This window comes from Haliotis cracherodii, unplaced genomic scaffold (assembly GCF_022045235.1).
Source record: "Haliotis cracherodii isolate W230 unplaced genomic scaffold, xgHalCrac1.p SCAF_7, whole genome shotgun sequence".
Classification (NCBI taxonomy): Eukaryota; Metazoa; Mollusca; class Gastropoda; order Lepetellida; family Haliotidae; genus Haliotis; species Haliotis cracherodii.
Genome location: NW_027266330.1, coordinates 30,118,487 through 30,262,665, shown reverse-complemented (window position 1 = coordinate 30,262,665; position 144,179 = coordinate 30,118,487). Strand labels below are relative to the sequence as shown.

General features: G+C 41.9%; 4 protein-coding genes across 6 annotated transcripts in view; 2 read left to right on the top strand and 2 right to left on the bottom strand.

The window, feature by feature from the left end:
• The window catches only part of LOC139447235 (cullin-4A-like), a 36,325-nt gene extending 17,029 nt beyond the window's left edge, over nucleotides 1-19,296 (bottom strand). The window contains exons 1-13 of the mRNA XM_071228492.1: nucleotides 18,915-19,296; nucleotides 14,122-14,341; nucleotides 12,898-12,967; nucleotides 12,425-12,498; nucleotides 12,161-12,323; nucleotides 11,014-11,103; nucleotides 9,547-9,629; nucleotides 6,639-6,706; nucleotides 5,125-5,243; nucleotides 3,613-3,688; nucleotides 2,428-2,556; nucleotides 1,019-1,056; nucleotides 581-647 (exon numbers count right to left, since the gene is read on the bottom strand). Coding sequence (XP_071084593.1) covers nucleotides 581-647; nucleotides 1,019-1,056; nucleotides 2,428-2,556; nucleotides 3,613-3,688; nucleotides 5,125-5,243; nucleotides 6,639-6,706; nucleotides 9,547-9,629; nucleotides 11,014-11,103; nucleotides 12,161-12,323; nucleotides 12,425-12,498; nucleotides 12,898-12,967; nucleotides 14,122-14,341; nucleotides 18,915-19,188 — 1,471 coding nt within the window. The 5' untranslated portion in view covers nucleotides 19,189-19,296. The remainder of the gene's footprint in view (nucleotides 1-580; nucleotides 648-1,018; nucleotides 1,057-2,427; nucleotides 2,557-3,612; nucleotides 3,689-5,124; nucleotides 5,244-6,638; nucleotides 6,707-9,546; nucleotides 9,630-11,013; nucleotides 11,104-12,160; nucleotides 12,324-12,424; nucleotides 12,499-12,897; nucleotides 12,968-14,121; nucleotides 14,342-18,914) is intronic.
• A 9,966-nt stretch (nucleotides 19,297-29,262) lies between these two features.
• Nucleotides 29,263-44,124, bottom strand: LOC139448792 (uncharacterized). The gene is made up of 8 exons (XM_071230325.1): nucleotides 44,110-44,124; nucleotides 43,184-43,305; nucleotides 39,377-39,429; nucleotides 36,561-36,781; nucleotides 33,912-34,059; nucleotides 32,548-32,756; nucleotides 31,458-31,578; nucleotides 29,263-29,871 (listed from the first exon to the last, which is right to left on the bottom strand). Exons 1-8 carry the CDS (start codon nucleotides 44,122-44,124, stop codon nucleotides 29,711-29,713), a joined length of 1,050 nt encoding a protein of 349 aa, XP_071086426.1. The 3' UTR covers nucleotides 29,263-29,710.
• A 7,542-nt stretch (nucleotides 44,125-51,666) lies between these two features.
• Nucleotides 51,667-106,674, top strand: LOC139447263 (uncharacterized). Of its 3 annotated transcripts, none has more exons than XM_071228535.1 (29): nucleotides 51,667-51,795; nucleotides 69,194-69,306; nucleotides 70,451-70,579; nucleotides 72,173-72,290; nucleotides 73,035-73,182; nucleotides 74,029-74,092; nucleotides 75,053-75,158; nucleotides 76,332-76,420; nucleotides 79,016-79,139; nucleotides 80,346-80,477; nucleotides 81,832-82,083; nucleotides 83,339-83,491; nucleotides 84,939-85,076; nucleotides 85,462-85,571; nucleotides 86,677-86,795; nucleotides 87,384-87,505; nucleotides 88,199-88,331; nucleotides 91,233-91,357; nucleotides 92,362-92,484; nucleotides 93,082-93,255; nucleotides 94,284-94,440; nucleotides 95,951-96,054; nucleotides 96,195-96,317; nucleotides 97,261-97,395; nucleotides 100,307-100,495; nucleotides 102,011-102,218; nucleotides 103,282-103,582; nucleotides 104,732-104,931; nucleotides 106,102-106,674. In XM_071228535.1, the coding sequence occupies exons 2-29, from the start codon at nucleotides 69,205-69,207 to the stop codon at nucleotides 106,400-106,402; spliced, it is 4,179 nt and encodes a 1,392-aa protein (XP_071084636.1). In that variant the 5' UTR covers nucleotides 51,667-51,795; nucleotides 69,194-69,204; the 3' UTR covers nucleotides 106,403-106,674. The 3 variants fall into 3 exon arrangements, with proteins under 3 accessions (XP_071084636.1, XP_071084638.1, XP_071084637.1); XM_071228537.1 differs by lacking the exon at nucleotides 51,667-51,795 and adding an exon at nucleotides 62,846-63,061; XM_071228536.1 differs by lacking the exon at nucleotides 51,667-51,795 and adding an exon at nucleotides 68,104-68,434.
• A 2,851-nt stretch (nucleotides 106,675-109,525) lies between these two features.
• LOC139448790 (variant surface antigen E-like) lies at nucleotides 109,526-110,362 on the top strand. Its single transcript, XM_071230324.1, has one exon. It carries the CDS (start codon nucleotides 109,526-109,528, stop codon nucleotides 110,360-110,362), a length of 837 nt encoding a protein of 278 aa, XP_071086425.1.
• The last annotated feature ends 33,817 nt before the right edge of the window (nucleotides 110,363-144,179 follow it).

The following is a 144,179-nucleotide window of genomic DNA, read 5'->3' as shown; positions in this document are numbered from 1 at the left end:
GGTCCATGCTGGGTTATACACTAGGGCTGCAACGAATACACTATGAGGTGAATACGATTCATATCATGAATATAGGATAACGAATACGAATATTTATTTACAAATACAATAACAAGTCAAGAGTTGATGTATTATTTATGATATTCAGTGAAACAACAACAAATTCAATTATTTAACATGGTTTGTTAATTATTAATTTATTAAGCATTTATATACTGCACTAGTACTAGTATCTCCTGAAATGAGACAATGACAAGTAACCACAATATGCCCAATTAAATATAAAAGAGTGTTGTCTTTGAAGAAATCTATGCATATAATATGTTCTTATGGTTATTTTAAGGGTCAGGGTATGTAAATGCACATGACTGCATATTCATAAATATTCGATTCTAGTCACTACGAATAACGAATTCAGTTCATGAATGGATACGGTTCGATTCACTGAATACGCGAGTGAATCGTAACAGCCCTATTATACACACGTTCATACATGATTAGTCCAGCTGAAGTGAATCAATTTACAGAATATCCGCTAACGACAAAGAAAACTGCTCTGCTGACAAGGGTAACAGCTCACCATGAATGAACCTAAAGAGCACCATGATCTTGTCTAGAAGTCTCTCCAACTCTTCCTCGGTCGCCTCCTGGGGGAAAAATATCAGAATCAAAATCTGTTTGTTGTTTAATGCTGAAATCAGCATTATTCCACCTACTTGACGGCAGCCTGTAAATAATCAAGTGTGGACCTGACAATCCAGTGACCAATATTGCAAGCAACGATCAACTCCATTGGGGTACGATGCAATCAAGCAAGTGACCTGGCCTGACAATCCTATTCTTTAACTTGTCACCTACAACCAGCATTGGATGCTGGGGGCCAATTCTAACACAGAGTCCCCATGGGATCAAAATCAGTACTCACAAAAGACCATATTACTTTCAATGATACTGGATAATTAGAAGATAATTTCTAACTTCAGCTTATAGTTATAGGACTTAGGGTAAAGGGACAAACCTTGTTTCCTGCTCGTAACTTGGAGTCCACATATTTTGCTGAAATGAAAAGTTATATGTAAATTAAGATGTAAGAGGTGAGGTGGAATTGGGATTTTACGCCATGTCCAGGTTTATTGTACTTAAATAGCGGCGTGCATGCACGTATGTGTAGGGCTGCTTGTACTAGTCCAGACTGATGCCGATTTAAAGTGCTAGCCCAGTGAGAAACCATGCCGCAGTTTAACATGAATACCCCACTCAGACACAGTATACTGACTCCGAGCCGACCAGTCCTTGTTTTAGCCCCTTAACGCCAAGCGCCAGACAGGGTAGCAACAAGTACGATCTTTTAACGTCTTTTGGTATGACGCGGCCTGGGATCGAAACCCGGACCTTCCACTCTCCGGGCAGACGCTCTACCACCAGACCACGGAGGAGGTCTTAGATGTAATACAGAAGGTGACGGTAGTGAAAGTTTAACTCTGCAGTCAGCAGCTACAGAAGCAGCACATGATAATCTGGCCCAGGCAAATCAGTGATGCATGAACAACAACGATGCAACTGAATCAGCCATGTCATACAGCAGGCAGATCATCATGATTCTGTTGACAAGGGTCCTTAATCCCCACAGAGTATTTTGTTTTGTTTTGTTTATGCCGCACTCAGCAATATTTCAGCTATATGATTGCGGTCTGTAAATATTCAAATCAGGACAGGCAATCCATTGATTGACAACAGGAGCATCAGGGATAAACACGAGTGAGTGATTGAGTGATTGAGTGATTGAGTGAGTGAGTTGGTTTAACGCCGCTTTTAACAGTATTCCAGTCATATCGCGGCGTGTCAGCTTAATGTGGGAGGAAAGCCCGAAGTGATGCAGGTCTTAGACGTTTACCACTTTGGTAAAACCCTCGAGCACAGGTATGGTGCTGACAAACCTAGAAACATAATTGGGGCGAACTGGGATTCGAACCCACAATCATAGGTTTCTGGCGTGCCCAAAGGATACAACTCTGCACAGCCAATCACGGCGCCTTAGACGACTGGGCCACCCGTGCCCCCTGGCGACTACGAAACATGTTCAGGCATTAGTTAATTTCTCCTAACATCAACCTATTTCACAAGCCAAAAATGAGCTGGAGAGTTGGATTTCACCAATGGGGTCTACCCACGAGCATCAATCTATGCCATTGGGATATGATGACATGCAGCAACCAAACTTGTGTGCCAGACTACCTGTTCCTGTTAGATGCCTCTTATGACAAGCATGAGCTGCTGAAGACCTATTCTAACTTAGACACCAGAGATACCAAGCATAAAATCTTGGGTTTGAAAAACACAAAGACTTAATTTAGAATGTGTCATATAAAAGCCTCCTTGATTACACATAACAAATAGAGGCAATCTATACACTTGGGTGTTACTCACCTATAAGTTCGGCCGGCTTGTTCTGTCTTTGGTTGATAAAGTTTTCAAAACTATCCTTCATTGCATTGATAAATTTGTCATTACGACCAAAACATGTGCTGATTATGTTGTCGATTTTATCCTTGAAATCTGAAATAATAATAATAACAATCATCATAATGGTAATGTATAGACAAACAAAGAAAATGCGTTGACAACTTCATCAGCACAGTTGACTACTTCATCAGCACATACTTTTCTTTTGGTTCAGTGCTATTGACCTAGTTCGAGATTGGTTTGGTTGGTTTATTGTTTAACGCCTCACTCAGCAGCATTCAAGCTATATGACGGCGGTCTGTAAATAATCGAAGTCTGGACCAGACAATCCAGTGATCAATATCATGAGCATCGATCCACGCAATTGGGATTGATGACATGCATCAACCAAGTCAGCGAGTCTGACCACCTGATCCCGTTTATCGCCTTTTACGACAAGCATAGTCACCTTTTACGGCAAGCATGGGTTGCTGAAGACCTATTCTACCCCGGAATCTTCAAGAGAGGAACTAACTGGAAAATACAGCCGCTTGCAGTAACCTGACTGCTGATCCTTACCTACACTGTAACCTAATTATGAAAACTCAATGATGATGTTTTCTGCTAGCAAAATGGATATTTCTTGAAAAGCACACTTTCAAATATTTGTCATTACTGTAAGTGCCCAAGAGGTAGGATGACATCATATCTACATGATGTGAACTCGGGCGTGGCATGACACAACATTGGAAACACAAGGTGAGGTGAAATGGGGTTTAACGTCGCATCCAAGATTATTGCACTTATATAGCGACGTGCATGCACGTGTATGTGTGTGTGAGCGCATGTACTAGTCCGGACTGATGCCGATTTATAGTGCTAGCACACTGAGATACCATGACGCAGTTTAACATGAATAGCCCACTCAGACACAGTATACTGACTCCGAGCCGACCAGTCCTTGTTTTAGCCCCTTAATGCCGAGCGCCAGACAGGGTTACAACAAGTACCATCTTTTAACGTCTTTTGGTATGATGTGGCTGGGGATCGAACCCCGGACCTTCCGCTCTCCGGGCGGACGCTCTACCATTAGACCACGGAGGCGGTCTGGAAACACAAACATCAAGCACCAACTTGACAAGGTGAAAACTGCAGTTGAGTGTCCCCCACCTAACAAACTCTGCACCATGTCTTTGTCTTTGTCTGAATCATTCTCCTGGTTCACAACTATTACCCGGCCAGTATTCTGAAAGGAGAGCAAGAACGTAAATACACCATGAAAATACAAAAATACACCTCATAGGAGTCAATACCTGCTTTTATGGGGGGAAAGCAGTATTGACGGAGGATGAGGTTGGGATCCATACAAAACAGGTTTTGACCCCATATAAAGTCTACATTTGTTTTATCATATCATAAAGAGACAGAAGCAGATTCAAGATATCAATAGTATATTAGCTACCGTAACATAAGGAGTTTCCAACAAACAGAGACATCTGATTGGCTTAGGTTTGGGGAATGCCAATTCTGGGCTTATCCCATTCTATTTTTAGTAACTCAATACATCAAATTATTAGACCTTACTTTGAGTCAATATGTGTTTCTGTCCAATGATATTTGACAACTTCTCGGCAGTAATCTTTGCATAAACATAATTACTGTATTCGGCTTTATAAGGGCCCCTCTCTAATAAGCGCCCACTGAGGTATTTGCTAAGCATGCACACAGCGTTAGAAATTGGCACTAATCCTGTAGTCCTTGCCAAACTGCCCAATGGTAAAGGTATCATAAGGACTAGTAGAAATGTGCCCTTTTTAAGGGTTTTGCTATTTGTTATCATTATAAGGACTAGTGGACGAAAACTGTTAGTTTCTAACCCTGTGCACATAGTATTATTTGTAAGAGGCATATCTCTCAAGGGTAAAATACGTACACAGATTCTTTTCTGCCTTCGCCAAACCACGCATTTTACCATCTTTCAATTCTCTTTTTTAACCAAGATTGCACTCTCATAAGCGCCCCCTTTTCTGATTTTGAGAGCGCTCTGGGCGCTTATTATGCCAAATACGGTATTAATTTTATCAAGGTCGCCATCTAATCTCTACTTTCTCACTTCCCCTGGCTCCAACATCATGACTTCTGGGTGGTTCATACATATTGCCCAGTCAGACAACACACAACCACACAGCAGTCATGGGTACACTTCCAGATATTTAATTCTAATCAAGGATACCTCCCAGTAAGCTTTCTTGCTCAAAAGGTATTGCTGCCTTTGCACAAAGGCTGTTGAAGAAAATGTTTAGTGTCTAGTGTTCCATGACTGAATTGTCTTTAATGTCGCTTATTAAACCTAATATTCATAGGGATTTACAACAGGATGTTCTTGTTTGTTTGTTTGTTTTGTTGTTTGTTTGATTGTTGTTAAAGACCACATTCTGCAATAGTACAGCTATATGACGGTGGTCTGTAAATAATCGAGTCTGGACCTGACAATCCAGTGATTGACATCATGAGCATCAATTGGGATGCGATGACATGCATCAACCTAGTCAGTGAGCCTGACCATCTGATCCCATTAGTCGCCTCTTACAACAATAATAGTCGCCTTTTGCGGCAAGATGGGTTGCTGAAGACCTATTCTACCCCCGATCTTCCCGGGTCAACTCCAGGATGTAACCTGACCTTGATGTAGAGTCCGAAGGACAGGAAGAGTTGTCGCAGACCGTCCCGGACCCTGTTGAACAGCTGGAACAGGAGGGTCATGTCCGGAATCCTGTTGGCGTCCAGAAGCTGGTCTAAGCCTGAAGAGAAACACATCCAATGTCACAAACTCACAGGTAATCAAAGTTAAAATGACGAAACTTGCAATCTACTGATAATGATATTTGCTTGATAACAGTTACTAACACGATAGCCGCAATTATAATATTGAGTGAGTAACCAGAGTAAGAAGTTCATCCTCTATCTTGTCATCAATAACAGATTCACATCCTCACTGCCACTTAAAGATGCTACTGATATTCACTGTCAAATATGGCCTGTATTACCACCTCATATCAGAAACATAAACTTGAGTGAATTCATCTCACGAAATCCATGCCATCTTAAACTTACCAAGTCATTTAGTTTCATTGCAAATATTAGGGCGGTCGGGTAGCCTAGTGGTTAAAGCGTTCGCCCGTCACGCCGAAGACACGGGTTCGATTCCCGACATGGGTACAATGTGTGAAGCCCATTTCTGGTGTCCCCCGCCTTAATATTGCTGGAATATTGCTAAAAGCGGCGTAAAACTATACTCAGTCAGTCAGTCATTGCAAATATTAGAAATAATTATTTACATTTATTGAAGAAAACAGCACTCCATTAACGAACAAAATGGTTCCCTGGCCTATATTTCTGCCATTCAGGCCATCATTTTCACAGGTATTCTCACGAGTACTGGCATCAGTATGTGCCTCTGGGCTACAGTTCTAGGGTCTGTTCCACAAAGGGATCAGAGCACTAAGGTGATACTTAACATAGACTTACAACTGTTGTAGCTCTACGTTCACTTTGTTGGACGGAGCCCTGATATTGATGAACTGTGCATAGAATGCTGGGGACTACATCTAAGCTGGCATCCCCACATCTTCCCAAGGCAAGGGAGTTAACTGACTTTAAAAGTCCAGTTGCCACCCTTGCCGAACTAGGCTGGAATTACTGGGCTCGATCGTAGCGCCACCAGTGGCTATTACCAATTTTGTCCCTTCTAAGCCTCTCCTATGGACCAATCAGATTCCACCTCTTGTATCACTTGCTTTTGCTTCACACAAAATGGTGGCGCCCAGTCAGGACGATCTGATTGATAATCAAGATCTATATTGTGATAAAATGGGTCTTACATCGCGAAATGCATCAAATCACGTGAGCACCTTGATTAAAAACATGAATAGATTTAGAAAATATCTGCTGACAACGAATTGGCAATGCACATGCTTTGCAAATCCTGCAATTGATCGAAATCTGCATGACAGTTTACGAACCAGATTTTGATTTCGGTGCATGATTTTGATTGGACTATGCATAGACTTGTTAGTCCAGACAAAACGTAACTCCATAATACCAGCCTAGTTCCGCAAGGGTGGAAACTGGACTTTTATAGTCAGTTAACTCTCTTGCCTCGGGGAGATGGCATCCCCAGGGGACAATGTACTTACCTTTCTGCAGTATCTGGTGTAAATGCTGTTCCAGCAGCTGTCTTTCCACACACATCACCAAGGCTTTCCTGCAACAGTACAATCATAAAGGTGACTGTTGGGTTAGTTGAACTATTATGATTGTACTGCAATACTACCCTACATTATTGCAATACTTGTCAACTTGTCAACTTTTACAACAGTATTTGATGGAGTTAAACCAAGTTTAAGTCTGGGTATTTATATTAATCAATGTTATGAAAATCGCAAAGTCAGCCATTTTCACCGTCGCGATTTACATCAAAGGGATGTAACTCTTATCTGCAGTTGTAATCCTTGCTAATCAACACACGACAGGCTTGAAATTTGACTGTTTTCTTATGCATAGTTGAAGTTTTAATCTGACTACTTGACAATTGAAACTAGAGACTGTTAAGCATACTATCAACACTACCAGTGGAGTTTATATATTCCTATTGACATAGTACAATCATGGGGCAAACAATTGCAACACATAGTTATTTCGTTAATCTCCTAATAGGTATTGACATATCAAACTGCTTCCTCAGCAATACTATTTGTAAACTATCCAGGGGGAGGCCTCAGGTATTTTTAAAATAAAAAGATGTGCTGACACATTGTGCTTGAGTAACAAGATTTTGTCAAATTTAGACCTGTGAAGATCCGGGTAGAATAGGTCTTCAGCAACCCATGCTTGTCATAAAAGGCGACTATGCTTGTCGTAAGAGGCGACTAACGGGATCGGGTGGTCAGGCTCACTGACTTGGTTGATGCATACCATCGTATCCCAAATGCGTGGATCGATACTCATTATGTCAATCACTGGATTATCTGGTCCAGACTTGATTATTAACAGACTGTCGTCGTATAGCTGGAGATGTTTGCTGATGCAGCATAAATAATACACTAATGTTTATTTGGGATCATGTTGATCATATTAAGAGATTTTGTATAATATATGTTGAAATGTGAATTTAAGGAGCCAAATAGTTCTTTGTGAACTAACAGGACCACCATTTTGGGCTGATGCACCTGAATCATGAGATAGAAGTGCATGAAATGTTCAGGGATGATTGATACAGATAGTGGAGATCAATGTCACACTGACCTAGCCAGGTTGTAATTGAGCATGTCTCCCAGTTATCATTACAAACTAATATCCAATACTGGATGAACCCATGACTCACTGGTGAGTCTCCTGTTACAGCCAGCACGGGGCAGGAGGGAACAGAGATGTAGCTGGATGAACCCATGACTCACAGGTGAGTCACTGGTTACAGCAAGCACTGGGCAGGAGGGAACAGAGATGTATCTGGATGAACCCATGACTCACAGGTGAGTCTCCTGTTACAGCAAGCACGGGGCAGGAGGGAACAGAGATGTAGCTGGATGAACCCATGACTCACAGGTGAGTCTCCTGTTACAGCAAGCATGGGGCAGGAGGGAACAGAGATGTAGCTGGATGAACCCATGACACACAGGTGAGTCACCTGTTACAGCAAGCACGGGGCAGGAGGGAACAGAGATGTAGCTGGATGAATCCATGACACACAGGTGAGTCACCTGTTACAGCAAGCACGGGGCAGGAGGGAACAGAGATGTATCTGGATGAACCCATGACTCACAGGTGAGTCTCCTGTTACAGCAAGCACGGGGCAGGAGGGAACAGAGATGTAGCTGGATGAATCCATGACACACAGGTGAGTCACCTGTTACAGCAAGCACGGGGCAGGAGGGAACAGAGATGTAGCTGGATGAACCCATGACACACAGGTGAGTCTCCTGTTACAGCAAGCACGGGGCAGGAGGGAACAGAGATGTAGCTGGATGAACCCATGACTCACAGGTGAGTCTCCTGTTACAGCACGCACGGGGCAGGAGGGAACAGAGATGTAGCTGGATGAACCCATGACTCACAGGTGAGTCACCTGTTACAGCACGCACGGGGCAGGAGGGAACAGAGATGTAGCTGGATGAACCCATGACTCACAGGTGAGTCACTGGTTACAGCAAGCACGGGGCAGGAGGGAACAGAGATGTAGCTGGATGAACCCCTGACTCACAGGTGAGTCTCCTGTTACAGCAAGCACGGGGCAGGAGGGAACAGAGCTGTAGCTGGATGAACCCATGACACACAGGTGAGTCTCCTGTTACAGCAAGCATGGGAGGGAACAGATGTAGCTGGCATCTAACTGGATAGGAAGGGTCAGCCTGACCTTATTATCTCCACACTTGATATCAGTGCTTAACACTAACACTGGTTCGAGTCTAGTATATTTTATCAATGACCAGTACAATTAAACAAATGGTGGTCCAGTGTCATTTTGGGAAATAACAAAGTAATTTAAGCATGTACGACTTTGGAAGATCGAGTCTGGGACACCCATCCCTCATCAGTAATTGATTCTTACAAACCAGTTGGCTTTCAACTGAAAATCACATGAGTTAAGTCAATGTATACAGTTAAAAAACATTAATTTGATAACATCTAGAAATATCAACACAAAATGTGTACAATTTGTGAGTGAGTGAGTGAGTGAGTGAGTTGGGTTTAACGCCGCTTTTAACAGTATTCCAGTTATATCACGGCGTGTCAGCTTAATGTGGGAGGAAAGCCCGAAGTGATGCAGGTCTCAGACGTTTTCTACATCGGTGAAACCCACGAGCACGGGTATGGTGCTGACAAACCTAGAAACATAATCGGGGTGAACCGAGATTCGAACCCACAATCATAGAATTCTGGCGTGCCCAAGGGACGCAACTCTGCACAGCGAATCGCGGCACCTTAGACGACTGGGCCACCCGTGCCCCCAGTACAATTTGTGACCAGTACTCATTCACATAAATCAACCAACTATTGACAACATCAAGGAACAATGGCTAATTAATACCACATGGTTAATCTTACTTTGTTGACTGGTCCAAGTAGTGGAGGAGTCTTTCATTTTCCTCATTGAGACGTTTGTCCACATGGGCAAGGTATTCAGGCACCTGTAGACACACCATACACCATCAACTACTTGAAATATTCCTCAACAGACAAATACAGCATTCAAATTTCTCTAAAGACTAGTCAGAGGACTAGTCGAAACCATATTTCACCGGTCTTGTTTGCAGCTAGTCTGCATGAACGATGTTTACACTGTTTACATTTTCTGTCAGTTTTATTCAGTTCCTATTTGTAGCAAAATTGGAGCATAAAGAACTGGTTCAGACTTATCCTCAAATGCTACTAGTCAAAGAGGACTACCATCAGTGGACATCTTCAGCACAATTTAGTAGTTTCGGGCTAGTAGGCCAGCCAGCTAGTGCAAATTTCAAAGGCTGCAAATGTGCAAAGTATTCTTAATGTGATTGGGTACATGTATCACATGATTGTTACTTATTGGAGAAGCATTAGAATTTAAATGAGGTTGGTGATATGTACCTATCTTGTGGAAAATCACATTTTGTGCAGAATTTTGCATTTATCTGCATCAGAATATTAACATTTGAGTCAAAAGCTGGTTTTAAATGTGTAAATGGATATTTATGTCCTTTGGGAGTGAAGTTGACATGTATTATTGCTTACTGCAAATGCATGTCTGTATGTTTACACTAGTGATTTCAAGATTCACTTCAATAAGCAACTCCAGCCATGGATAACTTTGTCATAAAAAAGCCTGCCACTGGTCAAACAGGTACAAAACTATGAAATACACTTAGCTTAAAAATTTGCACAATTGTGCACAGATTTATCAATAATTGGTTGCAGAATTTACAAAAAACTGACCTCAAATCTTTTGGCCACGGAATAAAGCAGGGACTGCTTCCTAGTCTAAGCCTAACCACCCAATCCCATTAGTCGCCTTTTACGACAAGCATAGTCGCCTCTTACGGCAAGCATGGGTTGTTGAAGAACTATTCTCTACCTGGATCTTCACGGGTCTATGTCAAGCACGGGTACAAGTACATGTTCTGTCACAGAGTCCCTAGTGCACATCAACATGAGTGAGTGAGTGAGTTGGGTTTAACGCTGCTTTTAACAGTATTCCAGTTATATCGTGGCGTGTCAGCTTAATGTTGGAGGAAAGCCCGAAGTGATGCAGGTCTCAGACGTTTACCACTTCGGTGAAACCCACGAGCACGGGTATGGTGTTGACAAACCTAGAAACATAATCGGATTCGAACAGAGATTCGAACCCACAATCATAGGTTTCTGGCGTGCCCAAGGGACGCAACTCTGCACAACGAATCGTGGCGCCTTAGACGACTGGGCCACCCGTGCCCCCGCCGATCAACATGACAATGTTCACAAAAAAGAGCAGCTTGAATGTAATGCCAAGACTTTCATAAACTAGAAAGCTGTAGGAAGATGTGTGGTAGAGGTGCTTACATCTCTCTCCTGCATCAGCTGCTGTCCCTCTGCTGCGTACAGCTGTTCTGTGGCATCCAGGAATTTCTTTTCAAAGGAATCATGGTAGATCTGCAAGTCACGAGTTTAGATAAGTCAGAATGTGGGTTTGAAGCTACTTGGAATAGCAGTGCTTGGGAAATTTACTATCTGGGTACCCCACCCTAGCCGGGAGTCTGCTGTAGGTCTCAAGATTTGGGCACAAAATGTTTGAATGGAAACTGTTTAACTGAAACCCTGGTAAAAACTATTTAGATACATGTGTAATATGATCTGCTCATGCGTACACTAAAGTTGACGGAAGCTTTATCTTTTCTCAAACATAGAAAAGTCAGAAGGAATGTGTGCATAGTAAGAAATGTGAACATTAGCGACTTGTAGTGTAACCACATTAAACAATATATCACGTGACTAACCACGGGTCTGGGTTGTCCTGTGGGTAAACACGTCCTACTCAGGACCAACCCGACAGGAGTACCCGAGTTACCCATCCCAGCCCTAGTTGAACTTAACCATAAAAGTCAAAGGGTCTTTGCCCTTTTGTTAAAAGTCAAATATTAAGGGGATCCTAGTTTTACTTAGAACTATAGAAGGCCTCCAGGACCTCCCTTTATTGTTGAACACATTAACAGATTGATCAGTATTTCTGTTGTATCACACAGTGTCATCTAGATGTGAGTGGATGGATGTAGTAGACATCTGGACAAAATTCTTAAACTATCTTGGCATGTGTGATGACCAGGAATTACCCATCTTCCCCAGGCAAGGGAGTTAACTGAGGGTAAAAGTCCAGTTTCCACCCTTGCCGAACTAGGCTGGAATTTCTGGGCTCGATCATAGCATTGGGCCTATTTTAGTGGCTAGCACTTTAAAATCGGCATCAGTCCGGACTAGTACAAGCAGCCACAGACACACGTGTAAGTGCAATAATCTTGGATGCGATGTTAAACCCCATTTCCCCCACCACAATATAACACCATAATTCCAGCCTAGTTCAGCAAGGGTTGAAACTTGACTAGTATATTCAGTTAACTCCCTTGCCTCGGAAAGATGGGAATTAACATGAGACAGCATGTTATTTATACACATCAGCTTATACCAATAAGCTGGTAGTATGACCATTACATACCTGTAAATCAGACAACATCCTGAGGAGACTTTTCAGCAACTGTCGGTTAACTGCCTCGCCATTGCGTTCCCTCTCGATCAGCTTCAACAAGCCATCAACAGTCCTTGCCTCCACCGTCTTGTGACTGATTATGTTGGCGCGGAAGAGATCAAGACCCATATCCCTGGAATCACACATGCATGGTTAATACTTGACCCTCGATGAAAGCCTTTTACACAACTCTATCTATTCATTCAAATACAATCAAAATCATTTTACACTCACCAAATTGAAAGAATTGCAGAATTCTGAAGTACATATGTCCTATCCAGGAACAGGAATATACTGCGAATCATTATCTGAAAAGATAATAGAGAATAAGATCCCTGAAACTTTCAAGATTGCATGTTTGTTTGTTGTTTAACGCCGCACTCAGCAATATTCCAGCTATATGGCGGCGGTATGTAATTAATCGAGTCTGGACCAGACAATCCAGTGATTGACATCATGAGCATCGATCCACGCAATTGGGATACAAAGACATGCATCTACCAAGTCCAAGTCAGCAAGCCCAACCACCTGATCCTGTTAGTCGCCTCTTACGACAAGCATAGTCGCCTTTTTTCGGCAAGCATGGGTTGCTGAAGACTTATTCAAGCCCGGAATCAGTAATACATGAACATGGCAATCATTTACTCAATAGCATCATTTGTTACTATTTTGTTACTTTTCAGTTACAACAGTCTTCATCAACTTACCATTTGTCGACAATGGTTTTGCCAGCAATTGTCTATCAGCTTAAGAAACTGTTCATAATCCAATGTGTCTGTACACCGCATTAAGGAAACATTGCTACCATCTCAGATACAAGTACTGATGTTCATGCTGATGGTCATTCATCATTATTTCAGAGAGGTATGTGGGTGGGTGGGTGAGTTGGGGTTAACGCCGCTTTCAAAAGTATTTCAGTCATATCACGGCGTGTCAGCTTAATGTGGGAGGAAAGCCCGAAGTGATGCAGGTCTCAGACGTTTACCACTTCAGTCAAACCCACGAGCACGGGTATGGTGCTGACAAACCTAGAAACATAATCAGGGCAAACCGGGATTCGAACCCACAATCATAGGTTTCTGGCATGCCAAAGGAATGCAACTCAGCACAGCGAATTGCGGCGCCTTGGACGACTGGGCCACCCGTGCCCCCAGAGGTATGTGGGACTAAATTAGATGAAGTATGAATAAGTTAGGTTAATGACAACACTTATCTCAACCAATCACTTAAACATCTTTTTCAGATCAAATTTACATTCTACCAACACAATAATAATGCTTGATTCTGATCAGTCAAAAAAAGACTAAGGTCAGATACCGTATTCGACGTAATAAGCGCCCAGGGCGCTCTCAAAAGTAAAATAGGAGGCTCTGATTACAATATTATTTTGATGAAAAAAAAAACAGAGTTGAAAGATCATAAATTTCATGGTTTATGCTGACAGCCTGCAATGTTTATATACAACAGATATATTTTTCCAGAATTTAATTGCCCATAAATAAGGTTGCATATAACACACGAATAAATAAGTCTTGTGTACATTGATCAATCGGAAGGGTTGCTAATTTGAATTGTTCACTAGCCAATATATTAGCAAATATCACTGTGGGCACTTATTACGTCAAATACAGTATCTAATTCCATTTGATACCTCAAAATTAACATGCCTTTTCATACAAAACAGCAGGATTCAGCTATACTTCAGTATATTTCCATTAGCAATGGTAAAAGTCTGGTTCCAAGTTAAAATAAGAGGTATCTAATCTACAGTTAGATTACTCAAAATTTCAAAAACAGTAGGTTTTATCTTTTTAAACACATTCTTTCAAAAACATCTTTGTCAAATTCTTAAATGACATAAGATCCAGTGCCCATAACACGTTCAAGGACTCAAAGACCCCCACTTTAGGTCAAACCCTTATAAAGGATATCCCAAGAACTGGTTCAGGTTGGCTTTGACGTGATCTTCACAGATGTGTTTGAGTTGGTCATACAGGCTAGCTGACATCTTGTAGGAGCACATATTCTCCACAGCCTGATAGAGCTCCTCCAGGCTGTAACGGATGGAGCAGCTCTTGTGGATAGCATCTACAGCCTCACCCAACTTCTTCCAAGTCTCCTGCTGAAAGTTCTCTGGCATCTTTGGTTTTTCTGCAAAAAATATTTATTTTTAATTGGAGACTTAAGACACAGGATTTCACAAGGTTTGATGGCTGGAGAGTGATTGTGGTCTCATACTATTAGTATTATCTTGAGTATAGTACAAAATTTGGAAGTCATGACAGCATTTGAGAAACCTTAACATTATTGTTGCACAGCATAAATAAAATATATAAGCACACAATCTTTAGCCTACAAAAGACAACTTACTACTAAAAATAACAAATACGCTGTGAGTGAGTGAGTTGGGTTTAACGCTACTTTTAACAGTATTCCAGTTATATTGTGGTGTGTCAGCTTAATGTGGGAGGAAAGCCCGAAGTGATGCAGGTCTCGGACGTTTACTACTTCGGTGAAACCCACGAGCACGGGTATGGTGCGGACAAACCTAGAAACATAATCGGGGCGAACAGAGATTCAAACCCACAATCATAGGTTTCTGGCATGCCCAAGGGACGCAACTCTGCACAGCAAATCGCGGCGCCTTAGACGACTGATACGCTGATAGTCTAGACGGTACCCTGTGAATCCAGACACCCACCCACCAACCATTGTGACGTCATCAGTTACCTTTACATCACAATCAAATGACATCACTAATCTCTCTGCCACTGATGCTGGTTACTGGTACTTTCTATGCTAAAGACTCTGCTTATTACTGTTTACAAACTGAAAAAGCTGGCAGCATGATTTTTAAGAATTTCATCCATGTCTTTTAATATCAAACATATCAACATGAGTTGATAAAAGTTTAAACCTCTGAGACTTGGTGCAGAGTATTAAACATATATCAACATGTGTTAACACATTTGATATAAAAAGAAACGAGAGTGAGATTCTCGATATATCCTGCTACATCAGGGATTTATCTTGGATTCCAAACTAAGTACCCTTGACAGACAAATTGGGGGGAAAAAAGGTAATTTTGTTCAAAATTGGGATTTTTCTAAAAAGTACTTCATTTCATATATATATTAACATCAATGAAAAAATGTACTTAAAACTAAAAAGAACAGCTTCTTCATGTCTAGTGGTTCTGTTATTAGTGAAATGCAAGTCGCCTCTGCAAAGCAATAACATGACTTGGCAAATTTAAAATTTGAATTTGGGAATTGTTACCAATAGTGAACACTGTGTTCCCTCGCTATTGCGCTCTTCAGTATAGCGCTAACTCAGTTATTGCCCACGGTAAAGCCCCCTACAACTCCACCTCGGATGGTCTATAACACCCATCAATTATTGGGTCCCCAAAGGTAGCATTGTAGCAAGGATCACTGTATTTGCTGAAAATTGAGGCCGAAGGTCAGCCTCTCAGCAGGTCTAGATAAATCCATGTACCTAGTGGTCCTGACAGCAATCCTTATAAGCATCGTTCTTTATCATGTATTCACCGACCCAAAATGTATTTGGTCAAAGGACTTAACTTTAACTGTATAATCAACACAATCTCACCGCATCACCAGGGATGGAAATTAGAAAGAGCTTGCTAGTCTACATGGTCTAAATGTTTCACTAATAAATGTAATAAGTATTCCAACAGCTGTTTGAACAGTGTTTTTATTATCCCCAGTTGTGCTAGTAGACTTTCTAGGTTAATTTTGATCCCTGATCAATATTGATGCACATGCCTTCATTTTTTTACATGGGGGATTCCTCCATATGAGAAACTGTAGGCTGTATATATCATTGTATGGCTTTCATTTCACAGTTTTAGAGTGAATGAGTTTTTTGTCCATTCCACTCACATCATAGTGAGAGCCACCAAAACTGCACTGCACACATTGGCAAATAATGTTTGATTCTTTTGTTTATGAATTGGCCATAATGTCCAATTTCCAAGTCATCAAATAACCTACTGTTACAGAATAAACAGCATCAACAAAAGGCTCAAAATACTTCCTCTCAAATGAGTGGGAAAGCTGCTTCCACTAAAGATACTACAAACATAACTGCCTTATTCAGGGTTCCAGATAATATTCTGAGCCCCTGAGTATTTACTTACACGTTCATCATTCTTTGGGTACGACAGTAAACTACAGTTATAACGACCTCTAAGGGACCACTAATTTTAGTTTGTTATAACCGTAGTTCGTTATAAACATACATACAGCAAATGGCCGGGACCCCCAAACCAGTTTGTTATATCCGCCAGTTCTTTATAAGGGTGTGTGTTATAAACATAGTTTACTGTAATAGATTTTATTGGGTATTCAGTATATTTTCACTCCCCTGGGTCCGATCTAATGGGTATTTACAGACATTTCATAAATAATTCTCCTCAAAACGCTGTTTCACATAGCTTCTAATTTGTATCTGTTGTGTACTGCTCCAAGTGTGTGAGATGTTACATATACTCATAACAGTGACATACATGTCTAGCTAACAATACGTGTGATACCTTAATTTGATCAGTAAATAGAAAAATACATGTACACTAGTTGAAAAGGATACACTGGGCAATCAAGAGTGTCGTTATACTATTTTGACATTTTTCATGTGCATTTGTCCTCAAGCAACTCAAAATTACTTGAGTATTGGTGATTTTTTTTGCGTATTTGAGTAAGGTTATCTGGAGCTCTGGTGATTCAAGACACTCAGGAATCTATTCTTGGTAAAGACAGTTTATTCCATCAGTGTAAATGTCATATTGTAAGTCCCTTTATCAGTGAAATCTGATTGTACGAATGCAAGCTATTGTGATAATGGTCATGAAATAAATGTATATTCTGTTCTAAAATTCACAATCACTATGGTTACTAAATACTAAACAGGGATTTACCGGAATGGAGATCTTGCGTTACATGAATAAAAATTAGGAATGGATGCAAAACAGTCCCACAAGTATGGATGTTGGAATGATTGAAACAAATTAATATGATGCAAATATGATTTATCTGATATTTCAGTTCTATAGTGAGTGAGTGAGTTGGGTTTAACGACGCTTTTAACAGTATTCCAGTTATATCACGGCGTGTCAGCTTAATGTGGGAGGAAAGCCCGAAGTGATGCAGGTCTCAGACGTTTACCACTTCGGTGAAACCCACGAGCACGGGTATGGTGCTGACAAACCTAGAAACATAATTGGGGCCCACAATCATAGGTTTCTGGCGTGCCCAAGGGATGCAACTCTGCACAGCGAATCGGGGCGCCTTAGACAACTGGGCCACCCGTGCCCCCCTTCAGTTCTATAACGAAAAGTTAATGTCTGGAAGTCCATACCAGATTTAATGCACTTTATCACCAAATTTTGATTCAAACAAAGAAATCCCCACACTTAATAAGAAATTCGTAGCCACTCTCACCTTATTCAGTTGTTGACACAATTTACGGTGAATTTGTAGATAACCCTGGAGTAAATTCATAGACACATTTATATGATGGTGTTGGTATTTTTAGTTTTCAGATAGTAGTCAGGAAAGTATATCCAAGCTGAGACAGACAATTGGTGAGTGGAATACAGGAATACTGTACTATTATTGTCAGCGTTAGAAATTGGCACTAGTCCTGTAGTCCTTGCCAAACTGCCCAATAGTTAAGGTATCCTAAGGCCGAGTAGATATTTGCCATTTTTAAGGATTTTGCTATATGTTATCATTATAAGGACTAGTGGACTAAACCTGTTAGTTTCTATTGCTGATTGCTATTACCATTTTGTTTTCAGGTAATAATAAGGTAAATAAGTCCAAGCCGAGACGGACAATTGGTGAGTTGAGTATAGAATTACATCTTAAAATTTAAGATTTGAAATACATTTGCCACGTAATAATTCAATATTTATATGTAATAAATCATAATTCAGTTCTATTCCTCTATTGGTTTTGTTTTTTCTACGAAATTCACCGTGAATATTGTCTACAAGTTTGAAGTGGCTACCAATTCTCCATGGCTACGAATTGGTTTGGTTACAAACTTGCCCACAGCCTCCCTACTAAGCATGAAGCATCACACATACTTTGTATTTTGTTTGCTGTTGTTACATTAGTCACCCTGGGAGAACAATTCTAATGCCTTGGACACCAAATATTTATTACCGAGGGTTCTCAGGATTTGCAAAATATAGACCAAGGTTAATGCTTAAACTATACATGGGAAACCAACTAAAATTACACATAAAAAATCAGAGAAGGATAGATGTCGCATATATGAAATTGCTTCCTCGTTCTCCAGTGGCTTCAGTGACATCTTACTCCTTTCCATCAGAAGCACAATCACTGTAACAAATCATGAACAGGACCTAAATATGATTAATGCAATGCCAGTTTCTATCAGAAACCCACATCCAAGCTAAAACCATGAGTGGGCTGTCAGCTCAAGAACATGGATACATAGCCTATATGACTGACAGCAGAGAATACGTTACACTGGCCACACAAATCTGTATCAAAACTTGTTCAAAAACTACAAAGAATAATTATCAATTTCCCTGCTGATTTGATAGATAATTTACTATCAAATCATTTATGATTTCATGATTTGAGTATCTATGCTTTCATAACAAATGATTAGTCACTCCTGTCTCAACTTTCTGATTGGAAAATGTTTTGTTTTGATTGGTGATGCCAACCTTTGAAATTCTTGATGACCAACTTCTTTGCAGCCCCTGGTTTATTATTAGCAAGCGGAGATGCGTGTCTAGCGATCCCATTACTGGGGCTTGTGAGGGCTGAGAAGTTCGGTCTTCTTTGCGAATCCGTCATTGTTGATTGCGAACTGTCCTCTAATTTCTTGTTTGGAGGAGAGTTATTTTCGTGACTAACTCGGCGTCGTTTATGATTAGAAGCGTCTTCACCCTTGTTTTGATCTGTAAGAGCACGCTTGCTTGCGCTTGAGAGAGGCATGCATTACGCTTTAGGCCAGAAACTGGCCTGAAATTCCCCAAGAAAGAAAGTTTGTTATTATTTGGAGACGAAGAATAAGATTTCCCAGCTGAACTAGACAAATATGGCGGAAATTCTCGTGTGAGTTCTCGCGAAGGGGAGGTAACTCTATCTTGTGATCACTTGCTTCTCTATTTTTAACTCACCTGTGGCTGGTTAATCCGCGCCTTGTCACAACAATAAGTTGCCATGATTCAAAATATGCAAAAATAGCTATTTTTTGTTGAAAAAAATCGTAGTTTCCATACCACAGTGTTTTATATATAAATATACCATTTTTAACAAGGTTTTCAAGTCTACAAGTAGGGAGTAGATCTAGTTGATGTTACAAACATCACATCTATATATATCTGGCACATCTTGGCAACTGTAACGGAACAGATTATAATTATGTACGGCTTTGTTTAAAATGATTATAGCGAGACAAACAACTACATTTTACCAAAAGTGAAGTCGATAACTTTATAACTTTACAACGCGTAGAAATCTAGCTTTTTTTATAAAATGTTTAATTGGGGTGCAGACTAAAACGGCCCCTCGACAAAACGTCGGCGGTTTGTCTGGCGAAAACGGCACCGCATTTGGCGAAAAAGGCTACTTTGTGTCGGGCGAACACGGCACATCTATTTTTTAATAACGATAAGAACGATTTATGTCACATGGTACAGCATGTTGATTTTTTCTTACATTCTTCTCGCATGCAACACATCGAAAGTCATTGCGAATAATTGTGATACAGTTTCAGCTTGACATTAAGTTAATTTGACTAAAGGTACTTAAAACTTCAAAGGAGGCGGTCGGGTAGCCAAGCGGTTAAAGCATTCGCTCGTCACGCCGAAGACCCGGGTTCGATTCCCGACATGGGTACAATGTGTGTCCCCCGCCGTGATATTGCTGGAATATTGCTAAAAGCCGCGTAAATCATACTCACTCACTCACTAAAACTTCAAAACTTCAGGGGGCACGGGTGGCCCAGTCGTCTAAGGCGCCGCGATTCGGTGTGCAGAGTTGCGTCCCTTTGGCACGCCAGAAACCTATGATTGTGGGTTCGAATCCCGGTTCACCCCGATTATGTTTCTAGGTTTGTCAGCACCAAACCCGTGCTTGTGGGCTTCACCTAAGTGGTAAACGTCTGAGACCTGCATCACTTCGGGCTTTCCTCCCACATTAAGCTGACACACCGCGATATGACTGGAATACTGTTAAAATCGGCGTTAAACCCAACTCACTCACACTCAAAGCATATAATATTCCACAATAAGTTAGTCGCGCCTGCCAATCAGAGTCGGCGTGTAAATTGAACTAGAGGCAATTTTCTAATGTTAGCTTGTTTTAACATTTCACAATTATTTGTGTTTGTAAGTGACGATGTGAGTTTAATTCCATTTATTTTACTTCAAAGCATGTTATATTTTCACAATAAGTTGAATTGCGTACAGGCTAAGTTTGAAAATAGTTGGAGTAGAGGCTTATTTCTAATGTAAGTTTTCACGGTGCCGTTTTCGCCAGGAAATAGTAGCCGTTTTCGCTTGAGGCGAGGTGACGTTTTCGCCAATCGGTGCCGTTTTCGCCCAGTGACGTTTTGCTGAGGTGGCGTTATAGCTATAACCCGTTTTATTGTCCTGCATAACTAAATAGAAAGAATTACCTTAAACCGCCCTGATGTTATCAGAAATGAGCGGGCCAGTGTAACTTGATAATGCCCTCATATTGCTTGACGACGGGCCATTATGACGCCCGTTGTTAGGGGACGCCATAGGGATAGGGATAGGTGACGTCATGTTGAATAGTGACATCATCTGGTTTGTCCTATGACGTTACCATATTTGTAAAAGTGGGTCAGTGACATTCGTGTTGATTGCAGTAAATGTTTCTAAACCGATATTGTTGTTTCTTTTTATTTGATAACACATTCTATCCATTTTGGCTATAATAACGGTAACGCTATTTTTCGGGGCATTATCCTTTGCAGAAGCCTGAGGTCTTCCCATAACTGCCCGTCGAAGAAGGGCAGTTGAAAAGATCGAGCTCTCCTGCAAATGGTAATGCCCTGAAAAATAGCGTTACCGTTATTATAGCTAAAATGGATAGAATTATAATTCTTACACACCTGTGGGTGAGAAACCCATTTGAGATAACTGGTATCAAACCACTCTCCTACCCAGAGTTCCATGCGGCCGGCAGCCAGCTAGCATAGTACCTCTGCCACAGGCCAGCGCCATATGTGACGATTTGTCACATCTTTCACAGTCCATTCAAGATATTGCATATGGTTTTCATCCGTTTCATGTTTGACAAGTCTACACATTTTCATAAACAAATGTCAAAGAATGGTTAACTTTCATTGAGAAAGTATGCAAATACGTAAAAATCTACTTGTTTTTGCGTAGTTATCCTATGTTTACATTGGTTGTACGGCTCCACGTGCTGTCATCGAAGCGCAACGGAGAGCTAGCGACACGGTCACTTTGATGCATAAATATATATTGTCATGCAGCTCACTGTCTCAGTTGTAGTAGCATATCTATATAGTTATGCACAACAATATGTAAAGCGCCCCCAAATACTTACATTAGTCCGTTCTATACTGATTTCTGAAAAAGCGCGTTTGTTTACAAACAAGAGAAAAGTCCGGTCACGTGATATGCAAATTAGCCTGTGGCAGTGGTGTTATGCTGAGTCACCACTGCGACGGAGTGTGGTATCAAACATATGTGTGAGATCGAATTCCAGGCCCTTGATTGGCTACTACATAGTGATGACATGAGGTCAGATGATGACGGACTACCTTCCTTAGTGAAAGTCATTCATAAGTTGCTCGTGCTTCAGTCGAATGTTCACCAACGTCTGGAATGAACAACAGGACCGTGTAGATCTAATTAATAATATAAATAAACAAACTCGTCCTCGTCTGCGAGTTTGTTTGTTATTATTATCAGTTACATTATCTGTTGTTATGTCAACGTTATCGTTTTTCAGAGTGTAAACCAACCCCCTGGATGTCACAGCGACAGATATGTCCCTCCTCTTCAACCCTCACTTCGAAAATGAATAAATTAAAAAAAACATCACGCACACTAAATACACTTCACAGTTTTGAATCAACGCTTCTGTTTATCATTTCTACTGTCATTTTAGGCAAAGCAGAATTACTGAAAGTGACCTCTGAAAATTGGGTACATTGTAAATCTCGCCAAATCACAATTAACGGCGTTATTTACTGTGTGTTTAAAAATCTAAATATCGGATACTTACTCGAATAATTAAAGTAGAAAAATAGCATATTAGTGATCACGGGTATCAAATCTAATGACAATTCTGCAACGTCGCTGATAAGCCTAGAATCGTTTAGAATGTTTTGGAAAATACGCATACACGAACGCCGAAGTGTACGTTCCGCCATATTGGATTGTGTTTACAAAATGCCGGTTATGAGACGCCTATTACATCACGTATATATTTCAAACTCAACTGCTATACATGCATCCCTGAATTCCTCATACATTTTAGAAACAAATGACAAATGGTTTTTGTCACCAATGCAAATTATCTAGATAAAATCATGCGAAATAAATTAGGTATGGAAACGAAAACTGTACAAATTTCAGATTTTACATTGTGTAGCATTAATTGTTAGAGGTACTTTCGTCTAATTGTTGCATACATCACGCGTTTGAGAATATTCATGGGAAGAGTATCGTCGAACTAATTATGGAATTACACATTACGTTATAAATTACAACGATGTGGTAAATTCAACAGAAGCCGTAAAGCTTTCCGTCCTGTGTGACGCCATGAGTGACGCTAAATCACGCACGACGACGGTACTAGTTATCTGCATTTCTGACTAATTCCCATTGTCACATTGGAAAACATGGTAAACAGATAACAGTACGCAGATTGTCAGAATGTTTCTGATTACTTACGTGACACATTTATGTATATACGATCCCCCAATCAACGAAAATCCTCCTCTAGAAATCCCGCATACTGTTGTCAGTGAACACGCCATTTTGTAAAAGTCGGTCACCGGTAGTGATGTCATACGGAAGTAAACATTGTTGTACGTATTTGGTCATTTCTTTGAGGTGTACACTTTTTACTCGGCACCCAGAGTGTTCTTTGTTTTTGTCTAGTTTGCATAACCATCGCCTTGATAATATACAGTTATGGTGGAAACCTTTTTGTGTAGGGTCACATTATTTATGAGCAGTAAGCAGTACATAGGATGACGTCACTTATGACAGTGGTGTTATGTATAAATGCGCTACTGCAATCATGAGAATAGACAAACTGCATCGGTTCGATGCCCAAAAGGTGCGATTTTAGGGTGTGTAAGAAACAGATTACTGCACTCGTGCCTGTCAGATACCACAGATCTTACAACTCGTTGTAAGATCAATGCTATCTGACAGACACTCGTGTAGTAATCTCTATTTAAACCACTCGTATGTTATCAAAAATAAGCGGGCCACTGTAAGTTGATAATGCCCTCATATTTCTTGACGGTGGGCCATTATCACGCCCGTTGTTAGGTGACGTCATAGGATAGGGATAGGTGACGTCTCGTTCAATAGTGACGTCATCTGGTTTGTTCTATGACGTTTCCATGTTTGTAAAAGTGGGTTAGTGACATTCGTGTTGATTGCAGTAAATGTTTGAAAACCGACATTGTTGTTTCTTTTTATTTGATAACAAATTCCATCTATTTTGGCTATAATAACGGTAACGCTAGTTTTCAGGGCCTTATCATTTGCAGAAGATCTCGATCTTTTCAACTGCCCTCCTTCGTCGGGCAGTAATGGAAGACCTCAAGCTTCTGCAAATGATAATGCCCCGAAATATAGCGTTACCCTTATGATATACTCTCCGTGTCATGCTTCAACTCCAGGGAAACTGGGCACGAAAGTCCAATGTCTACATTGATGTAGGTTCTAGACGTTGTTCCTCATGTGTTGTCCCTTTCTCTTTAAACTTTAATGGATGGCACCAGCGATGCTGGTTGTTTTGGGGACACAAGCGTCTAGTCCTCCATTTCTTTACCGTGTTTTATTCATTGAATGACTTCTAAATGGAGATCATCCATGACTTGTAAATGGAGATCATCCATGACGTATACTTGTAAATGAAGATCATTCTTGACGTAATTGTAAATGAAGATCATTCATGACGTACATGTATCATTCATGACTTGTAAATGGAGATCATTCACAATTTGTAAATGAAGATCATCCATGACGTACTTGTAAATGGAGATCATTCACAATTTGTAAATGAAGATCATTCATGACGTGAAAATGGAGATCATTCATGACGTACTTGTAAATGAAGATCATTCATGACGTAATTGTAAATGAAGATCATTCATGACGTACTTCTAAATGAATATCATTCATGACTTGTAAATGGAGACCATTCACAGTTTCTAAATGAAGATCATTCATGACATAATTGTAAATGAATATCATTCATGGCTTAAATTGTTAATTGAGATCACCTATGACTTGAAAATGGAGATATTTCTTGACTTGCAAATGGAAATCATCCATGACTTCTTAATGGAGACGTGCCACGTATCAGATACCGGGGTATGTATATACGTTTGTGTTTTCCCCAGCGCCTATTATGTACTGTCGTCTAGTAGAGAAAATACGGTATTATGAGTGTGTTGTTATACCGCTTTACGAAACAAGTGTCACGATGTATTCTTTAAATCAGTTGTTGATAATGATGATGCTTAAGTTCACAGACTTATAGAATTGTAGACTTCTCGGATACGCGAAGATCAGGGTTAGAATAGGTCTTCAGCAACCCATGCTTGTTTCAAGAGGCAATAACGAGCTCGGGTGGTCAGGCTCGCTGACTTGGTTGATGCAATTCATCGCCCCCAGTTGCGTAGATCGATGCTTATGATGCCAATCACTGGATTGTCTGTCAAGACACGATTATTTACAAACCGCCGTCATAAAGCTGGAATATTGCAGAGTGCGGCGTTAAACAACAAATAAACAAATAAATAGAGGAGATTTTACGAGAGCTTCTAGTACAGCCGATGTTGTGCTCGGAATTTTATAAAACCCGTGTTCTGCACGAGATGCAGTGTTGAAAACTGTGTCAAGGTCACAGAGTGACATATATTTTCGTTTATCTATAATTGATTCATATATCTATAGTAAACTGCCGGGCAAACGAAAGGATACACTTTTGGTTGATGGCATCCGTTGTAATATTTTAATTGTATTTAAGATAAGATAAGGTACGATAATACTTTATTACCCGATTTTGAGATTTGGTTTACATTTTAGATACATACATAAAAAACATAAATACATATACCGGTTAAAATGACATTAAACAAGAAGGAGTTTACTATAGCACTAAGCATTGAATAGGTAGAATGAAGCAATGAAAATATATAAAGCAACTTATGAATTAAAGTGTAAGACTACTTGAAATAGGCGTCTTATTTAACAGAAACAAGATTTTAAAACTAATACTAAGGATCATAAAGTGTGAACACTGATGTGGATAAAAGACGTAGGAAATGTCCGGAGCTGTAGGTAGAATTTGTACCCCGACAGACACTTCATGTTTTGTTAACTCGAAATCTTTGGTATCGTCGAAACGTGTCTCGTTATCCGTTGTTTGAGATAGGCAGTGTCGAGATGCGTGATGCGGCGTAAACTAGATCTTCAGCAACCCATGCTTGTCGTAAGAGGCGACTAACGGGATCGGGTGGTCAGGCTCGCTGACTTGGTTAATGCATGTCATCGTATCCCAATTGCGTAGATCGATGCTGATGATGTCAATCACTGGATTCTTTGGTCCAGACTGGATTTACAGACTGCCGTCATGTAGCTGGAATGTTGCTGAGTGCGGCGTTCAACAACAAGCAACAACACATACTACGAGTGTTGCTAACTATTGACTATTTGACTGTTAGGCGTATCTCAAACGTTGTGCGATTTCTACTTGGATCTGGGGTGGTCGGGTAGCCTTGTGGTTAAAGTGTTCGCTCGTCAAGCCGAAGACCCGGGTTCGATTACAGACATGGGTACAATGTGTGAAGCCCATTTCTAGTGTCCACCGCCGTGATATTGCTGGAATATTGCTAAAAGCGGCGTAAAACCACACTCACTCACTCTACTTGAATCTGCCTGATGCTTAAACTTGGTTTATAGCCTAGCGTTATAAACCTTAGACTTCAGTTTAGTTTATCTTTGTCAACAAGACGCCTTAATGCAATGGGTATGCCTATTATTGGTTTTCTCAACGTCACTCTATTACTCTCTTTTAGACAATTTAATACGAGTCGGTTTGTCTGTGGGCGAGGCGTTATTCTAGCACAGGCATTGTAATCGTTAGCTCTGTACTGTGACACTGGAATATTGCTGAGTGCGTCGTTAAGCAACAAACAAACATTACAATGATCATAGTATTGTGTATATATACTATTTTATTTATCTATTTATTTATTTATTTATTTCACAATGGATACACTTGTATTTTAATGTGTCTCATAAGCCTAATAAGGCTGGATGTACAAGCTTTTGCTCTGACATCGTACTATGCCAAATGTTTTTACCATGACGGCTTGTGCGTGTGACACAAAAATAAACATCTCTCTCTCTCTCTCTCTCTCTCTCTCTCTCTCTCTCTCTCTCTCTCACAACATATTTTCTATTTTCAAAGTTCATCAATTAGTGCTGTTGGTTTCAATGTTCTGTACCTCCCTGCTCGGTCAGGCATGAAGTAAATTCCATGAAAGTGCTAAACATACCTTTTATTATAAACAAAACAAATCATGTTCAGTTAGTGAAATATACCTCGAAATGTACAAATAAATATATATAAGCTGGCGTACATGTTCCCTGAAATACCCTTGTGATCCGTTTACCCTAATCGTGATAACTAAAGTACTGTTGGAAATGCTAGGAAAATGCTTGTCTGGCTTCATTTAATAAATACGAAGCATAGAGCAATAAGAATACTCAAATCTAACTAATTTATCCTAAATGACTCTTTGATTGTCCTAAAAAGGTTCTTTACAACTAAAATGAAGATAAACTTAAATTAAAATTTTCGTGTGTTGTCATGCATACAGAAACGGCATAGCCTGAGGTCCAAACACCTGTCCCGAGGTGATGACCTCACACCGGCCCGTGCGTTCTCACAGGTGCAAATGTCATACGAGTTCGGGGTGGTCTCAAAATATTGCTGTTATTGTTCTTTATTGAGTGAGTGAGTGAGTTGGGTTTAACGCTACTTTTAACAGTATTCCAGTTATATCGCGTCGTGTCAGCTTAATGTGGGAGGAAAGACCGAAGTGATGCAGGTCTCAGGCGTTTACCACTTCGGTGAAACCCACGAGCACGGGTATGGTGCTGACAAACCTAGAAGCATAATCGGGGGGAACCGGGATTCGAACCCACAATCATAGGTTTCTGGCGTGCCCAAGGGACGCAACTCTGCACAGCGAATCGCGGCGCCTTAGACGACGTACTTTATTGAGATATGCGTTGACGCGGGGAGCACTTAAGATATGTACTGCAGTATATTTGCTTGGGAAATGATAGAATAGTTAAGGCTATGAAACGGGATCAGTATTGGAAGGTTGTTTTTTTTAATCAAGAAGTATTTGTTGTTCTACATATTTCTTTAGCCAGCTTCCGACTCAGCTGATGACGCATCTGAATCTGTATCATCACCCAAAAGTATGATGACTGATGCAACAAGGCTAACATCTACGCCGTCACGTTGGCCGTAGTGACGTTCTATTTCAAGAACGGGATTTTCAGCCTTTTGCCTTACCTCTGGTGTGATTCTAGCAAAGGCTGCGTTGATGAAGCCATTCACTTGTGTGAGTTTGAATGTTATATGATTCCTTGCCATGAATCCTTTACATTTAGCCCAGATAAGCTTAATAGGGTTGAGCTCACAATGCATGGCTGTCGTACGTAAGACAACGTGACCGTGTTGTGCCGCCAGGGCATGTCTTGAACTGGGCCTACTTGCACAAAGCAATCTTAGCGCTAAGACTACCTTAAGCCTATGTTAAAGTATGTGAGTTACGATCGTCTTAGCGCTAAGATCGCTTTGTGCAAGTGAGCCCTGGTTTCTTCTTCAGGAGACTTTTCTCCAGGAGTTGAACTTTCGTTTCAGAGGGTCTGAAGTCGACAAAGCAAGATATTCCAGCATGGTCGCCTTCAGACTACTCATGGTTGGCGTGACAGTATCTGGTTTCCTGACGCTATGATAACTGGCGTTATCCATGACAATGATTTTGGTTTGTTGTTTTACGCCGCACTCAGCAATATTCCAGCTATATGACGACGGTCTGTACATAATGGAGTCTGGAGTCTGGACCAGGCAATCCAGTGATTAATATCATGAGCATCGATCCACGCAATTGGGATCGATGCCATGCATCAACCAAGTCAGCGAGCCTGACCACCCGATCCCGTTAGTCGTCTTTTACGACAAGCATAGTCACCTTTTACGGCAAGCATGGGTTGCTGAAGATCTATTCTACCCCTGATCTTTAAGGGTCTCCATGACAATGACACTTTGGTTGTTTAGATTGGCCAGTAGCTCATGTTCCAACCAGTCTGTGAAAACATCACCATTCATTTCCTCATTACAATCACCAGTTTTCTTATTCGCCTCGAAGACTAGCTCAAACCCAACAAGGTCCACAAGAGCCCCAGAACACGGACTCCGGCGTGCAAAATAATTAGATTATCTTTTACCCGATGGTACCATGGGTGCTTTTCGTCTATCTGGCGGTATTGACATGTCATCAGCGGAATGATTCTTGTGGTCCCAGGTTTCATCCAGGTAAATGATCTGGAAGCCCTGACGGCGATAGTCATGAATGGTGCGGAAGATAATGCGGCCTCATAGACTGGGTGGAATATTTCCCACCGAAAACAGCTCGGCCATCGCCACGTACAGTGTATCAAAATCGCATCTCGTTAAGAGCAATAATTAACGTATAGCCCGGGGAACATTAATTGTGTCTTTAATTTCCTCCCGAATTCTACAAAATTCTGGGGTACCTTCTGCTAATGGTACCTACCTAAAGCTTGTACACTACCCTTTGTCACCAGTTTTGGTTTTGAGACTACCCCTGCCTTCTTTATTATATTTAACATACGGTTAAGAGTCTGGGTAGTCATTGGGTAATTTTCACAACTAATTTGCCCTTTACGCCAAATGGAATCTGTTTCGGCGGACAATCAAGACTAGTTACTCTTGCGTTGAAGTTTTACAGCCATCAATTGACTAAAATATACACGCGTCACTATAACACCGCCTGTTTGTATTCACAGGTGATGGCGAGTTGTAGTGCATACACGCCCGTTAAGTTTGGACGATGTCCTGTGGTAGGCGATGAATCCACCCGAGATCTCGCAATGTGTATACTGGTCTGTATTGTCCTCAGTATTCACATCATAGACAACACTGTGGCTTTATTCCCATATCACCACTCGCACAGCGTGATACCCCCGTGTATGTAGGCACGGTCGTTGTTGTATATATCGTTGAGAGCATCATAGAGTCTGTGATCTTTCTGTCTGATGTTATTCCTGGAGTACCATTCACTGGGGCACAACGCCGAGCCCTGGCAACTGTTCATACCGTCTGGAACATGGGAAACAACATATGATTTAAAAATGTTAATTTTAAATGGAAATATATAGTGAGGGGCTTAATTTTTTTCGAGGTAAATAAATAAATAAATAAATAAATAAATAAATGTATAAATAAATAATTGACATTTACAAATAAATAAATAAATATATTTATAAATAAATAAATAGATCAATCAATTAATAATTTTATAAATAAATAAATGAATAAACAAACAAACAAACAAACAAACAAACAAATAAATAAATGAATAAATAAATAAATCAATGTGGTACCTTCAGAATCAGGAATGAGAGCATGACAATATTTGTGTTTAAGTAAATATGTAATATAAAAAATAGAAAACAAACACATAATGAAAACAAAACTACATCAATGAATTCTGGAAACATTTGTGATTGCTTTCAAGGAACAAAAGGTATTGAGTTCACACAATCATAATGGTATTTTTGATAAATGTTTAAAATTTTAATTGAATGGAATAGCATAAAATCTCTTTATGTTAGGACCATATGTTGCATTGTGTAGAACTGAAAGCACAACCATGTCCAGTGACACAATGGCTGAACGGAATGGCAGACAAATGTTTTGTATATCAACAGTTGTAAAGTTACTAATATTTTTTCATAATTAATATTTTCATAGTAATAGTAACATTGTTGTAATATTATTTTACAATGAACTAGATCAGTGGAGCCTTGCAGATATTGTTAAAAATGAAACCCACAACGTTGTGAGTGCGTAGTTTTTATATGACCATGAATATTACTTCTCTATGAGAGTTTACCTCCCTAATGCTTAGCGTAGTGAGTGATATTTTATTCACGCTTTACAAAAGTGCTCATAGCTCGTTACACGGAAACTGGGTCAATGTTTCCCGCATGTCCCCGTGACAGACTTTGATAACACAGCATATATACAACAAATGGCCGGGACTAAAAATAAGTTCGTTATATCGGTCAGTTCGCTATAAGCGTGTTCGTTATAACCGTAGTTTACTGAATTTCGTATGTACACATGTCATGTATACATGTGTGAGATGAAGATAAGGTTTCTATTAATAGTTTGTTTACATCTCTCCCCCTCTTACTCATTCCCATGGAACTCTCTCAAACCCAAACCAATTAAAGCACGTGCAATAATACAAACATTCAAGTTGGCTTTGTACGGTACCATGGGCTGCCGTTCGGAATGGTACGAGCGGTTTTTAAACTAATGTATGTTACAGTGTAATATCAGTCACGGCATAAAATGACTGAAATTTTCACTTAGGCAATTTACCTTAAGCCAAAATATTTTAGTCATTTTACAATTATATTTTCGTCAGATTTTAAAGTTATAAAAGAGTCCAAAAGGGCTTAAAACATCACGATACACTAATTATGCTGGGATTAAAAGCTAAAATGTTTGTAAACAATATTTATTGACTTTCGTCTTCTTTTAATCCTAACATTTTCAATCACCAGGAGATGAAATAGAGCAAAAACATGCTTGGGATTCGTTGTCATAATATAATAAATCGAAACATAATTGTAAAATGATCCAAATGTTTCACTGCAATGATACAGCATAGTTACATGTTGTGCCTGAGTTGAGTTTGGTGGACTGGAACCAAGAGAGAGACGCCTGCCTGAAGTAGTCCGTCACTGGGATCTCCTTCCCCCAGACAGACTGGGCATCCTTGTTGGCATTCTCGAGCTGAAACAGTGAGGTAGCGAGGTGGGCACCAGAAATTGGCTTCACACATCGTAACCAATACGGGATTCGAACCAGGGTCTTCGGCGTGACGAGCGAACGCTTTAACCACTCGGCTACCCGACCGCCCCGAATGGTGATGTATTTCATAGGGGTATTTTAGTTGTGTTTTGGACCTTAAATTTGTGATTCGGCGACATTTTCATCCTTGTAACGTTTGTAATTTGTTGATCAAATCCAATTTTCAAGGGTATACTTTAATTTGCCCGACAGTGTATTTAACTATGGAATGCCACTTTATACACATGTTATACACTTTTCTGTTAATATAATACTTCAGAGAACATTTCCGTCACATGTTTAATACCAAAATACACGTTTTACAGTGTACATAACATTTACAATTACACACATGACAGGTAGGCCAGTCGTATTATGTTTTTGGCAACCATTTTTGTCATACCCTTACCGAAGTGGTACACGGGTAGGACCTGCATCACTTGGTGGATGCCACAGAACAGCTGTGCGCAGCAGAGGGACAGCAGCTGATGCAGGAGAGAGATGTAAGCACCTCTACCACACATCTTCCTACAGCTTTCTAGTTTATGAAAGTCATGGCATTACATTCAAACTGCTCTTTTTTGTGAACATCGTCATGTTGATCCGCGGGGGCACGGGTGACCCAGTCGTCTAAGGCGCCACGATTCGCTGTGAAGAGTTGCGTCTCTTGGACACGCCAGAAACCTATGATTGTGGGTTCGAATCCGATTATGTTTCTAGGTTTGTCACCACCATACCCGTGCTCGTGGGTTTCACCGAAGTAGTAAACTTCTAAGACCTGCATCACTTAGGGCTTTCCTCCCACATCAAGCTGACGCGCCGTGATATAACGGGAATACTGTCTAAAGCAGCGTTAAACCCAACTCACTCAGATTAGTTTGTATCATAAATGGCAACATTATTTGTATTTACCTTGTGTTTCTGAGTCTCCGTGAGGCCATACTTGTACAGGGCTCTGCTGAATTCTGCCACGAGGAGGTTCTCAAGATGACTAGGATTCGAACTCGAGCATGCGATATTTTGAGCCGGCACAACGACCAAGCGGCCACCGTAGGCGATCTCATATGCGACAGGGAGGCCTCGGTCGGAGCAGGTGAGGCTGCAGTTGCCGGTGCAGACGTCTGGAACAGAAGGTAGGCATTGTTGTTCATAGAAATACAGGAGGCCCCATGTGGACATATATGAGGTTGACATTTCTGGTGTCCCCCGCCGTGATATTGCTGGAATATTGCTTAAAGCCGCGTAAAACCATACTCACTCACTCATATATTGGTTGGTGGGGTGAAATTGGGTTCAACATCGCGTCCAAGATTATTACACTTACATAGCGACGTGCTTGTCCGGCCTAATTCGGTTTTATTATATTTTTCTTGCCCACTGACATGGATACTCGACTCAGACACAATATATTACTATATTTCAAGTCAACCAGTCCTTGTTTTATCCCGTTAATGTCGACCACAAGGCAGGGTAACGACAAGTACCGTCTTTGAGCGTCTTTTGGTATGACCTGTCCGGGGATCGAACCACCAACCAACAGCTCATCGGGAAGACGCACCATCTACTACACTATGAAGGCGGTCATTAAGCCTGAAGAATATGTCATGTCTTGATATCCTGAGAGAAGGTCCATCCTTCTGCATGAGTTGAGGTGAGGTGAGGTGAGGTGAGGTGAGGTGAGGTGAAATTGGGTGTAACGACGCGTCCAAGATTATTGCACTTATATAGCAATGTGCATGCACGTATGTGTGTGGCTGCTTGTACTTGTCCGGACTCATGCCGATTTATAGTGCTAGCCCACTGTGATACCATGCCGCAGTTTTAACATGAATACCCCACTCAGACACAGTATGCTGACTCCGAGCCGACTAGTCCTTGTTTTAGCCCCTTAATGCCGAGCGCCAGACAGGTTAACAACAAGTACCATCTTTTAACGTCTTTCGGTATGACGCAGCTGGGCATCGAACCCCGGACCTTCCGCTCTCCGGGCGGACGCTCTACCACTAGACCACGGAGGCGGTCCCCTTCTGCATGAGTAATGGAGGTCCCGGCTTGTCGTTAGAGCCGACTTAACATATGAGGATTGGGTGGTCAAGATGTCTGACTTGAATATTTGTCATTTTGCTTCGTTATTTTGGACCAACTTGGCTGCTTGCACCACTTCCTGCCCTACCTGAATGAATCGCTTTTCATTCTTTCACAAACTTGATTATTTGCAGGTTGTCGTGACAATGCTTGAAACGTGCCAACTGCGGCATTAAACAACATTCATTTACTTTTACAGTTTGGAGTCGGCGTGTACTCGGGGAAGACGGAGGGGTCCTCGGTGCGACGGTAGTAGATTCCCACAGCAACGTTGGCAGCAACGCGCCGGAACAACGTGGGCGACATGAACGACACAATCAGATGAGTGAGGCGAGCTGCCTGAAAATAAAAGGGACAAAACACGTTCCATGGTCATAAGAAATCTCTGCAAAATGCACATTGTAGTTATTTGGTTTGTTGTTTTAAGCCGCACTCAGCAATATTCCAGCTGTTTGACGGCGGTCCGTAAATAATCGAATCTGGACCAGACAATCCAGTGATTGACATCATGAGTATCGATCCAGGCAATTGGGATACGATGGTATGCATCAGCCAAGTCAGCGAGCCTGACCACCCGATCCCGTTAGTCGCCTCTTACCACAACATAGTCGCCTTGTATGGCAAGCGTGGGTTGCTGAAGACCTATTCTACCCCGGATCTTCACAGGTCGCACATCGTACGATTACGACTATATCATGAGCATGTGGTAATGAATCACTATAAAATAGAAATGATACTGGGTGTTCGCGAAAATATAAGAGTATCCCATCACAAACACATGCAAAGGCAAGTCAACTGTTTACCTGCAAAACACACTTCGTCCAAATCGAATTGAATCAGACAGCATTATGTCACTGGTTCGTCAAATTTGGAAATATCTCCAAATGTCTACCATAAAACGTTGTGAAAGTTTTACGAAGACCTTGAATGTTGTGGAACAACATTTGAGCAACCATTCGCATGACGCTCTTTGAAATCTTCGCGGAAAAGGGCATGCTTGGTTGTAGATCAAAAGTTATGAACATACCACGTCACACCATGCAACATTGATAGCTACATCTGTATAATTAATGTACAACATCTATATATACTTGAAGATCAGGGGTACAATAGGTCTTCAGCAACCCATGCTTGCCGTAAAAGGCGACTATGCTTGTCGCAAAAGGCGACTAACGGGATCGGGTGATCAGGCTCGGTGACTTGGTTGATGCATGCCATCGTATTCCATTTGCTTAGATCGATGCTCGTGATGTCAATCACTGGATTGTCTGGTCCAGACTCCATTATTTACAAACCAAACAAACCAAAGAGCCCATGGCCTATTACATGATGACTAAACACTGCTGTATCGCATTATCACTCGCATCGTCATACATTGAATTTTCATAGGTCAAAGTATTTACGAGTGGTGAATTTAGTTTTACGCGTAAAACAACAGTCACATTTGCGCGCAAAATAATAAAAAAACACCTTTACGCGTAAAATAGCTATAAGTGCGTTAAGCGTAAGCCTCCATGCCTGGATTTCTTATTTATTCAAAGTCTTTACTCGTAATGAATGTCCATTCTACTATGAATAAATATAACACGAACTCTTTCACGGTATGACATCGCTGAACGGCAGATTTGAATTACTTTAGGGCTGGGACGAGTCTAAATTTACTACCCGCGTACTCACCCCCTATTACCCGACCCTACCCTGGTACCAACTGTAGATCTCAAGAGATAGGTAAAACATGTCCGATTGGGAATAGTTTGACCGTACTCCAGTCAAAATAAATTTAGATACACGTATAGACCGATCTGGTCACGCATACACTGAAGTTGACATATAAAGTCAGAAGGAATGTGTGCAAAATCAGAAAGAGATTTGAACATTTATCACTTATAGTGTAACCATAGAGTTCTGGATATTTTTTTGCCATTAAACAATATGATCACGTGACTAACCGCGGGTCCGGGTAGTCCTGTGGGTACCCGGGCCTTACTCAGTACCCACCCGACCCGAGTAACCGAGTTACCCATCCCAGCCCAAAACCACTCCCTCTGTTTTGAACGCATTACACAGAACAGCAAGAGAACATTTCATAGTTTTAGTCGAAATATAGCAGCGTTTACGAAGTAGATTGTTTACACTAGATGTTCATATGCGTTATCCACCACCACGCCCATATCTGTTTTTGTTGTTGTTGTTTAACGCCACAATATTCCAGCTATATGACGGCGGTCTGTAAATAATCGAGTCTGAACCAGACAATTCAGTGATTGATATCATGAGCATTGATCCACGCAATTGGGATACGATGACATGCATCAACCAAGTCAGCGAGCCTAACCACCCGATCCCGTTAGTCGCCTTTTACGACAAGCAAAGTCACCTTTTACGGCAAGCATGGGTTGCTGAAGACCTATTCTACCCCGGACCTTCACGGGTCCCAAATCTGTACACACACGACTGGTAATACCGACAATTCTCTGTATTTAATGCGATAAATTCAACAATGCTTTTGTTTTGATAACATTGCAGTTAAATTACATTTTTGACAAGTCTTCTTTATTTGGATAGTTTCTATGATGTTCTCTGCACTCATTTAACCTTTTTTATATCTTGATTAGCCTGAACATGCAAAGAAGGAATACTGGTTTTTTTATTCTAGAGACGGGGCCCAGCTTACACGTTGGCATAGAATATCTCTGGCTCGTGAGAGTAATTTGACTGGACGGTTATTTATAGCGTCGTGCTGACCAACTATGGCTGGTTGATGGGAACTGGGTATCATAATAGATGGGTGATATAATACTCTGGATTATCGAGGATGAGAGAGGCTGAAGTGGTCCTACCTTCTCCAACACCGCATCACTGACGTGCTCCGTCCCCCTTACTTCTATACTAGGGGAGCTGGAGTTCACGCTGTGGTAACCACATTGCGTCACCCAGAAATATTTGAACCCCGATACGGCGTCGGTGACAACATGTTCCCCGAGAGACGGCGTCGTCAGTCTACATGTGTCAAGGCTGTTGACAGACTGCCCTGATACTGTCTTGGCTGCGAGCGAGAAGACTGAAAAAACAAACAAGGAAAACATACATATACATGAGTGAGTGAGTTGAGTTTGACGCCGATTTTAACAGTATTCCTGGAATATCACGGCACCAGGGCCCACTTGCACAAAGGGTTCTTAGCGCTAAGATGATCGTAAGTACCATACTTTAACATAGTATAGGCTTACAATAGTCGTAGCACTAAGATCGCAACAAAATTCCAAAAACTACGTCATCGGGTATTATGACGTTATTGTAAACTTTGAGGTGCAAGGCCCGTTCCACAAGGCGATCGTATTGTAGCGCAACGACAGTCGTTAGTCTGTAAAATTGGACTATGCCGTGGATCGTGTAGGTGACAGCCTATTCATACCCAACAGTATAATTCTAAAAACGTTATAAATGGCAAGTAATAAATAAAATACTAAACTCGCTCCCGTGTAAAACCAATTCTATGAAACTCGTGAATCGTTGTGGTGTCGCTTTGCAATATAAAAAATATTATCATTCCAGAGTAGTTCACAAGAATGCTTGATGGGAATTTGAAATTAACATATTTTCTCTCATCCTACCGACTGTTTGTATCTTTAATACATAAACAAGATGTAAGGGGATTTCTTTTTCTTATTTAGTAATGAGGTGAGGTGAGGTCCAAGATTATTGCACTTATATAGCGACGTGCGTGAATGTGTATCTGTGTGTGTGCGGCTGCTTGTACTGGTCCGGACTGATGCCGATTTATAGTGCTAGCACACTGAGATACCATTTCGCAGTTTAACATGAATACCCCACTCAGACACAGTATACTGACTCCGAGCCGACGAGTTCTTGTTTTAGCCCTTAATGCTTTCGCTTGTCAGATACCACAACGATTCACTCGTTTAATAAAATTGGTATTACACGGGAATATTGCAAAAAGCGGCGTAAAACCATACTCACTCACTCATTAACTGCGAGAAATGTCCACACCGGAAACTGCCCTCACCCATTCCCAACACACACAGAGGAAAGAATACTTAAAGGTCGTTCCCAGCTGACACGCAGTGATATTGTTGAAATACTGTTCAAAAGTGGCCTAAAGCTACGGAAGCGTAGTAGGGCCTTGGTGATTTTTGTGTGTGTCTAAGTATCTCCTACCTAGGACTTACTATCTCCTACGTAGGACTTATTATATCCTGAGTAGGACTTACTATCTCCTACGTAGGACTTATTATATCCTGAGTAGGACTTACTATCTCCTACGTAGGACTTACTATCTCCTACGTAGGACTTATTATATCCTGAGTAGGACTTACTATCTCCTACGTAGGACTTAGTATGGACTAGAATAACTATCTCCTACGTAGGACTTCATGAGGAGATAGGAAGTCCTGCGTAGGAGATAGTAAGTCCTACGTAGGAGATACAAAGTCGTACGAAGGTGATAGTGATTCTAGGCCATACTAAGTCCTACGTAAGAGATAGTAAGTCCTACGTAGGAGATAACAAGTCCTACGTAGGAGATACTTAGACCAAAAAAGATACACCCTGTCCGTACTACGCTTCCGTATAAAGCCCACGCACTCACTAATTTCTCAAGGGGAAGTATGTTCTCATTCGCCCGATATTTCTGAATAGCAGGACTTTTTCATGAGGATGTATGTCCTTCCCCGTGACATTAAGCGTAGCGCATGGTACATGCAGATTCAATGTTATCTTCAGGCATACATTGACGATACGGCTCAAACTTGTTTTCCTGTTGTGACGAATTCAGATCAGATAATCATTCGTGCAGTTGTGTAACGGAGTTCCTGGTCATAATAGTAATGACATTGGCATGTTCCTGGTTTGATTTGAGGTTAAATGTCTCAGAAAAAAGACTTTACTAATAGTTTCAACAATAATACAAGCCATACTCCGGTGAGAAAATACATTTACATACATCGTTCTGGTAGGGGTCTGGAGTGTTCAGACTGATGGCTTGACTGACGTGTGTAGAGAACCACTGGAGACACTTGTGTTGTTTATTAAAGTAGATATATGTTTATTGTACGCTTGTTTTGGACCCGTGAAGATTCCGGGGTAGAATAGGTCTTCAGCAACCCATGCTTGCCGTAAAAGGCGACTATGCTTGTCGTAAGAAGCGACTAACGGGATCAGGTGGTCACGTTCGCTGACTTGGTTGATGCATGTCATCGATCCCAATTGCCTGGATCGATGCTCATGATGTTAATCACTGGATTGCCTGGTTCAGACTCGATTATTTACAGACCGCCGTCATATAGATGGAATATTGCTGATTGCAACTTATGTGTTGTGTTATGTGTCATTTTCATATTGTATATTTTTATGGATTATTTAAATGTCCCACTTGTATTATACACTGCCGGACAAAAGAAAGTATACACCCATGTTTGATGGTGGCTAAAAATGAAACAAGCAAGAAATGGTTATTCGATGGGGGTGTATTTGAAACAGGCATCTATGTTGTGTTTTGGACGTTGAGGAAGCAGTGCTTCGATGACTGTCACCAGCCTAGTGTCGTTTTGATAACGTTTGTAATGTGGTGAAATCAATTTTTAAGTGGATGCTTTATTCTGCCTGGGAGGTCATACAATATGTGTATTTTACTTGCCTGCAGATATCACGGCGATCATGGTGTAACATTGCAGCTGCATGCTGGGAAATCTTCAAAGAAAGAAAGCATTTGTATATTTTCAGCACCAATCGTATCGAATAGCATACCTGTAAACAATTCAACTTTCTACACCACGACAATGGTATTAGCAGGAGTGTTGGTTCTGTAATGTCAATACAGGGATCCTTAGGGGGTAGGAGCTTACCACACATTTATATGGAAAAATAATATCAAGATAACAGTAAATGTATTACAATAACTAATATGGTATAGAATGTTTTCATAAAAAAATCATTTTCTTGCTGGCCTGTCATCCAAAATATATCCCTTCTCCGAACAGCTGTATCCGAGAGTGGTGTTTTCCTCCAGTCCTTCATCCTTGGTTCTCGCGGCCAAGAATACAGACACCTGCTGTGAACGTACTACCTAGCTGGCCAGGGGGAGATGACTCCAGGCAGGACTAGAACGATGTCGGCACACTAACATTTCACGTGCCACTTTTATATACTACTACTACAACTTCTACTACTACTGCTGCTACTACTTCTGCTGCTGCTGCTACTACTATTAGTACGACTACTACGACTGCTACTACGACTGACCCGTGAAGATCAGGGGTAGAATAGGTCTTCAGTCACCCATGCTTGCCGTAAAAGGCGACTATGCTTGTCGTAAAAGGCGACTATGCTTGTCGTAAAAGGCGACTAACGGGATCGGGTGGTTAGGCTCGCTGACGTGGTTGATGCACGTCATCGTATCCCAATTGCGTGGATCGATGCTCATGATGCCAATCACTGGATTGTCTGGTCAAGACTCGATTATTTACAGACCGCCGTCATATAGTTGGAATATTGCTGAGTGCGGCGTTAAACAACAAACCAACCAACCAACTACTACGACTACTACCATAACTACTTCTATTACTACTACTACTACTACTACTACTACCACTACTACTACTACTACTTCTACTACTACTACTTCTCCTCCTCCACCTCCTCCTCATACGACTACTACTACTACTACTTCTCCTACTCCTCCTCCTCCTACTACTACTTCTCCTACTCCTCCTCCTACTACTGCTACTACTACTACTTCTCCTACTCCTCCTCCTACTACTACTACTACTACTACTACTTCCACTACTACTTCTACTACCACTACCACTACTACTCCTACACATAGTATATGCTTGACAACTAACCCACCAGTTCGGTGTACAGCCAAGTAAGGGTCGCGTGTGCATTTCGGATTCCCAGAGTTCGTAAGGCTGTAAACCATGACTATTGAAGCAATAACACACCCACAAAGCTATACCGTTGACAACACAGAATCGTCGTTGACAGTCCTCCCAGATTATTTACAGCCGAATGTCAATGTATCTTCAGAATGCTGACACTAAACAAACTGCGAAATAAAATTCACACTATATCGTAATGTAATAAGTTTTGTAAAAATGATATATAAATTAAAACTTACGGAGTATGTCAATATTCGCTCAGGAAGTGAGTGTTTCACCTTGTCGATCAGCCTGTGTACCGCCAACATTCCAGCACTGATAACAATTGTTGGGAAACCTGTTCTGGCGAGGACAGAGTGTCTATATCGTATCGTCCGTCCTTACTAGGTGAGGTGGTGAAATGGGTTTAACGTCGCGTCCAAGATTATTGCACTTATATAGCGACGTGCATGCACGTGTGTGTGGCTGCTTGTACAAATTGAGGTGAAAATGGGTTTAACGTAGCGTCCAAGATTATTGCACTTATTTAGCGACGTGCATGTACGTGTGTGTTTGTGTGGCTGCTTGTACTAGTCCGGATTGATGCCGATTCATAATGCTAGCTCACTGAGATACCATGCCGCAGTTTAACATGAATACCCCACTCAGACACAGTATACTGACTCCGAGCCGACCAGTCCTTGTTTTAGCCCCTTAATGCCGAGCGCCAGACAGGGTAACAACAAGTACCATCTTTTAACGTCGTTTGGTATGACGCGGCCGGAGATCGAACCCCGGACCTTCCGCTCTCCGGGCGGACGCTCTACCACTAGACCACGGAGGCTGTCCCGTCCTTACTAAAGCACATATGATTTAGATGTGTAACATATGAAAGACACTTAGTATGTTTGTCTTATGAGGGGCCATAATTAAAACGCCTTGCTATAGTGAAACAGGTGAACACTTTATGCAGGTCCCCTGACCTCAGTAGTTATACATTAATGTAAGTGAGTGAGTTGGGTTTAACGTCGCTTTTAACAGTATTCCAGTTATATGACGGCGTGTCAGCTTAATGTGGGAGGAAAGCCCGAATTGATGCAGGTCTCAGACGTTTAACACTTCGGTGAAACCCACGGGTATGGTGGATGACAAACCTTGAAACATAATCGGAGCGAACCGGGATTCGAACCCACAATCATAGGATTCTGGCGTGCCCAAGGGACGCAACTCTGCCAGCCGTGCCCACCATTAATGCAAGACTTAATACAGTCACAATACAAATAGGCCTATCTTTTTCAGTATTCTTATTTCAGATATGAATTTTCACATGTTGTTTTCAATATGAGTGTTTCACTTCACCAGCAATGTTTTCATTACTAAATAAGAAAAAGAAATCCCCTTACATCTTGTTTATGTATTAAAAATAAAAAAGTAGGTAGGATGAGAGAAAATAGGTTAATTTCAAATTCCCATTATGCATTCTTGTGAACTTCTCTGGAATGATAATATTTTTTATAGCGTTTAACAAAGCGACACACTGGAGTTGCTGTAAAGCTGTGAACTGTAGCCGTAGTGGCTACATCTGTGATGTACGGGTCATTAAGCATGTATCACGAAGTCTTGACTGTGTCGGACAGGAACACTTTTTTAAGTGTGATTATCATATCAGTGGCAATGAAAAAAGCTATAAGAAATGAAATAAGTCGCCCTCATAACGCATAAACAGCAAGTTTCGTGTAAATGTATACATTGAACCCTGTTAGTGCGTACCCTGTTGGTTCCGCACTATACAGTCTTACAAGGCTAATGATGTGTACTGGGGTCACCTTCACAAATCGTTCTTAGTACAACGACTAGCGTTTCTCCTATACATTAACATAGACTTATGACAGTCATAGTACCTTCACTTTGTGTTCGTGTGTTTGTTTAACGCCGCACTCAGCAATATTTATCTTTATCACCTCGGTTTGTAAATAATCAAGCCTGATCCAGACAATCCCGTGATTGACATCATGAGCATCAATCTACGCAATTGGGAAACGATGACATGCATTAACCAAGTCAGCGAGCCTGACCACCCGATCCCGTTAGTCGCCTCTGACGACAAGCATTGGTTGCACACAGTGACAGGGTCATCGTCAATTGCTCGATGCTCGAATGGAATGGAAGTGAATGGACGTACATGTATATCAGCATATGTTGTTTTCAATATGAGTGTTTCACTTCACCAGCAATGTTTTCATTACTAAGGTGTAAACAGTTCAAGGTTGGTTGGTTGGTTAGTTGTTTAACGCCGCACTCAGCAATATTCCAGCTATATGACGGCGGTCTGTAAATAATCGAGTCTGGTCCAGACAAACCCGTGATTGACATCATGAGCATCAATCTACGCAATTGGGAAACGATGACATGCATCAACCAAGTCAGCAAGCCTGACCACCCGATCCCGTTAGTCGCCTCTTACGACAAGCATAGTTACCTTTTACGGCAAGCATGGGTTGCTGAAGACCTAGTCTACACCGGATCTTCACGGGTCAAACAGTTCAAGGTATGCATTTACGAATCAATGTTGGTAAAAGCAATACTTACATCCGCTGCCTGTGTGTAGTGAGGTCGGAGTGATGCCTGGCTCACCGTGCCGCACCCCCGGGCGCCGGGCGGGTCTTGACTTCAGTGTTTCCCAGGTGAGAGAGAGTTCAACATTTACCTGCACATTTAAACCACGTTAGTGCCTCACTCACCAAGCGGCGTTATGCGTTGCTATGGTGATGCACGCAGTACTGTTGATAACGACTGTTCACACAGTTGGCCTGCGTCATAATAATTTCATAGAGTTGCGTTCGGGCGATTGTTTTTAGTTTGTGTTGTGAATCTGCAATCTTCCATTACGTTACCACTGACCTGGGATTTTCGCAAACACGCCTGTCGATATTCCGTTTTACTGATGCCGATTTATAGTGCTAGCCCGATGAGATACCATGCCGCAGTTCAACATGAATACCCCACTCAAACACAGTATACTGACTCCGAGCCGACCAGTCCTTGTTTTAGCCCCTTAATGCCGAGCGCCAGACAGGGTAACAACAAGTACCATCTTTTAACGTCTTTTGGTATGACGCGGCCGGGGATCGAACCCCGGACCTTCCGCGGCATCTAAATGGGTGGTCATGTTTGGTGACATTGCTGATTGCATGTCATCTTACACCGACGACGTGAATTGTTGCTCATAATATCAATCACTGCTCGATTATTTACAGACCGCCGTCATATAGTTCAACTGTTGCTGATTTCGGTGTTAAACATCAAACAAACAACAATTAAAATACATAAATAGATTCTAGTTGTTATTGTTTGCTTGTACAACATGTTGTTTGTGTAGCTGATTCCAAACCTTTATCGTTTTCGTAAGTATTCTGATTTTAATAAGATTGTTCGCATGATGTCAATGGTGTATAATAGTTTCCATCGAAAACATTTCCTGTGTCGTGTTGAACACATCGCCGAAACACACCCAAGGCGTCTCCATCCTCTAAGTCGTGTAACCGGTTCGCGCTTGATATAATTTTGACATCGATTTGCGATACATCCACACAAACATAACACCAGCACTAAGAGTAAAAGTCAATACTATTGATAATTATTGATTTTTATTGCAATAAGACGATCATTTTTTGCCCAGCAGCAAACAGAGCAATTGCTAAATTCGATTCAAACACAAACATGTTTGCACACTCACGGAATCAGACACATTCAATGATGCTGTTCAGTGCTTATATATGGGGACATTTACTGGAGTAAATGTACTGCTTTCTTCATTTACATTAAATGTAATGAATAATTCATGGTAGCCCCTGGTGACTGCACCTACTTAACCCTTCGTAATTTTTAACGTTTTAATAATCTGCATAAACCACTGAGGCAAGCATTGGCAGGTTGTGATAAAGACATTAACACGATCTCAGAGATCTGATTTTAATGAGATTAACACGACTTCATCTTGTATTATAAACTCCCCACCACTAGGGTGACCATGGAAACGTTTTCGACAGGTTTTGAGTATAACACATTTTTCGAATTAAACTCCCGGCCAAAGGAACGTGTACAACTTGAAAATTAGATCTGACTGAAAAATTACAAACGTTATGAAATTGTTAGGAGGCTGAAAACAGTCGCCGAAAACACAACTAGGTATCGTATACATCACCATCGAATAACCATTTTTTGATTGTTTTATTTTAGCCACCCTCAAACATGGGTGTATACTTTCTTTTGCCTAGCAGTGTATTACACATCTTTTAAAAGAGGAAACGGAATAAGGAAACAGGAAATTGCAGGAAAGCCTCCTGAAACACAAACATGAGACACAGAAAAGCGTTAATCGAAACGCCGAAAAATATGAGAATCACGAAAAATGAAATGAAAACTCAAAATATGTGGAAAAACTCTCTCCGCAGTGGCGATATATTAGACGCGGTGGAAATAGTTCGGTCTTCTGTATATTTTGAGTTCGTTTGTTATTTGGGTGGTCGGGCAACCTAGTGGTTAAAGCGTTCGCTCATCACGCGGAAGACCCGGGTTCGATTCCCGACATGGGTACATTGTGTGAAGCCCATTTCTGGTGTCCCCCGCCGTGATATTGCTGGAATATTGCTAAAAGCGGCGTAAAACCATACTCACTCACTCACTCACTGTTTAGTTATTTTCTGTGATTCTCATTTGCCTTTTAAACGTTTCAGTGAACACTTCTGTGTATCATGTTTGTTCTCAAGAGATTGTGTATTCGGTGTGTTCTTGCTGTATATTTGTTGTTTATTTCCCTGTACGGAATTTTGAGATATACAATCACTTTTGTAGTTTTGAAGTATATGTCCGAGTATTTGCTGAAGCAAAGTATAAACAGGTGTAACATTCCAAAAGAACGTCTAATGAACAGAGTTATGTAATACACATTGACATCACAAAAAAAACACTTTAACGCCCTTATTGGTCCACGTAGTTTAGGATAATATCAATTTTCCGATAGAGTGTACATGACCCCCTTGTATATTTCACTCTAGCTCTTTCAAATTAAATCAAGGCATTAAACTTGGACCTTAAACTTGACATTTTCACAAAAATATATTTTGCAGTGAGTTACCTTTAACGCCGCTTTTAACAGTTTTCCAGTTATATCACGGCGTGTCAGCTTATTGTGGGAGGAAAGCCCGAAGTGATGCAGGTCTCAGACGTTTACCACTTCGATGAAACCCATGAGAACGGGTATGGTGCTGACAAACCTAGAAACATAATTGGAGCGGACCTGGATTCGAACTCACAATCATAGGTTTCTTGCCCAAGGGACGCAACTCTGCACAGCGAATGGCGGCGCCTCAGAAGACTGGGCCACCCGTGCCTCCGAGATATTTTGGAGGCAATACAGGCACATCATGCATTGTTCCCCAGTTCAATGTACTTCTAGTATTGAAGTGCCATGTCACTTGAAGGAAGAGACCACCCACCCACCCATCCGCCGAAACACTCACCCACTCACTCATCTGGATGAAATAAAGGTAGGCATGGAGAGTGTGAGCTGAGGAAGTAGCATCGCCGTGGGGGATAAGAAAAAAACCACGTTCGTTGTAAAAGGTGACTTAATGAATGGGATGGTCAGGCTCGATGGTGAGGGCCGTCTCTCATTATACCAATCACTGGTTTGTCTGGTCCAGCCTTGATAAACTAACATACAACACACAAAAGGGAGTGCAAGCCACGGGTCATTTGTTTGTCAGCATCTTGTTACATCACTTTTATATCTACGGAACTGAAAACCTCCCGCAGCGTTTGTGTTCGTCAGGTTGCCTGACGTAATGATGCGGGACTACCACTGAAGGGAGACAACTCCTAAAACCCAACTTCATCTTCCACGTTTTGAACCGAGCCATTCAACATTCTATATTGATGAAAGCGTTGGTAAAATATAATTAACCGCTGCAAAATATATAACCAAAAACAAGCACATTTGTAGTATTCTGCAAACGAAGTATAAGAAACGCCGAACTAAGAACGTAAGATTCTTAATCCATAAAACGGTCAGTCAGTGTTAAACCAGAATGTAATATTCTCTTGTCATAATTCCATTATTGTCATAATTCCATTATTGTTCCTGACCCGTGAAGATTCCGGGGTAGAATAGGTCTTCAGCAACCCATGCTTGCCATAAAAGGTGACTATGCTTGTCGTAAAAGGCGACTAACGGGATCGGGTGGTCAGGCTCGCTGACTTGGTTGATGCATGTCATTGATCCCAATTGCCTGGATCGATGCTCATGATATTAATCACGGGATTGTCTGGTCCAGACTCGATGATTTTACAGACCGCCGTCATATAGTTGGAATATTGCTGAGTGCGGCGTTAAACAACAAACAAACAAACGAACAAACAAAATTACTGTTCCTAGTTCCCCATCATGTGCTCCGTGCGCTGGCTTCGCGCAGTGTCTCAAGGTTTGGCCCCATCGTGTAGAGTCGGGTCCCTGTTAGTGTCTGCTTTTCATGGGTTCGAATCCCAGATAATGATCACCTTGTCCTGACACCATGATACGAGCGCTTGGGGTTTCACCAAAGTGGTAATTCAAATGTCAGTTTTTGGCGAAAAAATAAGTAATTTGTTTCTTGTACCCGCCCGATCATTATTTAAACCCCCAGCGTTGGGTTTTTTCGTATTCCGTATTTTCTAACCAAGGGCAGGTAACTCTAACCTGCTTGCCCCGAAACCAAAGTACAAACTGCACATGACTCAAAATGCCTCTTGTGTCCCTGTAGGTTGTGTCTGTGGTGACGGTGAGAGCTTATAGCCTTTACTTTACGCGTTTGACTTCCTGAATCGAATGTTAACGTTTCTGCTTTCGTCAGCCCCATACACGCGCTCGCGATTTTCACCAAAGTGGTAAACGTCTGAGAACTGCATCATTTTTATTAGTTGAATTGAAAAAAAAGATTGCGATTTTGTTGGGAAAATCCATTTCCCTAGATACATTTAGTCAATTTCCGAGAGAGAACAGAATTATAATATTCGTAGAAAGTATTTAAATGTCAAAGTGAAAATGCTCCGCAATCGGTTTCATAAAACAAACCTATTTGGGGGCGTGGCTTGAAACTACCGGCGCAGCGGTGACAGCGGTCATTGGCTGATATATTTGCCACGTTTATCTATGTTGTCATTCACACTTGTTATGCCTATACCATTTCTGTTAGTACTATTTATCTTACAAAATAACAATATTGCATACATTGTTAAATGTGTGAAACGACCTTTGATCTTGATCTTGTGAATAATTACTAACATCCTGTTTTGGTAAAGAAGCACCAGCTGTCCTCGGTCCTATTCCACACAATAAATACTTGTCAGGGATTAATCCCCCTAGTAAACAACTGAACGCATTTTCAGTGTTTTTACTTAGGTAGCATAAGTTGTGGACACGATTATCAAATGGATGGGCGGACAGAAAAACTACATCATTTATTAAAAAATCCGAGGCTGAAGCCGACAGACTGGGCGTTTGCCGATCGCCATGATCGTTGAAATTGCGCTGCGCGTCAAACACCGGGAACCCGTCTTAACCCCAGTAAGGGGAATCCCCTCAGTGGCGGAATTTTTCGTTTGGGAGCCGATATCGCCTGTCGATTTTCAAAAATGATTCAAGCATTTGTGATTAAGCATGCCCTAAAGAATTAAAATCTACAAAGCTGCTATGCTGACTTTACTCGTCCTTTGAGCTGACACGCTGAAAGCGGCGCACTTTCCTGACTCTCTCAGGACGGTTTAACTGTACCTTATGACGTATGACGTGTGCCCAGCGGCTTCCATATGGTGTATTGCAACATACTTAGACGGACTATTTTTTAGGAGATAAACATACTGTATTTTTAATGAAGTGTGAGGTTACCTGTAGATTTAACCGCGCAAAATTGAATTTGGAACCTCACGCACCGGTCACTGTGACACAAAAGATGTGACGTCATAGTGAGATATAGAAATAGGCCAGATTTCTCTGTTGTCCCTGAGCTTGAAACACTTTCGAACATTATTTAAATATTTTAATTATCTGCATTATGTAAATTATAATTGCACATGTAATTTGTTCACAGCGCCTTTCAACGATGACTGAGAAGGTAGTACTTTTTTGTGCCGTGGCGCGGGCGTTAATTCAGCTGTTTTGGTCAGCGGTGGTTATTGTGAATTGATATACCTCTGATTGACCTATTAGAAACGATTTCCAACTTCATGTTAAATTTTGTTACACAATCGTTGAAGACACCACTGTTTTAATAACCATAATCTGTGTTGCATATATGTGTTACATTCATTGTGTTGCATAAATCTGTTAACCAACAGATGCATACATCAGTGTTACATAAACCCTTGTTACATACGTTGTGTTACATCCGTGTTACATGCAGCTTTACTGTAACAACATCACGTGATTTCAGGGGTCTTTTTCGGCCATCAATCGAATTAGGCACTGTGAAGCTGAACCCGCCGCCTTCTCTTTCCCCCGACAGATTCCTGTTTTTACGATAAACCCTTACGAAACACCGCAAATCCATGGGCACACTGTGCATACATCTTGGAACTTTACGAATGAGCAACTTATATTGATTGATTTTCTCCGTTATTTGCAGTAGTCTGTGATCAAGTGCAGAAAATTAATATACACTGCCGTGCATAAGGTAGTATACACCAATGTTTGATGGCATCTTCCCGAGGCAAGGGAGTTGACTGCCTATAAATGTCTATGTTTGATGCTGGCTACAAAACCCCTAAGATATTCGATGGTGAAAATAATATGTGATACTACGGTACCATAGTTGTACACTAAGTTTGCACTGTTTCGGCGACTGTTTGAAGCCTAGTTTGTTATTATTTGATTTAAATCCATTTATCAAGTGTATACTTTCTATTGCACGGCAGTTTAAATTGAAAATTAAGAGAACAAGTGGCCTCTCAGACGTGTATTGTAGTACTGTTACCACTCTCATTAAAATCAGATCTTAGTTCTTGCTACCGCTAAACAAAGATCTGAGGACATCCCATTACGAGTTACGTCAGATCGACCTTGCGCGAACTTTGACCGACCAACGGAATGACCAATCAGAAGGCAGCTTTCTCGTGCTGTACGGCACGAACTAATTGGCGACTACATTTCGAAACATATTTTGACAAATTCTCGATTACAAATTTGAAACCTGAACAAAAGAACATTCTGGAATGGCTAATAGATGGTCTAGATTGTATGGATTTAGTCGTTAAACCCGTAACTATCGTTCGGAATACCCCGTGTTAAAGTCTTCGAGGTTGCATGATTAGAAATCACATTCCGACTGCCACTTTCATGATCTGGTAAGCGACGCTCTGATTGGTCGGATGAAAGGTCGTTCTGACGTGACCCCCTCATGGGATGTCTTCAGATCTTTAATGAGAAAGGGGCGGTCGGGTAGCCTAGTGGTTAAAGCGTTCGCTCGTCACGCCGAAGACCCCGTTCGATTCCCGACATGGGTACAATGTGTGAAGCCCATTTCTGGTGTCCCCCGCCGTGATATTGCTGGAATATTGCTAAAAGCGGCGTAAAACCATACTCACTCACTCACTTTAATGAGATTGTACTGTAACCACTGTGGTATTATCAAACGTCCGTGAAGATCCGGGTTAGAATTGATTATCTACAACCCATACTTGTCGTAAGAGGCGACTAACGGGATCGGGTGGTCAGGCTCGCTGACTTGGTTGATGCTTGGCTTCGTTTCTTAATTAAGTAAACAAATGCTCATGATAGCAATCACTGGATTGTCTTGTCCGGACTCGATTATTTACAGACTGCCGTCATATAGCTGGAATATTACTGAGAGTGGCGTTAAACAATAAATACAAACACACAAACAAAGCGTTATGAAAGTTCAGAGGATAAATAAAAAAATGTTGTCGCAGCAGCATCACATTCATTTCCGCTGTGCTTTTATTGAACCTAATCGTTACTTCAATACGCACCTCCCTCGTTTACTTTAATACGTATGTAACTCGTTTACTTCAAAACATATGTAACTCGTTTACTTCAATACGTATGTAACTCGTTTACTTCAAAACATATGTAACTCATTTACTTCAATACGTATGTAAATCGTTTACTTCAATACCTTTAAATGTTTGTTGTTTAACGGCGCAATATTCCATATTCCGTTATCTAACGGATCTCGTTTAGTAATCTAACCTGCGGGGCAAAAGAAGGTGTACATCCGTGTTTGATGAATCTTCCGTTGGCAGTTTTACGGCACCATTTGTTACACTAACGTGTTGATAACATTGTTATTTTTTCGTCAAATGCAATTTTCAAATGTATACTTCCTTGTCCCGTGTAACAACGCACAGCATGGACCTAAACAATTATCTACGCACATCGTTCTTAAACTGCAATGATAATAATATACTCATTGACACTGACGCAATAGTACATCGCAACAAATATTAATATCTCAAACGCCTTTCAAATAACTGAATTGATGGTTGATCAAATTGAGATATTTTTTTCTCCGCTGGGTATCGCTTTTTTCATGAATAGTTGAACGACACGTTGAACGTAAATTTATTTTTTTTCACACGCTCTTGATGTTCTGAGAGGCTTAAAGTATTAAAATTCCCCAGTAGAATAGTCAAGTCATACCCTGTCAAATGTATGCCATAAATCCTAAGCTCTATAGACTTTCGATCATTTTTAGATCACCATTGTGGCGTATGAAACCCAAGTCAGTGAGGGGTCAATGGTGAACAAAGTGACTCTGTTTGTGTGACACCGCCGCGCATTTACCGCTACCATACCCCTTGTGTGCACCGATTTGCTTTTATTACGCTCCGGACTCGCACTCCGTCAACAGATTGTGTCTTTAGTCAGTGTATGAAAAGAAAGGATTCCAAATTATTACCGAGTCTGAAAAGTCTTATGAGAAGTGATATTGTTGTTGTGAAAAAGAAACTGGTTTAGCGGGTGGGAATGACTCAGACACTACTTTACTCACGTTTTAAGGCGGGGGCTGCAGGTAACGGCGTCGAAGGTCTGCTCTGAAATAACTCGTGTATGTAACTGTTCGTGTTTAGAGGTCTACTGCCCCTGGGAGCGTGATTTTAGGGGAAACGTGTACATGTCAACAAGTTGAAGACGGTGGACCAGGTAAGACGCATATGACATTATCGACAGATTTTGAACGATTTATTTCGTATATAATATACGTGTGTTGGAGCTGGAAAACATTTTGTTTAACGCCGCTGTCATTGATCCAATTGAGTTTAAAACATACTAATGGTTGTGTGTTGTGAACGCCGCACTCAGCAATAATCCAGCTATAGGACGACAGTCTGTAAATTCACGAGTCGGGATTTTGAGAAATATAACGCGAGGCACATCGTCCCACGCCGCCGGCTACGATGAACACACGCACGCACGCACGCACGCACGCACGCACGCACGCATGCACGCACACACGCACGCACGCACGCACGAACGCACACACACACACACACAAACGGGTAATGTGTGTTTGTGTGTGTGTTTTGTCAGCTTTGGATGATGTTACTGATGTCAGAATTGTCTTTAGCGATGTAATATGCAACATGATTTGTGTGAATGATTATCTTAAAATGTCTCACATACTGTACCCATGTAGGGAATCGCACCGGGTTTTCGACGTGAAGAGCGAACGCTTTGACCACTAGGCTAGCCGACCATGCACCCGACTGATAATGAATTCGCAAGAAACCCCTGTTAAGATAATGAGTTGGTGTGAAATGTGGATTAACGTAACTTTCAAGAGTACTTCACTTATATAGGGACGTATGTGATTGTCTGTTTGTCTGAGTGGCTGTGTGTTCTAGTCGGACGTATGTCGGTGTTATAGTGCCAGCCCACTGAGATACCACGCCACAGCTCTGACTCAGAGCCGACCAGTCCTTGTGTTATCCACTTAATGCTGAGCGCCAGTCAGGGTAACAACAAGTACCATCTTTTAAAGATGTTTTGTTTGACGCGTTCTGGTTCGAACCACCGACCTTCCGCTTTCCGAACAGGCGCTCTATCCACTAGACCACGGGGGCGGTCAGGAGATGGAGCACCGACCTTTCGCTTTCCGGGCAGACGTTCTATCCACTAGACCACAGAGGCGGACATGGGATCGAACCACCGACTTTCCGCACTTCGGGCAGACGCTCTACCCAATACACCACGGAGGCGGACAGTTAATAGAATAAGCACACGCTTTGAGCTGATCGTACTCAGTACAGATGCTATAGAGATTTTCTTAAATTAGATTATGGATGTAATATGTGGGTCAAATTGATCACTTACTTGACCCAGGAAGCTGGAAGCTCAAACCAATACCGAAACTAGTGACGGTAACCGCCGACACGTTCGTTATATAGCTGTAATGAAAACATCTTTGCAAAAGTGAGTGAGTGAGTGAGTTTGGTTTTACGCCACTGTTAGCAATATTCCAGCAATATCACGGCGGGGGACACCAGAAATGGGCTTCACACATTGTACCCATGTCGGGAATCGAACCCGGGTCTTCTGCGTGACGAGTAAACGCTTTAACCACTAGGCTACCCGACCGTCCCTCTTTGCAAAAGAGGCGACCAGATTTGTTTTATTTAAGAGGCCTTTTAAGAAATTCTTCTGTGTTCATATGAACAACAACCTGAACAACAACAACAACAATAATGATAATGATAATAATAATAATAATAATAATAATAATAATAATAATAATAATAATAATAATAATAATAATAATAACAACAACGTGCATATTTATAATGCGCCAAATCCATACCCTAAATCATGTATAAAGCGCACTCAATTTTACATTCTCATCTCCCTGGGGAGTATACAACCCAAGCTGGAAGGTTAACAGCCACATTACCATCTCATCCTGCCGGGTTAAAATATGTTCTTTTCAACGCTTGCATGTTTTGGACATACGGAAACGTGCTGTTTTTTATAGAGAAGTTAATAAATACAGCAAGTGAAATGGTGGAAAATTCATTTTAGGTGACTGAGTTACTCATGGTTTGATGTTTTCTTGACGTTCGGACATCGGCTCTTTTTCGACACTTCTATACTAAGGGGCAAAAGAATGTGTACCGAGTTTGTATTTTTATGTAATTGAAACTTGTAAGATCTGTTGTTACATTTGATTACATCTATTCGACCATCACTCATTCTTGTAACAGTTTGCGCAAAGAAATCTGTGGCTTGGTAATTAAGTGTAAACATAAATTGATGAAGGCGGGGTAAGAAATGAACTCATGACCCCTACCATGTTTAAAAAGTGGTAAATTTGTCCCGAAAATAAGCAAGTTTAGTGATTTTCAAAACTACGGCGTCTGCAGTTGTTTATTATGCGAAATATTTTTATAATCTTTTTTATCAAATTATATTTAATACAATAAAACCATGGAGAGTGCTGACAAAGCGCCAGTACAGTTCATGTTTTGGATATAATATTGCTTACTTAACAACATGTTTTAAATCTAAAATCACACATAGGATGAATTCAACTGGGAGGAATAGTTTCTTTTGCTTCTCAGTATATATCGGGAATTGTGTCGTTTTCGTAAGATTTGCAATGGGGTAAAAAAGCCCACCAGTTGTTTGTCTTGTGATCATGGGGGGCATGGGTGGCCAAGTCGTCTAAGGTGCCGCGATTCGCTGTGCAGAGTTGCGTCCCTTGGACACGCCAGAAACCTATGATTGTGGATTCGAATCCCGGTTCGCCCCGATTATGTTTCTAGGTTTGTCAGCACGATACCCGTGCTCGTGGGTTACATCGAAGTGGTAAACGTCTGAGACCTGAATCACTTCGGGCTTTCCTCCCACATTAAGCTGACACGCCGTGATATAACTGGAATACTGTTAAAAGCGGTGTTAACCCCAAATCACTCACTCACTCTTGTGATCATGGCTTTATTTCAATCATCTCTCCATGTCACCGACCCACGGAGAATCAGGTTTAGAATAGGTCCCCAGCAGCCTGTGCTCGTCGTAGACGGCAACTAGCAGAATCGGGTGGCCAGTTGCGTAGATCGACGCTCCTGATGTCAATCACTGGATTGTCTGGTCCATACTCGATTAAAATAGATATGAATAGCTGGTTTGTATATTGTTGTTAGTTATGACTCGTCTTAAGTAAGTTTGTCTTGAAGAAACTTGAACATTCTAAGAAACTTTATATCAATGTGATCTTCTTCTGTATTAATTCATACACATGCAGTGTACTCTGCCACCGTAACGATATGACCACTATGGTTAATTTCTCAAGAGGGGCGGTCGGGTAGCCTAGTGGTTAAAGTGTTCGCTCGTCACGCCGAAGACCCGGGTTCGATTCCCGACATGGGTGCAATGTGTGAAGCCCATTTCTGGGGTCCCCCGCCGTGATATTGCTGGAATATTGCTAAAAGCGGCATAAGACCACACTCACTCACTCATTTTAAGAAATGACTTATTGCTCAAAATAATTGAGACACAAGATACAGTTGGTCGATAATAAATCATAAAAGGATTGATTTGTATGACCTGTGTTGATATGCTTAATATAGAAAGACACGATTGTGAGATGCTCTGTATATCTTTATAACGAATCTTAGACAGTTTAACTAAAAGAATAACACCACTAATGGAGACCCAAAACCTTTACTACTTTTCAAAGAGCATTTGGTACATGGCATCGATGAATACGATCAATCGATCCAAGCAATTTGTATACGATGACACGCATCAACCAAGTCAGCGAGCCTGACCATCCGATCCCGTTAGTCGCCTCTTACGACAAGCGCTGTCGCCTTTTACGCCACGCATACCTGGGTTGCTGAAAACCTATATACTACCCCGGATCTTCACGGGTCGAAACATTAGGAGGCATAGGTGAGATTACTCCATTGTCAAGTTGATCGGATAAGGTAAATGATGTATTTAGTGATATTGTGTCAACAAATTTACTGAACACGAATTGCTAAATCGCAAAATGTGTTTACCATCTTCCTTTGAGCAGCATCCTTGTTTGTCATTTCTTATCATGGCTAAATTAAGCAAATGATTTAAACGCATGTATATGTGGAACGAAACACATTAATTTAACACTTTTTGTCACAAAATTTAAATGTAATTAAGGGTTCATGGAACAGATTATAAGTTGCACAAATTATTCACAATGCCCTTTTTTTCTCGTCGAAAAGCCTGAACCTGATATACTGTTCCTGTAACAAACTTTAGGAAACAAAAAACATAAACTGATTATACAGGCAGTATGACCCACTAAAAACACTGATAACGCACACGTGTGTTATTCAAAAGGTAAAAAAAACACCCCAAAGATTTCAATCTATCTCATTGAATGTCAATTGACAAAAAACATTTCTTCGTCTCAACGAATTGAAAGGGTCTTCTTCTTACAATGCAACTTTCGTTACGTAAATCAACCTTCGTGAGAAGAGCTAATAATACTCTACGGCACGTCCGTGACAGCTTCCACAACTTGTGGACGACCACATCGACTTGAAAGGTCCTCGTCCGAAAAAACAACAACTCACAGTTGAGTAAAGAAGCCTTGCTCGAAAACTTACAACGGGTTGTCAGTCCTTCCAGCCAAGAATGCCAGCGTTGATTTATTAAGACCATTTGCGGTTTTCCAAGACGCCGCCCAAGAAAGGACGAAGGCAATATTGTACCAGTGATTTGGACAACCAGGGACACGGGTCGACACGGCTAAGGCGCCGCAATTCGCTGTGCAGAGTCGCGTCCCTTGGACACGCCAGAAACCTTTTTATCACGGGCTCGAATCACGGTTCGCCGCGTTTCTGTGTTTGTTAGCACCATTCTCGTGGGTTTCATCAAAATGGTAAACGTCTGAGACGTGCATCACTTCGGGTTTTCCTCCCACATTAAACAGACACACAGTGATAGAACTGGAATACTGTTCAATGCGGCGTTTAACCCGGCTCATTCTTTCACTCTTCAACAACCATTGGGACAGCACAAAGACTACTCTATGTGGTTGAAAGAAATCAAACGACTTCAGCAACTTATGATCTATGTGGCTTGTTGACAATAAGAAATGTCGACAAATGTGGCCCAAGTTATCGCGAGAATCTAGCTATTAATTGTGTGTACAATTTTAAAATCATGGATGCTGCTTAAGGGATGAATTTGGGGAATGGCTTTCAGAATTTGTAAGTGCATGATGTCAAGTCAGTGCATGATGTTATCATTGGTAGAATGCACAAATTGAAAAAGAAAAACAATGAAAACAACAACAGAAACCGCTACTGTTGCAGACAGCTGTCACCCAAACCCTGGCTGCCTGACATGAAAAGTTTCTAGTTTTTCCTAAAGACAAAACTTCAAATACCAACAAATGCAGCAATCATGTGTAAGCATCACGACATTAGCTGTTGACGAAAGGACTTGGAATAAGTGACATCATATTAAAATATGCCACATATTGATATATTGCAGGGCACAGAAAATGTACCACCAAAGCCCTGTCTCATAACCTTAATTCTTAATAGAATCAAGAAAATAGTTGGAATTAATATGTGAATTCTCAACGGATTTTCGTTACCTCAGATAAGAACCAGAACCAGGTTCATTTCTTGTGGTGGAGGCAATTTAACGCATCAGAGACAGCAATTAATGTTCAATGCAATTACCGCTTTGGACTTGTACCATATGTTCTCGCGTTGTTTCTGGTGGACAATTGACTTGCCTTTGCATGTGTTTTTGAAGGGTGCGACCAGGTAGGACAGGACGTGCACACCTTTTCCGAACACCTGGAATCATCACTATTTGATTTATTACTCATAAAACAATGCTCATGATATACTCGGAATCAATAAACGGAGTTTCTTGTGATAGTAGAAAGAGGTACGTCGCTCATATGAGGAAAAACCCTGTATTGGCTCGAGACTTGATCCATCATGGGAAGTGATACCGCACAAAACCTGAACCGAGGCAACTGAAACGAACCATGTTTAAATGTTTTATTTGTCACTCTCAAGAAATCTAATTTACGTTGAACACACGCGAAATGTCAAATGCATAAGCCTCAAAGATTATTTCGTTATTTCTTTACACTCTGAATACAAAAACGTACGCATTCGTGCAGAATGTGTGTCGAAGATGCATAATCCGCCCATGTTCCGTTTCTACTTTTGTATGTACTGTGTCAGCAACTTCATCAACGAATTTCTGTCTGGGTGAGAATATCAGACAAGCGAACAACAGATTATTGATCCCTGGAGCTTTTACAATACTATTTATAAATGTCTGAAGGTGCCTATTAATTGACTGCACAACATCGACATTGTATCCTAAATGTAGACAGTATGCGTCTGTCTGACCACGTCCTGATAACACCGTGTATATGTAGACAGTATGTCTCTTTCTGACCACGTCCTGATAACACCGTGTATATGTAAACAGTATGTCTCTGTCTGACCACGTCCTGATAACACCGTGTATATGTAGACAGTATGTCTCTGTCTGACCACGTCCTGATAACACCGTGTATATGTAGAGAGTATGTCTCTGTCTGACCACGTCCTGATAACACCTTGTATATGTAGACAGTATGTCTCTGTCTGACCACGTCCTGATAACACCGTGTAAATGTAGACAGTATGTCTCTGTCTGACCACGTCCTGATAACACCAGGTATATGTAGACAGTATGTCTCTGTCTGACCACGTCCTGATAACACCGTGTATATGTAGACAGTATGTCTCTGTCTGACCACGTCCTGATAACACCTTGTATATGTAGACAGTATGCTTCTGTCTGACCACGTCCTGATAACACCGTGTATATGTAGACTGTATGTCTCTGTCTGACCACGTCCTGATAACACCGTGTAAATGTAGACAGTATGTCTCTGTCTGACCACGTCCTGATAACACCGTGTATATGTAGACAGTATGTCTCTGTCTGACCATGTCCTGATAACACTGTGTATATGTAGACAGTATGTCTCTGTCTGACCACGTCCTGATAACACCGTGTATATGTAGACAGTATGCTTCTGTCTGACCACGTCCTGATAACACCGTGTATATGTAGACTGTATGTCTCTGTCGGACCACGTCCTGATAACACCGTGTATATGTAGACAGTATGTCTCTGTCTGACCACGTCCTGATAACACCGTGTATATGTAGACAGTATGTCTCTGTCTGACCACGTCCTGATAACACCGTGTACATGTAGACAGTATGTCTCTGTCTGACCACGTCCTGATAACACCGTGTATATGTAGACAGTATGTCTCTGTCTGACCACGTCCTGATAACACCTTGTATATGTAGACAGTATGTCTCTGTCGGACCACGTCCTGATAACACCGTGTACATGTAGACTGTATGTCTCTGTCTGACCACGTCCTGATAACACCGTGTATATGTAGACAGTATGTCTCTGTCTGACCACGTCCTGATAACACCGTGTACATGTAGACAGTATGCGTCTGTCTGACCACGTCCTGATAACACCGTGTACATGTAGACTGTATGTCTCTGTCTGACCACGTCCTGATAACACCATGTATATATAGACAGTATGTCTCTGTCTGACCACGTCCTGATAACACCTTGTATATGTAGACAGTATGTCTCTGTCTGACCACGTCCTGATAACACCGTGTATATGTAGACAGTATGTCTCTGTCTGACCATGTCCTGATAACACCGTGTATATGTAGACAGTATGTCTCTGTCTGACCACGTCCTGATAACACCTTGTATATGTAGACAGTATGCGTCTGTCTGACCACGTCCTGATAACACCGTGTACATGTAGACTGTATGTATCTGTCTGACCATGTCCTGATAACACCGTGTAAATGTAGACTGTATGTTTCTGTCTGACCACGTCCTGATAACACCGTGTAAATGTAGACAGTATGTCTCTGTCTGACCACGTCCTGATAACACCGTGTATATGTAGACAGTATGTCTCTGTCTGACCACGTCCTGATAACACCGTGTATATGTAGACAACATGTCTCTGTCTGACCACGCCTTGATAACACCGTGTATATGTAGACAGTATGTCTCTGTCTGACCACGTCCTGATAACACCGTGTACATGTAGACAGTATGCGTCTGTCTGACCATGTCCTGATAACACCGTGTACATGTAGACTGTATGTCTCTGTCTGACCACGTCCTGATAACACCGTGTATATGTAGACAGTATGCGTCTGTCTGACCACGTCCTGATAACACCGTGTACATGTAGACAGTATGTCTCTGTCTGACCACGTCCTGATAACACCTTGTATATGTAGACAGTATGTCTCTGTCTGACCATGTCCCGATAACACCGTGTATATGTAGACAGTATGTCTCTGTCTGACCACGTCCTGATAACACCGTGTATATGTAGACAGTATGTCTCTGTCTGTCTGACCACGTCCTGATAACACCGTGTATATGTAGACAGTATGTCTCTGTCTGACCACGTCCTGATAACAACGTGTATATGTAGACAGTATGCATCTGTCTGACCACGTCCTGATAACACTGTGTATATGTAGACAGTATGCATCTGTCTGACCACGTCCTGATAACACCGTGTATATGTAGACAGTATGTCTCTGTCTGACCACGTCCTGATAACACTGTGTATATGTAGACAGTATGTCTCTGTCTGACCACGTCCTGATAACAACGTGTATATGTAGACAGTATGTCTCTGTCTGACCACGTCCTGATAACACCGTGTATACGTAGACAGTATGTCTCTGTCTGACCACGTCCTGATAACACCGTGTATATGTAGACAGTATGTCTCTGACTGACCACGTCCTGATAACACCATGTATATGTAGACAGTATGTCTCTGTCTGACCACGTCCTGATAACACCTTGTACATGTAGACAGTATGTCTCTGTCTGACCACGTCCTGATAACACCGTGTATATGTAGACAGTGTGTCTCTCTCTGACCACGTCCTGATAACACCATGTATATGTAGACAGTATGTCTCTGTCTGACCACGTCCTGATAACACCGTGTATATGTAGACAGTATGTCCATGTCTGACCACGTCCTGATAACACCTTGTACATGTAGACAGTATGTCTCTGTCTGACCACGTCCTGATAACACCGTGTATATGTAGACAGTATGTCTCTGTCTGACCACGTCCTGATAACACCGTGTATATGTAGACAGTATGCGTCTGTCTGACCATGTGCTGATAACACCGTGTATATGTAGACAGTATGCGTCTGTCTGACCACGTCCTGATAACACCGTGTATATGTAGACAGTATGTCTCTGTCTGACCACGTCCTGATAACACCGTGTATATGTAGACAGTATGTCTCTGTCTGACCACGTCCTGATAACACCGTGTATATGTAGACAGTATGTCTCTGTCTGACCACGCCCTGATAACACCGTGTATATGTAGACAGTATGCGTCTGTCTGACCATGTGCTGATAACACCTTGTATATGTAGACTGTATGTCTCTGTCTGACCACGTCCTGATTACACCGTGTATATGTAGACAGTATGTCTCTGTCTGACCACGTCCTGATAACACCTTGTACATGTAGACAGTATGTCACTGTCTGACCACGCCCTGATAACACCGTGTATATGTAGACAGTATGTCCCTGTCTGTCTGACCACGTCCTGATAACACCGTGTATATGTAGACAGTATGTCTCTGTCTGACCACGTCCTGATAACACCGTGTATATGTAGACAGTATGTCCGTGTCTGACCACGTCCTGATAACACCGTGTATATGTAGACAGTATGTCTCTGTCTGACCACGTCCTGATAACACCGTGTATATGTAGACAGTATGTCCCTGTCTGACCACGTCCTGATAACACCGTGTATATGTAGACAGTATGTCTCTGTCTGACCACGTCCTGATAACACCTTGTACATGTAGACAGTATGTCTCTGTTTGACCACGTCCTGATTACACCTTGTACATGTAGACAGTATGTCTCTGTTTGACCACGTCCTGATAACACCTTGTATATGTAGACAGTATGTCTCTGTCTGACCACGTCCTGATAACACCTTGTATATGTAGACAGTATGTCTCTGTCTGACCACGTCCTGATAACACCTTGTATATGTAGACAGTATGTCTCTGTCTGACCACGTCCTGATAACACCGTGTATATGTAGACAGTATGTCTCTCGCTATCCCCTCCCTTTTCCCTAGAAAAAAGCCAGCGGCGCCGCTAGTACCTCGCTATCCCCTCCCCCTTCCCTAGAAAAAAGCCAACAGCGCCGCTAGTACCTCGCTTTCCCCTCCCCCATCCCTCGAAAAAAGCCAGCAGCGCCGCTAGTACCTCGTTTTCCCCTCCCCCATCCTTCGAAAAAAGCCAGCAGCGCGGCTAGTACCTCGCTATCCCCTCCCCCATCCCTCGAAAAAAGCCAGCAGCGCCGCTAGTACCTCGTTTTCCCCCTCCCCCATCCCTCGAAAAAAGCCAGCAGCGCCGCTAGTACCTCGCTATCCCCTCCCCCATCCTTCGAAAAAAGCCAGCAGCGCGGCTAGTACCTCGCTATCCCCTCCCCCATCCCTCGAAAAAAGCCAGCAGCGCCGCTAGTACCTCGCTATTCCCTCCCCCATCCCTCGAAAAAAGCCAGCAGCGCGGCTAGTACCTCGCTATCCCCTCCCCCATCTCTCGAAAAAAGCCAGCAGCGCCGCTAGTACCTCGCTATCCCCTCCCCGTTCCCTAGAAAAAAAGCCAGCAGCGCCGCTAGTACCTCGCTATTCCCTCCCTTTAACCCTAGAAAAAAAGCCTGCAGCGCCGCTAGTACCTCGCTATTCCCTCCCTTTTACCCTAGAAAAAAGCCAGCAGCGCCGCTAATACCTCGCTATTCCCTCCCTTTTACCCTAGAAAAAAGGCCAGCAGCGCCGCTAGTTCCTCGCTATCCCCTCCCCTTTCACTCTTTAAAATCACATCAGTGTCGCTAGTACCCCACTCCCCGTCCACCCTCCCCGTCACGCATGTACCCCCGTTACCCTTTTCTCCACCGACAAGCCGCCCACCTTCTTAAAGGACCTGCATTCACCGCCACACCACTATTTGCACGTCTAGCTCCCAGGGCAACAGGTTCTACAAATTGTAAACGTCAGTGTCATCAGCGCTGCAGTTTCGGGATAACGACACCATGGATGTGATCGCAGGTGGATGACACCGCGCGGCAACACACGGGACTCGTTCGTCAGTTGACACCATGTTGCATGGACTAGACACTTTCATGTTCACCCAGGTCACGGTGACCTAGTTTGAATGATCGGCAAGAAGGACACAAGCCCTCAGGGTACTGTTTGTAAACACGAGGCAAACAAACGTCACCTTTCACTATTGAACTACCAGTCTGCCCGACATATGCCGAGCTCGGGGATATATAGGGTAGGATATACACCTTCTTCGATTTAATACAATGAATCCATGGTGCAGCAAAGAATCGAATAGGCCACTAATCGTTTAGTGTATTTTCATTGACCGTAAACAGTGTATTATGCATGTTCATATGGTAGGCATATCGTGCCTCGTAATTTGGAAGTTTAGTTGAGCAATACATGACTCGCAACCGGTTTAGCCGGTGTATTATATTACAAGCATAACGACAGCTCGTATATTTCACGATAGGGCAATTTCTTTAAAACGTTGAGTGTCATATAATTTACTCCCATTACATTAAGCCATACGTTGATGGACCAACACGGAGGACTGATCACGGAGGATTCGGTTGCTTGGGTAAATACTCGTACAGTCTTGTATATTTATAGGAAATACCGTTTATCCGATGGTACTAATCCCACTGATTCACCGGATTAACATATTTCCGAATTAACGAAATATAACTCGGCCCTTTGTGTGTTTTTATGTCTGAATCAGTCTAATGGTTTTCAACACGAGTTAGATGATCTTTTAGAGTTTTAAAAAAAAGTGGAGGTTATAAGTCATGTAGAAAAGACTTAAATTATAGTGTTTTGATAAGGGGTTCGATAAGGAATAAGAAAAAATGCCTTTATAATCAGAAAGCTTTCGAGGTGGTTGATTTTTTTTCATATTTGGGGATGTTGTTGAATTATAATAAAATATTTATTTGTGTTAAAAAAAACAGATGGCGGATCAGGGTAGGAAAGGATTATTTTGTATCTGTCGCAATAGTAATCTCTTAAACATATTATCATTATTTGACTTTTATATCGGCAGTATACTTTGATATGCTTGGGGTTAAAAAAAGGATAGTAATATTGAAAAAGTACATCTTGATTATGATAAAAATATACTTGGAGTAAAGAGGTTTACATGTAGTGATCTGATGTATTCCGAACTTGGCGATGTCCTTTAAAATATATCAGAATGTTTAATATGGTTAAATGTTGGTGTATTATCGATAATTGTATACTAAAAACTTGTTTTGAATTTGTTAATATGAAAGCTAAATATGAAAATGTTTGCAAATAGGAAAATGATGTTAGAAGATATTATTAAACAGTATTGGTTACAACGATATTTGCTTGAAGCAAGAGTTTCATTAAACGTTTCTTTGCCTGAATATTTGACGAAGGTATTCAGACACGATCTCATATATCAACTTCAAGCTGTTTTTTCTACTGTGTTATCAAACTGTGTTTTGTACAGACAAACTTTATGATCATCATTTCCTAATTATGGTTTAGGAAATCAATTTCTTCTCTTTCTTAGATAATATTTGACTAAATTAAGACCATCTTCACTTATGTTAGCAATAAAAACTGGAAGATGTAAAGGTTTAAATATTACTGAACAGAAAATGTTTGTTTTGATGTTAAAGGTGAGTTTTATTTTGGACATTCATGTCTATTACATTTAGAATTTAGAGTGAGTGAGTGAGTTGGATTTAACGCCGCTTTTAACAGTATTCTACTTATATCGCGGCGTGTCATCTTAATGTGGGAGGAAAGCCCGACGTAATGCAGGTCTTAGACGTTTACCACTTCGGTGAAACCCACAAGCACGGGTATGGTGCTGACAAACCTAAAAACATAATCGGGGTGAACCGGGATTCGAACCCACAATCATAGGTTTCTGGCGTGCCCAAGGGACGCAACCCTGCACAGTGAATCGCGGCGCTTTAGACGACTGGGCCACCCGTGCCCCCTTTTAGAATTTAGAAAGAAATATACAAGACCATTTTATTGAAAATAAACCCTCTGTATTCAAACTTATTTAATTACTAATATTACAGGATGTAAAACAGTTATATAATTTAGGAAAGTTTCTGTATCATTGAAGTTTAGATGTGAGTTAAGTAAGTTCATGTATGTGCATTCTCCATTTGACATAAATATGCCTGTTTATTACCATATACCCTACACAACTTGTCTGTATGAGGGAGAGGGGCGGTCGGGTAGCCTAGTGGTTAAAGCTTTCGTCGTCACGCCGAAGTCCCGGGTTCGATTCCCTACATGGGTACAATGTGTGAAACTCATAACTGGTGTCCCCCGCCGTGATATTGCTGGAATATAGCTAAAAGCGGCGTAAAACTATACTCACTCACCGTATAAGGGACCTATGTTGTATTTTTTAAGAGTATATTTTAATACCGATAAGCTGTAAAGTTTAAGGTAAATAAAGAATTGAACCGAATTGTATGCAGACGCTCTACGTAGTAATCGTCCGTGATTTCCTGGCTCCCTGACGAATTTGCAAAATTGGAACGCGGGTTTGGCACATTCATTTAAATGTAAAACATATCGCATTTTCAAAATTGATAATAAGATTAACGCAAATTTATTAAATATTCTGCCCCTTCAGCTCTTAAAATACTCTTCTTTCGAACACCCTGTCACCGACTGACAATTGGAAAAAATAAGATAGCATAACACGCATAAGTGATCATATTTGTAGTGAGTGAGTGAGTTGGGTTTAACGCCGCTTTTCACAGTATTCCAGTTATATCACGGCTTGTCAGCTTAATATGGGAGGAAAGCCCGAAGTGATGCAGGTCTCAGACGTTTACCACTTCGATGAAACCCAGGAGCGCGGGTATGGTGCTGACAAACCTAGAAACATAATCGGGGCGAACCGGGATTCGAACCCACAATCATAGGTTTCTGGCGTGTCCAAGGGACGCAACTCTGCACAGCGAATCGCGGCGCCTTAGACGACTAAGCCACCCGTGCCCCCGATCATATTTGTAAATTATGTGAAATAAAAGATGTTGGCGATGACTGCCATTATATTCATAATGTACATATTTTAACGATGCTTGTAAATTCTATATCTCGTGTAAATATAGGAATCAACCAAAATATGCTAAAGTTCATAGAACTGTTTACTCTGAAACAATTTATGTAAAGAAGAGGATTTGTCAATGAAATCATCATGAAAGCTGTTAAAACTCCCGGCTAATCATGTCTGCCTCATTATGTTATCTCTGTTTGTATGAGTCTCGGCTTGAGTGGAATAAAGTTATGTTCTTTTTTCCTATTTCTCGATGTTCGGACTAACGAAATATTTTTATTGGGCAATGCCCATTTGTGTGTAACGCCCCACGTGGTAATCGGCCGAGGTTTCCTAACTGTCGGTGTCCGAACTAACAAGTGAGTGAGTGAGTATGGTTTTACGCCGCTTTTAGCAATATTCCAGCAATATCACGGCGGGGGACACCAGAAATGGCCTTCACACATTGTACCCATGTCGGGAATCGAACCCGGATTTTCGGCGTGACGCGCGAACACTTAACCACTAGGTTACCCGACCGCCCCTCGAACTAACGAGGTTTCGCTATATGATGAATAGTTTTTAGGATTGGTTTGGTAATAGGGCCTGTGGTATTCTGGCGGTGTGACGTGTAAACATTAATGATTGATGACTAAGGCGAATATGTTTCGTTCTGGGCTACTGATTTGAGTTATGTGGATAACGGTATCCCGAGAACATTTGAGTTTGATGTTCGTAATTTGCATTTAGATTCTATCAACATTCTGACCAGTCCCTGTGTGTAGTTGTCATTATTTAGACTAACCTCAGTAAACCGTCCACGTGTAGATAACTGAGGTTACGAAAGCACTTAAGAAGTGGGATGTCCTGACGAAATACAGTTTACTGTAAACGAGAAATTAGACGACAATCAGGTAGATATTGATTGCTTCATTTTCAAAGTTTTAAAATACGAATAAGAGTGTGTGGGTATATTATGTTGTTAATATACTCAGATGTCATAAAATACCACGTCTGTTGGTCCCGACCCTGGTGAGAGGAGCTGAGTCAGTGTGTGAGTGAGTTGGGTTGGGTTTTAACATTATTCCAGTTATATCACGGCGTGTCAGCTTAATGTGGGAGGAAAGCCCGAAGTGATGCAGGTCTCAGACGTTTACCACCTCGGTGAAACCCACGAACGCGGGTATGGTGCTGACAAACCTTGAAACATAATCGAGGAGAACCGGGATTCGAACCAATCATAGGTTTCTGGCGTGTCCAAGGGACGCAACTCTGCACAGCGAATGAGAGGAGCTGAATTTGGGTTTGACGTCGCGGCAAATTATAGAGCGAAGAGATTTCAAAACAAGTAAGCATTTAATGGATACAACGATTCAGTGTACCGTTTCTGAGTGGGGTATTCATGTTAAACAGCGGCATAGTATCTCAGGGTTTTAGCACCATAAAACCGGCATTAGTCCGGACGCATACACCCGCACACACACCTGCACGCACACGCACACGCACCCACACACACACGCACGCACGCACGCACGCAAGAACGCATAACTCTATTTCACCTCACCTTACATTATAACGTTAAAATAATGAGATTAATTAGTCAATCGGGAAAGTTGCTAATCCAGCAAACTCGTAATCCGGACGACTTCGCCATGAACGGCCCGGTCCGGTTAGCCAGGGTTTCGCTATATACAAGATGCAGATATAGTTTGTCTTGTCACATCCCCACTCACTTCGTCCTATTAATATCAGATTGCTATTCGCGATCAACTGGGGTTGGGGTTTAACGTCGCGTTCAAGATTATCGCACTTATATAGCGATGTGCATGTTCGTGTGTGTGTTTGTGTGGCTGCTTGTACTAGTCCGGACTGATGCCGATTTATAGAGCTAGCTCACTGAGATACCGCAGTTTAACATGAACACCCCACTCAGACACAGTATACCGACTCCCAGCCGACCAGTCCTTGTTTTAGCTCCTTAATGCCGAGCGCCAGACAGGGTAACAACAAGTACCATCTTTTAACGTCTTTTGGTATGACGCGGGCGGGGATCGAACTCCGGACCTTCCGCTCTCCGGACGGACGCTCTACCCCTAGACCACGGAGGCGGTCGTGATGTAATGTAGAGTTAAAATCAGCAGACTAGGCGACAGATGTTAACACACGTGAAGTCGATACCGACTAATCGAACGCACGGTCAATTTCAAATATGTGTGGACGTATGGTATCAGATAAACCCCACTGAAGCCCGGAGAGTGATGTGATGTTGCGAGGTTTGTCACGTTGATGGAGGAAGTACAAGTGTCACATCCTTCTGTTTCCGCCATCACGACCAAAGTGCAAGACGAGGTCAGCTGTATATTCGACAGTGAATCGGAGCATGACAGGCGTTCAGGTGGCCTCCAAACTCGTACAGCTTTCTTAGGTCAGACGTGTTCGACACACGGGATGAAAACGTGTTTGGCACACGGGATTTAAACCGTTCGACACATGGGATCTAATATGTTCGACACACGGGATTGAAGTGTTGGACTCATTGGATGTAATGTCGGTATAAGGAGACAGGGGGTACGTTACTTTACTGATAGTGTTGCCTCTACCTGTTCCTAGTTGTTGCGTTGTGTTGACACAAACAGGGAAGTTTGTTGTAGCTTGTTGTGTTGTGGCGTATCGTGTCGTGTTGTGTCGTGTCGTGTTTTGTCGTGTTGTGTTGTGTCGTGTTTTGTCGTGTTGTGTCGTATCGTGTTGTGTCGTATCGTGTCGTGTCGTGTCGTGTCGTGTTTTGTCGTGTTGTGTCGTGGTGCATGTTGTGTTTCTGGATTCGTTGGGTCGGAGAAACGTACTAGTCGCTCGGTTGTGTTGACACCAACCTGGAAGTATGTTGTATCGTGTTGTGTTGTGGCGTGATCATCATCATCATCATCATCATCATCATCACCACCATTCCATCATCACCACTCCATCATCACTACTCTATCATCACTACACTACTCCACTCTACCCTCCTCCTCCTCCTCCTCAACATCATCATCATCATCATCATCATCATCATCATCATCATCACCACTCCACTCTCCTCATCCTCCTCGCAATCATCATCATCATCATCATCATCATCATTATCATCATCATCATCATCATCACTACTTCGTCATCACCACTCCATCCTCCTCATCATCATCAAAAGATCATATTGATATATCTTAAATTTGCCCTGTTATCGAATGCTGCTCGGAGACTTAATTACAAGGCTACACTCGATACGATTTTCCTGTTGATCATAATAATTCATTATCGTATTTTATATATTAGTTGCATAATTTTCAGGTATTTGGAAGATGACGTTCAATGTTCTCATCGTCGTCGTTCTGTTCTCGGCGACCTCATGCAAAGGACACACGTTACACTACGAGCAGCAGAGTGCTCAGTGCTATAACGGGGTGAGTAATACCTCAATAATACACGCGTTGTGCTTCTCTTTCTCCGGGGTCATGTTTCACAAAGTGCTATTAACGCTTCGACGTTAGAGCAGTGTTCAGACATCATCATTCATGTGTTTTTAGTCTTATATCATATCAATCAGGTCCGTCTGTCACCCACCTGGTTATAATGCTATTTCGTCAAATGTACAAAAGTTATTATCAGGTTTACTGTCATATAAATCTGTGTCACAGAATGCTTTGATGAACAGGGTCTAGCTTCGTTCTAGTTCTCTAGTGGTACAACTGGCCCAGACACATCTTCACGAGGCAAGGGAGTTAACTGACTACTATGAAAGTCCAGTTTCCACCCTTGCCGAACTAGGCTGAAAATTTCTGGGCTCGATCGTAACGCCACCAGTGGCCATTAACAGTTACCTCCCTTCCATGTCCCTTATAGTGACCAATCATATTCCACCTCTCATATCACTTGCATTTGCTTCAAACAAAATGGCGGCGCCCAGTCAAGATGATCTGATCGATAATCAAATCTTTATCGTGAGAAAGGGGTTTTACTTCACGATGTGCATCAAATCACGTGATCACCTTGATATCAAACAAGAAAAGATTTGGAAAATATCTGTTGACGCCAAGTTGACGGTGCTAATGATTTGCAAATCCTGAAATCGAACGAACTCTGCACTGCATGTCGATTTTGTTACACGATTTTGATTGGACTATGCATAGACTCGTTAGTCTGGCCAAACTATGACTCCAACAATCCAGCCTAGTTCGGCAAGGGTTGGAACGGGACTTCTATAGTCAGTTAACTCCCTTGCCTCGTGAAGATGGCACATATAATATTACAGACTCAGAAAACACTTTAAGTTACTGTCGTTCTGTAGAAAATACATCAACATAAATGTTTTGAGCATTTTAGTAAGCACGCATCTGCATTTCGTAACCTATAATTGTACATGCCATTTCGGAATGAGGTTCTTGTCTATAAATTTCATCTTCCTTGTTGGTGCACTTGTCAAAGCAGCTGTTTCAATCAGAGATGGTTATTGTGATTAGTGTCCAATGACATTTATGGTAACATGTATGGTGAATACAGTAATAACCAGATGATTCAAACACAAACCTCAAGTCTTTCAATTCGCAGACTACCGGGTACCCGTTGCCGGTATATGGCAGCGTGGAGGAGGGCGAGCGCAGCGGACTGCAGATAGCAGAGGATCTGTACGGAACGGAGATTAAGGAACTCGCCATTGGTCGTCCTCAGATGGATCAGGTAGGCTGTGGCTTTAAAACTATTACACGGCTGTGGTATGTTTAGTGTGTGAGGGGTGGTGTTGGTGGAGGTGGAGTGGGGAGGGGGTGGCGGTGCTAGGCTGTACTACTTAAGTCATTCTTCGTTCCACTATGGGACGTGTGGTGTAAGAGGGGTGAGGGTAGGAGCGGAGATGGGGTGGTAGGCGATATCACCAGAACCAGAGCCATTGCACCAACCACCATGGGCCTTTTAGTGTGTGAGGGGTGAGGGTAGGAGAGAGTGAGTGAGTATGGTTTTACGCCACTTTTAGCAATATCACGGCGGGGGACACGATAAATGGGCGTCACACATTGTACTCATGTGGAGAATCGAACTCAGGTCTTTGGCGTGACAAGCGAACGAAGTAACCACTAAAGCCATTACACCATTGTGGAACGTTTAGTGTGTGAGGGGTGAGGGTAGGGACGGGGGTGGGGTGATAGGCTGTGTCATTAAAGCTATAACACCAGCATGGGCCGTTAGATGTGTGAGGGGTGAGGGTAGGAACTGAGGTGGGGTGATAGGTTGTGTCATTAAAGCCATTACACCAGCATGGGCCGTTAGGTGTGTGAGGGGTGAGGGTAGGAACGGTGGTGGGGTGATAGGCTGTGTCATTAAAGCTATAACACCAGCATGGGCCGTTAGTTGTGTGAGGGGTGAGGGTAGGGACGGGGGTGGGGTGATAGGCTGTGTCATTAAAGCCATTACACCAGCATGGGCCGTTAGATGTGTGAGGGGTGAGGGTAGGAACGGGGGTGGGGTGATAGGCTGAGCCACTGAATCTATTACACCAGCATTGGCCGTTAGGTATGTGAGGGTGAGGGTAGGAACTGGGGTGGGGTGGTGGGCCGAGTGGTGGGGTTGTTTGTGATGGCGGTAGGCTGTGTACCCCAGTGTAAAACATGACACCACGGAAGGCCCGCGCAGTATCCAAAACGTGGGGGATGAGTGAGGAAGAATGGTTTTACGCCACTTTTAGCAATATTCCAACAATACCACGGCGGGGGACACCAGAAATGGGCTTCACACATTGTACCCATGTCGGGAATCGAATCCGGGTTTTCGGCATGACGAGCGAACGCTTTAACCACTAGGCTCCCCGACCACCCCTCGAGAGGTTGGACCAAGGGATCAAGGTGATAGGCACACGTACGCTCTGTGTAGGAGACTAGGGTGGGGGCGAGGTGATAGTGAAGGTGGGGGTAGGCTGCAGGTTGGGATCGGGAGGTGTGGGACTTTTAGGAGAGTGTATGAATACCCGAACGGGTGCACGGATGCATGTACTTCAATGGTTGCATTATCAATGGACCGTTGAGTAGGACAAACCTGTACGTGTGAGTTGTTGGTGTCATGCTGGGTTTGTTTTCGTTTAATACCTAGTTACATAATTTTTCCTGATCATAAAGCCTTTTACGTGATGCCCTGATCACCTGGGTTGATGTCGCACAGTCATATGGCAGCTGTTGGATGACACCGAGGGCGTGTGAATTCTCTGTTGATAAGCACAGTTTGTATAACTTCATATTTTTGTCATGGATTCTGATTATATACACCTCGTGAACATGAACGCAGATCCTGGAGCACAAGCGTAACGAGAGGGAGAAGAGGCGACACAAGAGAGCTATCACGTCTCAAAAGTGGCTGTACTGGGATGGTGCCTATCTCCCCTACAGGTTCGACGCCGATGTGCGTAAGTCATTTTAACAACAATAATAACAACATCAACAACTACAATAATAAGAAAGCTAACCAGCCTGACTGTGCCAGAGAGAGCGAGGGAGAGAGCGAGAGAGAGAGAGAGAGAGAGAGAGAGAGAGAGAGAGAGAGAGAGAGAGAGAGAGAGAGAGACCAGACGGTTGGGAATATCTCCCTAACAGTAATACAGAGAGAGAGAGAATATCTCCCAAACACTTATATTGTGCCAGAGAGAGAGAGAGAGAGAGAGAGAGAGAGAGAGAGAGAGAGAGAGAGAGAGAGAGAGAGAGAGAGAGAGACCAGTCGGTTGGGAATATCTCCCTACTAACAGTAATACAGAGAGAGAGAATATCTCCCAAACACTTACATTGTGCCAGAGAGAGAGAGAGAGAGAGAGAGAGAGAGAGAGAGAGAGACCAGTCGGTTGGGAATATCTCCCAAACACTTATACTGTGCCAGAGAGAGAGAGAGAGAGAGAGAGAGAGAGAGAGAGATGGGTTTAAAGTATGTCATATCTATCTTATAGGTTTTACTTTTCAAGAATCCCATCTCTTTTAGACAAGAACTATAATTCTCTGTCAATGACGTCATTGCCAACTGTCAAGTAACGGCGTAGACATTAACCCTCAAAACGGGATTTCCTCGTACTTCAACGGACAAGTATTTATTGGCAATTTGGTTTTGGGAATCAAAATATTTTTTCTGTGCGTGTAAGCCACATTTAGTCACTTTTTTTCAGCACCTGATGAGGAACACGAGACACGAACAGCCATGAAACGCCACGAGCGGTTCACGTGCGTGCGCTTTGTACCCTGGGTGCAGAACGTGACGCGATATGAGTATAATCTCTCGAGTGAAAGCCACGTGCGCTTGATCAAGAAACAAGGGTAGGTCCCCATATATCTATGTACATCTTTCCGAGGCAAATGCGTTAGCTGACTGTAAAAGTCCAGTAAACTGGGTTTTTATAGTCAGGTAACACACTTGCCTCGGGAAAATGATCTGTGTATCCACAAGTTCATGATAAAGTGTTGACACAGAAAAGTAATCCCTTTCACAAAATAATTGGGGTAACCTGCACCGACAGGTTTCGTTTGTTTGCACTCCAGAGTCATTTCACGTTCAATGGGTGCCATTTGTTATGAGGAAGTCCAGTTTATTATCAGATGGTCAACAGTGCCTGATTTTCGGATAAGTGGACATTCTGGAAAATTCCGTTTTCAGGAGGTACATATTACAACATATGCCAGACATACCATAAGACTAGGCAGACAACACCATGAGACTAGGCAGACAAAACCATGAGACTAGGCAGACAAAATCATGAGACTAGGCAGACAAAACCATGAGACTAGGCAGACAAAACCATAAGACTAGGCAGACAAAACCATAAGACTAGGCAGACAAAACCATAAGACTGGGCAGACAAAACCATAAGACTAGGCATGACATCGGATCCTGGCACAAGATATTGACGCAATACAACACTGCAGTTTTACAATAAAATATCCTAAAAATCGAGTGTTATTTAACTTCTTGGGCAGTCAAAAGTCGGTCGGGTAGCCTAGTGATTAAAGCGTTCGTTAGTCAAGCCCCCAAATCGGTTCGATTTCCCGTTATATAGCTTGAAAATTGCTAAACGACGTTAAGAATGTGGGTGTTAGATAGAGTGTCACCTGTGTTGAAGGGTTTAGATGAAGTATGTTGCTATGATGCTTGTACTGTTTTTTCAGGTGTTGGTCGCTACTAGGTAACGTCCACAACCCTAATGGCCAAAAACTAAGCTGCTGCAGTCGGGTACGTATTGGAGTGGTTCGACGTACGTACCATACGTATCAGATTGGGTCATTCGTATCAGAGTGCCGAGGTGTACGTAATAATAAGAGGTACATTGTACGTATCATACGTATCAGAGTGGTTCGATGTACGTACCACACGTATCAGATTGGATCTTTCCTATCGTTCGTACCAGAGTGAGTGAGTGAGTTGGGTTTGACGCCGCTTTTAACAGTAATCCAGTTATATCACGTCGCGTCAGCTCAATGTGGGAGGAAAGCCCGAAGTGATGCAGGTCTCAGACGTTTACCACTTCGGTGAAACCCACGAGCACGGTTGGTGCTGACAAACCTAGAAACATAATTCGTATTCGAGTGCCGCAGTGTACGTAATATTATGGGGCATCTTGCACGTATCAGTGTTGTGCGGTGTACGTAACATACGCACAACAGTTCTACGGTATACGTATCAAGATAAACTGTATACGTATCGGCATCAAAATGCGTTAGAATATCGCACATTACAATGTACGTTTAAGAGTGGTGCTGTGTACGTGTCATACGTATGAAGGTTCTACCTTGTACACATGTACATATCTATCAGAGTTTCTGTCCAAGATAATAGTGAGTGAGTTGGGTTTAACGCCGTTTTTAACAGTATTCCAGTTATATCGCGGCGTGTCAGCTTAATGTGGGAGGGAAGCCCGAAGTGAGGCAGGTTCCAGACGTTTACCACTTCGGTGAAACCCACGAGCACGGGTATGGTGCTGACAAACCTAGAAACATAATTGGGGCGAACCGGGATTCGAATCCACAATCATAGGTTTCTGGCGTGCCCAAGGGACGCAACTGCCCAGGCTCAAACCACTACACGTATACCCGCTTACAACCATTACTTGTTTGTTTCCTTTTGTGTATGATTGTGTCAACATGGCATTTCGTGAACGTATTTTACATTTTATTTATTTTTAAAAAATCACAGGGTGCGTGTGTCCATGAGCTGTCGCACGCCTTTGGTGTTTACCACGACCACGTCAGTCCTGCGCGACACGGCTTTATCAGAATCAACTGGAATAACATTAAGCTAGGTAAGTCGGGGGATGAAGGAATATTCAGGGGTAAGGGGGTGGGGTGGGGTGGGGTGGGGTGTGGGGTGTGGGGTGGGGGGGGGGGGGTGTTTGTGTGTGTGAAGAAATAAATACCCAACCGTGTATACTTAGCAATACCCCACTTATATGACGGCGGTCTGCGCAAGACTGTCCACCCCAATCTCGATGGTCCCAATAACTCGAGTGAGTGAGGATGGTTTTACGCCGCTTTTAGCAATATTCCAACAATGTCATGGCGGGGGACACCTGAAATTGGCTTCACACATTGTACCCATGTGGGGAATCGAACCCGGGTCCTCGGCGTGACGAGCGAGCGCTTTAACCACTAGGCTACCCCACCGAAGTCGTTAGGATCATCATCAACATATGCAATCTACCGGAATTCGAGATCAGCAGAGTGCTGATATGTAACATGAAACGTTTCTTGTATGAAATATATCACGTGGCGATATGTATGGTAAGGTAATTCACTTTTTCTTTATTATATGGAATCCTGGAGGGGACATTGTCGCGTTGTCGCTTTTTCGTATTATCGCCCTTTGATAAAATACGAAGGAATATTCAAAGTGCGACAACGCGACAATTCGACAAATGGCCAAAATATCGCGTTGTGGCATCGTAGCATTGTGTCGCTTTGGTTAATTTTGACAATGCGACAACGCGGCAATGTCCCTTCTAGAATTCCATAGTATGACATACAGAACATCGATTTGTCGGAAAAATAAATTTGCTAGACTAATCTAGCAAATCTACAAATCTTGTCTGAAGTTATATATTCCGAGTTATCAGAGTTCGAGTTATCGAGGTGGCCATGTATTGGGTAAAACTCCGATACAGGTATAATGAGCATGACTTAAGCACTACAGTGAGTGAGTGAGTTGGGTTTAACGCCGCTTTGAACAGTATTCCAGTAATATCACGCCGTGTCAGCTTACCGTTGGGAGAAAGGCAGAAGTGATGCAGGTCTCAGACGTTTACCACTTTGGTGAAACCCAGAAGCAGGGTATGGTGCTGACAAACCTAGAAATACAACGAACCGGTATTCGAACCCACGATCAAAGGTTTCTTACCGAGACACGCAACTAGGTACAGCGATTTTGACCACTGGGACCATAAAAGCCGAGAATGACACGCGAGCTGTCTTTTTTTCAGATAACTGGGCGATCTTCATGGAAGAATACCAAGAAACAACCATGTTCTTCCGGTTTGACCTGACCAGCATCATGCACTATGCTCTCGGCGTAAGTATCTAGTCGACTGTATCTGGGCGGTACACTGAACACGAATGTACAAATCTACTCGTTTTTTGGACTCGATTGTAAATATACTCTTAAAAAAGAAACGCAAAGCCAGATTTTTGTGAGGTAGGACAATACATTTATACGAGGAACCGTACAAGGTATTGAGCCAAATTGTTGTGGAGAGAACACTTGGTGATTGTAGTCATCTCAGTTATCGATACATAGGAAAAGTCCAAGGTGAAGGTCAGCTATCATCAATAACGCGTATGTCCCCCGTTGGAATCGATAGCGGCCTTACATCTCCTTCAAATGGAAGAGACGAGTATGCGAATCACATCCTAGGGAATGTAGCCCACTCGGCCTGTAACGAAAAAGCCAACTGCTGCAACGTCTGGGGTTGTGGTTGACGTGGGCGTAGCCGTCTATCCAATTCATCCCACAGGTGCTCTATCGAGTTCAAATCCGGGGATCTGGAGGGCCAGGGCAGAACTTCAACGTTGTTGTTGTGTAGACAGGCTCTTGTGATCCGAGCGTTGTCCTGCTGGAATACACCGGTGCCATTGGCTGCACTTGGGAAAACGTGTGGTTTGATTGACCTGGATATGGACCCGCCATGTTCTGCCATGATGAGGGATAGCCGCCCACTTCATAACACTCCCCCCATCAAACCTGTTCACTCCCTGTACGCAGTTTACGGCGTAACGTTCTCCCCGACGTCTGTAGACCCGAGTTCTTCCATCCCCTCGACGGAGGAGAAATCCAAATTTGTCCCTGAACCAGACCTCTCTCCTTCGCAGTTGAGGCCATACCCTCTGTTGACGACACCAATGCAGTTGTTGTTGACGATGTTGTCGAGTCAATGTGATGTGTCGAACTGGACGTCTTGCTCGTAGACCTGCTGCTCTTAAACGGTTTCGTACGGTCTGGTCGGAGATTCAGCGCAGTCAGGGTATTTGAGATGCGGTTGAGGTGGCTGCTGTCGAATGTAGCGACCTCGGGTGGGTGTGGTTACTTTTGGTCGTCCCCACCTTGGCCGATCACGTGTTGACCCATGCTGTTGAAACCGATCCCATAACCTTGTGATGGTGCTGGGCGCTACATTGAGAACCCTGGCTACAGCTGATCGGGATTCCCCTGCCTGCAAGTGGCCTATGGCGTTGTTTCTTTGCACTTCTGTTAATCTTGTTAAACTGTCACTGTTCGATTGACGCAGATGCCAGGCAATCAAAAACCCTGCACTTAAATACCGTTCATAGTGCTGCAGCACGTGAAGTACGTGCAGCACCATGGCCCTTTAGTTAATGCACTGGGTGCGTTTTTTTCGAATCGTACGTGTTTCCCGACTAATGGTTTGCATGTCCTTGTTGTGATCATTGTGATCCGGGAAATTTGTCACTGACACTATAACACATTAAACCTCTTCATTTTGCACCTCTTGGTCAGCTAACTTTGCTTTTATGGCCAAAAGTATCCGTATTGCGTTTCTTTTTTTGAAGAGTATATCTTCCAGGCTCGATCGTAGAACTTCCAGTGGAGTTTTTTTTCCTCCAACGACCTATTGACCAGTCAGATTCCACCTCTCATATCACTTGCATTTGCTTCAAACAAAATGGCGGCGTCTAGTCAAGACGATCTGATCGATAATCAAGATCTATATTGTGAGAAAACGGGTCTTACTTCGTGAAGTGCATCAAATCAAGTGAGCACCTTGATTTGAACCTGAAAAGATTTGGAAAATATCTGTTGACGCCTATACACATGTTGTTTTGCGAAACCTGCAATCGACCGAAATCGGCACGGCAGTTTACGAACCGGATGTCACTTTCGTTGTGACATTTTGATTGGACTATGCATAGACACGTTAGTCCAGTCAAAACATAACTCCATAATTCCAGCCTAGTTCGGCAAGGGTGGAAAATGGACTTTTATAGTCAGTTCCCTTGCCTCGGGGATATGGGAAAAGTAATGCACCCGGACGCTAGTATCAACGCAGCCTTACTCACGCATGTATCGGCGGTAGCCTGTACGAGTATGTAAGTATAAACCGCTTTTGACGTATTGGGCGTTTTCCTTATGGCTACGTAAGACCACCCAGTGAAGCACTGCACACCGTACATCCAAATGCAAGTCTTTTCAATAACATAGTATGCATTAATCGAGGTGATGAGGTGAAATGGGGTTTAACGTCGCGTCCAAGATTATTGCACTTATATAGCGACGTGCATGTACGTGTGTGTGTTTGTGTGGCTGCTTGTACTAGTCCGGACTGATGCCGATTTATAGTGCTACCTCACTGAGATACCATGCCGCAGTTTAACATGAATACCCCACTCAGACACAGTATACTGACTCCGAGCCGACCAGCCTTGTATTAGCCCCTTAATGCCGAGCGCCAGACAGGGTAATAACAAGTACCATCTTTTAAAGTCTTTTGGTATGACGCGGCCGGGGATCGAACCCCGGACCTTCCGCTCCCCGGGCGGACGCTCTACCACTCGACCACGATACTTAAGGCTTGTGTGTATTTGTCAGGCGAACATTCACCTTTCATATATAAACACATCTATTTCCTCATAACGATGTCCTGTTTTTCAGGGATTTAAACAAGGGCCGTGGCCCTCAATGACCGTGCTGTTCAAGGACCTGGAGTCGCTTACGAACATGCGGAATAATGTCTTCTACAACTGGCAGGAGATATCCGTCACCAATCAGTGTAAAGGTACATACCTACTCATGTCCTGTATCGTGGGGGTGTCCCTTCAGCAAAGGGTTCAGACTAGGTCGAGAACTAATGGAAAGTTACATACTTCACTCATGTCCTGTATACGTGGGTGTCCTGTTAGCAAAGTGTTCTGTCTAGGTCGGGAACCAGTGTCAAGGTACATACTTCACCCCTGTCCTGTATACGCCGGTGTCCTGTTAACAAAGTGTTCCGTCAAGGTCGAGAACAAGTGTTTAGGAACATACTTCACCTCTGTCCTGTGTACGGAGGTGTCCTGTTAACAAAGTGTTCCGTCAATATCGAGAACCAGTTTTAAGGAACATACTTCTCTCCTGGTTAGTATATCGGGGAGTCTGTATATGCCCTGTGCTCGTACTTCGGTTTGCAAATACTGGTAAGGTGAGGTGAACTGGGGTTTAACGTCGCGTTCAAGATGTGTGTGTCTGCTTGTACTAATGCTGATTTTAAAGTGCTAGCCCACTGAGATACCATGCAGCAGATTAACATAATACCCAACTCAGACAGTATACTGACTCCAAGCCGACCACCCCTTGTTTTAGCCCATTATGCCGAAGGTCAGACAGGGTAACACCATCTGTTAACGTCATTTTGTACGACGGTGCCGGTTATCGAGGCTGCGACCTTCCGCTCCCCAGGCAGACGCTCTATCCACTACACCACGGAAGCGATGTTGCAAATACTGAAAGTCCAATGGTTGTCACACGATAAATGTAATTGTCACAGAAAAAAACGAAACAAATCACCGAAAAAACGTTTTGTACCCTCCGTCGGCTCGTCAGTTGGGTAGAATAAGTCTTCAGCAACCCATGCTTGCCGTAAAAGGCGACTATACTTGTCGTTAGAGGCGACTAACGGGATTGGGTGGTCATGCTCGCTGACATGGTTGATGCATGTCATCGTATCTCGAATGCTTATGGTGTCAATCACTGGATTGTCAGGTCCAGACTCGATTATTCACAGACAGCCGTCATTTAGTTGGAATATGGGTGGAGTGTGGCGTTAAACAACAAATTAACGAACAATCATTTGGGAGCGTACAGATGTTTGATCTCCCTGGATTCGATTCCCTACAAAGATATAATGTTTGAAGCTTATTTTCGATGAACTCGCCTTGATTTTGCTGAAACATTGCTGAAAGCCGCGTAAAAAATACTCACTCTCCCATCTCATTCTGTTTTGCAGCGCGGATGTGTCCTGACTTCGCCATTGAGTGTATCAACGACGGCTTCGTGTCCTACGTGGAGGGGGCGTGCCAATGTCTGTGTCCCCCCGGGCTCGATCCCCAGACTGGCTGTAGGACTGTCATCAAGTCTGGTACTTCTTCACACGTTGTCGAATTCAGCTTATAGAACCCACGAGCAGGCTAATCCATCAGTCATAATCTGGGAGACCCGTGAAGATCCGGGCTAGAATTGATCTACAGCAACCCATGCTTGTCGCAAGAGGCGACTGACGGGATCGGGTGGCCAGGCTGACTTGTTTGATGCATGTTAGCGTATCCCAATTGCGTGGATCGATGCTCATGATGTCAATCACTTGAATATCTGGTCTAGACTTGTTTAATTACAGAACGCCGTCATATGGCTGGAATAGAGCGGCGTTAAACAACAAACAAACAAACAAACAAAGCTTTTGAATAATCTCTGCTGGTTTGAAACACCATGCCGCCAATAGTTTCAACATGCTACAATGCAATCAATGACATCATGTCAGCTAGTTCTTAATTTTTTGTAACCGGCCATGAGGACCAGAAATACAGTGGCAAGGGAGAAAGTAAAATGTTTTCACCAATACCGTTAAATAAATTATAAGTGAGGGAGTAATTTATAAAATAAATCCAGTATTCAGTTATATCACCGTGTCACCTTGATGTGGGAGGAAAACCCAAAGTGATGCAGGTCTCAGACGTTTTCCACTTTGGTGAAACCCACGAGAAGGAGTATGACACACCTGGAAATATAATCAGGGTGAGCCGGGATTCGAACCCGCGTTCATGCGGACGCATCCCCGCACATTACAAGGCAATTTGGAAACCCCGTGAAGAAAGGTTAGAAGTATAAAAGGACATTGTGCTCCCAAACTAATCCCAGGGGAATACATAAAGCAATGAGCTTGCAATGCATTGTCACTCGTCTTTGTATAAGGTTTAGTAATATTTTGTACAGTACAACACTTGAAGATTCCGGTTAGCATGGCGTGGTCAGGCTCGCTGACTTTTGTTGAAGCATTTTATTGTGTTACAATTGCGTAGATCGATGCTCTGATTTCAATCACTGGAATGACTGGTCCATCCTAGATTACTTACAGGCCGCCGCCATATAGCTGGAATATTGCTGAGTGCGGCGTCAAACAACAAACAAACAAACAAACAAACAAATTACAGTAAATCCTAAATGTGTTGGCCCGTAAACGACATTACTTTGATCCCCGACCTTGATAGTGGGTCGGCCGCGGTTGCAGAACGTTCGCTCCGAGTGTCCATGTGTTCAGTGTGTCTTTTGAAACAGCTGATGGTCAGCTGGTCAACGAGGAACACACGAATGACCCTGGACACAGCGGCTACTGGTGGTCAAAATAAATGACATTAATTAGTTACAAATATGAACACGGCATTACACTGCTTTCGTGGACACTGTTGGTTCATTAGATTATCTCCCCTTTGTTTCAGTGGCCTCTGTTCCCGATTGGCCGCCTGGATCCTATGGAGTTCTGAGCACTTCCGACGGGTGTCCGTCGAACGAGTTCTTAAATCGAACCTATCAACCAGGAGTAGAGCTGACAAGCCCTGGCGCCAGTTTTCATTTGGGGGGAAACCTGACAGGCCTGACATTTTGTCTGAAGTATTCCACCTCCGAGGTGACAACATGGCAGACTGGGGCATACGCTATTCTGGCGGCGGACAGCGGGGACTGTCCGGCCGGTACGCACATTGTCAATTAATGTCAATATGTATCCAGGCAACAAATTTTATATTTATTCTAAGAACTCAACCCATACTCATTTCAGTTTAAAGGTTTGGTTGTGATTTTATATTTGGTGACCCGTGAAGATCCGGGGTAGAATAGGTCTTCAGCAACCAATGCTTGCCGTAAAAGGCGACTATGCTTGTCGTAAGAGGCGACTAACGGGATCAGGTGGTCAGACTCGCTGACTTGGTTGATGCATGTCATCGTATCCCAATTGCGTGCATCGATGCTCATGATATTAATCACTGGATTGTCTGGTCCAGACTCGATTATTTACAGACCGCCGTCATATGGCTGGAATATTGCTGAGTGCGGCGTTAAACAAACAAAAAACCTTCCAAACACACGATATATTTAGTTCCTTGCAGCCGGGTTAGAATTGATCTTCAGCAACCCATGCTTGTCGTTAGAGGCGACTAACGGGATCGGGTGCTCAGGTTTGGTTGATGCATGTCATCGTATACCACTGTGTAGATCGAGGCTAAGGATATCAATCAATGGATTGTGTGGTCCAGACCGCCGTCATATAGCTTGAATATTGTTGAGTGCGGTGTTAAACTTTCAAAACACACGCATCACGAAAAAAGTTCCATTTTAACTTTGTTCAGGGGAGGGTACTCTTTTCTCCTACCCTCATCACGATGGCAATGGGTCAGTAAATAGATATATACACATATATGTCATCACTTAATTCTGTGTTCAATAAATGTTTTTTTAGCGGTCGTTGAAAGTAAGATCAGTTGCGTACTCACTACCACATTCAAACAATCACTCACTCATACAATTGCGATTTGTTTTAGTTTTAGATACATCATGTCATTTTCACTGTTGAGTAGAGGGGGCACCGGTGGCACAGAGGTCTAAGGCGCCGCGATTCTCTGTGCAGAGTTGCGTCCCTTGGGCACGCCAGAAACCTTTGATTGTTGGTTCGAATCCCGGTTCGCCCCGATTATGTTTCTAGGTTTGTCAGCACCATACCCGTGCTCGTGGGTTTCAGCGAAGTGGTAAACGTCTGAGACCTGCATCACTTCGGGCTTTCCTCCCACATTAAGCTGACACGCTGCGATATAACTGGAATATTGTTAAAAGCGGCGTTAAACCCAACTCACTCACTCTCTCATAACGCTAGAATTTTGCTGAGTGCGGCGTTATTATTCACCCACTCCCTGCGACACAATATCTTGATAGAAATCCCCTCTTTCTGTATAGATTTCTCGATGAAAAACGTATCAACACCCAGCTTTACGCTAAGGCTGTGTCAACGTAACGACGGGTTCATCGACGATGTCCTTTACCTTCCCACCGACACGCCATTTATTCTATTTCCGCTTGGAAAGCAGGGACCATGTCAAAGCGTAAACGGTGCGTATGAACTTTGATTAGATATTAGTACAATTGGCAAAAAACAGATGTGACAATGTGAAATGGTCTTTTTCATAAGCCTTTTCTATTATAATTCTAAAATAAGGGGGGCGGTCGGGTAGCCTGGTGGTTAAAGCATTCGCTCGTCACGCCGAAGACCCGGGTTCGATTCCCGATATGGGTACAATGTGTGAAGCCTATTTCAGGTGTCCCCCGCCGTGATATTGCTGAAATATTGCTGAAAGCGGCGTAAAACTATACACACTCACCCACTCACACTAAAAAAAGGCCCTAGTATTTTCACGAACGGACTTAAATATTTACAGAATGTGGTCCTGTTTCACCCGATAATTGCTTTGAATCCACTCACAGATCCATTCAAGCCTGGGTATAGATCGAGGTTTTATTATTAGTATTAAGAAAGGGGGACGGGAAGAAAAAACACCCCCAATTATGACCTTAAACACAACGGCCCCTCAGTGTTGTTACGAGACGAATTCCAAATTGAAACGCAAATGTTTAACAGGCCAGAAATTGGTACTTCAGAACTAAATTGTGAAATCTGTAAATGACCACCCAAGATCAATGAATGATCAACAAATTACATGGAAGCAGACAGTTTTAGGTTTACAATACAAAAAGGCAGTACACTGGGTCAACTATGTGGCAGTACCAACACGCAACAGGCCCTACACAATATGTGAGTGCCCTGAAGAACGTCCAGAACATTCTCACTTTGATTGAGAATCTGGAAGAGTCTTGGAATCTAGCAGGATATCGGTGTTTTTCGATAGGAACCCCCCTCGCTAGTGGTAAGAAGATAAGTCTGGCCGTAAAGGGCCTCAAAACGCCATCATGCAGCCTTCTAGTAACTGCCCCTTTGCGAAACTTCTGGAACGACCAATTCCTGTCCTGTGTCAACAACTAAGAGAGGTAACTCTTTCTGTTGCAATTTGGCCACCACAACACTCGATATTTTTCGAGCGTTTCAGTCGGTGCTGCCATCGATAATCACTGCAATGGAGCTTACAACAATCTCTCTGACCGCCTCCGTGGTCTAGTGGTTGAGCGTCTGCCCGGAGGGTGGAAGGTCCGGGGTTCGATCCCCGACCGCGTCATACCAAAAGACGTTAAAAGATGGTACTTGTTGTTACCCTGTCTGGCGCTCGGCATTAAGGGGCTAAAACAAGGACTTGTCGGCTCGGAGTCAGTATACTGTGTCTGAGTGGGGTATTCATGTTAAACTGCGGCATGGTATCTCACTGAGCTAGCACTATAAATCGGCATCAGTCCGGACTAGTACAAGCAGCCACACACACACACACACACACACACACACACACGTGCATGTATGTCGCTATATAAGTGCAATAATCTTGGACGCGACGTTAAACCCAATTTCACCTCACCTACAACAATCTCTACTGCTACATGACACTGTTTCTAGGGATGATGGGCACACTGGAAAGCCTGCAGATAGCCACGAGGGACACGAGCCTGGAGCTGGAGTCTGGCGTCCCCTTCGAGAAGGACAACAGGGGTGACCTGACGATGGGGTTCTGTTATTATTCAAAGTACGATAGAGGTAGGTCAGTTTCACCAGCAGATCACTATTAGAGTCAGTGAGCGTGTGTTTCAAGTTTCAAGCCGCTTCAAACAGAATTTCAGTTATATCACGGCGTATCAGCTTAATGTGGGTGGAAAGCGTTTTAGACGATTGCCACTTTGGCGGAACCCAATTAGGAAGGATATGGTTGACAGAACATTGGTAATAATCGGTACAAATCAAGGATTAGAACCACAGAGCAGCGGATCCTGGCACGGTCAAGGAACGCAACTGGTCCACTGGGCCTCCATGCCTCCCGAATTTAGAATTAAATTGAGAGTTTAGATGAATATAGGGATATAGAGTAAAAGTAATTTGTCCTTTTGTATGCAAACTATCTATGAACAGACAATTCAACTTTCAGACTGCGGCGATGTGATAGAGCTATCACCTGACAATCCGTCCACAGTGGTTACCTCCCCTGGTTACCCATCTCCTTATCGTCCGTCGCTGGACTGTCACTGGTTAATCAAGGTAGCAAACAACACACTGAAACAATCATCCATAACAGTCCATGGGAATATAGTTCCCCCAAGTACTTCTTGCCTGTCACTGTGATGGAATGCCAGAACGAATGGGTTCCCATTGCCAAGTAGTTTCCCTTGGAGGAGATTTCTGAAAGAAATAGAGATCCCAGTACTTCATTCTTGTCATATCCAGGGGGTCTCGGACAGATGTGAGGTGAAATGGGGTTTAACGTCGCGTCCATGATTATTGCACTGTGTGTGTGTGTGTGTGTGTCTCTCTCTCTCTCTCTCTCTCTGTGTGCGTGTGCGTGCGTGCGTGCGTTTGTGTGTGTGTGTGTCGATTTATAGTGCTAGCCCACTGAGATACCATGCCGCAGTTTAACATGAATACCCCACTCAGACACAGCATACTGACTCCGAGGTGACCATCCTTGTTTTAGTCCCTTAATGCCGAGCGCCAGACAGGGTAACAACAATTACAATCTTTAAACGTCTTTTGGTTTGGCACGGCCGGGGATTGAACCCCGGATCTTCCGCTCTCCGGGCGGACGCTCTACCTCTAGACCACGGAGGCGGTCGGTCTCGGACAGAATAGGCCCTTGTTGTCCAAATGGTTGACACACAAGGACATTTCGGGCAAACAGATCCCATGACTCCAAGCTTGTCACCGCTGCACCATCTGTCAATTGGTTTCCAAGATGCACCAGCGAGTGTGCAAAAATAGACACAACATGCAATCTGCGAACGTTTTATATATCTCTGTGTATAAAGTGTTAGTATACTACAACAAATGAGATTATGTAATTGTAATTTTGAAAAAAACCTCATTTGATTGCCTGTTCGACAACCACATTGCAATATGTTCGACTTCATTTTTTAATTCCCATTTTTATGATTACACATAAACTATTTCATAATTCATAATCATGATTTCATAATTTCAATATTTCATAAATATTTAAATAGTACTTAATGCTTTACATATGTATCGACACACATGATAAGAAACATGTTGATGATGGGACTCAGATTCCCAATTTTAATTCCGTTCGTTTTATGAAGCTGAACTAATTTCATCCATGAATCGTTGATCTCCCTGCTCTCATCTCCAGGCTCCGCTAGGCGCCACGATGATAATAAACTTTGAAGACTTCGACGTGGGTAAGACGGGGCAGTGTGGGGGGGACTCGTTCATCATCCGCTATATCTACCCCGGGCAGAACGCACCCACGTAAGTTTGTTTGTTTGTTTGTTTGTGTGTTGTTTAACGTCGCACTCTGCAATGTTCCAGCTATATGACGGAGGTCTGTAAATAATCGAGTCTGGACCAGACAATCCAGTTATTGACATTATGAGCATCGATCCATGCATTTGGGATACGATGACATGCATCAACCAAATCAGCGAGCCTGACCACCCGATCCTGTTAGTCGCCTCTTACGACTTTTAACGCTGTGGCAAAAAATGTTATGAATAAATATAACACTCCCGAGGTGCTCGGCCGTATAAAACACTTTAGATTATATTCAATATTTTTCGACCATTTGAACTTGACGGTGGAAGATCCCAGCAATGGTGTTTTTAAACAGCCGGCAAATATCTTAGGCTAAAGTGTGCAAGTCACATAACTCCATCATTACAAAATGTGGTGATTCCGGGTTAGAACAAATCCCTCGGAAACAATGCTAGTCGTGCGAAACGACTTCCAGGATCGGGTGTCTGGCTCGGTGACTTGGTTGATTGCGTGCCATGGTTACTTTAGCCAGAATAAGCGAATTTAAACAAACAAACAAACATGTTCGTGTTCTTGTTCCTGAAGGAGATGCGGTCAAGGCCTGGACCGGACCTTCCGGACCCTGAACAATACGGTGACCTTCCGGCTGAACACTGACCTCAGTGACCACTACAGAGGCTTCAAGGCCAAGATTGATGTCGTCCTTCGTAAGTACTGACCAGGCGCCTGATTAACGAAACCTCAGCATCATGATTGTCGTAAAGTTAACATTTCGGAACAATGGCTTCATTTGGTGCCGGAAGTAAGATAACGTTTTGAGACAATTTAAAAAATACCTCTTATGGTAGTGATAACGTAGCTGTGTAATAAGAAACCTGGTATCTTGTGAGCAGGTTAGAATTCCCACGTGTTTGAATCTCATTGCTAAAAGGGGCGATTGCCATGCACACTTACTGATATCTTAATCGTTACACGCCAGCAAGGTTATCTCCCTTGATTTGGTTTTGACCTTTTAATTTAGGTCAATCAAGAACATCTTTTCCAAACGTATGCCGAGTTCCAAGGGCTGTGAGTGTTGTTTGATAACGAACAGGTATGCCCTGTTCTGGCAACGCATTGTTTGGACCCCTGTGCGTTATCGTGTAATGAACAATGACGCCCTGGCACTCGTTGCATACGTTTCGTACAATTGTCGTACGTCTATGATAACGTATGGAAGTTACGGTCGTCTTAACGCAGTAATCTCTTTGTTAAATGAGACCCCGTACGAGTGCGACCTCACCGCTGAGGCGATCGTACGTCTTTGTTAAAATATGAGAGTTCCGACAGACGTAGCGCTATGATCTTAACTTCTAGTTTGCGTAACTTGTGTATGCACAGCACTGTATTGTGGATTCCAGCGGAGAATCACTGCTTCAACGTGGCGGACAACGGCCGGAGCTACCGAGGCAGGGTCAACATGACCCGGGACCTCCAGCCCTGTCTGCCCTGGGACAGAGTCACGGGTTGTCCGCACCATATGTTCAGCCCTGGGTAAGTCGTGGTCATCCGTGGACTGTGGTCAGTGATCAGGCATGTGTGTCCACCATAACAGTTATATAAACACCACAACGTTACGTTACGTCATACAACTACCGCTACTGTTACTGCTACGTCATGCAACTACCGCTACAACTACTGCAACGCCATACAACTGTCGCTTCAGATACGTCATACAACTACCACTGCAACCATTGCGACATCATACAACTACCACCACAGTCACAGCTACGTCATACAATTACCACTATTAGTACGTCAAACAACTACCACTGCAACCATTGCGGCATCATACAACTACCACTACAGCTACTGCTACGTCATACAACTACCACTCTTACTATGTCATACAACTACCACTACAGCTACGTCATGCAACTACCACTACATCTACGCCATACAACTACCACTGCAACCATTGCGACATCATACAACTACCACTACAGCTACTGCTACGTCATACAACTACCACTCTTACTATGTCATGCAACTACCACTACATCTACGTCATACAACTACCACTACATCTACGTCATTCAACTACCACTACAGCTACTGCTACGTCATACAACTACCACTCTTACTATGTCATGCAACTACCACTACATCTACGTCATACAACTACCACTACATCTACGTCATTCAACTACCACTACAGCTACTGCTACGTCATACAACTACCACTCTTACTATGTCATGCAACTACCACTACATCTACGTCATACAACTACCACTACATCTACGTCATTCAACTACCACTACAGCTACTGCTACGTCATACAACTACCACTCTTACTATGTCATGCAACTACCACTACATCTACGTCATACAACTACCACTACATCTACGTCATTCAACTACCACTACAGCTACTGCTACGTCATACAACTACCACTCTTACTATGTCATGTAACTACCACTACATCTACGCCATACAACTACCACTACATCTACGTCATTCAACTACCACTACAGCTACTGCTACGTCATACAACTACCACTCTTACTATGTCATGTAACTACCACTACATCTACGTCATATACCTACCACTACATCTACGTCATTCAACTACCACTACAGCTACTGCTACGTCATACAACTACCACTACATCTACGCCATACAACTACCACTACAGCTACTGCTACGTCATACAACTACCACTCTTACTATGTCATACAACTACCACTACATCTACGTCATACAACTACCACTGCAACCATTGCGACATCATACAACTACCACCACAGTCACAGCTACGTCATACAATTACCACTATTAGTACGTCAAACAACTACCACTGCAACCATTGCGGCATCATACAACTACCACTACAGCTACTGCTACGTCATACAACTACCACTCTTACTATGTCATACAACTACCACTACAGCTACGTCATGCAACTACCACTACATCTACGCCATACAACTACCACTGCAACCATTGCGACATCATACAACTACCACTACAGCTACTGCTACGTCATACAACTACCACTCTTACTATGTCATGCAACTACCACTACATCTACGTCATACAACTACCACTACATCTACGTCATTCAACTACCACTACAGCTACTGCTACGTCATACAACTACCACTCTTACTATGTCATGTAACTACCACTACATCTACGTCATATACCTACCACTACATCTACGTCATTCAACTACCACTACAGCTACTGCTACGTCATACAACTACCACTACATCTACGCCATACAACTACCACTACAGCTACTGCTACGTCATACAACTACCACTCTTACTATGTCATACAACTACCACTACATCTACGTCATACAACTACCACTGCAACCATTGCGACATCATACAACTACCACCACAGTCACAGCTACGTCATACAATTACCACTATTAGTACGTCAAACAACTACCACTGCAACCATTGCGGCATCATACAACTACCACTACAGCTACTGCTACGTCATACAACTACCACTCTTACTATGTCATACAACTACCACTACAGCTACGTCATGCAACTACCACTACATCTACGCCATACAACTACCACTGCAACCATTGCGACATCATACAACTACCACTACAGCTACTGCTACGTCATACAACTACCACTCTTACTATGTCATGCAACTACCACTACATCTACGTCATACAACTACCACTACATCTACGTCATTCAACTACCACTACAGCTACTGCTACGTCATACAACTACCACTCTTACTATGTCATGCAACTACCACTACATCTACGTCATACAACTACCACTACATTTACGTCATTCAACTACCACTACAGCTACTGCTACGTCATACAACTACCACTCTTACTATGTCATGCAACTACCACTACATCTACGTCATACAACTACCACTACATCTACGCCATACAACTATCACTACAGCTACGTCATACAACTACCACTGCAGCCACTGCGGCGTTCATATCGGAAACAACATGTACACTAATTAAACAACTTCAAGACGAATGTCTTCTGTGTTCGTATTAAAGATAAGATAAAAGAATGTTGACAGTGCAGATGCCATGTCGGGGTTTGACCTCATGGCCTCCTTACTGCACCATCACATGGCTAATTGATTATAATGTCATAGGAATTTCCTGGCCTCTAAGTACATTTGCCAAGAAGGTGTGGTACTTTTAGGTTTATTTTGACGACAACTCATAGGATCATTTCACTTTGAACCCAACTCTTCGATACCGAAACTGTTTCCGTTCACGTGGACGACATTTCTGGGAATCGCATTAAAAGACAAAGAAAAGTTCATTTGGATGCCATTTGTCTGATGTGTTGGTGATGAGAGGCCTGTCGTGCCTTCTGAAATGTCAGATAACTGTGGACGCTGCAAATCAGAAATAAGTCTCATTTAATCACGTTTCGACAGAGATTTTGACGCAGTGTTGGAGGAGAATTTCTGCCGTAACCCTGACAACAGTTTCCGGCCATGGTGCTACACGAAGACCTACGAAGGCCAGTGTGACCGCAACTACTGTGATGTATGCGGACTCGGTAAACAATGTTCTAAATCAGTTCCATCTCTCCATGGTATTAGCCTATTACCTGTCCCTTGCTCATTTTTGGAGCCTCCGTCTGAATTGTCCCTCAATAAACATTCATACGTAGGGCATAATGGAAATATCCCGTCGTTTCGACAGACCATGTACGCGTGTCTTTTGTGATGGGGTGACTGATGATGCGTTGGAAGTGTATAACGTAAATTGACATGACGCTTTAACACATTCTGGAATCAATATTTCCTTTTGATAATCCCCTTATTCTTAGGCGGAAAGGTATGGCGCTGTGCAACAGGAATTAAACGAAGTCGTCACTTCCGAGGGCTCTAAAAGGGCTGGACTTTCATCTTAGGGTTTATTTGCCCACTCTTGGAAAATCATGTCAACGAGTCGTGGCAAATCTTTTTTGTGGTGTTCATTACTAAAGTACTCACGGAATTGAAAAAACAACTGTTTTTCTCAATTTAAAAATCGACACAAAGTGTTACGTAGCTGTAAATACGGGATAACAAAACAACTCGAAGAGTACTAGTCTGGATTTGCTAGTTTGATCTCAGTGAACAATACAAAATGTACTTTACAGGAGGCACTTTCAACATTCAAAAATAAAACTAAGTCCAAATTGACATAGCAGAAACAGACTATATAGGCATTATGCACCTGTTCTCACCTGTCGTCAAGGTGTCATAGGTCACCTTGATCTACTTACACCTGGTCATGCCCTGTTTCACAATAGTCTGTTTTATTCACATTTTTACACACTTTTACGTGTAAAAAGGCATAAAAACATTTGATACGCTGTATTTGTGCCACGACCCAATTAGTACTAAATTAGTTGTTTGAATATTTACATATTTTGTATATTAACTGCATTTATTTAAGATCTGAGGTCGAAAAAACAGGTTTTTTTCATTTCCGTGAGTACTTTAAATTGTAATGATAATACGGTTATGTTTTGTATTTTTTATCATCCAATTTAGTCATTCCCTTTCTGTGCAGAAAACAAGTATGACAACTTCCCCGACTGTGACCAGCTGAAGAAGGAGGGTCTGTGTGAGGGGGACCAAATCATCGCCGCTACCCGCTGTGCCAAGACCTGCGACGTTAAGCTGGTCAAAGACAGTAAGGGACCGTCTACTGAGCGTGGTCGTGGTCGTGGTCTTGTTGCTGTCGTGTATGCGTGTGTGGGGAGTAGGTACCGGTATTGGTGCCTGGGTGCCTGTGTGTGTCGGCGGATGCTGAGAGTGTTATATGGGTTGTTAGAGACTTATCAATAAATGGCGTATGTTTTACACACGGCAAACACTACATTTTTCCTTAGGGCAGCATTCACAATTATAACGTTTGTTTGTTGTTTAAGGCCGCACTCAATATTCCAGCTATATGACGTCTGTCTGTAAATAATCGAGTCTGGACCAGACAGTCCAGTGATTTATATCATGAGCATCGATCCACGCAATTGGGATACGATGACATGCATCAACCAAGTCAGCGAGCCTGACCACCCGATCCCGTTAGTCGCCTCTTACGGCAAGCATGGGTTGCTGAAGATCTATTCTACCCCTGATCTTCCCGGGTAGAAACATTAGGATGCATTTCGCTGAATACGCAAACTCTACAAAAGCGATAGAGATAACATCTGTTTTGAACAGCAGTGTACAAACAGAAAACGGTTATCAAACTTTGTGCATCAGTGTATATTTTCTCTTCTTCCACCAGTGTCATCAAGCTGCAGCCGGCCACCCCCTGCCGCGGACGGCCTGCTCAGGTTCGAGAAGAACTGGTACAACGTCGGCGAAACAGTACTTACAATGTGCCCGTATGGACCGGATGCAGTTACGAGGCGTTGTCATAGCGACGGATCATGGACACCCGCCAACTACGTGTGTGGAGGTAGCGTACCCTAAAGACATTTTTTAAATAGGTATCGAATTCTATCAACCAAAATTACCCACTTTTAGTAATAACCACTAGTAAGGAGCGCTGAAAGTAATGACGTTTGCTTCACTCTGATTGGCTTGTAAGGGCTGAAAAAAGGTTATTCTTTATTGCGGGTACTTTAGGTTCAAAATGATATATGCTGCTGTTTCTTTTACAAATAATTTTTTTTTTTATATATGAATGACATGTTTTGGAAATAAGCCAGATCTGCATTCGGAAAAAAATGCTTCACCAAGATAAACCTTTTGTAGATTTGACACCGCGGCCATGATTATGGGTTTCACCAAAGAAATAAAAACCGCTTCACTTTCGTCTGAAGCTTCCCCAAGGCGCGGTAAACCCATTTCACTCGCCAACGCTTAGGCCTTGGCATCTGTCCAAATTATATATCAGTCTGACATTTTAATAACGACACTTGTGACAGACTTCGTCGACCACACATTAAAAATTTGAATTAAAATTTCTCATTTTGGTTAATAAAACAAACCTTCAAATGACCCGATAAGGAAAGGGGGGTAACTCTTGGACTTAAATTCCAACACTCATCCCATGCATCATTTAATTTTTTATCGTCCACCTAAAAATATTTTTAAGAATTTACGTTTTTGAATACATCTTTGCGACCTGTGAAGATCCGGGGTAGAATAGGTCTTCAACAACCCATGCTTGCCGTAAAAGGCGACTATGCTTGTCGTAAGAGGCGACTAAAGGGATCGGTTGTCAGGCTTGCTGACTTGGTTGATGCATGTCATTGATCCCAAATGCGTGGATCGATGCTCATGATGTCAATCACTGGATTGTCTGGTCCAGACTCGATTATTTACAGACCGCCGTCATAATGCTGGAATGTTGCTGAGTGTGGCGTTAAACAACAAACAAACAAACAAACAAACAAATAATATATCTTTGCCATGTTTGTTATTAAATACGTAAAGAAAGAAATTAAATATAATGATGGTGTGAAATGTTTTGTACGTCAGTTTGTCCCAGCGGCTGGAGCTCGTTTAGGTCTGCCTGCTACAAGTTCTACCCCAGCCGCGTCACCCAGAGCAGAGCCACAGACGTTTGCTCCACCAACAATGCCCACCTGGCCTGGGCCGACGACATCCCAGAGCTCGAGTATATTGTTACGTTGAGGTAATGTGATTTAATGTCCCAGCTGATGTCGCTTTTGCGCTGCCTTTTAAATAACAGCGAAACTTCGTAAACTAGAACTTCTGTAACTCGTTATCTCTTTCAAGGTGTAACTTTACTGACATGGAGAAGTACAACTACCATTGTCAAAATTCTGCACTCTGCCCCTTCGAACTCGGGTTTCCCGACTTGTTTCGTTTGGTTCGTGTTACTGTGTGCGTAGAGTTTGTTTGGCATGGTCCGTGTTACTGTGTGCGTAGAGTTTGTTTGGCATGGTCCTTGTTGCTGTGTGCGTATAGTTTGTTTGGTATGGTCCATGTTACTGTGTGCGTAGAGTTTGTTTAGCATGGTCCATGTTGCTGTGTGCGTAGAGTTTGTTTGGTATGGTTCGTGTTGCTGTGTGCGTAGAGTTTGTTTGGTATGGTCCTTGTTACTGTGTGCGTAGAGTTTGTTTGGTATGGTCCTTGTTACTGTGTGCGTAGAGTTTGTTTGGTATGGTCCTTGTTACTGCGTGCGTAGAGTTTGTTTGGTATGGTCCTTGTTACTGCGTGCGTAGAGTTTGTTTGGTATGGTCCTTGTTACTGTGTGCGTAGAGTTTGTTCGGTATGGTCCTTGTTACTGCGTGCGTAGAGTTTGTTTGGTATGGTCCTTGTTACTGTGTGCGTAGAGTTTGTTTGGTATGGTCCTTGTTACTGCGTGCGTAGAGTTTGTTTGGTATGGTCCTTGTTACTGTGTGCGTAGAGTTTGTTTGGTATGGTCCTTGTTACTGTGTGCGTAGAGTTTGTTTGGTATGGTCTGTCCTCTGTGTGCGTAGACCGACGAAGAAGCTCAATCCTACCGGAACATACAATTTGTATTTTTTAAAAATATTTTCTGTATCCTTCTCTGGAAACATGTACCGAGGCATTGTTTTTACAGTTAAGAAAACAATCTTATATAGATGTTGTTAAAGACAAAAACTGGTAGCATCTAGATGTAGATTTTTCTAAATTGAAATACGACAACATTGTCAACTCAGAGTTCTGGGGATCAGCGGAAAAATTTCGAGTATTCTGTTATTCGAAACAGAGGGAGTCTGTAGATACAAATGTCACCAGTACCTAAATGCTAAATTGTCTCAAACGATATATCGAGATAAGTGTCTTCAAATTAAAGATGTTTTTTTGTGATCGGATGAGAATACTTTTACACAACCTCAAGTAAAATATTTCAGCAATATCACGGCGGTAGGTTTTGTGAGCACAATACTCGTGCTGATGGGTTTCACCAAAGTGGTAAACGTCTTAGACCTGCATCACTTCGGGCTTTCCTCCCACATCAATCCAGCACAGTGATATAACTGGAATACTGTTCAAAGCGGCGTTAAACCCAACTCACTCACTCACTCACGTTTCTGTGAAGTATATACAAGGTTTTTGCATTAAATCTTATTCAATGTCACAGAAACTTTTGTTGTTCAGTATATGTACAAGGTACTGTGCTATAATGGTACTGTCAACTGATGCTATTGCAGACGGAAGTTATGGCGGATGTGGCTAGGCGCCAGCAGGGAGAGTGTAACGGACGTCTATACCAACACAGATGGATCTAAACTGACCTTGACAAACTGGGCTCAAGGTGAGTAGTGACCTTGACCTTCACTGGAATAAAAGACGAAAACTCAAACTATATCTTCCCCAACTTTTCTTATTTTTAATAAAGGATAGTTAAAATACCCTTACATTGAAATTTAAACTGTTTTTTTTTCATTCTTTCAGGGGCTGCCAGAATTAAAGAAGAAAGGATTTGTTTGGTGATAAATCCGGAGGAACGGGGCAACACCATACGGGAAGAGAGTTGTAACGGCGTGATGCCGTTTGTCTGCAAATATCTGCCAAATAGTAAGCATACAACCTTCACAAATCGAATCATAATAATAAACAGTATATTCTAAATAGGCCGGGTGGAGTAAAGTTGTGTTCTGTTGTAGACAGTGTCCGCCATTTTGAACGCTGCATTTGGTAATTTGTTCTACGATTTTTAGGGTGCATTTTTACCTTTAAACGCAAGTATAAATTTTCTACCCAACTTCCACAGGAGATCTCCAACTCCATTGTACTGTTTGTGTGTTGTGGTCTGGAACCATATCCTGTCTTGTACATGTTGGTATTGACGTAGAATTCATGGCAAAGAGGATGGATCGAGTCTCAACTGGGGGATTGGGTTTGCAGGGGGAGGAGAGGGGCGTTATGGCGTTTCGTAGTGTGTGTGTGAAATACGTAACTTCTCCAAGACCAGGGCCATTATTTTAAATAATAATATTTTTAATAACGACTGCCGTAACTCCAATACTTAAACTTGGAATAGGTTTAACGATGATAGTCTTAGTGCTGAGATCGCTTTGTGGACGGGTCGCAGTGAACAATTAGCTATATAATAAAGTTAAACTATAATATCAAATTAGAGGTCCCTAAAATAAGATTTATGATTAAAAATAACGTCAAAGTATATACTAATATAACAGTATACATATGATGTTTCTCTTTTTCCGCCTGTTCTACCCTATACTTTATATCCGTCCATCTATCACCTTGCCCGCCTTAATACAAATATGTGATTGTCCGGAAACTTGGAAAGGGGGAGTAACTCTGCTAATGGCTTTCTCTATTCAATAAAAAACGGTTGTTTTTTCAGAGTCAAGAGGTTTCGAGACTATTACCGTCTTGGAAACTCCTGACGCTGTTATGGCAACCGTTACATCAGTCTTAAACAAAGGACAACCAGTTGTATCCCCGAGGGGTGTTTATTTAATAATTGTAAACTGAACGGAGTTATCTCCCCTAGGTCGACGTGCGTGTATAAACCAACGTTGGGACTGCCATGCTGTGTTGAGGAGGAACCCGACAGTCTGCCGAGACTACCCCGAGTTTGTCCGCCATCAGTGTCCCTTCTCCTGCGGTTTCTGCCAACAATTCACCAGTAAGTCGAAGGGTTTGTGATGTGTAAATGAGCCCCCGTTGCCTGCTGGACTCGTTCCATCGCAGTGATTACGACAGCCTCCGTGGTCTAGTGGTACAGCGTCCGCCCGGAGAGCGGAAGGTCCGGGGTTCGATCCCCGGCCGCGTCATACCAAAAGACGTTAAAAGATGGTACTTGTTGTTACCCTGTCTGTCTGGCGCTCGGCAAGGGGCTAAAACAGAGGACTGGTCGGTTCGGAGACAGTATTCTGTGTCTGAGTGGGGTATTCATGTTAAACTGCGGCATGGTATCTCAGTGTGCTAGCACGTGTATGCATGTTGCTATATAAGAGCAATAATCTTGAACGCGGCGTTAAACCCCATTTCACCTCACCTCACCTGTACAAATCAAGTCTAGACCAGGCAAACCAATGACTGAAAACATGAGCAAATATCCTACGGGGAACACGCAATCGACCAGAACCTAGAACCAGACCACCTGAGAGCACCCATTTTAAGTCGAACAATCGGGACGGGGTCGTCACGGCTTCAACAGAATAAGCGAGTTTACAAGCTTTAAGCAATATTCTAGCAATACCACTGAATACCACTGACCTTTGTATCTGACCAGTAAGTGACCAGTATATGATGTGAAGTACTACATACAAAGACAGGATAATAGATGTCCAGTCCGTAATCCCCACGTGGAATAGGACAGAGTAGGCAATTGGTAGGGCTTCTCATAGGAAACCGCAACCTGCCACGTTCAATGCTGCGTCGTCCCTACGGCTATGCCCGGGCAGCTGGCTCTCATAGCACAGATGGCACTGTTACTGGGCTTGACTAAATGGTCCAAAAGCGAAATATTTGGATTTCCTGTTTCCGGACCGAACCTAATCTAGAGACCCGACCCTTTTTCACGTTTTTATCGAGACGTAAACCACGATCCGGTATTGTCCGTATTTTATGCCTTAAGCGTAATTTCTTGCGCTTCATGAACGATAAACCAGTCATTATCTTCACTTGAAAGCACTTTTACTGACATACTGCGTTACCGTTTTCCAAAGAAAAAGAACACCAACGCCCTCTCACCCCCAACAACCCACCGACCTACTTGCTCTATTTTTGGATAGGTTGAAATAGGAACATGTTCGTTTCGGCGTTGTATTGCACGTGCATGCTAAACGATCATGGACGTTCGCCTTGTTCCGAGGGGATACCTGACCCACCGTCATATTAACTAAATATTCGCTGTGAAGAATGGCCTCGTCAGGTTTGATGTGATGATAGTTATGGTTAAAACATCTTGGTTGTGTCCGGCGAGGTGCCGTCAAGTCGTAGAATGACATCAGACTGTTCTGTCACGCTGAAGAAAATATATTCATAATGTCCACATTGAATAAGCCCATGGGCTTAACAATGCATGTATGTTAGAATATTGTGGAGAATCACCTGTTGTATAAATGCATAACGCCTACTGCATTTACGCATGGGTTGTATAAATCCATTGTTATCTTTTACTGATTACACCGTGCAGTTTAGCCCATGTACATGGATCGACTTTCAAGAATAAACAGACCTGTTTCCTATCATTTAGTTGACATTTCGTAAGTTTTGGAACCTTTCATAAACCCCAACCTCTGCAGTACATCTAGAAATTATTTATACTTTCGGAAGATTAATCAACACAACCTTTATTTGCCAATTATGAATATGAAAATATGCATATTATTCATAACACAAAGCAGCGCCTTTAGTATAACATAATCTCTTCTGTGAAAGAGGTTCGGCTATAATAACACTACGATTCAGTGAGGGCTGTATGTCTATGCCACTGTTATACAATAGTTCGAGAAATCAATAGGACAAATCTATAGCAATAGGAAATCATGTATAGTGGACCGTGAGTCTCCACCCGTTGAGTTATTGCTGGAATATATCAATCAATCAATCAATCAATCAATCAATCAATCAATCAATCAATCAATCAATCAATCAATCAATCAATCAATCAATCAATCAATCAATCAATCGTGATATTGCTGGAATATTGCTACACGCGGAATAGAATCAATCAATCAATCAATCAATCAATCAATCAATCAATCAATCAATCAATCAATCAATCAATCAATCAATCAATCAATCAATCAATCAATCAATCACATGTCTTCTCGATTGGCGTCCAAACAGCTTTATTGTAAATGCAGATGCCACGAATTGAAATGATGTGGATTCATACCATTGTCGTATTTCATGTTAACGCATTTTGCTGTCAATTGTCATATTCTATGTTAACGCATTTTGCTGTCAATTGTCACATTATCATAACTGAATGATCGGAAATAGGAACTATACTTCAGTTTGGACGTGTTAACGGGAAGTCTATTAATACGACGGCTAGAAAAGCGGCATGTCATCGAGATCTGAATCAACAACACCGCCTTTTGACCTTCAAGCATATCTCTCGATCAGACCCACGCAACGTACTGTTGCCAGGGTTGTTCCGCTGAAGCTGCACAGTGTGGTGTTTTTGTGACAGTTACTAGTATCTGAATGGGTATAACTTTCCATGGAGGCGATTCATCAATGTCACGTGAAAATAAAACCACTCGATGTTTTTGCTAATAATATCAATGACATCGAAGTTTTTTGTGTGGACGGTCGACCATGTGTTTATAATGAAGCGTAGTGGTATACTAGTATCTTTCGCACAGTAACTCTGCACATCGACGACTGGGCCACCCGTGCCGGTTCAATAGCCACCAGCCATGACAGATTAACTATAGTCATATTAATAATTGGGTGTTCTTAACTTCTTCTTGGTAGTCCATGTAGATGAGATGTCAACAATACTTAAATCACTTTCTGCATGTATCTGTTTTCAATTGTACTATTATTTTCACCCTAAAATATATATTTATACATTCTAGCACCATTCTGCAAAGTCACGACACCCCCAATGAACGCAGCTCCTTCTAGTGACGTCACGTACAAGTACATTCCTCGTGGTGATGTCGTCACCTACACGTGCATACCGGGAACCGTCTTGGTTAGCGGGCAGCTCAGCAGAATATGCGAAGAAAGCGGTTGGCTGTCAGGGTCGGAACCAGTCTGCGTTGGTGAGATTATTTCATATGTAATATGTTATTAATACATAGACTGCTAGTAAAGCATATGTTCTTAGGTCCTCACTAATTTACTGCAAGTAAAACATCCATCTTCTGTATGTTCCTCATCTTATTCACTTCCAGTAAAACCTGACTTACATTTGCTTCAAATAAAACATGGACCTGACTTACCTTTTCCTCAAGTAAAACATGGACCCGAATTACATTAGCCCAAAGTAAAACGTGTTACACATCAGTATGACTTACATTTGCTTCGAGTAAAACGTGTTACACATCAATCTGACTTACATTTGCCTCAAGTGAAACGTATTGCACACTGACCTGACGTACATTTGCTTCAAGTAAAACGTGTTACACATCGACCTTGATGGACTGAACCAGATGGATTGGTTAGTAAAACATGAATATTCCCGAGACTAAATTCGCCGTCTCTATAAGGTGGACAACATGGACATTTTCTAATGCTATCGAATGTACAGCCAGGCTAGATTTAATTAGATTCCGCGACACGAAAGGCTGATCGTCCATGTCCCCTCACACCCAAAATTTCAAATACATGTACTTGTCACACTTAAGTTTTGGTCACGGCTTGGACAATCAAGAATGGACGGCATACATGTCAATCATGTAGGGATCTAACCCAGAACATCCGTGTTTAACCACTGGGCTAAATCCCAAAACTACCAAAAGGCATCAGTTCACCACAAGACCTATCTATGTGCCAAGTTTGGTTAAGATATCTCTCATGGTTCTAACCCAGAACATCCGTGTTTAACCACTGGGCTAAATCCCAAAACTACCAAAAGGCATCAGTTCACCACAAGACCTATCTATGTGCCAAGTTTGGTTAAGATATCTCTCATGGTTCTAACCCAGAACATCCGTGTTTAACCACTGGGCTAAATCCCAAAACTACCAAAAGGCATCAGTTCACCACAAGACCTATCTATGTGCCAATTTTGGTTAAGATATCTCTCATGGTTCTAACCCAGAACATCCGTGTTTAACCACTGGGCTAAATCCCAAAACTACCAAAAGGCATCAGTTCACCACATGACCTATCTATGTGCCAAGTTTGGTTAAGATATCTCTCATGGTTCTAACCCAGAACATCCGTGTTTAACCACTGGGCTAAATACCCAAACTATCAAAAGGCATCAGTTCACCACAAGACCTATCTATGTGCCAAGTTTGGTTAAGATATCTCTCATGGTTTTTGATGTCTTCTCCGGAAACGAAACGTGACGGACGGACGAACGGACGGACGAGCGGAAGTACGGACGGACAGCACCCATTCCTATAACCCCCTTCCATTTCGCGGCGGGGATAATTAACCAGAAGTTGTTATGCATAAAGCTGTATGTTTTCTTATAAAACAATCACCGCCTAACTGAAAACGATTGTTCAAATGTTGCTCATTGGCCGATTGAAGATTGAATGGTCGAACGATTGAACGATTGAATGTTTCACTGAAAAATATAAATTTTCTTTTAAATGCAAACCCAGACGAGAATGAACAAGTCACCCCTGTCAGCCAAGTTGACATTATCAAGCGGACCTTCACCTGCGCCGTCAGCACCACCTACATAGGCAACAATAGCTTACACCGCATACAACGAGAAGGGGAGATAACCCAATGGCGATTCTACACGCACGGTGCCGGGAGCACTGTTCTTCAGATATGGCGTCCGCGACCAGATGTTGGACCCCTTCAGTAAGCCAAATAAATTTAAACTTCACCCTAGGTCCGCCCACTGTAACTACTGTTAATGTTTACTGATAAAACTCTGAACTACACTGTGCCAGAGAAAAATGGACACTTGGATGTCAAAATTCATGTCTTTACTGGTATGAGGTGAAAGTTTACTCACGTTTACCAACGTTATGCATTTTTACCAATGTTTATGCATTTTATCAATGTTTATGTATTGTTACATATGTTTATCAATTTTTACGAATGGTTACTCAATTATATCAATTTATTCGTGTTTTACCAATGTTTAAATATTTTACAAGGTATGATAAGGACTCTTTCTTGTCTCTTGGAAAAGCCAAATTTTAAAGTTACTTAATACCTTTAAATATTGGGTTGAATGTTATTAGACACGTTCAAATGACTGGCAAATAGTCTTTGTCATATTTTACACTTGCAATTTTGGACTTAAAGAGTAAACACGTTTTTGAACGTCGGGAAAATATCTAACTGTGAGAAAAAACACGTGTCAAAATGACTTCTACAATGACAAAACTACTTCTTCCTAACCTCTATAGTCATTCTTATTGACACATTTTAACCAATGGCATGTTAACCTTATCTATTCGTTTAGTGCTACAGTAAAGTACGTTTATAACGAACACGCTTATAACGAACTGTCAGATATAACGAATTGATTTTTTTGTCCCGACTATTTGCTATTGTTATACAATATATATGCTTATAACAAACTATGGTTATAACAAACTAAAATTAGTGGTCCCTTTGAGTTCGTTATAACCGTAGTTTACTGTATATGAACACACCTAAGGATCCCTTAAGCCTAAAATGGCCCTTGTCACACATTGAATTTTAATTCTTAAGTGTGGCAGTTTGAACAAATGTTTGCTTCATCAATGGTTTGTGTTGAGAAGTGTTAGCACCTACTCATTAAGAAATAACATTGCCCAATAGCAACGCGTATCACGTGATGGTTGGCCTCGCTTTGCTATGAGGCCAAATCAGGAAGTCGACACATGTCTGAGCGAATTGGTCTGGTTTCTAGTTTCTAATTTTTCTACAGATTTCAGTTTATTGGACAGAACATGGTCTACTACGGCCCTGACCGGGTAAATATCGTTGACATTCCACGCGGAAACAGAATCCAGGTGATTCCTGGTGACCTCATTGGTATCTGGTCGGGTCATGTTGCGTCACAAATCATGTGGAATTCGTGTGGACTTGAGGAGGGGTACCCGGAAGGAGAAAACAGCCTCATTCTGGACAAACACATGACGACTGCGTCTTTCTTTGAAGTGGACACGGTCTATAACTGGAAAGATCTGACGTGCAGAACTTTTTCATTGACAGCTTACGTCAATAAGGTCAGAGTCTATGGACAGAACATTTGATATTCGATGTGTGTGTGTGTGCGTGCGTGCGTGCGTATATGTTGTGTGTGTGCGTGCATGTGTATTTGTGTGTGTGAGAGTGTGTGTGTATATGTTTGTGTGTGTGTGTTTGTGCGTGCGTGCGTGCGTGTGTATATGTTGTGTGTGTGCGTGCATGTGTATTTTAGTGTGTGAGAGAGTACATGTATGTGTGTATATGTTTGTGTTTGTGTGTGTGTGTGTGCGTGCGTGCGTGTGTATATGTTGTGTGTGCGTGCATGTGTATTTGTGTGTGTGTGTGTGAGAGAGAGAGAGAGAGAGTGTGTGTGTGTGTGTGTGTGTGTGTGTGTTGGGGGTGGGGGTGGGGGTCAGGAATTTAAGGGGGCATTTATCTTTGACATGAATTATTGAATTTTTCTTATTTTTCTCTGTATAACCGGTCTGATTACAATCAATGTTCATACATCTTTTTAATTCCCAATTGGATAGCTATGTTTTTAAGTAAACTACCGGGCAAAATAAAGTATACACTTTACTTTATAAAGTATACAGCATACAAAGTATCGGATTTGAGACAAAAAATACAAACGTTTATGGGCTGGGAACAGTCGTCTGGTGTCAAATACCCACTGATATATGATGCATGTAATATCGCCTATGATACCCGTATCCAATACGTCACCATCGAATAACTATTTCTTGTTTGTTTATGTAATAATTTTTAGCCACCATCAAACATGGGTGTATATGTTCTCTTATGTTTTATTATATATTTTTTTAATCATTTTTGTGTTGTTCTTGTCTGTTTCGTAAGTAAATGTCTATCAGATGCAAAGTTTCTTTCAAACACAGTCTTGGCAACTGTACAATTAGTTGAAGCGGATACCGTTAGAATAGGCCTTCAGCAACCCATGCTTGCCGAAAGGGGCGACTAACGTGATCCGGTGGTCAGGCTCGTTGACTTTGTTGGTGCATGTCATCGTATGCAAATTGCGAAGATCAATGCTCATGATGTCAATCACCGGACTTTGTTGTCCAGACTCGATTATTTACAGACGGCCATGATACAGCTGGGGTACTGCCGAGGGCGGCGTTAAACAAAAAAAAACCCAACAACAAAAACAAGTGAATATTTTTTTTCAGACGTACGAAGCACTATCACGCACGAATGAAATCCCAATCATATATGGCAAGCACGTCATTAGGGTAGCTGACCGAGCTTACACAGGGAACAACGCCTACTTCAGGATCCGTGTCAATGGCTCGCTGGAGCAGTGGCAGTTGTTTTCGCCAAATGTCAGCAGGATTGGCCTTCAAGTGTGGCGAGCTGTCGGAGAAAACACGTACGTAATCTCATTTTTTGACCATTCAGGGGAGGGGAGCAGTCGTCTTGGTCGCTTGTGCAGAGTTGCGTCCCTTGTGCGTAACAGGAACCTTTGATAATGGAATTGAATCCTCGATTCACCCTTGCATCACATTTAGCTTTCCTCCAAAATCAAACTGCACGATATGCTATTCCCGAAATATTCTTCAAAGAAGTATAACACTAAACTCATTTATTCCCTCTTGACCAGTCGTGGTCAGTGAATCGCAGTAACGACATTGTAGAAATGAATCATGCTATCTAGATAGGCCATTCATATGTCTCCGATTCATTCCGATTATGACCCCTGGTCCGTCAGCAGCATAAATGCAATAATCTTGAACGCGACGTTAAACCCCATTTTACCTTACCTCACCATACCTTACCACACCTCACCATACCTCACCACACCATACATCAGCTCACCATACCTCACCTCGCCATACCTCGTCTCACCATGCCATTCCTCACCTCACCATACCTCATCTCACCATACCTCACCTCACCATACATCACCTCACGATACATCAGCTCACCATACCTCACCTCGCCATTCCTCACCTCACCATACCTCAACTCACCATACCTCACCTCACCATACATCACCTCACCATACATCAGCTCACCATACCTCACCTCGCCATACCTCGTCTCACCATACATCACCTCACCATACATCAGCTCACCATACCTCACCTCGCCATACCTCGTCTCACCATACCTCACCTCACCATACCTCGTCTCACCATACATCACCTCACCATACCTCACCTCACCATACGTACCTCAACTCATCTCACCATACCTCCCCTCCCCATACGTATCTCACCTCATCTCAATATACCTAACCTCACCATACGTACCTCACCTCATCTCAATATACCTCACCCCGCCAGACCTCACCTCACCATGCCATTCCTCACCTCACCATACCTCACCATACCATACGTACCTCACCTCATCTCACCATACCTCCCCTCCCAAAATGTACCTCACCTCATCTCAATATACCTCACCTCACCTCCCCATACGTACCTCACCTCATCTCAATATAACTGACCATACGTACCTCACCTCATCTCACCATACATCACCTCACCATACCTCACCTTACTTCACCACACTGATCATGCTACTCTCAATGTTCCAGGTATACGTTCATTGGCCAGAACATGATCACTACAGTCAATAACATGTCACAAGTGGTGGACGTCCAACCGTCAGAGCAGATCAGGGTGACGGTGGGAGATCTCATAGGGGTGTCGTTGACAGATAAATATGGGGGGGCGTCCTACACTACGTGCCAGACTAGAAACAATCCCCAGGCGTTGCCGATGTCTTGGTTGAATAGCGAAAATATTGAGTTTCAAGAAGGAGCCAATGTGACTTTTAAGGCGATGAAGAGCTGCCGGATATTCCATTTTACAGCCGTTGTGAGGGCAGACACATGATTGCCTGGTTTGTAACCAACAGGAGACAAGGACGTATTGTAGATAGTAGTACCAAATTATTAAAGATTGTCATTTTACTTGTATATGTATGTATGTATGTATGTATGTATGTATGTATGTATGTATGTATGTATGTATGTATGTATGTATGTATGTATGTATGTGTGTATGTGTGTGTGTGTGTGAGGGATGCATCTGTGGATGCGACGTAGATTCTGATGAGCCATTGGTACAACCAAGAGAGAGAGAGAGAGAGAGAGAGAGAGAGAGAGAGAGAGAGAGAGAGAGAGAGAGGAGAGAGAGAGAGAGAGAGAGAGAGAGAGAGAGAGAGAGAGAGAGAGAGAGAGAGAGTTTACGCACGTTTACCAATGTTTATCAATGTTTATGTATTGTTACATATGTTTATCCATTTAAAGAATGGTAACTCATTTATATCAATTTATTCGCGTTTTACCAATGTTCAAATATTTTACAAGGAATGATAAGGACTCTCTCTGGTCTCTTGGAAAAGACAAATTTTAAAGTTACTTAATACCTCTAAATATTGGGTTGACTGTTATTAGACGCGTTCAAATGACTGGCAAATAGTCATTGTCATCTTTTACACTTGCAATTTTGGACTTAAAGAGTAAACACGTTTTTGAACGTCGGGAAAATATCTAACTGTGAGAAAAAACACGTGTCAAAATGACTTCTACAATCACAAAACTACTAGAGAGAGAGAGATAGAGAGAGAGAGAGAGAGAGAGAGAGAGAGAGAGAGAGAGAGAGAGAGAGAGAGAGAGAGAGAGAGAGAGTAAAATTAACAATCGCGTACGTCAGCCGTTTATTCTTTCATAGATGTTCACAGTTCCGTTTCTCATAACTGTTTTTCTTATAGTTTTCGTACACGCAGTACCGTTTCTCACCGTAGTACCGTTTCTCTATGTTTTTCTTGTTCATACCATATGATAAAACATAAATTTGTATGCTCGTGTTTGAGTATTTATAATGCATATTACTCACGCTCAAAATTATCAATTTCTGTAGTTGCAACGTGGTTTTTGATGACCCATTGGTACAACCAGTAACTATATATGGCAGTTCTATCAGGAGTGTGTATGAACGAAAACGTTTACTTAACATTATAAATATATCCTTGTATTAAGTCGACACTCCTCAAATATAACTGCGTAAGCTGACATGGAATGGCCTGCCAATGTGACTAAGCAACCACGTTTTCAGATTCTCCAAAGTTTAAATGATGTGCCGCGAAATAGACCACGCCACGGTATCCGCTCGTAGTCTGCTGCCAGAGCGCAGTCATGGGCACAACGTGTGTATAATTTATCAAAAGGGTTGAATATTTATATAGGCACGACTGATTTGTGCCTAGTATTGATTTACAGTTGAAATTAATGGTGTCGTGCTGCACATTCATTTTCTCTGGGAATCCTTAACTTTTTACCAGGAGTATATATACCAATGGAAAGAAATAAGGAAACGAATACAGCGGGAATCGTGTGTTTGGCAGGAAAGTCTGCACGTATCCAGAATATAACCGGAGAGTGTTAGATTATGTAGAGATTTCGTTCTCTAACATTTCACTGTGTTAGATGTTTTGTATACTGGACGATTTTGTATGTAACAGCATAAAAAAACTATCAAGTAAGTCTGTTGTATATATGAAGGTTTGTCCGAGGGAGGGGGGACGGGTTTGAGATGGGTGTGGGTTATTCTGTATCCAATATTGTAGGTACCACAAGCTTGGGTTGATATCACACCCTGCTGCGATGAGATATAACACGCTACAACGGGGTAGATAGCACACTGCAGAAGGTCAGATATAACACGCTACAAAGGGGTAGGTATCACACACAACATCAGATCAGATATAAGACGTTACAATGGGGTAGATATCACCCACTGCAGAAGATCAGATATAACACGCTACACCAGGGTAGATATCACGCACAACATCAGATCAGATATAACACGCTACAACGGCCAAGATATCACACACTGCGGAAGATCAGATATAACACGCTACAACGGGGTAGATATCACGCACAACATCAGATCAGATATAACACGCTACAACGGCCCACATATCACACACTGCGGAAGATCAGATATAACACGCTACAACGGGGTAGATATCACACACAGCATCAGATCAGATATAACACGCTACAACGGGGCAGGTATCACACACTACAGAAGATCAGATATAACACGCTACAACGGGGTAGATATCGCACACAGCATCAGATCAGATATAACACGCTACAACGGCCCAGATATCACACACTGCAGAAGATCAGATATAACACGCTACAACGGGGTAGATAGCACACTGCAGAAGGTCAGATATAACACGCTACAAAGGGGTAGGTGTCACACACAACATCATATCAGATATAACACGCTACAACGGGGCAGATATCACACACTACAGAAGATCAAATGCGCTACAGCCGGGCACTTCCAACATGGTGGCCTGTCACACTGTAACACTATTCCTTCATATCCACGCATCATTCCAAGCATTATTAATTGTTCTGTTGTGATTGTTCTGTGTGTATTTTGTGTTTGTTCTTGTTCACAAGGTACATAGCTGTCAAAAATATATTTCCATGTTTTCAAGCAAGTGCCTTGTGTGCGTCTTTTCCCTCATTTCTTACATATGACGAAGCCCGTTATTGTGTAGCCAGACGGTGGTAACATTGTGTGTTTCGAGTGTGGTGTGACAAGATTCAGGACGACGCTGATTCGTAACGATGTCTTTTATTCCCTGACTCTGTACAGGCTTTCCACGTGGCGGTGAAAGTTATGTTCAACCACTTATAACGTGCAAATTTCTGTACATTCATATTTTATGAATAAAACCGTCGTCGGAGCACAGCTCAATCACTAGTAACAGATCAACGATTTAATCTGAAACTAATTTTTGAAAACGAAACAATATTTTATTGCATGCACAAAGACACAATATACTAATCAAGCTGCACTCCGGACTAACCTCCGACTATACCTCTGCTACCTGCACAGTTCCCCAGCACAGTTCTCAAGTACGGTTTTACCCAGCACAGTTCCCAAACACGGATACCCAGCACAGTTCCCAAACACGGATACCCAGCACGGATGCCCAGCACAGTTCCCCAGCACAGTTCTCAAGTACGGTTTTACCCAGCACAGTTCCCAAACACGGTTCCCCAGCACGGTTCCCCAGCACGGATACCCAGCACGGTTCCCCAGCATTGTTCCCCAGCACGGTTCCCCAGTTTGGTTTCCCAGCACAGTTTCTCAGCACTAATACCCAGCACAGTTCCCCAGCACGGATACCCAGCACAGTTCCCCAGCACGGTTCCCAAGCACTGTTCCCCAGTATGGTTTCCCAGCACGGTTCCCCAGTATGGTTTCCCAGCACAGTTTCTCAGCACTAATACCCAGCACAATTCCCCAGCACGGATACCCACCACAGTTCCCCAGCACGGTTCCCCAGCACGGTTCCCCAGTATGGTTTCCCAGCACAGTTCCCCAGCACGGTTCCCCAGCACGGTTCCCCAGTATGGTTTCCCAGCACAGTTCCCCAGTATGGTTTCCCAGCACAGTTTCTCAGCACTAATACCCAGCACAGTTCCCCAGCACAGTTCCCCAGCACGGTTCCCCAGCACGGTTCCCCAGCACTGTTCCCCAGCACGGTTTCCCAGCATGGTTCCCCAGTATGGATTCCCTGCACAGTTCCCCAGCACAGTTCCCCAGCACGGTTCCCCAGCACGGTTCCCCAGCACTGATACCCAGCAAAGTTCCCCAGCACAGTTCCCCAGTATGGATTCCCAGCACAGTTCCCCAGCACAGTTTCTCAGCACTGATACCAAGCACAGTTCCCAAGCACTAATACCCAGCACAGTTCCCCAGCACGGATACCCAGCACGGTTCCCGAGCACAGTTCCCTTCATGGGAGACCTTTTTCGTTGACAATCGAGTACATAACTCTTTTCAAAGCGCTCCCTTTAGGGGATTAGAGCCTATACCTCTGCCTGTGATAGTCTCCCTGAGACCTGTGATGAAGTAATCAGTCTTACAACGAACCATGTTGGTCGCCTCTGATAAAACCCAATGGTATCCGTTAACGCTGAGGCTGACGCCTGGCTGTAGCATTAGAGAAAAGGAGACGCTAATATTCTGGAACCTGCCTTTAATGAGAATTCGATCAAGCATAGTTTGGAGGAAGCTGTATTAATAAATTAATTTTAATTTTTTTTTTATACCAAACACTACTCTGATTTAAGTGAAATGTCAATATGAGATGGTGACACATTGCGCAAATCTGTTAGATTATATAATAGTAGGGGCGCACATGAAATCGATTTGAAATTATAACTCATCTTGACATAGCATCATTAGTTTCTTATAGAGGCTGTCGTTACATTTCTCGAATTCGTCTATTTGAGTTCTTTTCCAGTTGATGAAACGCTGCGGGAACATTAACTCGCAAAATAATCGTCCTTTAATGACAAGTATATTTTATTAATCATAAGGTACAGTTACATGTACTGCAATCTCATCAAAATCAGATCTAGGTTCTCGCTGCCGCTAAACAAAGATCTGAGGACATCCAATTACGGGTCACGTCAGAACGGCCTTTCGCGAACTGACCGACCACTGAAATGACCAACAAGAAGTCGACATCAGCCAATTAGAAAACAGCTTTCTCGAGCTTTACGGTACTCGTTTCAACCTGGCGACTTCCATTTCAGACTACGCTTGAAGAATATGTTGACACAGTTCTCGATTTAACTTTTTAAAACTGAACAAACGAACATTCCGGAATGTCTAATATGTGGTTGAGATTGCATGGCAGTGTTTCCCGCGTACTGTGGAACGCTTCCTCCGTTCAAACGTTATTCAACGGAAGCAGGAGACGGAATCAGTCGTAAGGGTCGTAACTGTTGTTCGGAACACCCCGGGTTAACCTTTTAGAGGTTGCATGATTAGAAAACACATTCCGACAGTCACTTTCTTGATCTGGTAAGCGACGCTTTGATTGGCCGAATGAAAGGTCGGATGAAAATTCGTTCTGACGTGACCCGTAATGGGATGTCCTCAGACCTTTGTTCAGCGATAGAGAGAACTAAGATCTGGTTTTAATGAAATTGTATGGACTTGAACTAAACAATTTTGCAGTTGAAATCTAATTCCGTTTCTTTTAAAATGCAGTGAATAATACGATAGGGTATTATTTTATTAACTTCGATTCTTGCCAAACAATAACTTAGAGTGAGTGAGTGAGTATGGTTTTACGCCGCTTTTAGCAAGATTCCAGCAATATCACGGCGGGGGACAACAGAAATGAGCTTCACACATTGTACCCATGTCGGGAATCGAACCCGGGACTTCGGCGTGACGAGCGAACGCTTTAACCACTAGGCTACCCGACCGCCCCCAATAACTTAGAAGATGTTTGAGAGTGCAATGAATCCTATGCACAGCGGGTCGACTTCATATGCCATGAACACGATATTAGTATTGTTTGAAACTATAATACACCCCAAAGAAATAATCCGTGTGGTTACTTTGTAAAAGTCACATCTGTGCCACAGGTTACAAGGGAAACGATCCGACTGACTCAAATCACGATGCGGAGGGGTGTGGTTGGGACGGTGATGTGGTATGAGACCGTTTGGCGTAGTTTGGTGTGCCTTTCGCTGCTATCACATTCTAGATGGCGTTATGCGTTGCGGTGTTTTGCGGCTGAAGACATTATCGGGATCGTAGGTTATTATATCCACAACCCGCCTTTACATGTACCCGTTATCAGAGGCATGTGAAGAGTAGCGTCCCTTTGTTGCTGGTGGCTGGGGGCTACGTTGGGATTGTTTTGTTTTTGTTTGTTTATTTGTTTGCTTGTTTGGTGTGTAACTCATATACGATCTGTCAATAATCGTGTCGCCGCAATTAGCAATATTTGGGTGATTTGGTTGACGCATGTCATTGTACCCAAACTGCTTAGGTGCTCATGATGTTAATCACTGGATTGTCTGGTCCAGACTCGATTACTTACAGACCGCCGTCATATAGCTGAATATTGCTGAGTGCGGCGTTAAACAACAAACAAACAAACAAAGCACATGACGCCAGTTGTAATTGTTTAAAGCTGACGGTTATATCCCATTAGTTAGACGTCCCATTACTTAGACGTCCTAATTGTTAGACATTGTTATTTAGGCAAAGAGGGAATATACCTACAGGTTTAATGGATCAGTCCTAATTAGATTAAAGTACTGAGTAGGGATAGGGGACTAACAGTTTAGGGAGTATATATGTTACAATTTCCTTTAGTTAACCTAAATTACCTTACTCTCAGCACAGGTTCAATAGGCATGAGATTAACTAGTATGTTAACTATGGAGTAGCTTAATTGTCTTACTGTATGATCAGTTGAAGGAGTTAAGTTTAGATTATCTACTCATCAAACAAATAAAAATGATCATGGGGTACGTATCATTATCAGTATCGATATGACTGGATTAAGGAAAGTAGAGTACATCACGTCTCGGCGTGGAAGTAAGCAGTTGATATTAGATGGATATATTTACAACAGAAACCGCGAGAGGCAAACCTGCACACATTAGAGATGTGTCAAGACGTGCAATGGGAACTTTACGACTGTCGGTGACTTTCTTCGCAATCAGTCGGAACATAACCATCCGCCTGAAGATGAAACCAGAGTGAACTTTGTCAGCAATCTTCGTAAAAGAGCGCGAGAAGAAACCACACAGATGCAGGCATTGTACGAGGAGCAAGTCACTCAAGTAGATGGAGCCAACATCCCAGCGATGCCATCATTTCAGAGCGTGAAAAGTGCACTTTACAGGTAAATACCATCCCGTATTTTTGACTTGGTTAGAATTAACTCCTTTTTTTAGGTCCCACATAACTTGTTTCGCTCTTAACCATTTAAGTGTCACAAAGTGTTGTTACAAACTGTATAAAATTTATCAAATGTAAAGTGTCATTAAATGTTAAGTATAATATTAAAGTATCTATCTAAGGCTGCTTTGCTTTGTTTGTCAGATCTTATCTGGACTATTCCATTGTAAAGTCTGAGGTAACAAGCATAAGGATTAGTGTGCACTCAACCGTTTAAAGTGTTGTTATACTCGTAAGCTGTCTAACTATTGGGACATCTAACTAATGGGAGGACACCAAGCTGACACGTCACTCCTCCAGAAATGTATTATTTGATGACCTGAGAGGCTCAGTGATACACGGCGAATAACACCATTGGCATCCCTCTCCAGGACATCGGCAGTATTTATGAGCAGCAAATAGTTAATAAAGCAAATAAAATATAAAGTTTATGTTTTACATTGGTAATATTCTTCCTTATCATCCAAAACTGGCTCCCACAGGAGATATGCTTGGATTAGATCAAGCGACATCTACACTGTAGATATCGCTGCAATTAAAATTACATCACAATGCTTTACAGACCATTGTGACGTCACCTCGGAATTTTTTCACTTTTATCAACACGTGTTGATATATTTGATATCAAAAGGCACTCAGGTGAGATTCTCTATTTCTGACCGCCGACTACGATTGCCGATGCTGCGAACAAACAGCGCCCGGAATTATATCACGCCAGTTTGTACCAGGTTTTATAACAAGTTTTCTGATTAATAATTGTTGGGTCCTTATTCCCTAGTGCCACATTTAATATAAATTCTACCATGAATTTGGAATTTACTCGATTCTGATTGGTCAATCAGAGGCTATTAAATCACAATTAACCCCCTCTGATTGAAACAGCTGGTTTGACGGCCGCATCACTGCGAAATCTAATATTCATAGAATAGTACTATTTTGAGTCATTGTCGGTAGGCATATTTAAATAACTATATCTACAATTACAGGTTACAAAATGCACAGATGCGGTTACTACAATATTCAAAGGATGTGTGGCAATACATTTCGTGCAGAAAAACACGACAGAAATCAACAAAGGGAATGTATTTACGTTTTGGAGACAACAGAGAGCTTGGAATTTTGGCGCTTTTCTATATACGACAGTGACATCATATCTTTTGCGTCACAATGAGCGATATGACGTCATAATAGCATGTAGAGCGAAAGCCTTGCAAAGCTTGCTTTGTTTTCTTTAGGGATGCTCACCTCATGTTAGCTTACCAAGTTGCCGTGCTTATATGCTTTCAATGTCTGTCATATGTGAGGAAAGACGGACGTGATGCAGGTCTTGAAAGCTTATGACTTTGGCGAAACCCACAAGCACCGGCATGGCGCAACAAAAGTGGAAATTTAATCAGGGCGAATTTGTGGGTCGAACCTTCGACCATTCGCCTAAGCGACGGAACTCAGCCCAGCACAGTAACGTGTAATGCCTCAGCCCACTACACTAACCGTGTAGTCATGGTAGTCATGGTAGTCATGGTAGTCATCAATAGCCTGGTTGAAAGTTTTCACCATCAACATGAACTGTCGTCTCCGTGCGTTGCTATGTATTAGATATACTGTAACCTGGATGAATACGGTTTGAGATGTCAAACTTGTCTACAAACTCGATTTGTTGTACTTGTTGAGAGTATCATTATAGCCATGTTGGTCTCCATGCCAACATCTCTATCACACGATAAGGGGGGGCAAGGGTGGCCCAGTCGTCTTAGGCGCCGCGATTCACTGTGCAGAGTTGCGTCCCTTGAGCACGCCAGAAACCTATGATTGTGGGTTCGAATCCCGCTTCGCCCCGATTATGTTTCTAGGTTTGTCAGCACCATACCCGTGCTCGTGGGTTTCACCGAAGTGGCAAACGTCTGAGACCTGCATCACTTCGGGCTTTTCTCCCACACTAAGCTGACACGCCGTGATATAACTGTTATACTGTTAAAAGCGGCGTTAAACCCAACTCACTCATTCACTTACTTATCTCAGTCACTTTGTTATTCTAGCAGATTTAAAAAAATCATATTAAAATATAAATAGATTTAAACATTGAAAAACAGTTTTCTCAACATACGACACGAATTCTATTTTCGCATCTGAACAAACAACGTCGTAAAACATTTAGATCAAGAACTCTTAAATCTACTCTTCATATTACACTCTTCAAAAACACCGTGCGACTGATCAACATGTCCGGACACGTGATAAGAAGTCAGTGACCTTGAACTACAAAACTTCTGACCAACAAACAATTCCCAGCATGCATCTCCTGCCATCTCAGAACCCGGATCTTAACTTCCGTAATACAGTACTAAGCACAGACAAGACGCTGATTAAATTTTAACAGTGTACCTCAGGTTAATGGGAAAAGCGACGGCTAAATAGTATTAATCTTGATTTGATAATCTCGGATGATAGCCAGTGGATCTGGAGATTTGCTTCTGGGCCCACCAGCATAATTACCACAATGGATGGTCTGGTTCCAGTTACTGCTCAAGATAATTATTTAAAGTTGTATTCAAGCTATGTGTTCCCAACTGTTTTCGTGCTGTTTGGCAAACTGACGGTCAATATTTATTTGGTGGCGTTTCTTTTGCCCCTCTGTTCATATTCTCCGTCGGGGCGGTCTTGAAGCCTAGTGGTTAAAGCGTTCGCTCGTCACGCCGATGACCCGGGTTCGATTCCCGACATGGGTACAATGTGTGAAGCCTATTTCTGGTGTCCCCCTCCGTGATATTGCTGGAATATTGCTAAAAGCGGCGTAAAACCAAACTCACTCACTCATATTCTCCGTCCGCGTGACACCAAAAGACGTAAAAAAATGGCCTGGTGCAGGTACACTTCAATCGAACTTCATCACAACACAAAACACAGTAATGCATAACATATGACCATATTTCAACAAAAGACATCATCAGCATCACACAACATACCACGGCACTTCAACACAACGCAAGACACAGTATTGCATAACATTTGACCATATTTCAACAAAAGACATCATCAGCATCGCACAACATACCACCCCACTTCAACACAACACAAAACACAGCATTGCATAACATATGACCATATTTCAACAAAAGACATCATCGGCATCACACAACATACCACGGCACTTCAACACAACGCAAGACACAGTATTGCATAACATATGACCATATTTCAACAAAAGACATCATCAGTATCGCACAACATACCACGGCTCTTCAACACATCGCATGGCACAGTATCGCATACGACCGCACTTCAAAACAACAAATTACATCGAAGAACTAAAGTCTGCATTCGGGTCCCCGGTGCCTGATGATCGACACGCTTGTTCTGAAATGATTTGATTTAGTCGGGTAACCTGAGAAATAAATGTGTGACTTTTTCAAAGATTGCAATGAAAATTTATTAATTTAGACGCGGCTAAGACAATGCAAAAGGGAATGACATATATTCACAATTCCACACAGCTTATCAAATACCCATACAAAGACAGATATCCACTAAAAGGCATGAATAAAAAGATGCTTCAGTTTGTACAGATTGGAGGAAGTGTCATCCTGGAAGCGTCTTCCACTTCAGGCAGATTTCATTTGCCGGAACAGGAAATAGTCACTGGGGGCTAAGTCTGGGCTGTAGGGTGGGTGATTTAACCGTTCGTATTCACATTCACATATGGCAACCTGTGCTTTTGAACCGGAGAGTTGAAATGAAATCTGCCCTACGTGGAAGATGTTTCCAGGATGACGAGACATAAAGGCTGCCACAGAGGAATGGTTAGAGGGCCAATCTGCGGATTTCTATAAAAGTGGTATTAAAAGCTTGGAAGACAAATGGAATAAGTGTATTGAGGTAAATGGAGATTATATTGAAAAATAAAAGTGCAAAAGATATTCTGCGACTTGGACTTATATTGAAGTTGCAAAACTTATTTAACGCCCCTCGTATGCTTGCATTATTTGATACATTTGTGAGCCATGATTGTTCTTCGTATTTGCATATAGTTTCATTAACAGGATATCTTCATTTCGATTTTGGAGGGAAAGTACCATATTGAGCATATGTACAATACTAGGCCCCCAAATTGTACATCAGGTGTTGGTTTACGTTCTCCACAGATTGTCTTTGAATTGACGCACAATGGACGCATAAAAATATATTTTGCAAAGTTATTACAGTTCAGGTTGCATAAACGACCAAAAAATATATAAAATAATATTTGTCAATATATTCGGTAATTGTCCAAAGCCCAAGATTCGCAATAGTGGATTCTAAAGAAGATCTTTTATCAAGAACCTGTACAATGCATGCAATATATCTTTGTGTGCCTTCCAACGGATCGGCATGTTGGCCCTTGATGTCACAGAGTAATTCACATCCAAAAGGCTGGGTGTGAGTGTCATTCTGAGCCATATTTTCGTCAAACTGGACGAAGATCATAACTATGTTATCCAATATCCAATCTAATCTTAGGGAGTTAATATTTTGTCTTGCTTTCTGACAGTTAATCAAATAAGCACCTTGAAATATCCACACTGGGCATGTTTTTGCATTGTGGACATTCTTGTAGTCTGCAGAATATCATTTTTGTTGAAGAGCGGAGTAACTGTGCCCATTACAGTTCACGCAAGCGTACAACAGTAAATTCTTTACTCCAAATACCGTGCCTTATGATTAATAAAAATATACGTGTAATTAAACGATGACGTAGTCAAAGACGATTATTTTACGATTTAATATTCCAGCTGCAGTTCTTCAAATGAAATAGATCTGAAGAAGTAGAGGAATTCGAGAATGTAAATGGCATCCTTAATGAGAGGCTAATGTTTTTCCAAAAACGAATTTTAGTTGACATTTATTGACATTTTATATGTCTCAGAATTACAATTTGAATTGGACTAGTGCTCAGTACGATCACATATCTTTGTTCTGCCCCGACTCGAGACTGTTTCATTGTGTTCTGCTGGTGATGTTTGCCTGTTGGTCTACCTAAGTTGTTCCTCTCTCTCTCTCTCTCTCTCTCTTTCTGTCTCTCTCTCTCTCTCTCTCTCTCTCTCTCTCTCTCTCTCTCTCTCTCTCACACATTTGCCCCCGACCGATTAGAAATATACCATGGAGATTTCCTGGAGCCAATCAATATATTCGAGCCAATTTAACATGTTCGAGTCAACTAAATTAAATCATTAGTAGTAGTACACGCATAGGTAATTCATATGGACATTGTTGTACGTATTTCCACAAACTCATCAATTAACAAATCTGCTAGAGAGTTCAACCTGATAATAGCTTGACATTGCTCTTTAAAATCATCTTGTTTGTTTACAAGTAATGCGGCTATGCATAACTTACAGAGATTCATAGGATAAACAGGGCTTTGAATGAAACAGTAACCCATCAGTGGATTAGTTCATACTTTTTACTCATCTGAGGTAAGTAATACAAATTTTGTTTACTCATTATTTACAGCCAGTGTATTGTCTTCAAGCTGGTATTGCGCAAACATGTTACTTAACTGATTCGATTGTAGGTTACCCCAAACCATGGAACAGGTTAATTCTGGGTTTTATAAACTTCATACCTTTCATCTGATAGAGGGATACTCATAATCACTAAGATTTTAAGCTCATATGTAACTGCAGTACTCTGTAAGGTCCGACAGAAACACAACAACAACTTACTAGGATCTCGCTGTCACTTTTCAGTACGAGGTAAGTGCGTACCAATGTCAATGAGTAATTTCCTTAAATTAGAAGGGGTGATAGTACTAGGTGTCAACCTTCTCAGAGCGAGGATGTATAACTGTAACTGTAGATGTTGCAGATAGAACCGTGTTTTCTGGATAATTTGTCCCCTCAAGTTCTCATTATGTTAAGGAATTTCACATTATGTAAGTCAACTTACAGATCATGTTTCTATTATCCGATGTATTCAAAACAGAGATACTTACTTCTACAAGCGTTGGATAATGCTTTCTGATTCTTAAATAACATTTCAACATTTTTATGTATTTCTCCGAAATCCTTTTCTGATACTGTGCCAAATAGAAAAAATAATGCTTTTTCCACAAAGGGGGATACGAAACGCTTTGATCTCCCCTAACTTATACTCTGAATGTCTTGAAACATTTCTTTTAGTTTTATCTGCAACACGACACCATTGTTTAGTCCATTAAATAACACAGAAATATCTTTCTTAGTGGGAAGAGTCATCTCTTTCTTTCCTATACCTCTTAGCTATCTCATCAAGGTGTATCTCGCTGTAATCGTCACTGGCTGCTTTCTGGGGATACAACAAAGGTCGCTCTCCTAATGGTTCTGATTTTGGAATTTCCCATTCATCGATTTTTGCCAACCTTTAATTCCCTCTATGTGTTTGGATAGTTGTGCTGCCTAACTGACTCCTTATTACAAAAGTAAGAGGAGACTTTTGTTCGACTACCCGATAGTAAACAACCCACTTACTTTGGAGCTTGCTTTGACGCTGATGATGCTGGTAGTAGAAGGGGTCGCCTTCTTTAATTTCCATGGGTCCTCCGCCTATGCTTTGATCTCTTAATGATCTAGAGATCTAGGATAGGGCCCTGACAGATCTGTTCCTATTTTTGTAAATGGATATGGGGGAATGTGTGTTTCTTGGATAGGCTTTTTTCTGTTTCCTCATGACTCTCTCTTGACAAAGGATACACTGGTTGATAGAGATGCTTGCACATAGAATCATATGTCTTATCAATGCCCATGTGCCCATTGTCGTTATGATATTGTTTAATGACGAAGTTCTGTAGTTGCTTTGGTAACCACGTGGGTGATGGGATCATCAGTGTGGTCAGATATGAAGCACACCACATCTTCCATGATAATCATCCTGTTTTGCTCTACGTTGCCTGCCTGTCCTGTTTGGATGGCTCTCTTTGCTTCTATAAGTGTGACATCCATTGCTTGTTCAGTTACCATGTTGCAACCAGACATAACTACTTTGGTTTGTACAGGGGATTCCTGTTCTGTAACTTCACAACTAGTAAATGCCTTAGGGTCAAACTTATTTGAATTCAAAGCATTAATCTGACAATTGTTCTCACTGAAGTAAACTTTGTCCTTCTCACTTAGGTCAAAGCCAGTAACTGTCATGGCTTCATATCTAGATTTGTCACTTGGCAGTCTAGACAGTACGTCAGCATAAGTATTCTCAGTACCCGCGATATACTCAATCTTGCAATTGTAACCACTAATCCCGATTGCCCACATTTGAATTCTTCTGCTCTGCATTGGTGATTCTAACAAATACTTGAGGGGTTTGTGGTCAGTCCGAATCACTAAATCTGCATTGCGCAAGTAATAGTCTAATTTCTATAGGGCAAAATTGATAGCATAAGCCTCCTTCTCAATAGTAGATCCCCTAACCTGGAAACTACTCGAATCACTGGATAGGAAATAGATAGGTTTCTCATTGCGAATACCTGGGAGAAATTATGTACCATCTTCTCATGCCTGAGTTAGACAGTCACCTACACTAGCGTCCATGTACAACACGTATGGTTTGTTGTTGTCAGGATATGCCAGTAATAGGACAACAGTTAGACTGCTAGAAAGTCAAATGCTTCCTGGCATTCTGTGAACCATTTGAACTTAGCATACTTCTTTGTCAATGTTATTATGGGTTCAACTTTAAGAAATTCGGTATGAACCTTCTGTAATACCTGCACATTTCCATAAAACTTCTGACTTCCCTTAAATCTGAAGGAGGGGACATCTACCTTATTGTCTTTACCTTTCCAATGTCTGGCTTTACCCCATCCTTGCTGATACTAACACCCAAGTAATTTGTCTCTTCTTTCTTTACTCAATTTCAACTTAAGGCGGTGTTCTCTCAATTTGTCTAGTACTAAGGTGTTTAATGTGCTCTGTGATGAAAATATAAGAATATTATTAAGATATGCAATAGAAAAAGCTTCACGGTCTTATAGTACAATATTCATGAGCTGCATGAGTAAGTAAGGTGCATTACTCAAACCAAATAACATTATTGAGAGTTTGAAGAAACCTCGATGACGTGAGAATGCTGTTTTTCACTATCATTTTCATTAATGAGGACCTGCCAATAATCTGGTTTTAAATCAAGTGAGCTGAAGTATGATGCATTAATGATTATACCAAAATATCATCAAATACTGGCAGAAGATGGGAGATTTGTTTCGTGACCTTGTTCCATTGTCTAATATACACCGAACCGTTTAGATCCATCCTTTTTGTCCTCAATAGGAAAACTCTATTGTCAACTAGATCTCTTGATAACCCCGAAGCCAACATGTCATCAACTGCTTTGTCAATAATCTTATTCTTGTTTAAGGGAGTCCTATAGGGCTGGAGTTGGATTGGGGCATGATCGCCTGTGTCTAGTTTCATTTTATCTGTCTGTATGACCTAAGTCCATGTCAGTTTTGGCGAAGAGGTCTCTATTCCTACTGTGTAATTTGGTAATTTCCTCCGTGTTCAGCACGCGCATCGATACGTGCCTCCCGTATTCTGTTATCGCCTGTCATTTTGAGGTTCATTCTATCTGTCATGTATTTTAATAACACTGCAGTAGCTTCAGGTACAGGTTTTTACGTCCCTATGATGCATCCTTTCCCGAGAAGGAATGTTTTATTTGTCTTATTTACTAACATGAACAGTATTTCACCTTTTCTGTTGGTGAGTTTCCTACCATCAAGCCGTGCTCTGAATTAATGTAATGTCCCTCCTCATCCTGGATCTCATACAAAGTTGTCGGTCAAAATAGTTTTTCTTTGTCTTAACCTTTATCACATTTACTGTTTGGGGCTTCAGGATTGACCTGCTGCTTAGTCTGAGGATTGATGCTATTTGTATGTCTTCTTCTAAGGGAACATAACCGTCACCTACTTTTAGTCTTCCTAGGTCAAAGTAGAGTCTCACTCAATTGTCGGTTAACCAGTCTCATCGGAGAATTATGTTTCTGTTGATGCCACTAACGATATATAATTTATGCTTTATGAGCTGTTTCCCTATCCTAAATGGTTTTGTCGCACATCTTTTCACAGCAAGCGGACTTCCATGACCTGATTGAAGGAATTTTTCTCTGAAGTTGGCTTGGAAGCACATTTTAAAGTTTCAAACACTCTTGGGTGGATCAAGGATACTTCTGCCCCTGAATCAAGTTAAGCCCCTATACCTACGTCTGCCTACTGATACAACACATGAGTTTGGGTTTCCCCACCAAATTGATTGTAAATTATTTTCCCCGTTCATCGTCTCTGCCTGTATTCCCCCAGTTTATAGGATGTCCTCGACCTCTTTTTTCTTAATTATCATACTGAGTTCTATCAGGGCATTCATATGTATAATGTCCAGGGTGCTTTTGTACAAAGCGGTCTTAGCGCTAAGGTGATCGTAACTCACATATCTTAACATAGACTTACAGGGATAGTGCTAAGGTTGTTTTGTACAACAGCACCCTGGTCGGTTGCAATACCAACATAAGCCTTTTTCCTGGTGTTTGTTGTTAGCACTAACCGCATTGACCATTAGACATTCTTTGCTCTGTGCCTAGTTAGGCCATATTTATAACATTTTCAAGGTGACCTGTAATGGTCAGTTTCCAATGGGTCATGAGTAGCCCTATCCGTTCTGTCAACCCGTTCGTGAGTCCCCATCATAAATCCCTAACCTTAAGTCCAACCTTTTCCTAAGGTTTTGTTCCTTCATCGCTATTGTGACTTCATCCACAAAACTCTTGGGGTTATCCCTCATTATTTTCATTTTCAAATAGCCATGTTCCAGTCCTAAAAAGAAACCCACCGACTGGTGCTCTATTGCCGCATTTGAAGTTTGGCCATGGCCTACATATGCTTCCTCTGCTAATGCTAACAACCTCCCTGCAAATATCTGAAGCTTTCCTCATTACTTTGTCTCAGTTTTTGCAATAGTGCAAAGGCATACTGTGAGTCAGTGACCTTTTCAAAACGTGAGGTAAGTTCTATTTTAACAACAGACCAGTTACTACTTTGGTTATCTTGCAGAGTCTTTGTAAAGAAATCACTAACACGGCCACAGCTACTTTACAAAGCCACTAATGTTATTTTGTCTTTGGGAATACCCGCCAAACTAACATACTTGTCAAGGGACTTTATCCATTCTTTAAACCATTTGGGGTCTCCTTCAAATTGTTTAAAATGCTGAGATAAACGAAGTAATTGCCTGGGATAGCTGACCTATTTCTGTCTCCACATTCACCGAAAGTGGCCTGATACCAGCAATTATCGTTTCATGCCAGTGACCTAATTGCATAGCTAGATGCCTTCTGACATGTTAAATGATAACTACTTTTCTTGTCTACTTAAAACCTAATTTTTTTCTATTCAAGACTCCCAAGACCTACCGCAATCAAAACCTACTTCTATTTATCTAATGTGTTACATGTTATGACTACAGCATCCTCCAAACTATGCTTGATCATATTCAATTGTAGACAAGTTCCAGAGGATTGCCATTTCCTTTGCTCTAATGCCACAGAGAGGTGTCAACCTGGTCCAGGATTGCTCAGAGTTTTCAGAAACTGCTAGATTTAATCAGAGGCGACAAGCATGGCTCGTTGTAAGACTGATGACTGTATTACAGATCTCAGAGACACTATCACAGGCAGAGGCATGGGCTCTAATCCCCTAAAGGAAGCGCTTTGAAAAGAATTATTCACTCGAATGTCAAAGGAAATTCGAGCTCTTCCCTGTTATCTGAATGAAAGTTTATGAGCCAATTATCTGAAATAAACATCGTTTATGGGTCATTTATCTTCAAACTATCTATTATAACAGTCAGATCGATTTTATGTTTCTTCCCTTTATAATGTTTGGCCATTTTGTTCGACGAGTGTGTTGTCATTTTAGAGGATAGCCACGATCTATGGAATTAGATAGCAGCACAGGTGGTTTGAAATGAGACTCTGGGTATGTCTCTGGAGAAACCTATAATCAATCGCCAGAGACCGAGTCGGTGATATCATTCCTGCTGGGGAAAGACGTATCGTACGTCCTCTAGCTCCCGAGTGTGGTGGTCTACCTATTGTTTCTGGAGATCAATAGCCTGATTTTTATATTTATATTTTGGTTCTCAAACTATCTTTAAAGTAAATCGTTGATCTGCTACTAGTTATTGCACTGTGGTTAGACGACGGTTATACTTATTAACAATAATGTACAAAAATGTTCAATTTACAATATGGCTTTGACATATCTTTAACTTTCATGTGATGCTTGGTTGTCAGCCAGCTTGTATACTACTCAGTGAAGTAAATTAAGCTGACGTCGCGGTAAGGTGTACGAAAAAAATAAAATTATAATAAAAACTAAAGAAAACTGTATGCATTGTATAAAAAAGTGTTACATCGGTCTCATGTCTTCACAGTGTGTTACCAAATTGTACATCATTGATGTATGATAGCAATCAGATTTAAAAATAATGATATCAATATGCATAACATATTTTGTTCTATAAATAACACAACAAAACCCTAGCGATATTATGTCAAAAGCATTAACGGCACTGGAGCTCAGTCGGCACGTAAAGAATACTTCTACATGGTTTTAGTTTTTAAGTATAATTTCATTTAAATCTTCAAGAAAAACAAACTTTCTTCTCATAGCACACAAGTACTGATAGGTATCTTAGACATCTTATCTTTGAAAATAAATAAATCTGCTTTTTTCGGCACAAATTAGCAACATTTCAAACACGGTAGGGGCCATGTTGTTTCACATTCATTGCCTACCCCAGCATTTAATAAACCAATTTACTTTTCACAAAACTATTCAGCCACAGATTACGTTTTACAACCTCTGTCGGGGCGGTCGGGTAGCCTAGTGGTTAAAGCGTTTGCTCGTCACGCCGAAGACCCGGGTTCGATTCCCGACATGGGTACAATGTGTGAAGCCCATTTCTGGTTCCCCCCGCCGTGATATTGCTGGAGTATTGTTAAAAGCGGCGTAAAGCCATACTATGTTTATTGTAATATTTTAGAATCAACAAACAAACTTTCATTATTATCAACAAACTTTCAGTTGTTTGATTTCTTTTGTGTTTTAGAGCAAATGTCTTCTCCCGTATAATAAAACCATAACTCCTTTATATGCCCTCTGTTTGCATTACAGAGGTCAACCTATTGAAATATATTACCTGATGATCATTAGCCAAGAGGGAGCGCAAGGTCGCTGGTTCCATCCCCGACCGCGTCATACCAAAGCTCATTACAAGAAGATTGTTGTTGTTGCCCTGCCAGACGCTCGACATAAACACTAGGGGATAAAACAATGACTGGTCAAATTAGCAACAACTTTCCAAAATATATTAGCTTCTATTACCATCAAGACACGTGAACCTCGGTCACAGGAACTGGCATGTACTGCTCTGATTCAAATGCATGTTATTATCAAAGGCTACAAGAGACAGAATTCATCTGTGTTCTTCATTAGAGTGAGTGAGTGAGTGAGTATGGTTTTACGCCGCTTTTAGCAATATTCCAGCAATATCACGGCGGGGGACACCAGAAATGGGCTTCACACATTGTACCCGTGTCGGGAATCGAACCCTGGTCTTTGGCGTGACGAGCGAACGCTTTAACCACTAGGCTACCCGACCGCCCCTTCTTCATTAGAACCCATTGGAGGACACACATTAGCTGGGAAGTAGCAATAAGGAGGTCTGGGAGATCTCAGCGCACGGTGTAAGGCACATCGATTGACGTTATCAGGAACAACAGGCTAGAACTGCTGTGTCAGCTATTGCCCACGGACTTGAAGTGATATCACACTTTCAGACTGCACACTGAAGCAGATAGGAGAGCACGGTGCTGACTCAGCTCATTACCTCTCCTAGCACCCCATTCCGCCATCCCTACTCCAACAAACCTCATCGACGCATGCTGCAAGATTCACGCTAACTGCTGTAAAGTAGATAATTTGCTGTCATTGATTGTTTACGCTTACTGCACTAGAGACCATCATCAAGCCTTAGCCTTGCAAGATGGTAGAACAGCTGTTAAGGTTCATTAAGCCATCCTGTCAGTCTGTTGACCTGAGTTATATATATGCGACTTTCCCGAGATCAACACCACTTCAGAATGTCAACTAGAACTGTAATGCGTGTGGACATGAAATATTCTATGGCTAACAATACGAGGAATCATACATCACTACGACTTCATTTTATTGAATGGCTCCTCTTCAACGATTCCCATTGACGTCCTCGTTATGGTGTTGTCGTTGTACATTAATTACCCTTGTGTAAATATATCAGCATATGTATTTATCATCCAAAACTTGCTCCCACAGGAGATATCGCTTGGATGAGATCAAGCGATATCTACACTGTAGATATCGCTGCAGTGAAATTGCATCACAATGTTTTGCAGACCATTGTGACGTCACTGGTTACCATGACGTCACAATCAAATGACATCACTAATGGCTCTGCTGCTGAAGCTGTTAGCAGTACTTTTTTACACAGAAGACACTGCTAATTTCTGTCTACAAACTGAAAAAGTTTGAAGAATGATGTTGGATGATAAATAAAATCTCACCCTCGTGTCTTTTGATTTCAAATATATCAACACTCGTTGATAAAAGTGGCAAAAATCCTCGGCAAGCCTCGTAAAGTTTTCCACTTATATCAACTCGTGTTGATATATTTGATATATCAGATGAGATTCTCTCTATATATATATAATAGCTCACCACCTCACCTCCCCAAGGCAAGAATTAGCCCTGAAACCACGTTGAAATAATACAGAAGTAACGGTTGTTATCAATAAAAAGTTTCATGTCTTCATATTCTTCCAGCTTCAAAATGCCCGTCAATGACTTTTTAATACATGTGGTTTTCCAACAATACAACCATCATGTACAATAGGGCTCCGTGTGTCATGATAAATAAACCTATTGATTCCAAACAGAAATAAACCACCTCACATTCGTAATTTCTTTCAATAAGAAACCACGGTATGTTCCAACTGTGAATCGGTGTGGCACTAATGTATTTACCATGTAATTACTAAAGGAAACGAACTTTAGTTAATTATTGTCTACCATGATATTGGTTTGTTTCAAAAATAGTGTATATCGTATTTCTTGTTTGAAATAATTTATTTCCCTAATTAACCCGTATAATGTGGTATAAGTTTACACCACGAACTCTTTCAGCGTGGCGTCCAAACAGCTGTCGTCATATTGGTCACTTGAGAGATAACGCTAGAGCACTAGGTTCCACATTAAGAGGATTCTAAACTACAATGAAACCTGCCTAAAGCACAGTAGGCTTATCTCAATTCTACCATGGCGAAAAGGCCGGTATTCTTCTGGATCGCGTAACACATGGGTAGATAGGTCAGCTGTCGTAGAACATTCCGGATAAGGGCTAAAGTCAGTGATGTGAGGTGAAATGGAGTCTAACGTCGCGTCCAAGATTATTGCACTTATATAGCGATCTGCATGTACGTGTTTGTGTGGCTGCTCGTACTTGTGCGGACCAGTCCTTGTTTTAGCCCCTTAATGTCGAACGCCAGGCAAGGTAACAACAAGTACAATCTTTTAACGTCTTTTGGTACGACGCGACCGGGGATCGAACCCCAGACCTTCAGCTCTCCCGGTGGACACTATACCACTAGACAGCGGAGGTGGTCTTACATTCAGTGAAAAACGTACAACTATAATAGAATTGTTTCTTGCAGTAATTAGTGACTGACATCAAATGAGAGAGAGAGAGAGAGAGAGAGAGAGAGAGAGAGAGAGAGAGAGAGAGAGAGAGAGAGAGAGAGAGAGAGAGAGAGAGAGAGAGAGAGAGAGAGAGAGGAGTAGCTCTCCACCCGGAACTTCGAGCTTGCTGAACCTGACTTCCGTTAAAGTTCGCTGTCCTTGGTTGCCAAAGTAGTTGTTCACGGTGACAGTGTTGTTTACAAGTTTCATGAACCCAGAGGACAATAGTCTGTATTTATGTTCAACATTAACCTGGTTATTTCCTGGCACAACCATTGTCAATAGAACCATCGGCTGAAGTTGTGCTGAATACCGCCGGTTGTTTTTAGTTGAAGACCAGATCTCGAGAGACTGAACCTTATGTGTGACCAGAACCTCTGATACTAGTCCCATACAGTGTTTGTCATGAGGTATCGAAAGGGAGGTACCTGATATTGACCAATCAGAATCAAACAGTCTTTAGTGCCATTGTAGAATGCTGCCTGGAATATTCCACAAAGCAGATTACAACTAAAAAAATGACCATTTTCACAGATCCTTTGTTACGAGTGGCACGACTGTCTCCATTATATCTTCCTGACAATGACTTTGAAGACAATAAGACCCTGGACGTGTATTTCAGTTTATCAAGACTTTCATTTACTTTCAGCATTGCTGTGAATGTGAATGTCTCTTGAATGCGTTTTTAGTCATGGCTTTCTTTCAAGTGCACGGTGCTTGTGAGTCGGCTATTTTAAATTGTTTTGGGATACCTATCTGAATAAAGTTGACCTAGACGATCTGTTAAAAAAAATCTGACTGTGTCATTGCGCAACTTTCACTCACTACACAGTGTCTGCAACTGATATAACGCGCTAACTGATGTCAGTATGATCAGTCCATAGAGCAGCTTTGCAGATTTGAGTACCCGAATTGTTGACACAATATCCAGTGATCCAGTCATAAAATTTTCATCACTTTGTATCGCATTTTGTACATAATTTGTATCGGCAGATATTTGAGACCGGTTATTCTCAGGTGATGACGTTTTTAACTTCCATTAGTTCGAATTGTTTGTATTGATTATTCTGTCCGAAGACTGTTTACTGGAGCTCAGATACTCTCAATCGGACATTTTGATGCCCGCCATACACAAGAAATAATATTGAAACTAAATATTCAAACCGTGTCTGGATTTTATCAGCACATCGTGAATGTTTCTTGTATATTAGGTTTCTGCTGACAAATGTCAGGCCCCTATGGCAATTATCAGGATAGAGTTGAAGATTTTCATAACTATTTTCTTCGATTTTAACTCGAGATATCAGATGAAATTCAGCAAAATGACGCATGCCGCGGAATTGGGAGAAAACTTAATTATTCTTGAAGAGACTTTACTGGTCTTTACTTTGCTTCAATTCGAGGAGAAAAAGATCTTCCTTACTTGAACACAAGATTGGAAGCAAATAATGAGCCTCGTTCAGATATGCTTCAAGTTTATGCAATTAAATCAGAGAACCTGATGTCTCTAAGATTAATCCTGAGTAATGAATTTTCAGGGGACGATTTATTTGCTGCATTAGATAATTATCCGCGACCCAAATTCGACCCTCTCCCTGCTACCGAGTGAAATGTGTGGAGTTCAATCACCAAACAAATATCATTTCCGAAATCACCGGATGGTGTCATTGTTTCCCCCAGAGAGTTTGTTTCACGATTAGACAAGAATAGATAGGGCCAACATCACTGATGGGGGGGGGGTTGCATGAGAGAGAGTCTCTCTAAGTGGACATGTGATGTGAAACAATAATTTGTAATTAACCTTGTTTGGACGTGGTTGACCTCAAGTGTTGTGTATCATGTTGCCAATAGGTGTACAGTGGTTGACCTCAAGTGTTGTGTATCATGTTGCCAATGGGGTTACAGTGGTTGACTTCAAGTGCTGGGTATCATGTTGCCAATGGGGGTACAGTGGTTGACTTCAAGTGCCGTGTATCATGCTGCCAATGGGGTTACAGTGGTTGACTTCAAGTGCTGGGTATCATGTAGCCAATGGGGTGTACAGTGGTTGACTTCAAGTGCTGGGTATCATGTTGCCAATGGGGTTACAGTGGTTGACTTCAAGTGCTGGGTATCATGTAGCCAATGGGGTTACAGTGGTTGACTTCAAGTGCCGTGTATCATGTTGCCAATGGGTGTACAGTGGTTGACCTCAAGTGCCGTGTATCATGTAGCCAATGGGTGTACAGTGGTTGACCTCAAGTGCTGGGTATCATGTAGCCAATGGGGGTACAGTGGTTGACTTCAAGTGCTGGGTATCATGTAGCCAATGGGGTTACAGTGGTTGACTTCAAGTGCTGGGTATCATGTTGCCAATGGGGTTACAGTGGTTGATTCAAGTGCTGGGTATCATGTTGCCAATGGGTGTACAGTGGTTGACTTCAAGTGCCGTGTATCACGTAGCCAATGGGGTTACAGTGGTTGACTTCAAGTGCCGTGTATCATGTTGCCAATGGGTGTACAGTGGTTGACCTCAAGTGCCGTGTATCATGTAGCCAATGGGTGTACAGTGGTTGACCTCAAGTGTTGTGTATCATGTTGCCAATGGGCTTACAGTGGTTGACTTCAAGTGCTGGGTATCATGTTGCCAATGGGGTTACAGTGGTTGACTTCAAGTGCCGTGTATCATGCTGCCAATGGGGTTACAGTGGTTGACCTCAAGTGCTGGGTATCATGTAGCCAATGGGGTTACAGTGGTTGACTTCAAGTGCTGGGTATCATGTTGCCAATGGGGTTACAGTGGTTGACTTCAAGTGCTGGGTATCATGTAGCCAATGGGTGTACAGTGATTGACTTCAAGTGCCGTGTATCATGTAGCCAATGGGGTTACAGTGGTTGACTTCAAGTGCCGTGTATCATGTTGCCAATGGGTGTACAGTGGTTGACCTCAAGTGCCGTGTATCATGTAGCCAATGGGTGTACAGTGGTTGACCTCAAGTGCTGGGTATCATGTTGCCAATGGGGGTACAGTGGTTGACGTCAAGTGCTGGGTATCATGTAGGCAATGGGGGTACAGTGGTTGACTTCAAGTGCTGGGTATCATGTAGCCAATGGGGTTACAGTGGTTGACTTCAAGTGCTGGGTATCATGTTGTCAATGGGGTTACAGTGGTTGACTTCAAGTGCTGGGTATCATGTAGCCAATGGGTGTACAGTGGTTGACTTCAAGTGCCGTGTATCATGTAGCCAATGGGGTTACAGTGGTTGACTTCAAGTGCCGTGTATCATGTTGCCAATGGGTGTACAGTGGTTGACCTCAAGTGCCGTGTATCATGTAGCCAATGGGTGTACAGTGGTTGACCTCAAGTGCTGGGTATCATGTTGCCAATGGGGGTACAGTGGTTGACGTCAAGTGTTGTGTATCATGTAGCCAATGGGTGCACAGTGGTTGACTTCAAGTGCTGGGTATCATGTAGCCAATGGGTGCACTGTGGTTGACTTCAAGTGTTGTGTATCATGTAGCCAATGGCTCTCTCTCTCTCTCTGTATTACTGTCGGGGAGATATTCCTAACCGACTGGTACATAATTACAATTTCAAAATAACTTACATCCTGTTATTGATAAAGTGTGTTAAGCCATTTATTGTTACCTTTCCTACAGCCTGTCACCCCTACAATGGGAGATGTCATGTTGATTTCCAAGCAACTCTTTAGTTGAGTCCAAACTGTGCCAAATATGCAACAGGTTACGATGAAGGTAAACCATACATCTGTAGAGAGTTATTAGATGTCAGTCAATAAGGTTTGAATATTTGTCTGTTGTTTAACGCCGCATTCAGCAATATTCAAGCTATATGTAGGTGGTCTGTATATAATCGAGTCTGGACCAGACAATCCAGCGATTGACATCATGAGCATCGATCCACCCAACTGGGATCGATGACATGCATCAACCAAGTCAGCGAGCCTGAACACCCGATCGCGTTAGTCGCCTCTTACGACAAGCATAGTCGCCTTTACGGTAAGCATGGGTTGATGAAGACCTATTCTACCGCGGATCTTCACGGGTCAGAGAGAGGTAATTAAATAATCATGGCGACGAGTGTCGTCTCTTAAACATCTAAAAAAAGCGTTGCGGCAAGCAATTCTTGTAAAACGTTTGAATTTATTAAGTAAATAAATTTCTCTTCTTCGCATATCACATTAAAATTTCGGTTGTTTTCTTCAGCTGCACAAACAAATCATGCCGTAAATCTTCATAAAAACTGCATTGTAGTAAAAAATGACATTAATCTTCCACCAAATCACAATTGCAACAATTACATAACCTCTCCGATAGTGGTATAGAAGGCTTGGAATATCTGCCTGTTTGAACAAAACCAGCCATGAGCCAGGGCATATCAGTTCTAATTGTAGAAAGCTTGTTTTGAAGAGCAGTAATTCTTTCCCTAGTGCTTTTTGTGAAGGGCACTCACAAAGAGCAATCTCCACGTGGTGAGTGCTGGGTAACGCTGATAGCTCTTCGCACGTAGGCGCCTGGTGTACAGCGTGTCCTCAGCACCTCATGCCTTGTCGTAAGAGGCGCCTAAATTGGGCAACCTGTTCCTGTGGATGAAGGGAGTCTGGTGGCTGAGGGCACTGGAGCCAGGAACAGTGTTCCTTTTGCCCAATACACCACCACGACCCTGACTTCACCTAGACGGGTGTAAGAATGGACCCAATGCTTTCAATCAGCTGGTCACGTCAAGCCATATGGATGAAGTTTTTGATATGGTTTGAGTCTATTCGCATACTTTTCAAATAGTCTTCTATTCATCAAGTTTATGAAACTTGCCCACAACGTATACACAGAAGGCGGTGGCTTATTGGTCATTCTGGTTGATCCTCTGGAGTATAAGGGGGCACGGGTGGCCCAGTCGTCTAAGGCGCCGCGATTCGCTGTGCAGAGTTGCGTCCCTTTCACTGCAAACACGAAAACGTCGTTTTTTTTCCGTATATTGTCATTGGACGGAAAAACGACGTTATTTGGACGTTTTCAAACCATCGTTTTTCCGTCCAAATAACGTCGTTATTTGACATCGGAATTTACTGGGAGCGAACGATAGCGTTAAGCTCCTCCCTTTCTTGATTGACATTCTCAATCAAGCAACAGCGTCTACCGGTATTTCTACTTCTCAATTTTCATTGGTCAGTCCCCGCGTGTTAGATTACAGGCCCGCGTTTGACGCTGCACTCGAAGCGCTTAGCGGAAGTACTGAAATCAATCGTTCTGCGCATGCGGATTACTTAATGCCTTGACCAACTTTTCCGTTCTGTGCATGCGCGATTTCGCGTATTGTTTCCTAGAATTAATGTCACCACTATTTTTACAATGGTTCATAAACACAGTCACGTGAAGGTTCGGAATCGTAACGAGTAACTCCATTTAAATTGAAGAGTATCCCCAGTGATATGGGAGATTCCAAGATGAAACTATTCTATGGCTATCTAGGCTGCCACCCAAACCGATCTAAACGGGACCCGATAGCTTATTGTATGCTATATAGTCATATGGAAGTGGACAAGAACTATACATTGTATTCCGGCCGATTGTTCTTGCATTTACTTATAAGTCAGGAAAATGGACTTAAAAGGGGAGTTGTTGAACGTAATTTTTTTAATTATTAAATGTTGCCTATACACTAATCTGGACGAACTTCTCATTGTTCTGTTTATGTCATCCTATATACTATTAGTATGTTACCGTTCTAAAGTCATCCTCTCACATAACATTATATTGTTCATAGTATCAAAGGTTAATCAACAATATCAAGAACAGCGATTTAAACCACTGAAACACCCAAACACAAGGCTGTTATCAAGCGCTAGTGCAGACGTGATGCATCGTAAAACTGTATCGTGATGTCTTCAGAAATACAATTATACTACGAGATAGTATGGCTAACGCGTGACTCACCGGTGGAACAAAGACAATATCGCTAATACAGATATAACGTATTTGAATGTTAATACTAAAGACAAACAATCATTATTTTTGCAGTGACGATATAACACGTATGCACGTTTATTGTTAACTTTCATCAGTTTTGCTCTTCATTTTAATAACTTTGTTTTCACATATATATGTAGTAATACCCGACAAGCATGTCATACATAATTATGGGGCAGTTTTCAATCTTGCACTGACTTACTCTGGTGTTAATGAGCGAAGTTTATTGGCTTGTGTGTAAAACCCCGTTTTTCTGGTAATCCTATTATTACTTAGTTTATTTCTATCTAATGACACCCTGTACTCTGGATCATGGCTCCGTGACTATCCATAACAATTAAGATGAACATTCAGTTCAAGTAAATGAATGCGTTTGTTTTGACGCTACAGTCAGTCAAAAAAACAATGCTGTGAGGTTTGATAACACACTTCCACCAGGTCGAACATCGTGGATCCTCATTTTCTGCCTAAAGAGAATCATAGTTCATATGCTAATCCATCTGCGAATACCCTCCCACTCAAGATGACCTTACTTGTTGCTGAACCTATCATCTATCCCCCCAATCTCACCCCCCCACGCCCCCCCCCCCCCCACACACACGCACGCACGCACGCACACACGCACACGCACGCACACACACACACACACACACACACACACACACACACACAAACAAGTGACCTAAATAACCTGGACAGGAAATACTGCTGATAGCCTCTGGTCAACTCAGCCGCGCCACCGCAGAATGTCCGTCCAACTCTGCAGGGGGCATTCTCAGTGGCTTCAAACGCGCTGAAATGTTTTCGCCTTGCATCCACGATGGTGGACAAGTGAAATCGTATGAAATTTGGCTATTTTAGGTCTTATCTCTTTTTTGATTACCCAATAAAGTCAATTCATAGTTACACGGTTGTGAAGCTTACAACTTTATAAGACTTATTCATCTCATTCCCAAAAAGCTACTCGCGCTCACATAAAGTTGTAGTTATTATGTCACTGTTTTATTTCTTTAAAAATATATTACATGTTCAACAATAACAATTAAGATGAACATTCATTTATTAGTAAATGAATAAGACATTAGTGTGTTTTACGCCACAATCAGTCAAAGACCAACGTTGTCCGGTCTGATGACACACATTCTACCAGGTAGCACATTGTGTACACCCTATCCCCATTGAAGTCTCCACTGTGGGTATTCCTGGGGACGAAAAGGTCCCATGTACCTAGGAATTTCATCAATACATTCATGCGCGGCATTCTCTGCCTAAAGAAGATCTTATAGTTAACATGCTAATCCAACTCGAACTACCATCCCGCTCAAGATGAATGTTTTATGTAACATCCAACAGGCCCACATTTACGCACTCACGCACGCACGCGCACACACATATTTGGATTTACCAATCCCTGAATTGAGAAGACGTGCGTTACGAAGCTCCTCCAAGTCATCATCAATATCCGTATATGTCTGTGATATCATTACCCATCCAAAGCCGAATATACATTTATTGTGTTTTCTTGACAACAAATGTTATAATTGGGATAACACTTTCTGAGTAAAGTACAGATTCTCGTACTTTCTTTGGTTGAGTCCCGTCCGGGATTTGAACCCACACTGTGAGTGAGGCACCCAATCGCCAGAACACAATGTTGGCGATCTAACCCAGCCACCGAACCAAAAATGTTAGTCCAGATGACGTATACTTTGTGTACTCCTCTGACAAGAGAAAAATGGCACGGCTTCTATGACCGAAAGCTTTGAACCAACAATGCCTTTAAGAAAGTGGTCAACAGTAACACACATTATATTTGGATACCACTTTCTCAGTAAACTACATATTTTTAGGGTGGAGATAATAGACGTTGATGGTTGATTATCAATGGACAAATTAAAGCCAAAACTTAACTTATGAATGATTGTTAATGGGAAATGGACAATGGGCAAACGGGAGGCGGGGTAATCAGCGCCATGCCAGTTATCTGTTGGCTTCCCTTGTTGCGTTCCCATCTTTGATATCTTTTTACTTTTGTTGTTCTTACAGGTACAAATATATGTTCTCTGCCTCATAGCATTTAATAATATGCACCTGATGAAGGAGAAAGTATATATTCCGAAACGCAGTGTTCCTCCGTTGACATCCATGAATATTTTTCCTTGTGTGTATCAGTTCTTAATGCCCTTCAAAGACTCAATCTAGCTTTGTTTTTAAATGTTGTGATATTTGCGTAGAATATAATATGGTCATGCCTATATACATTTGGGTCTTTGTCTACATAAGCATTTAGACATACAATTTAAAGCTAAGGACATTGCTAATTCTGCAGGCATGAAGTACACGCCATAGCAAGCTGTGATCTTTATTCATACTTTAGATATTCGTAATGGAGATCTGTAACTGAAGTTTACCGTAATCTTCCGCAACTCTCACCTCCTGACCAGTTGAACGTCTTAGTGTATTCAGATGCCATTGTAAAATTCCAGGCTGCCGCTCTTTCTGTGATGTTTTGACGGATGAAATCTATTGCGTTATAATAATCTCTGTTTGCTGATATATAATATGTACATGTTGTAAAATATTTACGATATTTTAAACGTGTAATTCGATGCATATGCAATGCAGTGCGAACATAAGTGCGGATGCACGAAGGCGGTTATAGTCATAGTTATACTGCGATGGATGTAGGGGAATGGTAGGGGGGGTGTATGTATGTATGAAAGCACGAATACCGATACATGAGGGCGGATATAGTTATAGTTCGATGGATGTTGGGGAATGGTGGGGGGATGGATTATGTATGAAAGCATGCGCATGGATCCATGATGGCTGATGTAGACATAATGGTGGGTAAAGAAGAATGTGATGTGTGTGTGTGTGTGTGTGTGTGTGTGTGTGTGTGTGTGTGTGTGTGTGTGTGTGTGTGTGTGTGTGTGTGTGTGTGATACGAGGGTTGGCGAACATGTTGTCAGATGATTGTGTGAGTAAGTTAAGTGGTTGAGGATGTGGCGGGTATGAGTATTCGTACATGCAGACTTGGGGTTGGGGGACTGGGTGTGCCTGTACTGAGGTCTTTTGTTTCACTCACTTATAGTGTTTTCTTTCACTCAAATACTGTTTTACGCATTTTAATGACTGAAACTGTAGTGACTCAAAGGTCATACTGGCCGGGCATTCAACATATCTACCCCAACTACATACGTAGCCATTTTTATGGTGTACAATTCTTCTTCTACCTCTCTCACACACACACACAAACACACACACACACATACACACACACACACACACACACACACACACACACACACACACGCATTAATTGTTTTATTAAATGTATCTTCGAGAGTCAGTAAGAAACTAGAAATAACTGCCTTTGTTCTGTAAACCTCACCAAGTTTCAGCTTTCGCCTCTTCCTTTGTGGACTGAGGTTTCACATTTGTAAAATGATCTCTCTTATCTGTCTGTACCATCAACTTAACTGCCCTCACCCCCTGCAGTTTTCCCGTCCCATATTGCCAAGCAGGTGACCCACAAGGAGGAATACCGCCCTCCCTCAGTCCAGTGATACTGTTCCTAGCACAATATGTTGGGGATACGTAGCCTTGCTGTGGGCAAACATTTTGTAACAATTTGGCAAACTTTGATATGTAAACAGCAAATATTATTCAATTCTATTTCAACAAAAACGGAAAAAATCGGATCCTACTTATTTTGTGGATACCATAACAATAAATCAAGCCAATAGATCGTTTGAGCTGGCATGAATATAAAAAATAATTAGCAAGTCGATAGTCATAATTCCCTCATTTGGTCCCACGTGAAATGTTCTTCACGAATAGAATAGATGGCTGATAGACGTTCGACCGAATAATATCATTTGCTAACTTCAACTGTTCATCTAATTTCCATGAATGTATGTTACATAGTTCATATGTTCATGGGCTTCTACACTGAATGTATAATGTGGAGGACTACTTCGCTTGAGGATAAGTAACATAAATAATGATGATAATTATGATAGTATTGCCATTATTATTCCTTCAGATTATTAAAAAAAAAGTTATTATGTTTTCATAGAGAGAAAGAGGTATGGAGATTGTGAGATTATTTTTAGCATCGGAATTGTTAACATAATTCTTAAAGATATTATGTTTTGTTTGTTTGTTGTTAAATGCTGCACTCAGCAACGTAAGGATATTAAAACATTACATTTAGGTTCAGTTGTATTTTTATATTTGTATCATTTTGCAAATGTTACAGAGACCTGATAAGGGATATATAATAATGTATAGTCGCTATTCTTAAAGTAAGAATATGTTAGATTTATCAACCAGAAATATTGCACACAAGAGGATAATCATATTTCATGACACTATTCAACGTCGAAGTCAACGATATTTGTGTATGTTATTGCTACATGACACGGATACGTCATGATAAAGCAATTAGAAATTGGCATTTGATGATATAAGATAGCTACGCGATAAATCACAAAGAACAAAGAAGGAAGCGATATTTATTTCACGATAAAAATTGTTCTATCATGACGTCATTTATTGAGATTCGAACATGCACTCGCAACTTGAAAAGTAAAATTTGTAAATTTGACCTTATTTTTTAGAGGTATGTGTCTAGTGAGTTGTTCCCAATAAATGTTGCTGGAGAATCCGAAAGTGAGAGTGATATGACAATCGGTATTGGGAGAAGAGGTACAGATGATTGACGAGAAAATTGTGAGAATATGCGGGACCAAACTCAAATCCTAAAATGGATTTATCTAGCATGGCCGCTGTCCGATTCTATTCAAGGAATCATCATTATTTAAGTACGGGTAAATATTGTAAAGCGTGTATTTTTTCCTAATTTAACACCCTAAAAGAGGCTGTACGTAATGTTGATATCTCATATAGAAATAAACGAGTCTCGGTCGTTGTTTATCGTACAATAAACAACTCCCACTCGTCGTTTGTTTCTTAATTACATGACCATATACACTAACTTTATATCTTTTCATGTTTATCGGTCAACAAAAGCGACATAAGCATTTCCATTATCATGAGAAACCCTTGCCAAAAGTAGCGCCAACTGCACCATTGCGACAACATCAGGAGCATGTTTCATGATTCACCATAATAAATGATGACATTGGATGCTCGCAAAAACGCGAGCTCATTCCGATCCACTAGTGGCACCCGCCACAAACACATTCAAAGGCAAGCCAATTGTTCACCCGAAAAGGCAGAGAATTGCATCTGACATCATTTTTGTCATTGATACGTCAAACCTGGAAATGCCGTCAACACAAAGCCCAAGCCAGGACCCAAATCCTTCAAACCGGGCCAAAGTTTAATTAATTACATACATTTCCCCCTAACCTTAAATAATCTCTACTAGTTCTGAAGTAAATCGTATTTACCCGTATGAATCGTCTTATGTTATTTATTGCCGATAAACAGAATATGCACACTTTCTGAAAGTACTGTGTGATAAGTCACGCACCAAACCTATACTCTCGATATACATGCTGCTCTTACTTAAAAAAGAATAACAAGGGTTAACAGGATACGTATATTAAAGTACCATGCTTTCCTGATGTGCTCTCATTCTAATTTGAAATAATGGCATGAATAAAAAACCACTCATCTTTCAATATTTTTCAAGGTTGGGTTAATCACGAACATATTTGAATATGTACAACATCTATACTTACTTATCTTTATACTTAAAGGCATCAGGTTTGTCTGTCATAAGACCCCGAAACAAATATGTCCAACACAGCCCAATATTTGGCTCTTGGCTCCTTGTTCTTATATTTTATAAGTATTGTTTAAACAACTGTTTTTTCTGTAAAATATGTTCATTTCAGAAATTAGATGTTATTCTAGCATCAGGTCTGTGGTACGTTTACTGCATCAGCATTACATTAAAACGATATTACATTATATAAATTCATACAGAGGAAATGCTTAACATTTATCTTTTAGGGAAGAGTGCAGGACGACTTGCTTTATACATATAAATGTGGACATATATGTATGGACATTTGGATGATACAGATAAACCTCCATAAAGATAGTACAGTGTTCGTAGATGACTGTAGACAATGGAATAATTACGTGAGTAATCGGGTTAATACCACGTTCAGCAATATTTAGCCATATTGCGATATTGGTTTCCAACATACAAGACGGACCATGAAATTATGACTTGAATTTGGACCTGGCTTTCTGGTGTGATGTAACACCCCAGTGTCTCCGGTAGAAAAAGGGCTCAAAGCACGAATTAAGATCACGAGATGATACTGATGTATGCATCTGGACACATATTTGCGTAGTATTACTACCTTAATTCATCAGTATATGTGTATTTTGCATAAAAGGATATTATAGGATCGACGCTGACCCTGACGCTGACGCGCATATAACCTATTCACCAGTGCTGTAATATTTCATTTCTTCTGACACATATCGACACGAGAAATTATATCTAAATTTAAAAGGAGCCCAAGTGGGATAGAAATTTGAGTCTGAACCTGTTGAACAAGGCTTGTTTCATTTTGGGCTATAGCATTGCCGCAAGGCCTGGGCTGAAGGGAACACCTGTTTGCACCCATCAGATACCAATCACAACTTCTCTCTCCAAACGAAAACAAAATACGAAAAATGTCGGAAGTGTATCCTTCTAATTTTCTATTTAGATACATGTTTTAACTTTAAAGTAATTATATGTATCTCATGTATTATTGGTATCTGTGATGCTGGTACCGTTTTGTTGCCATTGTGTAGCTTTTGTGGAGTTATAATGAATATCAAATACATGCCTTGAAATATGGACTTCCATGACGAAAGAATACAGAGTATACATAACTCGCAATTCTATATATTCAGCAAACAGCCCAAAACCGAAACTCCACAACATATCTGATTACACTGATTAAGGCTGTCCCAGTTCTCCATGCGATACTGACGCCTGTTCGTCTCCCAGACCATACAGAATAAATTTAAAAGGAATCCAGCTCAAGTCTAGAACGATTTGGCAAGCCTATATTGCCTTAATTCTATCCATGAAAGTAAGCATTAATAAAAAAATATTGTTCTTGTCTGCTTCAGATTATATTTTGTAGATACTTATTTTAACTAGGAAAATTGTACTGACACCGGCGCTGTCCCTATTGAAGCTATCCATAAGAATTTCGAATTGCCGTCCATTGTTCGATGTCAATACATCGATAACAAGTGAGGATATCATAAAGTAATCGTTGATGCCGCGCTACACTTTGATAAAAATTATAATCAAGTTGACTGGTGTGTACATTACTACAGTGAACATGTACATGATCATGCCCTAATAATCAAATGCCGTAATGTCAAATACTAATTTATTATTGTGTGATGAATTTAACTAGATCAGTGGTAACATGTGATATTGATATTCCATCAATTTCTTTCCTGGTTGGTCCATCCATGTCTACAAAATGAAAATAATACAATTAAAATGGAGCATAGAACAATCCTTAATTTCAGGCTAGAGCTGTGGAAATCTAGACTTTCCCAATCATTATAGACTTGAGTTGGTCTCATGTTTTACATTATTCTCTCGGGTCAACGTCACAGCTCATACCATACACTAACAAGACCAGCTTGCCCCCCGCCGGAGCTCCCGGATTTTGGTTATATCATCTAACATGGCCAACTCTGCTCTTAAGTAAACAAGAACCTAATCAGCGAGGGGTCCTTTATCATCCCTATGTGGCTGCTTATGAAAATCTGATATCTTTTCGCAAAGACCTGGTTAATAATATATTTTCTGCTGAATATTCGAAACAAATAGAGTGAGTTGGTACTACATGTACAAATGTATACGGTTCTATTTTAAATGACTGCAGCGCTCCATTATGAAAACAGTTTGTTTTAACGCCGCTCTCAGCAGTATTCCAGTGATATATGACGGCGGTCTGTTGTATATGAAATATATGCAAATTGAATCTTGAATCTTGAAAGTTGTAACATTTCCGCAAATAAGTATCACATGCAGTATACAGTATACCAACTGCAATATACTGTATACATCAGTATACAGTGTGTCGCGAGCTCTGCGCTGGGCTGGAGCACACATTTCCTACACCTCTCCCTTCGGCAAACACCTCATGAGGGTTGCAACGAGGTCACAGGTCAGGCGTGCACTCGTCAGTTGTCTAATACGGTCAAGAGTAAGATCTTCCGGAAGACCACTGCACTGGAGGTATGTGGATTATTGAGGAGGTACTACGTGTTTGGAACTGGGAGTTGAACACTAAGTACTTTTAGAGAAGAGCTCATAATAAAACGTTATGGACTCGCGGACGGACTTGTGTTTTCATTTCAAGACGTACATTTATCAGGTTGAACTTCCTAACTGTAACAATAACTGAACTTTACGCCTTTTATACACATTTGTGATGGGGCGACAATGCGACAACGAGACATATTTTGACCTTGAAAATGTCGCGTTACGGCATCGTCGCCCTTTTGTAAAATAAAGAAAAGGATTATCAAAGAGCGACAATGCGAACACGCGACAATGCGACAAATGGCCAATTGTCGCGCTTTTGTTAATTTTGACAGGTTTTGCTTGTTGTTGTAAAGGCGTCAATGCGACAATGCGACAACGAGACAATGTCCCTTCCATAGTAATCCGTGCAAATAAAACTGAGTAATGAAATAGAAGTCTGACATGCCAGTTAAAAGATAGAGTGTTGCAGCTTCTGATTTCATAGATCTTCAAGAAGGGGTTATCAACAATGGGATGGGTGATGAGTTCAACTGCATACTCTGTGATTAACAATAATGCTCCGAGTCAATACATTTTGTCAAATGTATGACATGTATTACGTGAATGAACATATTGTTTATACTCGTCCATGTTTTTGACGGACAAAATAATTTACATGCTCGGTAAAACTGAGGACGGGCATCATTGTGTGTTTCCGTGCTTTGTTCAGGTGAACAATTGACTTGTCCTTGCATGTGTTTGTGACGGGTGCCACTTGTGTGGCAGGATACGCTCACCTTTTCCCGAACACCCATTGGATGACCTGAACCACTTCGGATTTTTATCCCACAGCAGTCTGATACACCATGATATAACTGAAATACTGAAATACTGTACAGTTGAAAATGATGTTTAATGCGATTACCGTAGTGTGTTACTGCAACTGTTCATATTTTGTGCAGTGATGTTATGTAATATGTAAAAGAAAGCATATTCAATTATCCAATTGATTTGAATAGAATATACTTGCGTCAGTGTATTTTATTAACGCCCCAAATCGTAATTTAAACACATAAAATAACAGATCACGCATGGTGCCTTGACTTACTACTAGATTTAATGGGCCACCCCGGAATAAAATAGTTCCCCCCAAAGCGAGGAACATATGTTTTAGTATGTTTACAAGAAATATATTCCAAACAATATCCTCATAAGATGAGAAGATCTTTTACAGAATTACCTCAGTAAGTCAATTACAATGACAGCGTCGTAATACATTTACATCAAGTACAATACGTCAAAATGGCCGACACGATAAACGTGACGGGAGATATTTTCGAAGTTGTTAATTAACCTGTGGCTATTTCAAGCCTTTGGCATCACTGATCAATTGGCCGATCATTGAAAGGTGATTGTGAAGATGTGTCAAATAGATACTAAGGTAAATTCATAGATTTCTGTAAATTGGCACTGCGACAGTTTGGATTTTTTTTCGTGTTTTTTTTCTCTCTGGGATGGGTTGTAGCGAGGGTATACTTAAATGGGCTTGCAACCACGCTTCTGTATGAATTCGTACCAGGGTATTCCAAGGGTTTTCCCCAGGAATGTGGAAGTAGTCAGTGTTTACGGCTTTTCAAGAATACAGTCACGTGAAGAACGTCATATGACCGACCTCGCGTCCAAGTCGTATATCTTGTAAACTTCACATTAAAAAATTAGTTATTGTTATAACCAAATGAAACACAACCCATTATCCGATAGGGGTAACTGTACATAGCCGTTACCAAAATAAACTTAGTAACATTGTTTGGTTTGACTTCTTGGCGCGTGTCTGAATTCCATTAACATGTAACATATCCTAAAAC

Excerpts from the sequence above, each read along its gene's own strand:
- LOC139448792 (XM_071230325.1), bottom strand. Across the intron at positions 34,060-36,560 it reads GTGATGCGGTGTTGGAGAAG|GCAGCTCGCCTCACTCATCT; the intron begins GTAGGACCACTT and ends TTTTATTTTCAG. Across the intron at positions 31,579-32,547 it reads CGGAGACTCAGAAACACAAG|CTCGAGAATGCCAACAAGGA; the intron begins GTAAATACAAAT and ends TCACTGTTTCAG.
- LOC139447263 (XM_071228535.1), top strand. The coding sequence starts at position 69,205 with ATGACGTTCAATGTTCTCATCGTCGTCGTTCTGTTCTCGGCGACCTCA. Across the intron at positions 74,093-75,052 it reads AACTAAGCTGCTGCAGTCGG|GGTGCGTGTGTCCATGAGCT; the intron begins GTACGTATTGGA and ends AAAAAATCACAG. Across the intron at positions 79,140-80,345 it reads CGTCACCAATCAGTGTAAAG|CGCGGATGTGTCCTGACTTC; the intron begins GTACATACCTAC and ends TCTGTTTTGCAG.
- LOC139448790 (XM_071230324.1), top strand. The coding sequence starts at position 109,526 with ATGCCCAGCACAGTTCCCCAGCACAGTTCTCAAGTACGGTTTTACCCA.